This window comes from Anomaloglossus baeobatrachus, chromosome 8 (assembly GCF_048569485.1).
Source record: "Anomaloglossus baeobatrachus isolate aAnoBae1 chromosome 8, aAnoBae1.hap1, whole genome shotgun sequence".
Classification (NCBI taxonomy): Eukaryota; Metazoa; Chordata; class Amphibia; order Anura; family Aromobatidae; genus Anomaloglossus; species Anomaloglossus baeobatrachus.
The window spans coordinates 210,476,368-210,620,546 of record NC_134360.1 but is presented as its reverse complement, the minus strand read 5'-3'; the positions used below and the strand labels follow the sequence as shown (position 1 = coordinate 210,620,546).

The following is a 144,179-nucleotide window of genomic DNA, read 5'->3' as shown; positions in this document are numbered from 1 at the left end:
TAAGGGGTGCACCATGCCGCTAGAACAGTGTTTTACAAAACATCCAAAGTTTCTCAAAATAAAAACTTTATTTTGTCCAAAACGTGATGATCATAATTAAAGAACAGCAATGACTGTAGCACAGAGAAAGATTATAAGTAAATTTTATAAAGGTAACAACAGTCACCAATCAGTAGGAAGTGTATCAGTCGTCGCTGAGAATGACTTCAGCACATCTGCGGCCACAGGACATCACTAGTCTCTCACACTGCTCTGGTGGGATTTTAGTCCACTCTTCTTCCACAGTTCTTTGACTGTTGTGGGTTTCTTGACCTAACTTTGTTACCAAGGATTTTCCAGAGGTTTTCTATTGGGTTTAGATCAGGACTCAGGGCTGGCCATTTCACTGTTTCAATGTTTTCTGTTTCAAGGAACTTTTTTACCTGTTTTACTGTGTGACAGGGGGCATTGTCCTGCATGAAAATTGGTGGCTGAGTGATGAGCACAAGTAAGGAACCACGTGTTGTTGAAGAAGGTTCTGATACACACTTGCATTCACTCTGCCATGTAGCTGTATGAGAGGTCAAACTCCTGCTGCAGAAAACATTCCCCAAACTACACTTCTTCCACCACCTTTCACTGACTTCTTAACACACGTTGAGTTCAGTTTTTCTGCAGTTTTTCAAAGAACATAATGTTTCCCAAATAAATTAAACTTGCTTTCATCACTAAAATGAACTGTGGACCACTTCTCTGTTCACACAACATGCTCCTCACCAAAAAAAGAGTGTAGTCTTTTTCGATTCTTTCTTCTAATGAGAGGTTTGGTCACTGCAGAGAGGGCTTTCAGTCCAAATGCTCTTAGACGTAGTGACACTGTATGACAAGACAGATCCTTACCCTGTTCAGTGCTAAACTGGCGAGCAATTCCAGCTGCAGTGTTGAAACGATTACCCATGGATATTCTCCACATTATCCTGTCCTCTCTTGCATTTGTCTTTCAAGGACCAGCCTTTTTGTGGGACTTGAAAGAGTTTGTGATGTTGTAAAGATGCAATATTCTCAAAATCACAGACGTGGAAAGACCAACTTCACTTGCTAGGGCTGGTAGGGTCAGCCCTGGTATATATATATATATATATATATATATATATACGTAAATATATCGTGTACATATATAATAAGCAGTTCCTTAGGTTTTCTTCACGGTAGACATAAGTACATAAGTCAGAAAACAATTCACTAACAAGATAATGGGACTAGGCACTCCAGGAGTGCCTAGTCTCTTTATCTTGTTGCGGAGTTGGACCCTACTAGTGCACCCATTCCCACAGAAGTGCTGTGTCCTTATATTCTATTGATAGGAAACAATTCACTGACTTCTGAATTTTGGCATGGGAAAGTGCAGCCCTGTAATCTGTGTTGCGGTTGCTGTGATAGGGAGGATGGAGCTGAACTTGAACTGTGTCTTTCATATTTTACATGTTTTGATATTGGCCCTTAAAGAGGTTGTCCACTACACGGACAACCTCTTCTCATTTACCATGTTTGCCTCTATTAAAATAATAACACATACTCGTCTCTTGTACTGGCACCGTTCCAGCGCGGTACTTTTAGGGCTCACGTGAATTTGTTACGTAACGTGAGCCCCTCGCCCAATTGGGGCTGGCTTCACTCTGCTCCTCTTTGGATATAGCAAACATCAATATGAAGTGAACGGCTTCCTCTTGATGTTCAATTCATCCAAAGGACAGGAGAGTGAAGCTGATTGAGCGAACGGCTCGCATGACATGTGTGATGTAACAACCTCACGTTGAGCCCCAAAAGTATGAGTGCCAACACCACTGGCAGCTGCTCCTCCATACATGTAGTAAATTGAAATTACCAATAGGTGGTACAAGAGAGAAAGTTGCATTATGATTGGTGGAGAGATATTTTGCATAGTTATTCCCAGAAAGCATTGCCTTAATGGTTCTATATTAACTGAATATCTGCAAGAAAAATGAGTTCATGATACTAAGAAATTTACGCTGAACTTTGCACATGTACTTCAAGTGGGTCATTAGGTCAATTGTCTTTCCAGGATTCCAGGAAATTATACTTAGTGTGTACGTATGTCGGGTATAATCTGTGTACAGCTCTGTGGAATATGTAGGTGTTATATAAGCAACAGGAAATAAATACTTACAATAATAAATACTTCAATGGGAATATTTCTGTAGCATGTTTTTCCATAAGAACATCTGGTATTGTCTTCTTTGTGGAATTAATAGAAGCGAATGAATGGTAATATTTCCCATGGTACGGAATAACCACATTTCAGTTTTATGCCTCCATCTTCATTCATCAGCTTAAAACAACAGATCACTAGGAAACAGAAACAAGATCGAGATCGGGAACATACATCTAGGTCATTTGTGTCAAGTCTACGAAGATCAAAGGTTTACCCACAACTATTTTATATTATTACATACTGATGGGTCCATGTTTCTTGGTTTCCTTCTTGGTTTTCAAGCAGTAGGAAAAAAATTCAGCTGAATAAAATTTAGATTATTGACTAGTGTGACGCCCTGGGCAAGCCAGGTGTCACAGGTCATAACACCACCACACCCTACACCCCAGTTAGGAACACCAAGGCTAACCTAAAATCCTTGTTGCCTTCCTCCAGGGGCTGATGTCCACACCAGGGGGTGGGCCAGGCGGTTGGCTCCGCCCACCGAGGAGTTCACAGCCCTGGAGGCGAGAGAACCAGGCAGATAAGGAAAGTTAGAGGAAGTAGAAGGAGGTGAAGTGGTAGAGGAGCTTGAGAGAAGGAGTAAAAAGTGACAGTTAGTAAAGCCTGAAGCTGGTCCGGGTGTGTGCCCCGGACTGAGACAGCAAGGTCAGCAGACGGCGGTGACTGTCTGCAGGAGCGGCTGACCGGAGGTTGCCGAAAGGACCGCGGACGGGTGGTGGCCCGGCGGTACCGGAGCGGTATACAAAGTGAAGCCAGCACCAGTGGCAGGGGCCTTTCGGATCCCGGCAAGGCTAGGAGTCGCCGTGAATTTGCCAAATCCGTTAGTGAAGGGGACCTCTGGGTCTCCCAACAACCAAGTCCCGATTGAAGGCAACAGTCCAACCGTTGGAGAGAGACACCGCCACAGCCAGGGCACCAGTTTCTCAGGGCCAGCGCCTGCGGGCAAAGTAGGGCTCCTCCGGCCCATATCCAAGCCGGGGAGCGGGTTACCGGTGGGAACCCATAGTTACCATCATCATCTCAGGTGCAGGAAAGGGACCGTTACCATCAACTACTGGGGAAAAGCAAGTGCAGCCGTCCGTGGGAACCGTCTTCCCAGCCGTGTGTTTTACCAAGAACTGTGTCATCGTCTCAGGCTGAGTGAGTACCACAGTGCCGTGAGGCACAGCGCTGCCCCCGCGTCCCTGCACCCCACCAAGCCCTGCATCGGCCCCGTCAGCCCTGCATCACCCACTTCATCACTGGGCCCCGGGACAACCAACCCCCTACCCACGGAGGGGAGGACTAACATCTAGCTGCTCCATACCATCACTCCCGGGATCCCCATACAGAGCAGCGGTGGTGTCAACAAATCACCACAACCGTGGGTGGCGTCACGGACAATAAACTATCCCAAAAACCAATCCCCTTTCACTCACGGGCGAGGAGCGCCGCTGGAGTCCCCGGGATCCGGCCCATCGCTCGAGCCACCGAGCAGCGGCAGGCCGCAGCAGCCGCGGCAGCCGGACCCGAGCAGTGGGGCAGCGCGGCGTCCCCTCCTCCGCCCGCGACACTAGCATTAGGAAAAAAGACAATCAAGGAGGTTATATTCACAGTCCTGGAAGAGCAATTTTATTCTAAGGCAAAAGCTCCATCAGATTTATAAGGTAGGTGGTCGGATCCAATAGCATGTCAACAGTGGTAGTGACTGTGCCCGGCGCCTGGCACATCGATGTAGTGGATAGGGCACACAGTCTCGCAGTGTGTGGGGGTTAATGTAGCTCCCCTAAAGCCATCAGGGAGCTACAAGGTACTGCATCTCAACTGTGATGCAGGGCCTACCCCCTTAGGGACCCGGAAACCTAGTGCCGGTAACATACAAACACACACAGATCCCAGTTTTTTCCCCAACATTCCCCCATACAATGGTACCCAGCTAGGGTCGGACCAATGGATGGCCACCTAGTGGTGGAGCCAGTCCAGTCCACTAGTTGACCAGGTGGGAGGGGCGGACTGGAGAGAAGAGACAGTAGAGTTGGTAGTAGTAAGTCGGTGAAGGTGGACGGAAAGTTACTGTTAGTCGTGAGTGAGCAGTGACCTGGTGTTCAGGAGAGTAGTTGCCGGTGGAGTACTCCCGGAACTACGCACCGACGGGGTACAGAACCCTAGGACAAGCAGAAGCTCCAGGAAGGCTTGTTAAAGGGAACCTGTCAGCAGAAATGTCCCCTAAAACCTAACAGATTCCCCCTCTGCAGCTCCTGGGCTGCATTCTAGAAAGGTCCCTGTTATGATTGTGCCCACTTTCTGACCGAAAAAAAGTGTTTATAAAGTTGTACCTTTTTGGCTTCTGATTCTGTAAATCCGTCACGGGGGCGGGTTGCCTGATGGCCGTTATTCTGCCCCCTGGTCCTGTATGCCGCCCCCATCGCTGATTTCAATACTTCTGGACGCCGCCCACTGCTCCAGCCATCCCCGCGCATGCCCAGTGCCCATCTCTCGGGGATGAGCACTGTGCCCAGCGTCACCGCTGGTGACGTGCACGCAGGGTTAAGATTATGGGCGGTGCTGTGATGTTTATTCCTAAGCAACCGCCCATAATCGCGGGACCGCGCTTTCCCCCTCGGCCTGCTTCTTTCTGCGCAAGCGCGCTGCTGCTGACCTCACTTCGCCTCCTTCCCATCTTGCCCCGAGGCAGGAAATAGATGGGAGGAGCGCGGAGCAGTGACTACACCGAAAGCGCGGTCCCGCGATTATGGGCGGTTGCTTAGGAATAAACATCACAGCACCGCCCATAATCTTAACCCTGCGTGCACGTGACGCTGGGCACAGTGCTCATCCCCGAGAGATGGGCACTGGGCATGCGCGGGGATGGCTGGAGCAGTGGGCGGCGTCCAGAAGTATTGAAATCAGCGATGGGGGCGGCATACAGGACCAGGGGGCAGAATAACGGCCATCAGGCTGCCCGCCCCCGTGACGGATTTACAGAATCAGAAGCCAAAAAGGTACAACTTTATAAACACTTTTTTTCGGTCAGAAAGTGGGCACAATCATAACAGGGACCTTTCTAGAATGCAGCCCACGAGCTGCAGAGGGGGAATCTGTTAGGTTTTAGGGGACATTTCTGCTGACAGGTTCCCTTTAACACCTGCACAGCATTGGACCATCAAGTTCCTTGCTGACTCTAAGAATCCGAAGACTCAGTAGCAAAGGGAGAACAGGGGACCGGCCTAGTGACTCCAACCCCACATGGTTCACGTTACCGTCAGGCGGACAGCGGTGGAACAACACCACCAGACCTGGACCCCCAATTGCTCTACGCCACGGGGACGCACTAACCAGAGACAGGTGCAGGGGAAGAAGGAACCAGATTACTAACTGGCACTGGGACAAAGGGGACCTGGAGGTGAAACCGGCCGGCCTCAGGTAAGAAGTTACCATCACCGGACAGTGAGTAAAACCAGTTGCACTGAACTTGTGTGGACTCCCTTCTTCCAACATCTGTCACAACACCTACCCTCTGGGGCCCAGCCCTGCTTGCGGAGGGCCTACCATACAGGCTGCCATTAACACCAGTCTCAGCAGTGGACATTGTGCAGCGGCGGCTCCATCCACATAGCCGCAACACCACAAGTGGCGTCACAAGTGAACATTATAATTCCCTGTAAATATATTCCCCCTTTACAAAAAGGGCCCAGGGCACGGAACCGGGCAACGCCCACCAACGTGACATTCCCCAGACATACACTGCCTGGGACCGAGGAACCCATATCCCTGGGCGACACATTAACGCTATTATTTCTGTCCCCTCTGGTTGTGGTGTGTTCAGTGACGTTCATCATAGTTTTCTAATATCAGGTTAGCTAGGCTCTATAGACTTGTATTTAGAGCAATTGACAGGTCCTCTTTAGGCATTCAAAGTGACAGAAGGATATCCATGGAGAGATTAAAGGGAACCTGTCAGGTAATTTATGTGTTCTAACCTAATGAAAGTGTGATGTGTGGCCTAGTAACCCTTTCCTACCCAACCCTGTGTTGTAATAATGTGTAATGTGAATGTATAAAAATGTGTTTTATTACTTATGTGTTCTGTATGTAAATGTGCAGGGATTTTAGCCCCATGGGCGTCGCATCGCCCTGTGGGCGTGATACCATGTATTTACATCAGTGACGTGACCATCACTACTTCAGATCTCACGCATGCGCACTTACCATTCTCGCAGCCTTGCTTTCTTCTCATCTTCAGACGCGCTCTGCGCATGCTCAGAAGACTGCTGCAGTTCCAGTCATGCGCAGAGTGCATCTGAAGACGAGAAGCAAGCACCTGGATAACAAGGCTGCGGGAATGGTAAGTGCACATGCGCAGGATCTGAAGTAACGACGGTCACATCGTTGATGTAAATCCATTGTATCACGCCCACTGGGGCGTGATACCATGGAACACATGCAAACGGCCACAGGGCGATGCAACGCCTATGGGGCTAGAGACTCTGCTCATTTACATACGGAACACATAAGTAATAAAACACATTTTTATACATTCACATTACACATTATTACAACATAGGGATGGGTAGGAAGGGGTTACTAGCACACACATCACACTGCTACTAGGTTACAACACATAAATTGCCTGACAGGTTCCCTTTAAAGGGGTTGTCCACTACTTAGACAACCCCTACTCATTCTCCTTGTTCACCCCCCATAAAAATAAATAAGCCTATACTCACTTCTGGTGCGGCCGCGGTTCCAGCGATATATGAAGTGCCACATGACATTGTTATGGCAAGTGAGCCCCGCTACCAATCAGTGCTGGCTTCCTTCTCCCCGCCTTCGTACATTTGAGCAGGATGTGAGCGCTGCGCGGACTTGCAGCTCAAATGTCCGAAGACGGTGAGAACGAAGCTGACAGTGATTGGTAGCGGGGCATGAGTATTTTATATCTATTTTATTACATATATTTAAGCGTTATCTTGTGTATGTATAAGGCAACGTTTTTCATTAAAATCGCTAATAATAATAATGAACCTTTAAGGTCGTAAAATAATGAAAACTTGATCATTGCCAGGTCGGAATCAATATAAGAAAATAATATTTTCCAACATTTCTTCATTGGTTTTGATTAGTTTTGTACTCTGGGGTTTTTACGTGATTTTTTTTTTTCACAGTCATTCTTTCAGAAACATAACATCAAAATTAAAATACACAATAAGGGCATAAAATATCACATGCAGCAAAAAGATAAGATACCAGAATGTTATGAGTGAATGTTTCAAGGCTTAAAAAGTTAATTGTCTATTATAGAGTGCTCACGATCTGAAGCTTCACCTACGGAGTTGGTTAAACATCACTGACCCTATACGCACCCGCTCTGGCCTATAGACTGCTTTAATATTCCTCTTCTGACCCCGTTCTTCTACCTTGCCTGGCCTTGCAGAACCCCTTAATATATCTGTAATATTCGCCGTAATGAACCCTCCTCCTCGCAGCTGTGTCACTGCATCTTGAACCTGCCCCAGAGACCTACTTTTGATTCATTTCAGTCTTTCTCTCTTATCCACTTCAATTTTATCCTTTAAAAGAAAAATAGGGAATGAAACAAGTTCTATTTTTAGGTTTCGCTCAGTGTTAGGTTTCGCTAAGACTCCCACCGGTGGGGAATGTAAAAGCCGTCTGAATGGAGCAGACTTTCCATGACTCAGGGTCCCACAGCTGGAGAAACAGAGAAATTTGTGTCTGGATGAAATCCTACGTCTTGCACGCCCTGTTCATAGAGAACCTGCTATGTTCAAAAAGTGTCCAAACATAACCAAAATACAATGTGTCCAAAGTTTCATACTAAAAGTTGTAATAAAAAGCGTATAAGTGATTCATGGAATAAACAAAAATATCAAATAACGAGTTTTTTCAAATATTTACGGTGAATTTTTACATTAGGCTCAGACTTTTTGGATACTTTGGGTACATTTAAAGCTTAGAAGGCTGTTCCAGTTACTAAAAAAAAGAGCACCTATTAATATATTTAATAGATATTTCAAAATAAAGAAGAAAATGTTCTTTCTTTTCATTAACAACACCACTGTTGTATATGGCTGCGTGTCATGTTGCAGCTTGGTTGGATTAAACTGGACCTGTCACCGGGTCAAAAGTAGCCAATTTCTACCCTAGCACTAAATTAAAAGGCCCAAAAACCTAAAGCCTAAAGGCTCCTTTACACACTGCGATATCAGTACCGATATCGCCAGCGTGCGTACCCGACCCCATCGGTTATGTGACACGGGCCAATCGCTGCCCGTGTCGCACAACATTGTCCGGACCCGTCACACGGACTTACTTACCTTCCCTGCAACGTCACTGTGACCGGTGAACCGCCTCCTCTCTAAGGGGGCGGTTCGTTCAGCGTCACAGTGACGTCACAGCAGCGTCACTGAACCGCCGCCCAGTAGAATCGGAGGAGCGGAGATGAGCGGGACGTAACATCCCGCCCACCTCCTTCCTTCCGCATTGTGGCCGGGACGCAGGTAAGGTGAGGTTCCTCGTTCCTGCGGTGTCACACGGAGCGATGTGTGCTGCCGCAGGAACGAGGAACAACTTCGTTACTGCTGCAGTAACGATATTTGAGAATAGACCCCCATGTCACCGATGAGCGATTTTGCACGTTTTTGCGACGATGCAAAATCGCTCATAGGTGTCACATGCAACGGCATCGCTACAACGGCCGGATGTGCGTCACCAATTTCGTGACCCCAACGAGATCACTTGAGCAATGTTGTAGCGTGTAAAGCCCGCTTTAAACCTAAAGCCATACCTATAACCGTATGGCGGAATATAAAAAAATCAAAACACAGAATACGCAGGGGAGCACAGAGAATAAAATGAGAGGAAAAGTCCAACACATTACAAGCTGACTATAGCTCCAGTTCACAGTGAACTCAGTCCAGCTCAAAACGCGTTGGAGTTTTTTTGCACATGTTTTGGAGTGGCCGATACGGGTATTTTTAAAGAAGATATACATCAAGTTTTTAAAGATTTTAATCCCGAGTGCTGGACTTTCCATTCGTGGTATAAACTTAGACAGGACAGTTTAAAGATGCGCCACATTTTCCAAACAGTCCGAACCACTTCAGCAACATCAATGGTGCATTTTAAAGGCAACCTGTCAGATCCCATATGCCCTCTAACCTAGTAATAGGAACATGTGTGGGCCAAAAATCGCTGTCTAATAATGTTGTGTAAAAGCAATGTTTAAAAAAAGGATATATAAGTTGCGTTTTCCTTAAGATAATTTGGGCTGTGACTAGTCACAAGGGTGTTGTTTTGCCCCAACTAGTTGGCCCTCTTTCCATGTTATTGTGTACCTGTGGGTGTGATAACATGATTTCCATGGGCCGACGTCACTGCCAGCTCATGGAAATCTGGCGCTTGCGCACGTCTCATTCCCGCAGCTTCGTTCGGCCTCTGTAGCCAGGTGTTTGCTTCCCGGTTTCAGAGGTGTACTGTGCATGGTCGGAAGTACAGGAGACTTCAGATCATGTGTGTAATGCCAACCCTGATGTCCCTGTGACGCCCTGGCAAAACCAGGCAGTCACAAATAGGCCCCCGCATAACATAAACCCTAGTCAACCCCCTTAGGGAAAGATAGACACACCAGTGGGCATGACCAGGCGGTTGGACATGCCCACCCAGGGGTCTAGACAGCCCGGGGTGGGAAAACAGTGGTGAGTCGAGTTTCGAGTTCAAGTTGGAGAGGAGTGTGAGCTGGAGCTAAGTGTAGCTCCAGCAAGGAAGTTCAAGTTGAACGGTACCAGGGTAGGAGCCCTGGTGCCACTGGCTAGGAGGCAGATGGTGGTCTCCGTCAGCAGGAGACGGGAAGACGGCTCGGCAGAACAAAGGTGGACAGGAACAGGGTTGTAGCCCGCCAGTACCGACACGGGGAACCGACCCGGAAGCTGTAGCACAAAAGGGGGTACTCGGACCCTGAAGCCAGAACCGGAAACAAGCGGACTGGTTAATTCACCGATTGAGGCCAGGACTAGAGGTCCTGTCCCACCCAATGTCCCTCATAGAAGACAACAGCCCACCGATAGGGATAGGAGGTCACCGCCAGGGCCCATAGATCCCACGGGCCAGCGTCTGCGGGCACGGCTCCTTAGGCCACATCCAGCCGGGAGCGGACTCCTGAGTTTCAGACTAGGAAGTCCACCTTACATAAACAGTGCAGAGGAAAAGAATAGAGACCACCAGCCGGGTGGGGGACCCGAATGCAACCGGCCGTGGCAACAGCCACCAGTACCTTGGTTTACCAGAGACTTGTGTGGTTTATTAACTGTGAGTAAACACTCCCTGCGGTCGCTATACCCTGCACCAGAGCCACTGGGTCCCAGGGCAACCATCCCTACCCACGGAGGGGTTAACAACTAGCTGCCGCTACACCTCCCCTGGGTGCCCTACAACAGCAGCGGTGGTGTCCCACCTCACCACACACCGTGGGTGGTGTCACGAACTTAACACGGCCTAGCTCGTACATCTACTTCCCCCATTTATTCGGCGTGCCCGCGAGACCCCCGGGTCCGGAGACCCTCAAGCCACCACCCCAGAAGTCTCGGACCCGAGCAGCGCCGCCTGCTGGCACGGGGCGGCACACCCCCATGTTGTCTCGCTTTCTCCTTCCGGCAGGAACACCGGCACACTTATATTCCCGGTTGCTCAGCGGTGGCTTCTGTCCCTGTTACTGCCTCCAGCTCCCAGGGCCTGCGCACACTGCACAGATCTCCCAGGAGCTCGCTTAGCACGCGTGCTCTCCTTCACTCTCATAAAGAACCAAAGTGTCCTAACCCAGAAGTGTCTCTCAGACTATGGCTGATAGGCACTGGGTATTTAAACCATCCTTCCCCTATGGATATTGTATGTTTGCTAGTTGTCGGGTTCTGTATCCTTTAGCTGTATCCTGTGCCTGCTAACCTGTACCTGTGTTCCAGTACCCATCCGGTATACCTGTACTGCCAGTACCAGTCTGCCTTCCAGCACCAGCCTGACAGTCTGTTCCAGCCATCCATTCTGAATCAGCTCTCCTACCTGCACCTGAGTCTACCGGGAGATCCTCTTGACTGGTACCTGGCGGCTACCTTCCAGCACAAGCCTATCCTCACCATCAGAGGCTCTACTGAAGATGAGATAGTCACTTAGTCACACCCTTCCAGGGTGCGCCTGGTCCACCATCGGGACACAGACAGAAAAGGGCACTGTGCAAGAACAATATATCGACCCTTTTCGGTCCAATAATTCATCAAAATGCACAATTCTACCTGCTTTGGAGATAGAAATTGGCCCTCTTACCTCTCGGGCCCCTGTCCCAATTCACAAGTTAATGGGAATCTGTCAACAGATTTGTTTTATGTAATCAGAGGGCTGCATGATATAGGGCTGAAACCCTAATTCCAATGATGTGTCACTGGTCTGTATGTTGTCATTTTGATACAATCACTCTTTACTTTGCTGCCGAACTAACATTGTGCTGAATGATGAGCCCTGTACAACCCCGCCCACACCCCTGATTGCCAGCTTCCTCTGTACATGGGCTAATCAGTGATGGGGGTGGGGTTGGACCAAAAGACATGAGACACCTAGTCGTCTAGTGATAGTGAAAGTGCAATAAATAAGTGACATATCACTGGGATCGGGATTCCAGCCCCTACATCATGCTGCTCTCAGATTACATAGCAAAAGCCTGCTGACAGATTCCCTTTAATAACCAAAGAAAGAGAGAAAAAGTGACTGATTAGTGATAAAAGAGGAGCATATTCCTTTGTTAATATATATTACAAAGTTTCTTATCTTTGACAGTACTATTTAAACAAAACTAAAATAAGTGCAGTAAATATTTAATCAATATTTTTTCTGGAAATAAAAAATATTTTTTTCCTAGAAATTAAAATAAAGGAAAGGGCAGTGGTAGTCATATACCAGCGCTGCTTGCTTTCAGTTACCTTCCTGAGAGTTCACTCGAGGTTACCGTCCATTTCTATTTGGACTTGCTACATAATTGTTAACAAATCCAATGTTTTGTATCACTGCGTCTTATATATGCAGGAGCCGCGCACTATAGATTGTACGGCGAGTGTTCCATAATAATGGCTTTCCTGCACTCGATAATCGCGGCGGTGTGCAGACCTTTTATGTTTAACAGGGATTAGCTATTTCTCCGAGAATTCAACCGTAATTTCTTGCATCAAGATTCCGCTATACTAACATGTTATGTGTTTTAATATGGTCTCCTCCGGAGTTCTTATCAAAAGATTTGTACCAGGATACAGCAGCATGTAATTACTTTATTATAGTGTAATTGCCTCCTGCGTCTGTCTCACCTGAATAATAAACCTGCGACAGCGATTACTTGATGTATTCTGCGTCAGGTGACGAAATTAAATGCTTAAAAAAAAAAAAAATTGAAGATAAAAGTGAATTTAACTCTGAAGACTTTGCAATGTTTACGTTTCTGTTTTATGAATTTTTCCTCCTCTTTTTTTTCTTTCTAATTTTTTTATTCTTCTAGTTGACACAGCCGTACACAGGCATGTATACAGTGCCTACAAGTAGTCTTCAACCCCCTGCAGATTTAGCAGGTTTGATAAGATGCAAATAAATTAGAGCTTGCAAACTTCAAACAAGAGCAGGATTTATTAACAGATGCATAAATCTTACAAACCGACAAGTTATGTTGCTCAGTTAAATTTTAATACATTTTCAACATAAAAGTGTGGGTCAATTATTATTCAACCCCTAGGTTTAATATTTTGTGGAATAACCCTTGTTTGCAATTACAGCTAATTATCGTCTTTTATAAGACCTGATCAGGCCGGCACAGGTCTCTGGAGTTATCTTGGCCCACTCCTCCATGCAGATCTTCTCCAAGTTATCTAGGTTCTTTGGGTGTCTCATGTGGACTTTAATCTTGAGCTCCTTCCACAAGTTTTCAATTGGGTTAAGGTCAGGAGACTGACTAGGCCACTGCAACACCTTGATTTTTTCCCTCTTGAACCAGGCCTTGGTTTTCTTGGCTGTGTGCTTTGGGTCGTTGTCTTGTTGGAAGATGAAATGACGACCCATCTTAAGATCCTTGATGGAGGAGTGGAGGTTCTTGGCCAAAATCTCCAGGTAGGCCGTGCTATCCATCTTCCCATGGATGTGGACCAGATGGCCAGGCCCCTTGGCTGAGAAACAGCCCCACAGCATGATGCTGCCACCACCATGCTTGACTGTAGGGATGGTATTCTTGGGGTCGTATGCAGTGCCATCCAGTCTCCAAACGTCACGTGTGTGGTTGGCACCAAAGATCTCGATCTTGGTCTCATCAGACCAGAGAACCTTGAACCAGTCTGTCTCAGAGTCCTCCAAGTGATCATGAGCAAACTGTAGACGAGCCTTGACATGACGCTTTGAAAGTAAAAGTACCTTACGGGCTCGTCTGGAACGGAGACCATTGCGGTGGAGTACGTTACTTATGGTATTGCCTGAAACCAATGTCCCCACTGCCATGGGATCTTCCCGGAGCTCCTTCCTTGTTGTCCTTGGGTTAGCCTTGACTCTTCGGACAAGCCTGGCCTCGGCACGGGTGGAAACTTTCAAAGGCTGTCCAGGCCGTGGAAGGCTAACAGTAGTTCCATAAGCCTTCCACTTCCGGATGATGCTCCCAACAGTGGAGACAGGTAGGCCCAACTCCTTGGAAAGGGTTTTGTACCCCTTGCCAGCCTTGTGACCCTCCACGATCTTGTCTCTGATGGCCTTAGAATGCTCCTTTGTCTTTCCCATGTTGACCATGTATGAGTGCTGTTCACAAATTTGGGGAGGGTCTTAATTAGTCAGAAAAGGCTGGAAAAAGAGATAATTAATCCAAACATGTGAAGCTCATTGTTCTTTGTGCCTGAAATACTTATTAATACTTTAGGGGAACCAAACAGAATTCTGGTGGTTTAAGGAGTTGAATAATAAATGACCCTCTGAATAAACTTTTCACAATTTAAAAAAAAAAATAAAAAAAGAAATAACTTTCTTTTTTGCTGCAGTGCATTTCACACTTCCAGGCTGATCTACAGTCCAAATGTCACAATGCCAAGTTAATTCCGAATGTGTAAACCTGCTAAATCTGCAGGGGGTTGAATACTACTTGTAGGCACTGTAAATCTGAAAATAAGGAGCGCTGATAGTGTATATAATACCAAAGTGATCGGTGGGGTATACCTGAAAAATATACACTCACCTGGATCAGTTGTGATAGTCACAACCACTAGTGTGCATGAGATAATGGCGTCTGCTGCAGCCCCACGTGGATGAGCATACAAAATGGGGTAGAGAAGGGGTTAATGCCGCGCATCAGCCAAATGAAGATGTAGAATGTTGATGAAGATAAGTATTCTTTTATTTCATAGGTCTACGTGTTTCGAGGTGAAAACCTCTTCCTCAGGACCAGTACATCAACAACAAGTTGTTGTTGATGTACTGGTCCTGAGGAAGAGGTTTTCACCTCGAAACGCGTAGACCTATGAAATAAAAGAATACTTATCTTCATCAACATTCTACATCTTCATTTGGCTGATGCGCGGCATTAACCCCTTCTCTACCCCATTTTGTGTGTACACAGGCATGTAGCAGTTTTGAATGACACCATTCATTTTACCATTTAATGTCCTGTGCACTTGCTCCCTACATTACACCAAATCTTAAGCGGGCTTTACACACTGCGACATCGCTAGCATCGGCTAGCGCGATAGCACCCGTCCCCGTCATGCGATATTGTGTGATCGCTGCCGTAGCGAACATTATCGCTACGGCAGCATCACACGCACATACCTGCTCTGCGACGTCGCTCTGGCCGGCGACCCGCCTCCTTTCTAAGGGGGCGGGTCGTTCGGCGTCACAGCGATGTTACACGGCAGGCGTCCAATAGAAGCGGAGGGGCGGAGATGAGCAGGACGTAACATCCCGCCCACCTCCTTCCTTCCGCATTGCCGGTGGAGGCAGGTAAGGAGATGTTCCTCGCTCCTGCAGTGTCACACACAGCGATGTGCGCTGCTGCAGGAACGACGAACAACATCGCTAATAAACAAAAAAACGATTTTTTGTTTCAGGACGACCTCTCCGCGGCAAACGATTTTGAGTGCTTTTGCGATCGTTTAAGGTCGCTCATAAGTGTCACACGCTGTGATATCGTTAATGACGCCGGATGTGCGTCACAAACACCGTCACCCCGACGATAATTCATTAACGATATCGTAGCGTGTAAAGCCCGCTTTAATCTAAAACATTCTGTATCATTAATACCTGTTACTCCATATATGCTTCACATGACTCCCCAAACTGTGCCTCCCGCCTGACACAGCTTGTTGGGCCAATACATATTATACATATCTCATACATTACACATTACTCTAAAATGCACACTAGCAATAAACTTGATATTCAATAAAAACATTATAACCTATCGGCCGCTAGATGGCGCCGATTGCTGCCCTGCTCCGACTCTGCTACATCGCCGACAGCCACACTAATATACATTCAGCATTAAGTACATTTATATCACAACACTGTACAATAGGGAAAACACTATATAGTAGGAGTGGGAGCGAATGGAACACCTCCTACAGGGCTATACGAGCTGTCTCTAGGTAGAAGAGCTAGACGAAAGCTGTCCCTGGGTACTAGGGCTATACAACAGCTGTCCCTGGGTACTAAGGCTATATAACAACCGTCCCTGGGAACTAGGGCTATACAACAGCTGTCCCTGGGTAGAAGAGCTATACAACAGCTGTCCCTGGGTAGAAGAGCTATACAACAGCTGTCCCTGAGTAGAAGAGCTATACAACAGTTGTCCCTGAGTAGAAGAGCTATACAACAGCTGTCCTTGCGTAGTAGAGCTATACAAGAGCTGTCTATGGGTTGTAGGGCTATATGACAGCTGTCCCTGGGTTGTAGGGCTATACGACAGCTGTTCCTGGGTACTAGGACAATACAACAGCTGTTTCTGGGTTGTAGGGCTATATGAGAGCTGTCCCTGGGTAGAAGGGCTGTACGAGAGTTGTCCCTGGGTAGTAGGGTTATATGAGAGCTGTCCCTGGGTAGTAGGGCTATATGAGAGCTGTCCTTGGGTAGTAGGGCTATACGACAGCTGTCCCTGGGTAGTAGAGCTATATGAGAGCTGTCCCTGGGTAGTAGGGCTATACGAGAGCTGTCCCTGGGTAGTAGGGCTATACAACAGCTGTCCCTGGGTAGTAGGGCTATATGACAGCTGTCCCTGGGTTGTAGGGCTATACGACAGCTGTTCCTGGGTACTAGGACTATACAACAGCTGTTTCTGGGTTGTAGGGCTATATGAGAGCTGTCCCTGGGTAGAAGAGCTGTACGAGAGTTGTCCCTGGGTAGTAGGACTATATGAGAGCTGTCCCTGGGTAGTAGGGCTATATGAGAGCTGTCCCTGGGTAGTAGGGCTATACGAGAGCTGTCCCTGGGTAGTAGGGCTATATGAGAGCTGTCCCTGGGTAGTAGGGCTATACGAGAGCTGTCCCTGGGTAGTAGGGCTATACAACAGCTGTCCCTGGGTAGTAGGGCTATATGACAGCTGTCCCTGGGTAGTAGGGCTATACAACAGCTGTCCCTGGGTAGTAGGGCTATATGAGAGCTGTCCCTGGGTAGTAGGGCTATACGAGAGCTGTCCCTGGGTAGTAGGGCTATACGAGAGCTGTCCCTGGGTAGTAGGGCTATACGAGAGCTGTCCCTGGGTAGTAGGGTTATGCAATAGCTGTCCCTGGGTAGTAGGGCTATATGGGAGCTGTCCCTGGGTAGTAGGGCTATACGAGAGCTGTCCCTGGGTAGTAGGGCTATACGAGAGCTGTCCCTGGGTAGTAGGGCTATACGACAGCTGTCCCTGAGTAGTAGGACTATACAACAGCTATCTCTGGGTAGTAGGGCTATACAACAGCTGTCCCTGGGTAGTAGGGCTATACAACAGCTATCTCTGGGTAGCAGGGCTATACAATAGCTATGTAATACTATTGTATGTACTGAGGATTTCTATTGCGTTAGGGCAATGACAACCAGAGACGAGTTCTTGGTGCAAAAGATGTTTATAAGATGTAACCAACAATATGTACATAAACGGAAAAAAAACACAGTAGAACATAAAACACAGGAAATACCTTCCAGGATCGGAGCGAAGGGGAATTCCCGGGGCCACGCACCGGACTCCCCCAGGGAGACCACCAAGAGCGAACCCCTATACAGGGACTGTCTGGCAATCACCCCAGAAGGCCTAAATGCGCAGCAGCCGGGACACAAAGGGCAATAGGTATAGTCCAAAAATGTCCGTACAAGATGAGAGTCCAGAGTGGTTACGAACCGGAAGGAACCGGGCAGAAGTGCTGACCAAAGACGGCAGACGGAGTCCGGACACAGCTTGATGAGACCAGGTGAAGTCCAGAGACGGTGTCGGTTGTTTTTGAAGAGGATCCAAATATCAATCAGGAACCAAGAGCAGCAAAGCAGGAGTACACAGTAAGCAGTATACTCAGGCACTGGACTAAGCTTAGGGGCGGTCTTTTAAACAGATGGACAGGAAGTAGGGCAACAGAACAGAAAACTCCATGTTAACAAAGGGCAAGCTCTTTCAAAAGAAACCTGGAAATCCCGGAACTCTGACAGTACTCCCCCCCCCCAGAAACGGCCTCAGGACGGATCAGGGCCTGGCTTGCCCGGGTACCGTCGATGAAACTGAGCAACCTTCCGGGGCGCTCGAATGTTACCCACAGGTTCCCAGGAATCGTCCTCGGGGGAGTACCCCTGCCAACGTACCAGATACTGAAGCCGATGCCGATGGAGCCGGGAGTCAATAATGTCCTCAACCACGAACTGCTCCTGGCCGTCAACCATCACAGGCGGAGGAGGAGGCACGATACGACCATGAAACGTGTTAGGGGAGACAGGTTTGAGTAGAGAAACATGAAAGACCGGGTGTACCTTCAAATGGTGCGGCAACCTCAGCCGACAGGCCACAGGGCTCACGATCCCGGTGATCTTAAACGGACCGATGAATTTCTGCCCCAGCTTCTGCGAAGGAACACCCAATTTCAGATTTTTGGTGGATAACCACACCGAGTCCCCTACCTTATACATGGGTGCCTGTTTCCGGTGAGTGTCTGCCGACTTCTTGTAACGCTCCTGAGCCGAAGCCAAAGAATCCTTCAAAACCTCCAGATTCTGTCGTAGCTCCGTCACTCTGTCCTCCACCGCTGGCACCGAGACCGCCACCGGTGACCTAGGCAAAACATTCGGATGGTAACCCAAGTTAGCGAAAAAGGGCGTTACCTTAGTGGAGCTGCTCTGAGTGTTGTTATATGAGAACTCCGCCAAAGGAAACAGCTTCAACCAATCATCCTGCAGATGGCTGACATAACAGCGTAGGTACTGCTCCAGGGTTTGATTAGTCCGTTCGGTTTGCCCATTTGTCTGAGGATGGTATGCAGAAGACAAACAGACATCAATACGGAGTGCCGAACAAAACCCCTTCCAGAATTTAGACGTGAACTGCACGCCCCGGTCAGAGATGATCTCATCTGGTACCCCATGCAATCGAAATACATTCTGGATAACCAAATCCACTGTCTCTGCGGCTGAGGGAAGACCGGTACATGGAATAAAGTGAGCAGCTTTGGTCAACCGATCCACCACCACTAAAATGGTATTGTTACCGCCTGAGACTGGCAATTCCACAATAAAATCCATTGAGATGGATCCCCAAGGGCGAGATGGAACGGGTAACGGTTGAAGGAGTCCCGTAGGAGCCACACGAGGGACCTTGCACCGGGCACAAACCACACATGAGTGGACATAGTCTTTCACATCCTTTAAACAGGTTGGCCACCAGAAAAAACGACTCAGAAATTCCTGCGTCTTCTGTACCCCCCTATGACCTGCCAACACGGAGTCATGGACCAATTTGAGAACCCGAAGTCTTACAGCCTCCGGGACATAAATACGTCGCTCTCTCAACCACACACCATTCCGAAGGACAAGAGTCACATCATTCGGGGGGGGCAGCAAGAAATACGTCACCATCATAGGCCTGCTTGATGTCCTTCCACAAGTCCTGGTCCTGGATTACTCCAACGAAATTGGCATCAGATAACACGGTCTGAGACGGGGTTCCAGGCACGGAGTCCATGGCGTGGATTCGGGACAAGGCATCGGCTTTCCCATTACGTGAACCTGGACGGTATGTAACGATAAAATTGAACTGGTTAAGGAACAAGCTCCAACGGGCTTGCCGTGGAGACAGGCACCTGGCAGATTTAAGGAATTCCAGGTTACGATGGTCTGTGAGAACTATCACTTGCTGCGCTGCTCCCTGTAAGTGGTGTCTCCATTCCTTAAAAGCTGCAATAATCGCCAACAATTCCTTGTCCGCAATGTCATAGTTCCTTTCTGCAGGGGACAACCGGCGAGAAAAGAAAGCACACGGATGCAAGAGACTCTTGTCCCCAGTTCTTTGGGAAAGGATAGCCCCTAATGCATAATCGGAAGCGTCGACTTCCACAATAAAGGGGAGTGCGGGATTCGGGTGTATTAGTATTGGTGCTGAGGTGAAACAAACCTTGAGACGATTGAAAGCTTCCTGGGCCTGGGCGGACCACACAAACTTCTGTCCTTTCTTGGTTAACAGAGTAATAGGACGGACGATCTCTGAAAAGTTACGGATAAAGCGTCTGTAAAAGTTGGCAAAACCGACAAAGCGTTGTACCTCCTTGATGTTTCCCGGTTCCGGCCAGTCTAGAATTGCTTGTATCTTGCCAGACTCCATGTTCAGTCCCTGAGGAGAGATGACATATCCTAAAAATTGTATTTTTGAGCAATGGAATTCGCACTTCTCCAGTTTAATATACAGGTGGTTATCCCTCAGTCGGGCAAGTACTGTCTTTACGTGCTCCTGGTGTTCCTGTAGGGAATCAGAAAAGATCAAGATATCATCCAGGTAAATCACCATGAACTGGTCCATTATATCCCTAAAAATATCGTTGACTAGGTGTTGGAAAGCCGCAGGAGCGTTACAAAGTCCAAACGGCATCACTAAATACTCATAATGTCCATACCGACATCTGAACGCTGTCTTCCACTCGTCTCCGGGACGTATGCGGAGTAGATTATATGCCCCACGGAGATCCAATTTAGTGAATATCTTTGCCTGTTGGACTCTCTCCAATAGCTCAGGAATCAACGGTAACGGATACCGGTTCCGGATGGTTATCTTATTTAGTTCCCGGTAGTCGATACAAGGTCTCAGAGTCCCCTCTTTCTTTTTCACAAAAAAGATGGGTGCCCCTGCTGGTGAGGTAGAAGGTCGAATAAATCCCTTGGCTAGACTTTCATCGATGTAATCTTTTAGTGCTTCTAACTCAGGTGCCGCCAACGGGTAGACATGACCAAACGGGATCTCTGCCCCTGGGAGTAAGTCTATGGGACAATCATACGGTCTATGCGGGGGAAGCCGATCTGCTTTTCTTTTGTCGCATATATCAGCAAAGTCATGATATACCGGGGGTAGAACAGGTACCTGTACAGTGCCCTCCGCATTCGGTGTTACTGGAACCGGTACAGTTGGACTAATGGTCGGACCACTCTGCTTTGGGAAGGATATTTCTTTAGTCTCCCAATCGATGACTGGATTTGTAGACCGCAGCCACGGAATTCCTAAAATTATCGGAAAATGGGGAGAAGAAATTATCATGAAAACAAGGGTCTCCTGCTGACCTGGCTTCATCACACATTCTAGGGGTACTGTTTCCCGATCAACTGGTCCAGAAACTAATGGAGATCCGTCTACCGTCTCCATGGTAACCGGTGAGGATCTTTGTTGAGTCTGGATACCGTGTTTCCTGGCAAAAGAAGAGTCCATGAAATTTCCCCCTGCCCCAGAGTCTATCATAGCAGAGGTAGGAATTAACTGTCCCTCCCACCGTATCTGAATGGGAAGCGAGCAATGGGTGTATTTCCCTTCTGAGTCCTTAGGTGAAGTTGACATTACAGTCAAGGGAAATACCGCATCCAGGTGTCCACTTGCCTCAGAGATATCAGACTCTGCGTCCGTGTTGTCACACTCTGCCATGGCTGCCAATACCTTATTTGGGCGATTTGGACGTTTCGGGCAGTCAATCAGAAAATGGTCTGATTGACCGCAATAGAAACACAAATGCTCACGGAGCCGGTGTTCACGACGTTCGTTGGTCTCTCGCTTTTGTAGAGAGTCCACTTGCATAGGAACATCCTCGGCCTCCCGTGGCGTCCTGAGAGCGGGTTCTCTGGAAGGAAACGCAAAGTTGGTTACCCGGTTTACAGCTGCCCATTTTTCCTGTCTACGTTCCGTCAAGCGGGTATCGATACGCACACAGTGTTGGAGAAACAGTTCAAAATCCCCTGGAGATTCGGAACGAGCTAACTCGTCCTTGATGGTACCGGACAAACCTTTTCTGAAAACTGACAATAACGCATTGTTTCCCCAGTCGGTGTCTACCACTAACCTTTTGAACTCAGTGGCGTATTCTACGACAGACCGCTTTCCCTGACGTAAGGAAAGGAGAGCCGATTCAGCGGTAGCACGGCGATTCGGATCATCAAACATTTGCGCCATTGCTGTTAGAAAGTCATCCAGGTGATTTAAACGGATATCACGATTCTCTATCATAGGATTAGCCCAAGCCAGTGCTCGGGAGGTTAACAACATGATTATACATAACACTTTTGACCGGTCAGAACGGTAATAATCAGCATGTACATCAAAAAACAGTATACACTGGTTAACAAATCCACGAAACTGACTACGATCATCACTGAAACGAAATGGGGGTAACCTAGGCATACCGGCAGCTGATACGGACGTAGTGGGGGCGGCTTCCTGAGCCTCCACTCTGACTTGCAAATCCTGAATAGCCGGACCCAGTACCTGGTGATCATGGCCCAGCTGTGCCTCCACATCTCTAAGCTTAGTTTGCACTGCCTCCATCTCCTGCTGCAAGGAGTTAATCATGGAAAACAGCTGATCTACTCGTGTCTCAGTCATTGCCCCAGCGAAAGCCTTTTATGGCCTGAGTATAATGTAATACTATTGTATGTACTGAGGATTTCGATTGCGTTAGGGCAATGACAACCAGAGACGAGTTCTTGGTGCAAAAGATGTTTATAAGATGTAACCAACAATATGTACATAAACGGAACAAAAACACAGTAGAACATAAAACACAGGAAATACCTTCCAGGATCGGAGCGAAGGGGAATTCCCGGGGCCACGCACCGGACTCCCCCAGGGAGACCACCAAGAGCGAACCCCTATACAGGGATTGTCTGGCAATCACCACCAGAAGGCCTAAATGCGCAGCAGCCGGGACACAAAGGGCAATAGGTATAGTCCAAAAATGTCCGTACAAGATGAGAGTCCAGAGTGGTTACGAACCGGAAGGAACCGGGCAGAAGTGCTGACCAAAGACGGCAGACGGAGTCCGGGCACAGCTTGATGAGACCAGGTGAAGTCCAGAGACGGTGTCGGTTGTTTTTCAAGAGGATCCAAATATCAATCAGGAACCAAGAGCAGCAAAGCAGGAGTACACAGCAAGCAGTATACTCAGGCACTGGACTAAGCTTAGGGGCGGTCTTTTAAACAGATGGACAGGAAGTAGGGCAACAGAACAGAAAACTCCATGTTAACAAAGGGCAAGCTCTTTCAAAAGAAACCTGGAAATCCCGGAACTCTGACAAGCTATCTCTGGGTAGTAGGGCTATACAACAGCTGTTCCTGGATAGCAGGGCTATGTGACAGCTGTTTCTGGGTAGTAGGGCTATGCAACAGCTGTTCCTGGGTAGTAGGGCTATGCAACAGCTGTTCCTGGGTAGTAAGGCTATACGAGAGCTGTTCCTGTGTAGTAAGGCTATACGAGAGCTGTCCCTGGATAGTAGGGCTATACGAAAGCTTTCCCTGGTTTGTTGGATTATATGACAACTGTCCCTGGGTAGTAAGACTATACAACAGCTATCAATGAGTACTATGGCTATACGACATCTGTCGCTGCCTAATAGGACTATACAAAATTGTTCATGGGTACTAGCTCTAGCGAAGCATGGCTATCCAAGAGCTGTCCCTAGGTAGTAGGGTTAAGGGTGCATCACCAGGGTTGTAGAGCTAAGGGTGCTGTCTCTGGGTTATAGGGCTATGTGCATAGTCCCTGGGTTGTAAGGCTAAGATGGCTGTCCCTGGATTGTAGGCCTATGCGTACAGTCCCTGGGTTGTAGGGCTAAGATAGCTGTCCCTGGGTTGTAGGGCTAAGATAGCTGTCCCTGGGTTCTAGGGCTAAGATAGCTGTCCCTGGGTTGTAGGGCTAAGATAGCTGTCCCTGGGTTCTAGGGCTAAGATAGCTGTCCCTGGGTTCTAGGGCTAAGATAGCTGTCCCTGGGTTGTAGGGCTAAGATAGCTGTCCCTGGGTTGTAGGGCTAAGATAGCTGTCCCTGGGTTCTAGGGCTAAGATACCTGTCCCTGGGTTCTAGGGCTAAGATAGCTGTCCCTGGGTTCTAGGGCTAAGATAGCTGTCCCTGGGTTCTAGGGCTAAGATAGCTGTCCCTGGGTTCTAGGGCTAAGATAGCTGTCCCTGGGTTGTAGGGCTAAGATAGCTGTCCCTGGGTTCTAGGGCTAAGATAGCTGTCCCTGGGTTCTAGGGCTAAGATAGCTGTCCCTGGGTTCTAGGGCTAAGATAGCTGTCCCTGGGTTGTAGGGCTAAGATAGCTGTCCCTGGGTTCTAGGGCTAAGATAGCTGTCCCTGGGTTCTAGGGCTAAGATAGCTGTCCCTGGGTTCTAGGGCTAAGATAGCTGTCCCTGGGTTGTAGGGCTAAGATAGCTGTCCCTGGGTTCTAGGGCTAAGATAGCTGTCCCTGGGTTGTAGGGCTAAGGGCGTGTCCCGTTTTGATGGTTTAAATCCGCAAAAAAAACCAATCAGCATGTGCATGAGATTGCAGAAATCTTGTTCGCTTTGCTGGTCATGTAAGGTGCAGCGTTTTTTACCCTTGAAAAATGCTTGGAAAAAACAGAGTGTGAACAAGCTTACAGGTCTTGTAAAATGGCGCCAAAAGCGCAATTCTTTTTGGACAAACTTCTGACTTTATTTTAACCCCTTAGATAAAAGTAAAATAGTAGTAGCAACTATGAACTTGTACCGACCTGAGGCATGACCCCGACATCATTTTTCCCATATAGTGAACACATTGAATATAATACCCCAAAAATACTCGTGCAATTGCACTTTTTTTCCAATTTCACCACAGTTGGAATTTTTGTTTTCCAGTATACTATATGGTAAAACTAATGGTTTCATTCAAAAGTACAACTCGTCCAGAAAAAAATAGACTCTTAAGCCTGCTTTACACGCTGCAATGTATCTTACAATGTGTCGGCGGGGTCACGTCGTAAGTGACGCACATCCGGCATCGTAAGGTACATTGCAGTGTGTGACAGTGACGTGCGATTGCAATTGAACGGTAAAATGTTCATGGCATGCACATCGTTCATTTCTCTAGAATTGCACGTCAGATTGTTCATCGTACCCGGGTTAGCACACATTGCAGTGTGTGACACCCCGGGATCGATGAACAGATCTTACTTTCATCCTGCGGCTCCCGGCCCACAATGTGGAAGGAAGGAGGTGGACGGGATGTTTACGTCCCGCTCTGCTCCGCCCCTCCGCTTCTATTGGCTGGCTGCCGCGTGACGTCGATGTGACGCCGAACGTCCCTCCCACTCCAGGAAGTGGACGTTCGCCGCCCACATCGAGGTCGTATGGCAGGGTAAGTACGTGTGACGGGGGTTAATCGTTTGTGCGGCACGTTCAACAAATTGAACGTGCCACACATACGATTGGGGCGTTGCAAATCGCATACGATATCGTATGCGAAATTGCAACGTGTAAAGCAGGCTTCATATGGCAAGATTGACAGAAAAATAAAAAGGTACGTCTCTCGGAAGAAGAAGAGCAAAAACGAAAAACAGAAAATTGCCCGGGGGTAAAGGGATTAAAGCGGGCTTTACACGCTGCGATATCGCTAACGATTTATCGCCGGGGTCACGGTATTTGTGATGCACATCCGGCGTCGTTAGCAACATCGTAGCATGTAACATGTACGAGCGACCTTCAACGATCGCAAAAGTGGTAAAAATCGTTGGTTTAGGAGAGCTCGTTCAAACACCAAATATTGTTGTCAGGTGAGTAACGAGGTTGTTTGTAGTTCCTGCGGCAGCACACATCGGTATGTGTGACACCGCAGGAACGAGGAAACACACCGTACCAGCGTCCCGCCAGCAATGAGGAAGGAAGGAGGTGGGCGGGATGTTCGGCCCACTCATCTCCGCCCCTCCTCTACTATTGGGCGGCCGCTTAGTGACGTCGCTATGACGCCAAACGCCCTTAGAAAGGCGGCGGTTCGCCGGTCACAGCGACTTCGCTAGGCAGGTAAGTGCGTGTGACGGGTGTAAACGATGTTGTGCGACACGGGCAGCAATTTGCCCGTGTCGCACAACCGACCGGGGCAGTTACGCACACTAGCGATATCGCAGCATGTAAAGTACCCTTTAGGCTTCTTGTACATTTCCGATCGGTGCATACAAAGGCAGCCTCATAGTGTCTCCATTCTGTGCCATATTATGGAGTCTAGAAAGTTTGATGGCCCCATTGACCTTCATATGAAATCAGAAAAATACAGATATAATGTAAAGCTCATATAGAATTATTAGGCATCATACTGTATAGATTCAGAAATTCAGAAAGTCTCAATATAACGAGGCACATACCGTAACTACAGATAACCAAGAAAAATGTGGGACCCCGGCTGAGAGGATATGGCTTGGAAAAATATTCCTCGCTCAAAGATAACTTTTTAACTTTTTGACACAAGTTTTACTTTCAGCGATCTCAATTTAAGCATAAGACTTGGGCTAAAAGTTATCATGAGACAGGAATATGATCAATCTGAAATTGTACTGCAATAAATGAGAAATTTTGCCCTTTTAACTTGTAATATACTGTTTGTACCGAGAAAGTATTGATTATTTCAATAGTAAGCCCAAATCTCACCGCTCAGTTTTGCTGATGCAGAGTTGGACGTGACCCTTGAGACAGCCAAGAAGAAGTCAAAAAAAGAGAACAGAAGTGAAAATCTCCAGTTTTCTTCGGAGCATAATCCAGCAGAAATTACTTTTTTTTTCCTAAATTGCTTCAATTAGATTTAGTTTATAAAACAGCAAGGTTATTCTATTCTCCAGGGAATATTCTCTATATTTGTCCTCCACTCCGGTTGATATAAGATAACAATAGCTGACATTTGTGTAAATATATCTCATGCGGCACTAGAATGCAAAATGAGAATATCGGAGTCTATTTTTTTGTCTTTGCTTGTTTAGAAAGCTGGATGTAATGCAATATTCACAGAAATAAATATTGGGCCTTTTACTCAGGAATACTTTTTTATTACACTGTGAATAATTAGTGTCTCCCTATAGATGTCACACAAAGTTTTGTGGCAAGTGTTCACACTACACATTCTGACACTCCACACTATGGTTTCTCTGGTGTTTCTGAGTTACACAGGCCGGCTCGGGCGTTGACCAGTTGTGTGCTTATTAATGGTCAGGCTAGAAAGGGTTAAAATCTGCTAGTCTGCAGTTATACCTGCTGGAAACTATCACAGTTACTTTCCGCCTTTTAAGATGGTGGAATCTGTCTTCCCATGCTGACTATAGCTTTGCTGTGTGAGTCTGTGTGCTGTTGTGTCCCAGTCCTGCTGGTGATTATATTGTGCGGTGCTTGGAGTTGTTGTGGAATTTTCTTGTCATCTTGTTGTTTCCTTCCTGCTTCTATTTTCCTCTTTATCTCTTATTGTCCTTTGTGTGGGCGTACTGTGAGCTATAGTTCTGGTTTCCCCTGTTTGTCTATTTTTGTTGGTTTTACCACACTCTTGTCCCAGCGGGATGGAGGGGGTTTAAGCTCATGGCTGGTCAGGAGCAGGGTCAGGTTGATGGTTCACTATGGGGAGATAAGGTATGCACACCAGTGACTATGTAAGGGGAATACATGAAATAGCAGAAACTGCTGTGTGAATACTGACATGAAAAATTCAATAGCTATATGTAAGGATGAAATGTGAAAAATGGAACCTGCATTACTGCCATGAATATATGAATAAAGAGAAATTTAGCTACTGAATTGATCAATGCAATAGAGCCCCAACACTACGCCAAAGTATTTCTCTACGTTGGGGTCCCTAGCTTGTGTGTGTCCTCTCATGCAGTTAAAAAACTTACCGTGAATGGGAAGCTGAGACCCAGGCTATATATACGATGTGGATTGGCAATAGGTGTGTATGGGGAGGGTTCCCAAACGAAAAACAACTAACAAATAAAATAATAAATAACAAAATTATTTGTAGGTTGGTGGTTCAGACATCCTCACCTTCAGAGATACCTCTGAGATAAGGGATAGCTAGGGTCCCCTTAAGCGGGCTTTACACGCTACGACATCGCTAATGCGGAGTCGTTGGGGTCACGGAATTCGTGACGCACATCCGGCCGCATTAGCGATGCCGTTGCGTGTGACATCGATTAGCGATTTTGCATCGTTGCAAAACAGTGAAAAATCGCTAATCGGCGACACGGGGGTCCATTCCCAATTATCGTTACTTCAGCAGTAACGAGGTTGTTCCTCGTTCCTGCGGCAGCACACATCGCTGCGTGTGACGCCGCAGGAGCGAGGAAGCTCTCCCTACCTGCCTCCCGGCCGCTATGCGGAAGGAAGGAGGTGGGCGGGATGTTACGTCCCGCTCATCTCCGCCCCTCCGCTGCGATTGGGCGGCGGTTCAGTGACGTTTCAGTGACGTCGCTGTGACGCCGTATGGACCGCCCCCTTAGAAAGGAGGCGGTTCGCCCGTCACAGCGACGTCGCCGGACAGGTAAGTATGTGTGACGGCTCTGGGCGATGTTGTGCGGCACGGGCAGCGATATGCCGTGTCGCGCAACAGATGGGGGCGGGTACCCACACTAGCGATATCGGGACCGATATCGCAGTGTGTAAAGTAGCCTTTAGTCTGAGGGCCAGTCTAGGAGCCCCGGTTCCATGCGCTCCCTATTCAAAGTGACAATAGAAGGAATTAACTGAGAGTATTATTGGTATTGGAGGGGGAAATCAAAACCCCCTCTCTTGGGCATGAGGATAACTAGTACAACAAAAAGGTTATGTCAACCATACAAGTAAAAGTTATTACCTGCAACCACAGCTTTGTCAAATGATATATGTACATAATAGAGGTTTACAACCAGTGACTCTATAGATGTTTATTTCAAGTGGAATTTAGCATATTATAAAAGCAGCACCTTGGCATTACATGCTTGTACTTTTGGGCCTCCAAATGTAAGAGGGTGGAGCTACAGTCGTGTACCCCCGGAGACATCAATGCTTTTATTATAAATATGTGACACCTAAATAGGAAAGGGTTCTTTACAGTTAGAGCGGTCAGACTGTGGAATACACTACCACAAGAGGTAGTAATGGCAGATACTATAACAGCTTTTAAAAAAGGGCTGGATGATTTCCTCAGTACACAAAACATTGTTGGCTATAAATGACTTAGTGACTAAATGTAGAACTGGTGGAGGAAGGTTGAACTAGATGGACCTAGGTCTTTTTTCAACCTAAGTAACTATGTAACTATGACATGTGCCTTTCATGATAAGTTATTGTAACATGTTTTAATCCCTCATGGCTGCAGTACTGCCAATGGTCACAGGAGGTCACTTTTCTCCTGTTCACTCCTGTATAGTACTGAGTGAGGGTTGAGGTCTGTTTAATGACAGAAAGCAGGGAAAGGGACAGTTATGGCAAAGTTAACTGCAGAGCTGGGCCACAGTGGGGTGGAGTAAGGAGATATATGGGAGGAAATAGTTTCCGGTTTAGTGGTTGTTGTGTAGTTGAAGCAAAAGAAAGAGGTCACACAAAGAAGGTGGAAGAGAGGACCAGGCTCGGGAATACAGATGTAACTATCCAGAGGAATGGCGCAAAGAGGGATTCCTCACAGGCAAGCTTTGTGAAAAAGTGCAGATACGTTGTCAGGCCAGCGGAAAAGGGGACCTTAGTGAAGAAGGGATGCCCTGCTGAAGGACAGTGGCACAGAGGCAGCAACTCTAAGAGAAGTCCTTAGAAAGTAGCATAATAGTGTCGACGGTATCATAGTGACAGCAAAAGAAGTGGACCTGTGTGGTTGTATGTCGGTAGGATGCAGACAAACCAGCCTCCACCTTACTCCATGGCAACTTCTGTAGAAAAGAATAAAATCATGTCTGGGAGAGCCGGTCTATGTTAGAGTGGAAAATGGATGATGTATAGTGTGGCGCCCCTGAGGCTTCAGACGCCACAGAGGTACTGCATCTCAGCCAGAGGTATGGTGCCCCATCCTGGGTAAGGAAGAGGTCATCCACCGATAGACACGAAACACAATAACTCTCTCTCAGCAACACCTCATCAGACCATGGTAAGGGCCTTGTGACAGTCCGAGGCCAGGCTGGAGCCTAGTGAGTTGGAGCAGCCTGTAGAAAGAGGAGTCGAGAAGGAGCAGTGGAGGAGTGAACACCTGTGGTCTGGAGCTGGTGCAGCTCGGCCCGGGTACAAGAGAGAGGGCGTCCTAGAGCCCACGGGGTGTGCACCATACCCCCGTGGTCTCGAACCACATACAGCATATTGGAGTGGAGGGACTTGCCGCAGACGGGGATCCGGTCCCTAGACTAGATGAGAAGAACCAACATCCTTATCTAGTAAAACCAGAGGCTAAGGATACAGCTAGTACCGAATCCAACTCCGCACATGAATCCGCTGGAAGGTGACCATATAAGTCCAAGGGACAGAACTTCAAGCCACCCTGTAGGGTTCGCGAACACCGGCTCAGGACACTGTGTGCGTAGGCACGGGACGGGGGGAGAGAAGTCAGCGCAGGAAGACAACCAGGGAAGGAACATAAGAAGGGTGCATCGGTCTTGACCTCTGAACTACCAGAGATTGACAGGAGCCCATCACAGTGGAACCCAGCATCCAAAGGCAGTCACTGACTAGTTGTGTTACCTTGGAACCTGCTACAGTGATTAAAAACTTTGAGACTGCATCCCTGTGTCGCACTGTTATTCGTCTGCGCCACCAGTCCTGCACCCCCGCCATCTCCTACTACCATCTCCATCAGCCCTGGGACCCAGCTCTACCTGTGGAGAGCTATACCAACTCAGCTGCGTCACCATCTGACCCAGATGCCCCATCTCTGGCTATCTCTGGCCGAGTACCACAGGTGGCGTCACAAATAACTTTCATCATCCCTTGTATATAATTCTCCTTTTTATAACGACACCGCCGGGGTCACGGAACCGGGGCTTGCTGCCGCGACATCCCACCCAAGACAAAGGACCAGCCCGGTATCGAGTGCCCCATGGCCCCGGTGCGTGCGTGTCAATTACTTGCTAGATCACTGGGGGTTCCAGCAGCCAGAATTATCACCATCCTATTCATAGGGAATAACTTACTATTTTAGAAATAACGCCTTAAAGTTGTCGGGTTTAGGTAAAAAATCTGCAGTCACTTTTTGTGACTGTAGACTGCCAAATCGTGACAGCGTACAGTGTGGTATTTCTGGCGGGAGTGGGCAATCTCGTGACTGTATGTCATTTGCATACTTGCTAGTTTTTATCACCAGATGCTGATGTTTCAATCTGTATGTGGTGATGATGAAGATGGCAGGACCAGACTCTCTGGGCAGTGCAGGTTTTGCCCAACCAGAGATACCAGCATGGCTTGGACCTCTAGTGCCCCCAAGTCTGGCAGTATGTGTGCGGGTGTTGTAGTAGGAGTAATCAGTTCTCTGCTCTAAGCAATGAAATAGCACATGCCCGGTCTCTTGCTTCGTATGGACCTTATACAAAATCTCTTGGTGTATTTTTCCTGTTTTGTTCCTGGCCGCAGCTTATATTTTGACTATCCATATGTATTTTGATTCACTCACTGACTTTGTCTTCCTAGTACTTACTTGGCTTTCGCCTTGCTAAATAAACTGAGGGTGAAGAAGCTGGACTGGCCAAGCATCTCCAGACCTAAACCCTATTGAGCATCTGTGGGGCCTCCTCAAATGGAAGGTGGAGGAGCGCAAGATCTCTAACATGCACCAGCTCCATGATGTCATCATAGAAGATGGAAGAGGATCCAGCGGCTCCTATGAAGCTGTAGGGACCTCTATGCCCAAGAGAGTTAAAATAAGAGCTTGAAAATAATGGTGGCCACACAATATATGGACACTTTGGGCACAATTTGTCCAGCTTTGTTTATGGGTGTACTCACTTTTGTTGCCAGAGGTTTATACATTGATGTCTGTGTGTTGAGTTATTTAGAGGCCATCAAATTTACACTGTTATACAAGCTGTACACTGACTACTGTACATTGTATCTAAAGGCTGATTTACACACAATGATATCGCTAGCGATCTCGTTATCGATGTGACACGCCCAGATCGTAGTTACGATTTGCCGAGATCGCACATAGGTTGTTTTGTAGCGGTCACACGTACACATCTCACAAACTACGCTACATCGTTCAACGATATATTGTTTGCCCAAGGCGGTCGTGTGGATGTTGTTCGTCGTTGGCAAGGTGTCAAACGTAGCAATATGTCTGCTGCGTTCCAAACGACGAACAATATTTTGAAACCGAACGACGTGTCAACGATCAACGATTTTCACCCTATTTGCGATCGTTCGGAGTCGCACCTAGGTGACACACGCAATGACGTCGCTAATGATGACGGAAGTGCGTCACAAAAACCGTAACCCTGACGACATATCATCAGATAAATCGTAGAGTGTAAAGCGGTCTTAAATGTCAGATCTTCAGTGTTCTCCCATGCAAAGATATAATAAAATATGTAGAAAACTGTGACAGGTGTACTCACTTTTGTGATATACTGTATATACCTAAACTAATTTTATTAGCTCTAAAATAGTCATGTAGCGACAAGTCTCAAACAAGTCAAACAAATGTATTAGTCTGAGGATCACTGTTTTGCAGCAACAGTCACTTAGTAACCTTAAGGGGGCTTTACACACTGCGACATCGCTAATGCGGAGTTGTTGGGGTCACGGAATTTGTGACGCACATCCGGCCGCATTAGCGATACCGTAGCGTGTGACACCGATAAGGGTTTTTGCATCGTTGCAAAAACGTGCAAAATCGCTAATCGGTGACATGGGGGTCCATTCTTAAAAATCGTTACTGCAGCAGTAACGAAGTTGTTCCTCGTTCCTGCGGCAGCACACATCGCTGTGTGTGACGCCGCAGGAACGAGGAAGCTCTCCTTACCTGCCTCCCGGCTGCTATGCAGAAGGAAGGAGGTGGGCGGGATGTTCGTCCCGCTCATCTCCGCCCCTCCGCTGCTATTGGGCGGCGGTTCAGTGACGCTTCAGTGACGTCGCTGTGACGCCGCACGGACCGCCCCCTTAGAAAGGAGACGGTTCGCCGGTCACAGCGACGTCACCGGACAGGTAAGTATGTGTGACGGCTCTGGGCGATGTTGTGCAGCACGGGCAGCGATTTGCCTGTGTCGCGCAACAGATGGGGACGGGTACCCACACTAGGGATATCGGGACCGATATCGCAGTGTGTAAAGTAGCCTTTAGTCATTACAATTATGGAAATATCAAACATTTAGATTTAGTTTGTACATTCTTCGTCCACTATATTTTTTTACTGTTTTCTTTTCTGCATAAACTATATGTTTCTATTTAAAATATATCAGCATAATCACATTTACATCTGTTTGTGAGGTCTAAAGGTAGCTTTACACGCTACGATATTGCTAGCAATTTCTAGCGATATCAAGCGTGTAAGTTCCCGCCCCCGTCGCCCATGTGATATTGTGTGATCGCTGCCGCTGCGAACATTATCGCTACGGTAGCGTCACACGCACTTACCTGGTCGTCGTCGTCGCTGTGACTGCCGAACAATCCCTCCCTCAAGGGGGAGGGACGTTCGGCGTCACCGCGACGTCACTAAGCGGCCGGCCAATCAAAGCAGAGGGGCGGAAATGAGCGGGACGTAACATCCCGCCCACCTCCTTCCATACGCATTGCAGCCGGTGGCAGGTAAGGAGACGTTACTCGCTCCTGCGGTGTCACATAGCGATGTGTGCTGCCACATGAGTGATGAACATGGATAAGCAACCCTTACCGATTTTTGAGTTTGGGACGACCTCTCCATGGTGAACGATTTTCACCATTTTTGAGGTCGCTTAAGGTCGCTGGTGTCACACGCTGCGATATCGTTAATGACACCGGATGTGCGTCACTAACAACGTGACCCCGACGATAAAACATTAACAATATCGTAGCGTGTAAAGCCACCTTTAGACTTTTCCATAGAGATACCATTGATCACCAGTACCACAGGTAGTCTTTCCCAGGGCTGGCACTCACACTGGTGATGTGACGCTTGGTATGGGGGAATATCAGACGCAGGGGCGTAACGATCGCGGTCGCAGAGGTCGCCACTGCGACTGGGCCCGCAGGATTATAGGGGCCCGGCAGCCGCTCTGCAGAGCCGGCTGCCGGGCCCCTATGTGTAGTGCCGCTATGTAGTGGCCGACTGTGAGATCGTTAGGGGGCCGGCCTGTGAGTCAGGGGGGCCCAGTGTCTGCAGGGGGCAGAGGGGCCCCTGACCTGGAGAGGCCACCAGGCGTTCCTGACCTGCTGCAGAGGAGATGTGCTCCTGCACGGCAGACGGAAACCATCCCTACCAGGACCTGCGATGATGTCACGCCCATGTGACTGTGTGGGAGGAGACACAGGATGCCGGGAGAAAGCAGGAGAAGATACTTCGAGCACATGAGTGGTAATGAGAAAAGAGGGGACATGAGGGGAGGGGCTGCAGGGTGAGTGGGATATGAGGGCTGCAGACTGTGACAGAAGCATGTGAAGGGTGCAGAGTGTTTGAGCGGGGTAAGTTGGGGTACAGGCAGGGTGAGATATGTGGGTCAGGGTGTGTGTGTGATATGGGGGTGCAGGCTGTATAGGGAGCAGGGTGTGTGACATATGGGGGCAGGGGCGTAACTACCGCAGTCGCAGGGGTCAGAAGGAGCTGAGAGGTACTTGTTTTTTTATTTTGCTGGCTGCATGACACATATAGGCCCGGGAAAGCTGCCTGCATGATACATGGAGGCCCTGGTGGGGCTGGCTGGCAGGCTGCATTACACATAGAAGCCCTGGGGGGGCTGGCTGTATGACACATGGAGGCCCTGGGGGGGCTAGCTGCATGACACATGGAGGCCCTGGGGGGGCTGGCTGCATAACACATGGAGGCCCTGGGGGAGCTGGCTGCATGACACCTGGGGGGGGGCTGGCTGCATGACACATGGAGGCCCTGGTGGGGCTGGCTGGCAGGCTGCATTACACATAGAAGCCCTGGGGGGGCTGGCTGTATGACACATGGAGGCCCTGGAGGGGCTGGCTGCATGACACATGGAGGCCCTGGGGGGGCTGGCTGTATGACACATGGAGGCCCTGGAGGGGCTGGCTGCATGACACATGGAGGCCCTGGGGGGGCTGGCTGCATGACACATGGAGGCCCTGGGGGGGCTGGCTGCATGACACATGGAGGCCCTGGAGGGGCTGGCTGCATGACACATGGAGGCCCTGGGGGGGCTGGCTGCATGACACATGGAGGCCCTGGGGGGGCTGGCTGCATGACACCTGGGGGGGGGGGGGGCTGGCTGCATGACACCTGGGGGGGGTGGCCGGCTGCATGACACATGGAGGTCCTGGGGAAGCTGGCTGCATGACACATGGAGGCCCTGGGGGGGCTGGCTGCATGACACCTGGGGGGGGCTGGCTGCATGACACCTGGGGGGGGGCTGGCTGCATGACACATGGAGACCCTGGGGGGGCTGGCTGCATGACACATAGAGGCCCTGGGGGGGGCTGGCTGCATGACGCATAGAGGCCCTGGGGGGGCTGGCTGCATGACGCATAGAGGCCCTGGGGTGGCTGGCTGCATGACACATATAGGCCCGGGGGAAGCTGGCTGCATTACACATGGAGGTCCTGGTGGGGCTGGCTGCATGACACATGGAGGCCCTGGTGGGACTGGCTGCATAATACATGGAGGCCTGGGGGTGCTGGCTGCATTATACATGGAGGTCTATGGGGCTGCATTATAATACATATGGGACTATGGGGGCTACATTATAATATATGGAGGACTATGGAGGCTACCTTACACATGGTCTGTGGGGGTGCATTATAAAGCATGGGGGACTGTGGTGCAGTATAAAATATGGAGAACTATGGGAAATGCATTATAATACATGGAGGACTATGGGGTGCATTCTAAGATATGACGGGTTATGTGGGACCCTTTATACTATATGGAAGGCTATGTGGGGGCCATTATAGTATTTGGAGAACTATATACGAGGGAGGAAAAAGATACAAGTATGGGATGGGAATGTTTTGTGCTGAGGGAAAAGGCTCTTTCCCATGCTCTGCTATACATCTCTCAGCACCCAGCTTTCCCATGCTCTGATATACATCTCTCAGCACCCAGCTTTCCCCTGCTCTGATATACATCTCTCAGCACCCAGCTTTCCCATGCTCTGATATACATCTCTCAGCACCCAGCTTTCCCATGCTCTGCTATATATCTCTCAGCACCCAGCTTTCCCATGCTCTGCTATACATCTCTCAGCACCCAGCTTTCCCATGCTCTGATATACATCTCTCAGCACCCAGCTTTCCTCTGCTCTGATATACATCTCTCAGCACCCAGCTTTCCCATGCTCTGATATACATCTCTCAGCACCCAGCTTTCCCATGCTCTGCTATACATCTCTCAGCACCCAGCTTTCCCATGCTCTGCTATACATCTCTCAGCACTCAGCTTTCCCATGCTCTGCTATACATCTCTCAGCACCCAGCTTTCCCATGCTCTGCTATACATCTCTCAGCACCCAGCTTTCCCATGCTCTGATATACATCTCTCAGCACCCAGCTGTCCCATGCTCTGATATACATCTCTCAGCACCCAGCTTTCCCATGCTCTGATGTACATCTCTCAGCACCCAGCTTTCCCATGCTCTGATATACATCTCTCAGCACCCAGCTTTCCCATGCTCTGATATACATCTCTCAGCACCCAGCTTTCCCATGCTCTGATATACATCTCTCAGCACCCAGCTTTCCCATGCTCTGATATGGGAAAGCTGGGTGCTGAGGGAAAGATGCATGACAGAGGGATTTTAGATCATGGGAAACCTGGGTGCTGTGGGTAAAAGCCAAGTGTCAGCATCATTATCCCGTAACCTAAGTGTTGTGTACATGGAGGGGGGCCCCGGTCCAAAGTTTGCACCAGGGCCCATCAAACTCTAGTTACGCCACTGATCAGACGAATGGCAAAAGGGGGGAAAGGGAAACCTTGTCTCTGGGAAAGAGGAAGATAGTGACCCCTGGTATCATCTACAAATGGCGCCTGACTCTCCTGACGTCCCTAGATAGGTTCCACACCTATGCGCTGATCAGGATACCTAGGCCCTGGCTGACCCTGAAATAAGCTCTAGGTAGTGACCAGACGGGATGAGCACCAGTCAACCCCACTAAGACCTAGAGAACACACAGGGAAAACAAACAGGGGAATGCAAATGGACAACTTATCTGCAAGGTGACTTTGGAAGAACTACAGCAAAATACAACAAAATGTTACATAGGTTGAAAAAAGACCTAGGTGCATCTAGTTCATCCTTCCTCCACCAATTATACATTTTGTCACTAAATCATTTATAACCGACAATGTTGTGTTTACTGAGGAAATCATCCAGCCCTTTTTAAGCTGTTATAGTATCTGCCATTACTACCTCTTGTGGTCGGCATTCCACAGTCTGACTGCTCTAACTGTAAAGAACCCTTTTTCTATTTAGCTGCCGGAATCGCTTTTCGACAGTAGATTTCAGGCCAACTGCTTGTAATCTGGGTAGCCTAAGAGTAAACTATCACCAGCAACAAATTAAGGGGAAATGAAGACACATATAGACACAGGGAGTGGTGGTAAGATTTGCAACTGGACTGCCAACATATTATTATTATTATTTATTATTATAGCGCCATCAATTCCATGGCGCTTTACATGTGAAAGGGGTATACATAATAGGAAAAAGTACAATAATCATAAACAATACAAGGCACAGACTGGTACAGGAGGAGAGAGGACCCTGCCCGCGAGGGCTCACAGTCTACAAGATCCGCAGGGTCCAAAAGGGAAAGCGTTATCCCTAACAGAGAGGATACATAGAACTCCATTCACACCAAAGAAGAAAAAATGGAATATCAAGGAGCATTTTGTGCTACTAAACACAGCGACCTTCTGTAGCCGGACACCACAGGGTCCACCATGGGAGAAGACGACTGAAGAATGGAGCAGAAAGGAGAGGGTCTCTACAGTTGAGGACCAGGCAAGCAGAGTATGCTTTTTTATTTTTTAATCATTTATTATGCACTGGGATCTGGGGTCTGGAGAGACCTCACAACATAATAAGTCATATTCGATTTGCAGCAAATACATTTGATGAAAATCAAATTTAATTTCAAAATTTGAGGCCGATGTGCCAAATCGAATTTCAGCAGATTTACTAATGGACACCAATATCATACAGTGCCTACAAGTAGTATTCAACCCCCTGCAGATTTAGCAGGTTTACACATTCGGAATTAACTTGGCATTGTGACATTTGGCCTGTAGATCAGCCTGGAAGTGTGAAATGCACTGCAGCAAAAAAGAATGTTATTTCTTTTTTTATTTTTTTTTTTTTTTTTAAATTGTGAAAAGTTTATTCAGAGGGTCATTTATTATTCAACCCCTCAAACCACAAGAATTCTGTTTGGTTCCCCTAAAGTATTAAGAAGTATTTCAGGCACAAAGAACAATGAGCTTCACATGTTTGGATTAATTATCTCTTTTTCCAGTCTTTTCTGACTAATTAAGACCCTCCCCAAACTTGTGAACAGCACTCATAAATGGTCAACATGGGAAAGACAAAGGAGCATTCCAAGGCCATCAGAGACAAGATCGTGAAGGGTCACAAGGCTGGCAAGGGGTACAAAACCCTTTCCAAGGAGTTGGGCCTACCTGGCTCCACTGTTGGGAGCATCATCCGGAAGTGGAAGGCTTATGGAACTACTGTTAGCCTTCCACGGCCTGGACAGCCTTTGAAAGTTTCCACCCGTGCCGAGGCCAGGCTTGTCCGAAGAGTCAAGGCTAACCCAATGACAACAAGGAAGGAGCTCCGGGAAGATCTAATGGCAGTGGGGACATTGGTTTCAGTCAATACCATAAGTAACGTACTCCACCGCAATGGTCTCCATTCCAGAGAGAGCCCGTAAGGTACCTTTACTTTCAAAGCGTCATGTCAAGACTCGTCTACAGTTTGCTCATGATCCCTTGGAGGACTCTGAGACAGACTGGTTCAAGGTTCTCTGGTCTGATGAGACCAAGATCGAGATCTTTGGTGCCAACCACACACGTGACGTTTGGAGACTGGATGGCACTGCATACGACCCCAAGAATACCATCCCTACAGTCAAGCATGGTGGTGGCAGCATCATGCTCTGGGGCTGTTTCTCAGCCAAGGGGCCTGGCCATCTGGTCCGCATCCATGGGAAGATGGATAGCACGGCCTATCTGGAGATTTTGGCCAAGAACCTCCGCTCCTCCATCAAGGATCTTAAGATGGGTCGTGATTTCATCTTCCAACAAGACAACGACCCAAAGCACAAAGCCAAGAAAACCAAGGCCTGGTTCAAGAGGGAAAAAATCAAGGTGTTGCAGTGGCCTAGTCAGTCTCCTGACCTTAACCCGATTGAAAACTTGTGGAAGGAGCTCAAGATTAAAGTCCACATGAGACACCCAAAGAACCTAGATAACTTGGAGAAGATCTGCATGGAGGAGTGGGCCAAGATAACTCCAGAGACCTGTGCCGGCCTGATCAGGTCTTATAAAAGACGATTATTAGCTGTAATTGCAAACAAGGGTTATTCCACAAAATATTAAACCTAGGGGTTGAATAATAATTGACCCACACTTTTATGTTGAAAATGTATTAAAATTTAACTGAGCAACATAACTTGTTGGTTTGTAAGATTTATGCACCTGTTAATAAATCCTGCTTTTGTTTGAAGTTTGCAGGCTCTAACTTATTTGCATCTTATCAAACCTGCTAAATCTGCAGGGGGTTGAATACTACTTGTAGGCACTGTAAATATATGACAGTAGAAATCTGTTGGACGTTATTTCACGTGTTACAGATTTATCAGACCACAATTTTTTTATACATATACGTTGTACAGTTGGGACAGTTTATGGAATAAAAATTCCATCCAGAAGACATTTGCATGACCACCGCTACTGTATTTCCACAAGAATTTAGACTCTTCTTCCTCTTAATTATAATGGACACTATTTTCCATTTCTGTAAAGTTAAACAGTTCATTCTCAACTTGAGAACTTTTCTAGACGCTCCTCGTGTGTCGTCATTCCCTGGCCGAGCCCTGTAAATTTAGGCTAGTTACATCAGAGGAAGGCTCCTTGGCAGGCCGCCATCTAGAGATAAGTAATGGCATGCACAAGCATGAGAAATACGCAACACAAAGGGTAAGCGAGCTTTAGACAGGGCAGCATTACTCACAAGAAGCCACAGGTACCAGTGAGCAATGGGAGGGAAGCTCTGAAGGAAATGTACAGGGGAGAGGCAAGGGAGGGGAGCGGAGCGGACCTATGAGAAGACTGACAGCCTTGTGGAAGAAAATACAGTCTCTTATTATTTCCTTAACGTATCCGCAGAGCAAGTGAAGTGAACTTTTACAAAGTTTTCTGTAGTGTATGGATCTAACATTGATCAGAAAGGTAAGTCCTGTCCTGTACAGCTGACTATGACATTAACTAACTAGCCGTCTATCTTCTTGTGCCATAGTAACCCGGATAAAACTTTCTGGCTGTCATTCATTGCCACTCCTTTTAAATAGAGCAAGTTACTAATAGTTACAGAAGTTAAAAATATATTTTTGATTGTCGTTTATGTTGTTTTATGTTATTTTTTTGTTTGTTTGTTTTATGTTGTTTTCTATTTGTTTTATGCTGCTTTTTTGTTTACTCTCAGGTTATTTTGTATTTGTTTTATGCTGCTTTTTTGTGTAGTTTTAGGTTGTTTTCTATTTGTTTTATGCTGCTTTTTTGTGTACTCTTAGGTTATTTTGTATTTGTTTTATGTCACTTTTTTGTGTAGTTTTAGGTTGTTTTCTATTGGTTTTATGCTGCTTTTTTGTGTAGTTTTAGGTTGTTTTCTATTTGTTTTATGCTGCTTTTTTTGTGTAGTCTAAAGGGGGCTTTACACACTGCGACATCGCTAATGCGATCTTGTTGGGGTCACGGAATTCGTGACGCACATCTGGCCGCATTAGCGATGCCGTTGCGTGTGACACCTATGAGCGATTTTGCATCGTTGCAAAAACGTGCAAAATCGCTCATCGGTGACATGGGGGTCCATTCTCGATTATCGTTACTGCAGCAGTAACGAAGTTGTTCCTGCGGCAGCACACATCGGTACGTGTGACGCCACAGGAACGAGGAAGCTCCCCTACCTGCCTCCCGTCCACAATGCGGAAGGAAGGAGGTGGGCGGGATGTTACGTCCCGCTCATCTCCGCCCCTCCGCTGCTGTTGGGCGGCGGTTCAGTGACACTGCTGTGACGTCACTGTGACGCCGCACGGACCGCCCCCTTAGAAAGGAGGCGGTTCGCCGGTCACAGCGACGTCGCTAGGCAGGTAAGTATCTGTGACTGCTCTGGGCGATGTTGTGCGCCATGGGCAGCGATTTGCCCGTGTCGCACAACAGATGGGGGCGGGTACCCACGCTAGCGATATCGGTACCGATATCGCAGTGTGTAAAGTGGCCTTGTTTTCTATTTGTTTTATGTTGCTTTTTTTGTGTAGTCTCAGGTTGTTTTCTATTTGTTTTATGCTGTTTTTTTTGTCTAGTCTTAAGAGTGCTTTACATGCTGCGATGTCGCTAGCGTTAGCACCCGTCCCCGTCGTTGGAGTGATATGTGGTGATTGCTGCCGTAGCGAACATTATCGCTACGGCAGCGTCACACGCACATACCTGGTCAGCAACGTCGCTGTGACGCCCGAACAATCCCTCCCTCAAGGGGAAGGTGCGTTCGGCGTCATAGCGACGTCACTGCAGCGTCACTAAGCGGCCAGTCAATAGAAGCGGGGGGGCGGAGATGAGCAGGACGTAACATCCCACCCACCTCCTTCCTTCCGCATTGCCGGTGGACGCAGGTAAGGCGATGTTCGTCACTCCTGCGGTGTCACACACAGCGATGTGTGGTGCCGCAGGAACGAGGAACAGCATCGCTACTAAGCAGACTACGATTTTGTTTTTGGACAACCTCTCCAACACCAACGATTTTTGTCTCTTTTGCGATCGTTTAAGTTCGCTCTTATGTGTCACATGCTGCGATGTCGCTAACGATGCCGGATGTGCGTCACAAACACCGTGACCCTGACGATAAATCGCTAACGATGTTGCAGGGTGTAAAGCACCCTTTAGGTTGTTTTCTATTTGTTTTATGTTGTTGTTACGGTTGATTTTTCTTTTATGTTGGTTTTATGCCAGTTTGCGTTTGTTTACTTCCACACCATCTGGAATAGAGTGTTAAGAATCAGCCTAGACAGAGAAGCTGTGGTTTACCATCCCTTGTAGAACCATAAAGTGGAGCATGCCTTGTTGACATACAGCATGCTATAATCTTGCAAGAACAACATTGCAGCAGGTTGTTGACCCTTCATGGTTGCCAGTTGTCCTTATGTATTATGTATGCTGTGACTTGTTACAGGTGAGGGGAAGCAGCATACATGCAATGTCGTTCGCTTGTGTATGGATTTACAGAGGATCTTTGGATCAATTCCATCAGGACGTGTCTGGGTGCACACGCTGAGTTTTTTGTTGCAGATTTGGTGCAGTTTATCTTGCAGATTGTGGCGCAAAGCTGCATTCATATCCTTATGCCAGCAAAGTCAATGCGAATTCTGAACTGCTGTGCACACGTTGCACCTTTTTTCCCTGCAGTTTTGGGTGCAGAACAAATCTGTAGGATGTCAATTGTTGGTGCATTTTTCCTGTGGTTTTTTTTAGCCCTTCCAGGCATTGATTTCACACAAAAAACGCATGGCAAAAGAATGCAACAAAAAGCTCACCAAAAATGCACCAAAGTGTGTTGCTCTGCCACAAGGTGTGTTTTTTGGTGCAGAAAATGTCTATAAATAATCTGTAGCGTGTGCACATACCCTAATACTGGAGCAGATGTAGTGCTCACAATGCCAAATATGCACTTACATACTCACTTAAAATTCAGCCCTCTCCCCCTCATTAGCAATGTTCCCAATTGCAATGGGGGTGTTATATCATAACCCTCAAAAATCGTTTTGGGGTATTTACTTACATGATGCCCATCTGTGCGGTAGCTTCGGTTTATTATTATTCCATGGCACTTTACATGTGAAAAGGGATATACATAATAAAAAGAAGTACAGACACAGATTGGTAACAGGAGGAGAGAGGACCCTGCCCCCGAGGACTCACAGTCTTAAGGGGATGGGTGAGGATACAGTAAGTGATGGTAGACCTGGTCGTGCACAGTGTACATAGGGTTACTGCAGGTTGTAGGCTTGTCGGAAGAGATGGGTCTTCAGGTTCCTTTTGAAGGTTTCCATGGTAGGCGAGAGTCTGATATGTTGGTTAGAGCATTCCAGATTATGGGGGAGGCACGGGAGAAATCTTGTATGTGATTGTGGGAAGAGGAGATAAGAGGGGCGTAGAGAAGGAGATCTTGTGAGGATCGGAGGTTACGTGCAGGTAAGCACAGGGAGACTAGGTCACAGATGTATGGAGGAGACAGGTTGTGGATGGCTTCGTATGTCATGGTTTGGGTTTTAAACTGGAGTATTTGGGCAATGGGTAGTCAGTGAAGGGATTGGCAGAGTGAAGAGGCCAGGGAAAAGCAGGGGGACAGGTGGATTAGCCGGGCCGCAGAATTCAGGATAGATTAGACGGGTGCAAGAGTGTTGGCAGGGAGGCCACAGAACAGGAGGTTGCAGTAGTCCAGGCGGGAGATAATGAGAGCATGCACTAGTATTTTTGCAGAATCTTGGGTGAGGAATGTATGAATCCGGGAAATATTTTTGAGTTGATGTCAGCAGAAGGTGAAAGGGGCTTGGAAATGTGGTTTAAAGGAGAGAGCAGAGTCAAGGGTTGCCACCATGCAGCGAGCTTGTGGGACCAGGAAGAAATAGCAACCATTGACCATGATGGTTAGGTCTGTTGGGGGGTTGAGTGAGATAGCAGGAAAGATGATGAATACAGTTTTGTCCACATTACGTTTTAGAAATTAGTCGGAGTCGTGGAGTCGGAGCTCATTTTGGTGGAGTCGGAGTCAGAGTCGGTGTAAAATGCACCGACTCCGACTCCTAAAATATGTAATAAATTGGGGACAGTAGTGCAATGCAGAATGTGCTGAATATTTTACTAAATAATAACATTTAGTATAATGCTTATATTTAAATGAAAAATTTATTGTAGTACAATGTGAACATCAGACATTTTTATCATTTTTATGATACAATAATCAAGATATTTAGATAGAACATAAAATATATTTATTGGAATACAACTTTAGAACACAAAAAACTAATAAATTGTAAATATGTAATACAATCTGTAATATATATATATATATATATATATATATATATATATATATATACATACACACAAGATATATATGTAATCTACTGTATATTACATAGTGTATTACATATTTACAATTTATTACAGTTTGTGTTCTAAAGTTGTATTCCAATAAATATATTTTATGTTCTATCCAAATATCTTGATTATTGTATCATAAAAATGATTAAATGTCTGATGTTCACATTGTACTACAATAAAGTTTTCACTTAACTATAAGCAATATATGAAGGAGTCGGAGTCGGTGCAAGAGAAATTGAGGAGTCGGAGTCTGAGTCGAAGGTTTGGTTTACCGACTCCACAGCCCTGAAATTAAGCAGAGAAAAAGTATGAAATAGCTGATAGATATTGTGGGATTCTCGTTAGTAGAGAGGTGATATCGGGTCCAGAGAGGTTGATCTGCGTATCATGACCATAAAGATGATACTGGAAGGCATGGGATTCTATGAGCTGTCACAGGCCAAAGGTGTAAATGGAAAAGAGGAGGGGTCCAAGAACGGAGTCTTCGGGCACCCCAACAGATAGAAGGCGAGATCAGGAGGTGGGAGAAGCTGAATGTTCTGTTGGTTGGGTATGAAGAGATACAAGATAGGGCAAAGTCGATGATACCAAGGGATGAGAGAATCTGTTTCTTAGATGAGCTCAGTTCAGATAAGGAAGGGCATTCCTAAAGATGAGCACCCCATAACCATCACCACCAGACGTGTTAAGGGGGCTTTACATGCAACGACATATCTAACGATATGTTGTCGGGGTCACGGAATTCGTGACGCACATCCGGCGTCATTAGTGATGTCGTTGCGTGTAACAGCTACGAGCGAGTGTTAACGATCAAAAATACTCACCTAATCATTGATCGTTGACATGTCGTTCATTTTCAAAATCTTGTTGGTCGTTGTGGACGTAAGTTGTTCGTCGTTCCTGAGGCAGCACACATCGCTACTTGTGACACCCCGGGAACGACGAACAACAGCTTACCTGTGTCCTCCGGCAATGAGGTGGGCGTGTCATTAATGCGGCTGGTCTCCACCCCTCCACTTTTATTGGTCGGCCGCTGTGTGACAATGCTGTGACGGCGCATGAACCTCCCCCTTAACAAAGGGGTTCTTCGCCGCCCACAGCGACGTCGCTAGGACGGTAAGTATGTGTGACGGGTATTAGCAATATTGTGCACTACGGGCAGCGATTTGCCTGTGACGCACAAACGACGAGGGCGGGTGCTTTCACGAGCGACATCGCTAGCGATATCGCTGCGTCTAAAGCAGCCTTTAGTAAACTCCTAATATACCTATTGTATAATTGGGGACTGGCAAAAACACAGATCCAATTGAAGTGGTGAACTCTGGTGCCACCAGACCATAGATCTGAAAAGTTTGATCCTGATGCTAGGTGCCAGCAATGCCAACGTCCCCCAAATCCTCAGCCTAAATGTATCATGATTCCAATAACTCGGAAAACTTTTTCCTTTTTCCAGTTAATCAATACATGTATCACTTCTAGAATACTTTTGTCTTTTTTGGTCCAAATATTTTTGACATGACATAGATTGTGCTGCCTAGCATGGTCCTACACTATCATAACCCTATGAGCTAGTATTTTCCATCGGTTCTTATGACATTTTTGGAGGAAAGGGATAGTCAGTAAGGAAAGAATTCCCTATGTTTTATGGCTTGTTTGCAGAAGCATATCATTATTTGTATTCCTCTAGTAAATGATGATTATATTTCATGGCATCTGGTAAGGTAACCCACAGGGTTAATATTTGCATACTGCTCAGTCACATTGCGCTGTGTATACATGACAGCCGAAATTCCCATGGATAGGAATAAGGAGGCGGAGGATCCCTCTTGTTGAGACTCTTTTTCCTGGCATCCGTCAGAGGTTCGCTCTCAGTATGGTATAATCCGTACGCCTCCTTGTATACAATGCCTGTGTATGTGAAGGAAAAACAGGCGCCTGTGCTTGTTTCACTTACATCTTGCATGACAAACAACTCCTGTTTCCCCTCTCCTTTATAAAGACACTGGAGGCATTGAACTTGTTCTCCCTGGGGCTTCTCCGCAGCCCTGTGATAACAATTTAGAGTAAAAACTCTTACGCCCCCACTCATTAAAGATGAAAATTCCACTAATCCCAAATATGGGCAATCTGAGCGCGTGAGCCGAAAATAAAACTGGTTTCTTGTGCCTGGGAATTAACCCTACAGATGCCTGCGAGTGCGGAGATGTGCCGAAAACTAGGAATAGCGTAAAAGAAGCGTGCCGGGTGTAGAAGGTGTAATGCGCTCTGCACCAAGACCGGACGTCTATATTTAGAAAGGCTCGCACCATAAAACAGTAAGGAACACATTACCTAGTCACCGGCGCAAGGATCATAAAACAGTAACAAACACATTACCGAATCACCGGCACACGTCAGATGCTCCAGAGTCGTAGGCCCCGATACATTACGGCTTATACACAAGTCATAATTAAAGGAGCACTGGAGTAAGATGCGCCAAATTCATTAAGAAGCATGTGTATCTTATTCAATTTGGCACATCTTATAAGTACCGTGTAGTTTCGGCAGTAGTGTTTTCTAACGAGATGTACCCCACAAAACGTATAGTGAATTTTCCAGGCAGGCCTTGTTACACCCCATCCCAACCTAAGTCCTCGCACTTTGATGGCACCGGACAGGATTGGTATAGTAACTCAAAATGTGAAAAAAAAATAGTTCAAAGAGTTTTACACCAGAATGATGGGGAAAACTTGTTTATCAATCAGGGTCATAGATCGATATTATGATAAGAGATAGATAGATAGGTAGATAGATAGATAGATAGGTAGATAGATAGGTAGATAGATATATGATAGATAGATAGATAGATAGAGAGATAGACAGATCTCCAGGAAGATCTCTGGTGAATCTTGGACCAGAAGGTCACAGCGGCTTATGTTTAAATGAATTTGCTTTCCTTAGATTCTGTAGGGGTTAAGGACTCTTTCCTATCTGGTTGTCCTTCGGATCCTTTATCCCAGGTGCAGCTCTATGTGACCACACCCCTTCACTATAAATAGTCACGTGTCTTACCATCTGATGACGGTTATAGATTCTCATATCTAAGTTGTCCACTTTGGAAGGAGTCAATTTCTGGAGGAAGCTGAAGTTTTGTGACAATTGCAGCTGTGTTATTAGCTGCATTAGAGTTGCTTGGAGTGTTTTCCTTACGGAATCTATTTTCGCCCTGTCTGTCTTCCTACCCTTGTGTTGGATTATTGTAGTGGTGAGACTAGTGCTCTTCTTGGCATTCTCACTAGTCGAGATGAGTTCAGGGCAAGCAAGAGCCTAGGCACGTGATCAATGATGGGGTGAAAGAACTCATATTGGGGAGTGCAGGGAACAGCCTCAGGTGTGTGCAAGAGGTGACCACGCTCCCCTCTCCCTAGTGCCAGGGCCCACAATGGTATTGTGTTCCCAGTGTACCCTGTTTGTTGCGGTGCTTGCTGGGGGTTCCCTTAATCCTGGCGGAACCCAAGTAGTCACTGTGTGACAATAGATAGATAGATAGATAAACCTTCTATACTTGCTCAACAATTATCACATTGGCTCATGCTGGATAATAACATTATCACATATTTAGACATATAGGCCTCAATTCATCAACAACAGCATTGTTCCCAAGTCTAGATAAAAAGGTTTGATGGAATCAAAGGTGCCTGATTCATTAATAGACGAATGCCGCTTAATGAATCAGGTGCATCTTAGACATGGTGTACCCCTCACCACAATTTTTAACCCAGCCAGTAACTGAAGTAAGAATTGTGGCATAAACCAAGCCATGTCATGAATTAGACTAGTGAGTGTTGTCCTGTCCGTTCCAAAAAGTCACTAAAGCTCTTATGTACCGCCCCGGGGCTCGGCCAGCTGCCGAGCCGCTCGGATTCGGGCTCGTCGGTGGGTGGATCGAGCTCCTCCCGAACCCGGGGGTCACGTCGCTCTGAAGGGAGGCTGGCGCTACGTGAGTGGTGGTGTTTGGTGGGGAAGTCGACGGCCGAGGCCGCGGTTGTTTTTTGGGGGATAAGTTTGTGACGCCACCCACGGGTTGTGGTGAATGGATGGACACCACCGCTGCCGTTGACTAGGCTCCCGGGGACGGTGTTGCGCAGCTTGATGTTGACCCCTCCGTGGGTAGGAGGTGGTGGTCCCAGGGGCCCGAGGGAGGTGACTGAGGCGGGGAGATGGATGCGTGCTGGCGTGTCGGTGCGGTGCGGCGCGGTGCGCGGCTCGAGGGCACTGTTGTATTTACTATTACAGACACACTGGAGTCTCTGGTAAACCAAACAAGATGGTGGACGGTGCCCACAGACGGCTGCGCTTTTCCCCTTCTTCAGGTTGGTGGTTTCCTCCTTTCTCCTGCACCTCACTTTTAGTAGAATGGTGACTCCTATGCCTGAGAAACGGTAGTCCACTCCCCAGCTTTGTGCATGCCTGTAGAGCCCTTTTGCCCGCAGACGCTGGCCCATGGGATCTCGATGCCTGGGCGGTGGCTTTCTATCCCTATGGTTGGGCTGTTGTCTTTAGTCGGGTCTTGGGTGGGAAAGGACCTAAAGTCCAGACCCCAATCAGTGAATTTGACTCGGTCCAGTGGCTTCTGGGCCTTGTACTGGGTCTGAGTACCCCTCCTGGTGCTCCGGTTTCCAATCGGTTCCCCTGTTCGGTACCGGCGGGCCACTACCCGGTCCCGCTCCCTTACGGTTCCACCAGCTGTAATCCCAGCTCCTGCAGGCGGCCACCACCGTCTGCCTCCTGGCCACAGGGTATCCGGGCTCCAACCCAGATCCCTGACAGATGTCCAAATTGTGCTACCACACTCCTCCACTCCTGTCACTGCACTCTCTCCCACTGAACTCTCTGTTTTTCCCGCCTCAGGCTCTCCGAACTCCTCGGTTGGGTGGCCAACCACCTGGCTCCGCACCCCGGGTGTGGACGTCAGAACCTGAGAGGCGTGACTCAGGGTTTTAAGGTTGGCTGCTGGCACCTTTTTAGGGGAAGGTGTTTGTGCAAGGGCCTACCTGTAACTACCTGGCTAGTCCAGGGCATCACACTTACATAACCTAACAAATTGGGACTTGGATGAATGAGGGCCTTAGTGGGGAATTTGCTGGCGTTTTAAACACTAGCCTTAAACAAAAGCCCACTAGAGTAAAATGCAGGGGCGGACATATCATTGGAGCGACCAGTGCAGGGCCCAAGAGGTAAGGAGGCCCATTTTCACCTTTAAAGTAGGTATAATTGTGCAGTATGATGAGCTACTGGACTGCAAAGGGCCCAATTACTTTTCTTTCACAAGGGCCCTTTTCCGTCTGTATCCACCAGTGGTAAAAAGTACACAAGGTTATCAAACGTCCAGAAATTCCTGAAAAGTCCATTAAATTTGGGCACTTTTTCACTGCATCTGTGAAAGGAAATTGATTTGTCTCCTTTTTTTCTCAGGTTATTGTGTTTGTTATGATTTTCCAGTTCACAGTCAACAATGTAAAAGGCTCCTATCAGTATATTGTAGTAGAGACTCCTCACTGGCAGACAGATTGTTTTGTCAGGTCTCCGCAGGGAGAAAAGTTTTCCTCCTTAGACCCTACTATAGCTTCTCATACAGCCAGATCAGATCTCATACTTTGCACTGACGAGGGGCAATCACCCCAAAACACTGAGTCTGCAAATTGAGGTTCTGATCTGACATAAATCCTAAGTCATATGAAAAGGCTCGTTAAGGGGTCACTTTTGAATTTTACGATTGCTACTTCCAATAGGTGGCGCTAGAGTTCGTCTTCTTTCTCCCTGAAGAGACAATTTGTATATTGTAGTATATCAAGGATCAATATTTTGGCTTCTAAATAAAATGTTGAAATCTTCACGTCAATCTCAAGTGGGGACATATTAGGTAAATTCCAGTTGACCCAACATGAAATTTTATTTTTGTTACGCACTGGATTATCAGGATCTCCAGACAATTAAGTGTTGGATTAAAAGATTTTTACTGAATTATAGATATAAATATATTTGAGATGAGAGAATATTCCCCGCTGAAGACTAATCAGTCCCAATCTTAAACCTGATTAATTAATTTTTCCATTTTAAATAGATAAGCGCAGATGAGAATCAGATAGCTGGAGCCCAATGCTTCTACTACTACATATGCATAGTCTTCTTTGAATTATTTCATTAAAACCAAGGGCAAATGAATCATATTTACATAGTAATATCGGGAAATAAAGGTACACGTTCTTAAAGCGGTATTCCCACCCCTTATATTTGAAGCCTATTGACGGGACATGCCCAAAATGTAGGAAAGAGGTGAGTTACAGGGTTGGGAACTGCATCCATCTCAAGAACAGGACCCCCAGTAGAAGTGGCCGCGCATGCTTGTTAAAGGGAACCTGTCACCACTTTTTTGGCGTATTAGCTGCTGCCACCACCACCGGGCTCTTATATACAGCATTCTAACATGCTGTATATAAGAGCGCAGGCCGCTGTGAGAACATAAAAATTACTTTATAATACTTACCTAATGGTCGCTCGGTTGGCCAGATGGGCGTCTCCGTTCTCGGGTGTCGGCGGCGCCTCTTTCGGCCATCTTTGTCCTCCTTCTTCTCTAGCTGTGGTGCATGACGTGTCCAACGTAATCCACACTCGCTGGCATTCAGGTCCTGAGCAGGCGTATTTTGATCTGTCCTGAGAAGGGCAGATCAAAGTATTGTAGTGCGCCTGCGCAGGATTGGCGAGTGTGTATGACGTAGACGCGTCATGCACACAGGCTTCAGAAAGAGGACAAAGATGGCCGAAAGAGGAGACTCTGGCACCGGAAAATGGAGACGCCCATAAGGCCAACCAAGAGACCGTTAGGTAAGTATTATAAAGCGTTTTTTATGTTCTCACAGCGGCCTGGGCTCTTATATACAGCATGTTAGAATGCTGTATATAAGAGCCCGGTGGTGGTGGCCGCAGCTTATAGGCCAAAAAAGTGGTGACAGGTTCCCTTTAAGTCACCACGCTTGTGCAACACTTTACAGGACTTCCATACAAATGAATGAAAAGAGGCGGCCACCTCTCCATTGACATTGGTATGCACCCTCTTCTCTACAGATGCCGGTTTTGGTGGTAGAACCCACATCTATCATACATTTATAGTAATGTTGACATTTTTACATTGGCCATTAGGGCTATTTTAGACTCGCACCCTGGCTGATCAGACATTGATGACCTATCCTAAGTGTACGTCATCAATGTAACAGTAGTGGACAACCTGTCAAGTTTTTTTTCTTCCCATATCACAATCTGTACTAAAAAAAACCCAACAAAAAACCTTGCACTTTTCACACTGGCTAATAGGGCTTTTTTTAAACTCTAACCTCCTATAGTATCAAGGAAATTCACATGAACATTTGCCACAATGAACAGACGCTAATATTTTAGATTGAAGCATCTAATGAGCGTGTGCAAATGTCATTATGAAGGGTGGGGGAGCAAATGAGCTGTGACATCACCTATTGTGATTGGTGGATCCTATTTATCAGCTGCGTAAAAAGGTGTGACCTGTATTGTAATCCTGTCTCTGATGATAAGGAGCCTGCTGAAAAATCTTCAGAAGTAGGACACCCTGCACGCCTGCCGATCAGCTGTTCTTGGTGCCGCCGTCCGGAAATGTTCTGTTCCGGAGCTGCTCCGTCTTCTAATAGTGGCCGCGGCCAGGTACTGAACATCCGCCTCCTATTGATTTTCAATGGGAGGCGGACGTACAGTACCCAGCCATGGCCGCTGTCAGTTGAGGGGCAGCTCCGGAACTGAGCATTTCCAGCTGCCTGCTGCTGCCGCCAACACCAGGTACAGCTGATTGGCGGGGGAGCCGGATGTCGGACCCCGGCCGGTCAGACATTGATGACCTATCCTAAGCATAGCCCATCAATGTAAAAGTAGTGAACAACCTCTTTAAACAGTAAGTCTCTTTCTGATGATGGGTGGCATTTAAAAGATTGATCTAGCAACAGATACATTTTAACTATAATATTTTGCAGAAATTTAGATATGATGCAAAAATTAACAATACTGCCCAGATAATAACCATGTATCAGAAATCAATGCAGTTATTAAAAAAAAAAATACCGTAACTAAAATAATACCAGCTCCCTATGATGTGACTGCACATATACAGTATAGCAGTATGTAAACCTTGCAGGACACCATGTAAACTAATTATTTTCAGATCTATTTAATACACAAAAAGGAGGAAATCCCCAAATTATCCCGATGCGCAGGGTGCGGAATTCCACCCGATAATCCAAGTGAGTGTTCGCCCAGGTGAGTAATAGGCTTCCTGCTTCCATTTATCTGGCATATTCTCCGGAGCTGAGCCGTCGGTTATATGTACCAGGCCATGTGGGAAAACAGATGTTTGATGGTCAAAAAAAAAAAAAGCTGAAACAACTTGGAGCCATGAACATCTGCTGCTCCACCGCGGTCCTGACGTTTTTGAAAATCTTTGCACGTCTGTCACCTAAGTCACAAAGTGTCAGCTCTGCAGCCCGGTGGGATTTATGTCAGGTTGCCTGCCTTCTCGTACACCTATAAAACAACCCAGACGTTCATATTTGCAGCGGTCTGGATGACACCCTCCATATGCAGAATTCTCCTAAATATGACAAAGTGTCGCAGTGGTGAGCATGTAGACCGGCTAGAGGAGGCAGTAGTAGTCGTGCACACAGGGGCTTCCAGCCATTCAGTAACCCCTTGTGTCCCGGTCACCACTCCACTGCAGGGATGCTTTTGTGGCGCCCCTGAGGCTTCAGTCGCCACAGAGTATTGCACCCAAAGTTGAGTGTAATGCTAAACCCCGTTCCTGAGGAGGTCAGTCCCGATTTCACCACATTACACACTCAAATACACACCAGGTAGCCCTGTTCCCACTGGGAACTGGGCTAGGGTCGGGTAATAAAGGGGTCGCCGACAGAGAGGCATTTACAGGATGCCCTCAACAGGGGCCCCAGTCCCATTAGCTTAGGACCTGGGAGGGGGGAGGAGCAGCCAGCAGGGGGAGTCAGGGGCCAACGCAACAGTTAAGGAGTTCTCCAGCAGGAGAGCAGCGGAGCAGTCGCATCTCACAGGTGCTCCGGTGGGAAGGAGGAAGAGTTCACACAGTTGTCGGGGGGAGAGTGAATCTGCTACCCTCAGAATCGACGCCATACAGGGCGGCAGGACCCTAGGGAAGATCATACTTCACGTTGGTTTTCCAGAATCTGCCTGGACGGGGAAAGTTTCAAGCTTCACTGACCACATAGCGCCCGACAGCACAGTGCCATATAGAATCCGGGGCCTCGTATCAAGCCGGACCACACATCGGAACTGTGGCACCTGCATATAGGGACAAGAGTACATCTCGTGAAACCCAGGGTCCCCTCGTAGCTTCAAGCCAGGGGATCCACAGACAGGCGTTACAAGGAGAAACCCACTGAACACCAAACCGGAGTGATCTCTAAAGGGATTTGGGTTCGACAGAGCCCATCATAGCAAGTGACCGGTATTACCTGGGTGAGCGGCACCACACTAAAAGTGAGTAAACAACCTGGAACCGCAGCTATAGACTCTGACTCTTTATTACCAGTATTGCCGCTCCGAGACGCCATTACTACTCCCCTCATCATCCTCCCCGGGGCCCGCTCTACCTGTGGGGAGCGATACCACCCATAGCTGCTACCACCATCTGCCCGGAGGACAGCGACAGCAGCAGCGGCCCATTCCCTGGCCGCATTCCACAGGTGGCGTCACAACAAACACCTCACTACTACCCCCATCATCCTTCCCCATCCATCTTCCGTACGACTTGGAGCAACGGAGCTGGGCTAGGCCGCCCGTGACCATGACAGTCAATGGCCCGGCAACGAGTAGGTTAACTTTACCTGCCTCGTGGGGCACTACACTTTTGCCACAGTTCATTCATCCACTTAGAAATGAATCTGACACAGATGCACATTTTTAGCCAGCGGAACTTTACTTGCACTCCCCAAATGGGTACTTTCAGATTGCCTTACAAGGGCACTGCTTCTGACCCCGACAGAGTTCCTTTCAAACTCCATGTCATTGTTAAACTTACCGGCCGACCGCTTTCCTGGTACCTGAGATTCTTTGAATGCTACTAGGCCCCTCATTCCCCAGTCTGACGTCATACTGTCGCGGGCGGGGAGGGCACGCTGCGCTCGCTAACGCTCGGGTCCGGCGCTGCTGCTGCGGCTGCTCGGTGGCTTGAGCGGTGGGCCAGATCCGGGGACTCGAGCGGCGCTCCTCGCCCGTGAGTGAAAGGGGTGGTTTGGTTTGGGGATGTAGTCCGTGACGCCACCCACAGGTCGTGGTGAAGATGAGCACCACAGCTGCTGATAACGGGGATCCCGGGGATGATGGCAGGGAGCAGCTAGGATGTTGTTTTCCCCCCTCCGTGGGTAGGGGTTGGTGGTCCCGGGGCCCGGTGAGGTGACGGGGAGGCAGGGTTGGCAAGGTGCAGGGTCGCAGGGGCAGCGCGGTGCCAGATGGCACAGTGGTACTCACTCAGCCAAGAATAGATACAGAGTCTCCGGTAAAACAAACGGCTGGATGGACGGGTCCCGCAGCCGCTGCTGTGGTTACTCCCGGACGGTTGGTGGTGGCTGCCTCTCCCTGCACCTGTTGTGGATCTTCGGTTCCGATGGCTTCCCACCGGTAACCCACTCCCCAGCTTGGATATGTGCGGGAGGAGACCTTTTGCCCGCAGGCTCTGGCCCTTGGAATTCTAGCTGTGGCGGCAGCTGTATTTCTCTTTCTCTGTTTGGACGGTTGCCTTCAATCGGGTCTTTGCTGCTAGGAAACCCCGGAGGTTCCAGTTGCTAATGGATTTGACCAGTTTATCGGCGACTCCCAGCCTGGTCGGGGTCCGCAGGCCCTGCCGGATTGTGCTGGCTTCTCTTCGCTCCCCGGTTCGGTACGGGCGGGCCACTGCCTGACCCCGGTCCTACGGTTCCGCGTCAATCGGCCTCTCCTGCAGATGGCCACCACCGTCTGCCAACCTTGCTGTATGTGCCCGGGCCACGTACCCGGACACGGTCAGTCTGCTCCTCTACTACCACTTCACTCCTTCTCCTTCACTCTCCCTAACTACACTCTGACTTACTTTCCCGCCTCCAGGACTGTGAACTCCTCAGTGGGTGGGGCCAACGGCCTGGCTCCACCCTACCTGGTGTGGACATCAGCCCCTGGAGGGAGGCAACAAGGATTTGTGTGTGACTGATGTGCCTATCTCGGGGTGTGGGGTGTGTTGTTGCAGTACCTGTGACGACCTGGCTAGTCCAGGGCGCCACAATACTTCACTGACAGATTCAAAAAGACGTTTAGCCTCTCTATCCCTCCCACAGGAATTTAGCTTGCGCTATTGCTCCTCTGCCCGTGCTTCTGGCCAAGATCTACTCTTCTCCTTAAGGAGCCCACTCACCTTGTCTCACAAAGGAAATCGTTGGGTTTTCTATCCAGGAAAAACGGACGCCACCCCGACCGTCCAAACTCAACCCCTCTTCTGTGGACGCAGTTACAAACAGTCCTCTAGTGAGCAGGACCCCGCGTGTCCGGTGTCAAAGGTTGACCCTTAGGATCTTCTATAATCAAATGTTTTGGGCTTTTTGTCTCTTTCCCCTACTGGGGACTCTCCTGTCCTCGTCCTACATCCTGCCCTATTTATACTCTCTCCCCCTCCTTTTATTTAAGCTCTTCCACCTAGGGGTGTCAGGAAAGCAGTCACTCGGCCACTTTGCCACCTTGTAGCCACACACCAAAGTACCCTGCTCTTACTAATACATTTAATAAACCTTCCTGCGTGCCGGCAACTTCTGCAGGGGTGGCGTAGTCTTGACCCCCACTTACAAGCAGACAGACTAGCAAGTAGATTTGGGTACTGGTTATCTGGTTCTCTCCTGTACATTTTACCTCCTTCCCAACTGGAGAATTTTCTGTTTTTACGATTTTGTTTTTTCTTCCTCTTCCAAAAGCGATAACTTTTTTTATTTTTCCATATGAGGGCTTGATATTTTGCCGGACGAGTTGTACTTTTGAATGACATCAACCATTTATTATGTGATGTGCTGAAAAATGAAAAACAAATTCTAAGTGCAAAAAAAGGATGCGTGGTTGTCCGAATTTTGAGACCCATAACATTTTCATTTTTGGATAATCAGAAAAACAGGTGGGCACTTCTTTTGCCTTGTGGTGCTTGAATCCCAGGATTGACTCCACAATTTAGCAATGAATAAAGATCGGCACTCAGATGAAATCTTTGTTCCTTTTTCTTATTTATTCCATTTTCAAGAAATACAGTAGTAACAGTGACGTGTTATGGTCACGTATCTCACACGTTTCTCAAAACATGGCTTGAGAAAGATACTTGACCAAAACATGTCACTGAGACTACTTTGACCGAAACGCGTCACTGTTATTACTGTATTTATTGAAAATGGAATAAATAAGAAAAAGGAAGAAAGATTTTATGTGGGTACCGATCTTTATTCATTGTTTTCCTTTTTGGGTTATGGAGTTGTAAAAGAGCTCGGCTTTTGTGCCCTGAGATGATATTTTAATTGATACCAGGTACATACGGTGTTTTGATCACCACTTATTGCATTTTTTTCTGCTTAGGCAATGTCCAAAAAAACCCAGAATTCAGTTTCCTTTCCAATAAGCATTCAGCCTGCCATTTGCTCCTCTCCCTTACCCTGTGATACTCCCCATCTTTCTAAGCGATGCATAACTAGTACTACCATCGGATCCAGTATTTGGCATTACGCGAATTTTGTTGCTGACACTTCCTCTGGCAGGAGTGCAGAAATCATTTCTACTTTATAGAGGATCTGACAGCTTTAGGCTGTGTGCGCACAGTGTGTTTTTATCTGCGTTTAGCTCTTCCACCCATTGACTCCTTAAGAAAAACACATGGCACAAAAAAGCACCAGAAACGCACCAAAAATTCATGCTTTTTGTGTGCGTTTTTCTGCCAGAAGGTGCAGATTTGATGCATAAAATTTCTGCACCAAATCTGCAACATGTGCATATAGCCTTACATTGTGCTTTACCTTTGTCATCCCTCCTGGAAGATTAGGAATATACTCCTCCTGTCCAAACTGTTGCTCTGGCAGCCCCTATCTTTTGAGAATGAGTTTTCCAACATTATTTCTATGTTTCTATGCCATGAATAAAGTTAATTTAAAGGGACTGACTGATTTAGAGAAGCCCTGCCTTCCCCATATGCTCTGTATTTATTTTATATATATATATATATATATATATATATATATATATATATATATATATATATGCACACACTACTCACAAGAATGTATGGTTATTTGGCTTTCAGGTGAACTTTCCTGGTGATCCTATTCCAATTCCTAAAATGCTCTCTAACCTTTTCAGGTGAATTTAATGAGACCTTCCCTAGGCTTTTGACTGCACATGTCCAACTGTTCAATGTTTCGGCACTTTTTGCACAAGTTGCTGTTCTCTAACACGAAGCTTAAAGAGGTTGTCCCCTACTACAACGCCTTCCGATTCCAAAGGTAATATAATAAAGACTATACTCACCTCCCATTACGGTTCTCTTCCAGCACTGTCAGGGATCACATGGGGTTGTGACGTCATGCAAGCCCCACGTCCAATCAGCGTTGGCTTCTATCGTCCCAATGTACCGCCCCGGGGCTCGGATGGCTGCCGAGCCGCTCGGATGGCTGCCGAGCCGCTCGGATCCGTGCTCGTCGGTGGGTGGCTCGAGCTCCTCCCGGACCCGGGGGTCACATCGCTCTAAAGGGAATGCTGGCGCTACGTGAGGGGTGGTGTTTGGTGGGGGAAGATCCACGGCCGAGGCCACAGTCGTGTTGGGAATTAAGTTCGTGATGCCATCCACGGTTTGTGGTGAATGGATGGACACCACCGCTACCGTTGACTAGGCTCCCGGGAACGGTGTTGCGCAGCTTGGTGTTGACCCCTCCGTGGGTAGGGGGTGATGGTGGTCCCGGGGGGCCCGATGGAGGTGCTGAGGCGGGGAATTGATTCGTGCTGGCGTGTCGGTGCGGCGTGGTGCGCGGCCCGAGGGCACTGTTGTACTCACTATTACAGACACACTGGAGTCTCTGGTAAACCAAACAAGATGGTGGACAGTGCCTGCAGCCGGCTTCGCTTCTCCCCTTTTTAGGTTGGTCGTTTCCGCCTTTCTCCTGCACCTCACTTTTGGTAGAATTGCGACTCCTATGCCTGAGCAACGGTACTCCGCTCCCCAGCTTTGTGTGTGCCGGTAGAGCCCTTTTGCCCGCAGACACTGGCCCGTGGGATCTCGATGATTGGGCGGTGGCTTTCTACCCCTATGGTTGGGCTGTTGTCTTCAGTCGGGTCTTGGGTGGGAAAGGACCTAAAGTCCAGACCTCAATCAGTGAATTCGACTCGGTGCAGTGGTTTCTGAGCCTCGTACTGGGTCTGAGTACCCCTGAGTACCCCTTCTGGTGCTACGGTTTGCAATCAGTTCCCCGGTTCGGTACCGGCGGGCCACTACCCGGTCCCGGTACCTTACGTTTCCACGGGCTGTAATCCCAGCTCCTGCAGGCGGCCACCACCATCTGCCTCCTGGCCACAGGGTATCCGGGCTCCGAATCAGATCCCTGACAGATGTCTTTTCCTAACTCTCTCCCTACTCCTCTCCTTCCTCTCCCTTTCACTTCCAAAACAGATCTCTCTGTGTTTTCCCGCCTCAGGCCATCTGAACTCCTCGGTGGGCATGGCCAACTGCCTGGCTCCGCCCCCCTGGTGTGAACGTGAGAACATGAGAGGGGTGACTCAGGGTTTTAAGGTTGGCTGCTGGTACCTTTTAGGGGCAGGTGTTTGTGCAAAGGACTACCTGTGACTACCTGGCTAGTCCAGGGCGTCACACCACCTTTGAACCAAACAAGTTAATCAACAAGAAGTGAGTGCAGGTAATGCTATTACCCTGTAGATACAGGGTTCATCTGCATGTTAACAGTGCTCAGAAGGTGCCCGGCTGCAGTACTGAAATTGCTGCACGAGGGAGCCGCCAGCTTTCAGTCATACAGGTGTGTTGGAGAGGCTACAATCACTGCTCCCAGCACTGAGAACAGCGACTGTAAGCATGCCCCTGCACTGACTGACAGCTGGCTTTGCAATGATGTACTGCAAATGTATTGAGCGATGACTGTAGCCGCGTTAGCATACCTGTATGATGAAAGCCGACATTTTCTTCCAGGTGCAGCAATTTCACTACAGCAGTTGGACACCTTCCTAACGCCATTAACTTGCAGATTAACCATATATCTGCATGATTATAGCGTTATCAGACCTGACATGTTCTCTTTAATTGCCCTGTGGTGTCACATATAATATACCAGCTCTGCTTCCCCAACTGTAGCAGGTCAGCTCATCATGTTCTGCCATACTGTCAAGTTGGGGAAGAGAGGATCCCCAGCAAGTGATGCAACACAAAGTGTACACCATGGAAACAATACAAAGAATGATGACCCTGGCGCTTGTAAAACTCACCTGAGGCTAATCCCTGCATTCCCTAATGTCCCTATATGGGTCTGTCGCAGGCGGCGCTCCTCGCCCGTGAGTGAAAAGGGGGAATAGTTTTGGGGATTTATTGTCCGTGACGCCACCCACGGTTGTGGTGAGGTTGTGACACCACCGCTGCTCTGGACGGGGATCCCGGGAGCGATGACAGGGAGCAGCTTAGATGTTGTTCTTCCCCTCTGTGGGTAGGGGGGTTGGTTGTCCCGGGGCCCGGTGAGGGAGGAATGGCAGGCGGGTTACAGGGCCCGGTGAGGTGCAGGGTCGTGGGGGCTGCGCGGTGCCGCACGGCACGGTGGTACTCACTCAGCCAATGATGAATGCAAAGTCTCCGGTAAAACAAACGGCTGGATGGACGGGTCCCACAGACGGCCAGGGTGGTTCTTCTCCCGGTAGGTTGGCGGTGACTGCCTTTCCCTGCACCTGTGTTATGTTCTCGGTCCTGGTGGCTTCCCACCAGTAACCCACTCCCCAGCTTGGATGGATGCTGAGGGAGCCCCTTTTGCCCGCAGGCTCTGGCGCTGGGAACTGTAGCCTTCGCGGTGACTGTATTTCCCTTCACGGTTTGAGCGGTTGCCTTCAATCGGGTCTTGACTGCTGGGAAACCCCGGAGGTTCCCTTCGCTAACGGATTTGACCGGTTTTACGGCGACTCCAAGCCTAGTCGGGGTCCGTAGGCCCTGCCGAATGGTGCTGGCTTCTCTTCGCTCTCCGATCTGGTACCGGCGGGCCACCGCCCGTCCCCGGTCCTTACGGTTCACGTCAATCAGCCTCTCCTGCAGACGGTCACCACCGTCTGCCAACCTTGCTGTATGTGCCCGGGCCACGGACCCGGACACGGTCAGTCTGCTCTCCTACCACTTCACTCCTCTCTCCAAACTGAACTCTCACTCTCAACTGAACTCTCCTTTTCCCGCCTCCAGGACTGTGAACTCCTTGGCGGGTGGGGCCAACCGCCTGGCTCCACCCCCTGGTGTGGACATCAGCCCCTGGAGGGAGGCAACAAGGATTTTTGTCTGACTTTGATGTGCCTAGCCGGGGTGTGGGGTGTGTTGTTGCAGTACCTGTGACGTCCTGGCTTGTCCAGGGCGCCACAGGTCCTTCCCCCACGCACTGTCAAGTGCACTAGGTCCTCGCTGGCCCTGAACTCACTCTGACTAGTGCAAAGGCCAGTGAGATGGTAGTTTCGCCACTATAATAAAACAATGCAAGGAAGGTAAGACAAACAGAGGAAAGACACAGCAACAGTTGTCCACAGCTACTCAAGCAGGAAGCTTCTCAGCTGGAACAGAAACAACACATCAGCTTCTCCAAAGCCTGTCTCCTTCAAAGTGGTCAGTTATAGAATGAGCTATAGCCAGCATAGGAGAGCGTGAGGAGTGAGTTTATATAGCAGAAGAGCGTGGCTGCAGCTGAGATTAACAGCTACAAGTCAATCTCAGCAGGATAGAAAAGGAACCTTAACCCCTTCAGCACCAAATGGAATTAAAAATGCTCCTACTCAAGATAAGTGATGAGCGGATTCTAAAATGGATCTGTGATCAACCAAACGATGAGACCTTCTGATCCCATCGAGGTCTCAGCAGGGCACGACACACTCATGACACATATATAGAGGGGAGATTTCCAAACTGGGCAGGTGGAAATGGAAAACTCCTTTGAGATTGAAATGCTACTATTTTCAGACATCTGGCAGTATCTACAATGGATCCGTTTGCATAAAGTGTAACATTTCGCTAATCATTTATTATACAACAGTGACACTGACTATGTTCATGTATATATTGTAGAGCTAAGTAATAGTGTTTCTATTTGACTAAGAGGACGTTGTAGGACTGTAAAAGAACACAGTTTTTCTGAACCCATTTCATCTTTCTGTACACTGAATGGGCACCGCACCACAAATCTGGCGTAAAGGTAGAACTGACAACTGGGGACATTTTTCTTGTATTAACCGTGATTACTCATTGCTCAATTTTGTGATCCCTTCCACACATTCCTCTGCTCAGTGTAACATGTAATTGGTTCATAAACTTCCCGGTGCACAAACTTCTCCCTCCTGCTGCGACCTGCTCTAAACTCTCATTGCTCTGCCAAATCCTGATTCCTGTAATAACAATGACTATTTCTGCATCAGCCACACACAAAGTGCCGCTATACCTCTGCTCTGCCCTGCAGTACGACTTCTTCCACTATAAACTCCTACTCAAGGATCCATGCCAATAACAATGCCAACCTGCCCTGCGGCACAATGCGTCATTCTTATATAAACTCGCACAGCCCTTCCAGTGTGCCTGGTATTCTACAGCTTTCCAAAGTCACAGCTTCAGTAATACGTTTTGTTCCTGGATGATTTTGCCCATAAGAACCACAGCAGGAGAATTCATCAGAAACATCCAGTTTTATATCAATCAGATGGTTCAATGGATATGAGACTAACATAATAGTGGAAATACAGTGTTTGTCAAATATATACTACACTAGCTGTAGAACCCGGCATTGCCCGGGATAGTAACTAAAGGGGGCTTTACATGCAACAATATCGCTAACGAGATATCGCTGGGGTCATGGAATTCCTGACGCACATCCGGCCTCGATAGCGACGTCGTTGCGTGTAATAGCTACGAACGGCCGTTAACAATCAAAAATACTCACCTTATCGTTGATCGTTGACACGTCGTTCTAATCCCAAATATTGTTGATGGTGCTGGACGCAGGTTGTTCGTCGGTCCTGAGGCAGCACACATCGCTACGTGTGACACCCCAGGAACGAGGAGCAACACCTTACCTGCGTCCTCTGGCAACGAGGTGGGCGTCACTTTCTTTCGGCTACTCTCCTCCCCTCCGCTTCTATTGGACGGCTTCCGTGTGATGTCGCTGTGACGCCGCACGAACCCCCCCTTAGAAACGAGGCTGTTCGCCGGCCACAGCGACGTCGCTAGGCAGGTAAGTATGTGTGATGGGGGCTAACAATATTGTGCGCCACGGGCAGCGATTTGCCCGTGACGCACAAACGACGGGGTCGGGTGCTTTCACGAGCGACATCACTAGCGATGTTGCTGCGTGTAAAGCCCCCTTAAGTCTTTCTCTCACTCTCGCTCTCTCCCAATCTCCCCCTCTCCAAATCCCCCTCTCTCCCAATCTCCCACTTTCTTTCTGTCTCTTTTTCACTCCCTCTCCCCCACTCTCACTCTCACCATTGAAATGATTTTAACTAAGATAATTTTAACATAAGCTGTCTTATACTAAAGGGGGCTTTACACGCTACGATATCGTTAATGTTTTGTCGTCGGGGTCACGTTGTTAGTGACGCACATCCGGCGTCATTAACGATATCGCAGCGTGTGATACTTACCAGCGAACTTAAGCGACCTCAAAAATGGTGAAAATCGTTCACCACGGAGAGGTCGTCCCAAACTCAAAAATCGGTAAGGGTTGTTTATCCAGGTGGTTCATCGCTCATGCGGCAGCACACATCGCTATGTGTGACACCGCAGGAGCGAGGAACGTCTCCTTACCTGCCGCCGGCCACAATGCGGAAGGAAGGAGGTGGGCGGGATGTTACGTCCTGCTCATCTCCGCCCCTCCGCTTTGATTGGCTGGCCGCTTAGTGATGTTGCGGTGACGTCGCTGTGATGCCGAACGTCCCTCCCCCTTGAAGGAGGGATTGTTCGGCAGTCACAGCGACGACGACGACCAGGTAAGTATGTGTGACGCTGCCGTAGCGATAATGTTCGCTACGGCAGCGATCACAAACAATCGCATGCGCGACGGGGGCGGGTACTTACACGCTCGCTATCGCTACAAATTGCTAGCAATATCGCTACCGTGTAAAGCCCCCTTTAGAATGCCCTTCATTGCCCATAGCAACCAATCAGAGCTCCTTGACCTGTAACAAAATAGAAGCATACCTATGATTGATTGCTATAGGCCACCTGATTTAATATCCAGGGTAACTGTCAAAACAGCCAATATATTACCTCAAATATCCAAACAGTTTCTGTGTGTGTGTGTCTCTCTCTGTGCGTGTCTCTTTCTGTGTGTGCGTGTGTCGTTGTGTGTCTCTTTCTGTGTATGTGTCTCTTTCTATGTGTGTTTCCATGTGTGTCTCTCTTTCTGTGTATATGTCAATTTCTGTGTATACTTTATTGATTTTACAACGCAAAGTGAAATACAATTTTTACAAGACATGTTGACAACATGCAAAATAACTAACAAACTAGTTGAGTCTATATAAGTTTGACATTTTAACCAGGGAGGGGGGAAGGATGAGGGGAGGAAAGAAAAAAAAAGAAAAAATTCACTCCAAATCTTAAAACGTTTAATCCTTGATGAGAGTTATTTATCTAGTTTTAAGGGTAATATAGATTAATTTTTCTGTTTATTTATCTTGACACTATATTTTGCAGTTTTAGAGTTAGACAAGTTTTATTTACAAAAATACAACTAAAAGTTAAGCAAATTTCAGAACTCCTTTTCCTACACAATTCTCCTCCCTTATGTCACTTTCTGTGTATGTGTCACTTTTTGTCTGTGTGTCACTTTCCATAATAGGAGTCTCTAATAACAGATCTGTTCCCAGCTCCATTGACATTAATGTAAGCAGGTTTTTTGGCAAATAACTGTAAAGTGTGGGGTTAAATATTCCCCTCAAAACATAGTCTATGATGTTCCCTGACTCTAATGAGGTGGGTGTGCAAAATATTGTGATTGTAAATACAACAGCGTGAATTCCTTTAGTGGACATACATACACACATACACACACATACATTTATACACATATATACACTCAGCTTTATATATTAGATTGCTAGGTTTATTTTTTGAGAACAGAGAGTAGTAGAATAGGGTGTCCAAGCCGCGCCAATGACTAGCCGATCATGAAGATTGTAGATTAATGTTGCTTTTATTCAATGCACAGGTCAACGCGTTTCGGGAGACACAGCTCCCTTCCTCAGGACAGACTGGCAAGAAACATCAAATCAGATTTGATGTTTCTTGCCAGTCTGTCCTGAGGAAGGGAGCTGTGTCTCCCGAAACGCGTTGACCTGTGCATTGAATAAAAGCAACATTAATCTACAATCTTCATGATCGGCTAGTCATTGGCACGGCTTGTACACCCTATTCTTCTACTCTCTGTTATCTGCCAATTTGGGGACTGCTGCCGTGGCTTGGAGTAACTTACATGCTGTTATAGGAGTTGTGACTTTCACAACCCCTATAGGTGAGTAATACCACCCCTATTCATCCCCCCTTTGCTTCCGGGGTAAGACCCTATTGCGCTTCTTTTTCCACAGTTTATCTCCTGTAGGTTTATTTTTTGTGCATTTGGCACAAAGGAGTCGCTTTAACCTGTATTTTTTTGTAATTTGCCTTATTTAATGATTTAAAGGCTCCAAACTGATACACTGAGTTCTGCCAGGGCAGGAGGAGGCAATGCATGCTGCAACCACTAAGCAGAACACAGTCTATAAGCTTTGGACCACTGGAATATTATAGGCACAGTTTTGCACCTGTAAAACAATTGATGGTACAAATGCAAGTAAAATGGTCGGACTTGAGGGCATCATAGACCCCTATGATGCCGTCAGATTGGGTAATAAAACCCTTGTTCGACAAGGATAACCTGTCATAATAGTGACACAAACTTAAAAGTGGCCTTGGTAAGAGTGTTCCTTTCGAGCCGGGGACACAAGAGTGTAAATTCTCTCATGCAATTATACAAATGACACTTGAATCAAACTCTGATCCAAGTTTAATCAGAGTGTCAGTTTAGTCTCGGATGAGAGAATCAGAGCACACTGTGAGGGTAGATGGAAGATAAAATTTCTCCATCTTCTCCATTCTATTAGTCCGCGTAAATTAGGCTGCACTCAGATGTCATCCGAGTGCAGTACGATGCACCCAAAGACTAGAATGTGTGCGTGGCATCCAATTTCAGAGTGAAATCATAGCATGCTGCCATTTTTTTCACTCACGGGTTCTTTTAGTGAAAAAAATTGGGCATCAGCTCTTTCCCACTGGAAAACATTGGATAGCTCACATCCAATATATACAGTATGGCCATGTGAGCGAGCCCCAAAAAAGATGCCATGGTGGCTCAGTGATCAGCAGTGTTGTAGCTCACTGCAGTTCTGGACTTCACTACTATCAGGGTGCAGCTAACTAGAACTGGTATTTCTTAATGCGACTGTGCAAATTTTCATCCTCTGCAGGAGTCTTCCCATTGATTGTGCTGATTTTGTACCAGTGATTATGCAGGTTCCAACTTACTGATTGTGCAAGACGTCTCCCATCAATCATGCTGGTTTATTACCTTTGATGATGCTGTTTCCTCCCATCAATCATGCTGGTTTCTTCCATTGATGATGCTGTTTCCTCCCATCAATCATGCTGGTTTCTTCCATTGATGATGCTGTTTCGTCCCATCAATTATGTTGTTTTCTTCCCATTTATGATGCTGTTTCCTCCCATCAATCATGCTGGTTTCTTCCATTGATGATGCTGTCTCCTCCCATCAATCATGCTGGTTTCTTCCCATTGATGATGCTCTTTCCTCCCATCAATCATTTTGGTTTCTCATTGATGATGCTGTCTCCTCCCATCAATCATTTTCGTTTCTTCTCATTGATGATGCTGTTTCCTCCCATCAATCATTTTGGTTTCTCATCGATGATGCTGTCTCCTCCCATCAATCATTTTGGTTTCTTCTCATTGATGATGCTGTTTCCTCCCATCAATCATTTTGGTTTCTTCTCATTGATGATGCTGTTTCCTCCCATCAATCATTTTGGTTTCTCATCGATGATGCTGTCTCCTCCCATCAATCATTTTGGTTTCTTCTCATTGATGATGCTGTTTCCTCCCATCAATCATTTTGGTTTCTTCTCATTGATGATGCTGTTTCCTCCCATCAATCATTTTGGTTTCTTCTCATTGATGATGCTGTTTCCTCCCATCAATCATTTTGGTTTCTTCTCATTGATGATGCTGTCTCCTCCCATCAATCATTTTGGTTTCTTCTCATTGATGATGCTGTTTCCTCACATCAATCATGCTGGTTTCTTCACATAGATGATGCTGTTTCCGCTCATTTATCGTGTTGTTTCCTCCCACTGATCTTGCCGGTAGTTAATGTGCTGGTTTCCTCCCAGTGATTGTACATCTTTCACCTATCGATTTTGATAGTTTCCTAATAATTTATGCTGGTTTTCTCCCAGTGATTGTGGGGAAATTTCGAAGTTATTGTGCTGGTTTCATCCCAGTGATGTTGCTAGCTTTGCCCTTGTAATGGTGCTGAATTTGTCACAGTAATCATACTGTTTTCATCCCAGTGATTCTGCTGGTTTTGACCCAATGGTAGTGTTGGTTTTCTCCAAGTGATGGTGCTGGTTTCCTTTCAGTTATTGTGCTGGTTTCATCCCAATAATCAGTGCTAGGTTCCTCCCAGTCATTGTGCAGGTGTCTCGAAAGAATCCAGATAACATCAACACCCAAAAATCTGACTCCCCAATGCAGTTAGACCTTATTAATAGATATATGTGTAGCTCCAAATTTTTGCCCTGAGCAAATAAATAAATATACAGAAAACTTTTTGGATAGTACATTAATGTGGAACCATGAGGATTTACAGCGAATGTATAAGCTAATTCACATAAATGTCCATCAGTATGAAAAGATTTTTCACCATTGCTCCACATTTTTCATAAAGACGAACATTTCTGGTCTCGCAGGACAGGTCTACGAGTGTGTTGGGATCTGAGTTTCAAATGTTGGAAATGTTCCTAAAATTTTACATTTCATTTTAGAGCATTTTACAATATATCCTACATTCATAGTCACAGTCCTCGTCTGAACTGGACTTCCAAATATTTAGATACATCTTGGCCAATATGGAGCTGTGCTGTTCGGCTCAGGTCACAGTTTACATCCAACCATGGCATGAGCTGGACGGTGGAGGTGCCGGATGTCAGACCCCCAATGATCTGATATTGGTGATCTTTAGTAATAAGTCATCATCAATATAACAAGTCAAGAGAACCCCTTTACAGCTCTAAGAGGAGATGAGGTATACAGTGTGTCCACCCATATCCTATCCACCGCCATTAACTTGAGAATGGCGGCAGCTATAGGGATAGAAGTGGTGTCTAGGTATAGTAAAGTAGCCATGCGCTACGCAATGAAACCACCTATAGTGCCACCTGGTGGAAAACAACGGAGTTAGCATTTTTATCTCGAAAACGGAACGAGATAGAGAAAAAAAGGGAATTACAAAGTTGTAGGGCATCATCAATTCAATACAAATCGACACCTTGCATTCAGAAATGCTATGATATGAAACCCATGACTCCACCCAAAACATTAATGCTGGTCATGCATATGACGCTCATTTAACTTTGATGCTCAAAGTGGCCACCGTCAGCTGCAATGCACATCTGGACTCTGGACAGCATACTGTATCTTGCTGCACGTTGTGCAATATGGTAGGTGACACGTTTGCACAAGCATCTGTGATACGTCGTGGTAGGTCCTGCAATGTTGGTGGAGGGGTCGCATACACCTGCTGTTTGATGTGACCTCACAGAAAGAAGTCCAATAGGGTCAGGTCAGGTGAGCGTGGAGGCCACTCCACACAGCCAACATACCCAATGACTTGTAGGAAGGTCTCCATGAGGTATCGCTTTATGTCTGCAGCCTTGTGAGTTTTACACATACTAATAGCATAGCATTTCTGTATGCAAGGTGTCGATTCGTATTGAATTGATGATGCCCTACAACTTTGTAATTCACTTTTTTTCTCTATATCGTTCCATTTTCGAAATAAAAATGCTAACAACGTTGGTTTCCACCAGGTGGCGCTATAGGTGGTTTCATTGTGTAGCGCATGGCTAATTTACTATACCTAGACACCACTTCTATGCCTATAGCTGCCGCCGTTCTCAAGTTAATGGCGGTGGACAGGATATGGGTGGACACACTGTATACCGGGAAAAAAAAAGTGTATGTTACATTTCATTTGACAAATTTCCCATTTCTTTCTTTTTTTGTCATTATAAGTTACCAGATGCTTCAGCAGAGATTCTCTCTATAGAATATAAAGCCTCTGGTAAGCAATAAAACACATAGCGCATTAAAAAGAATAATGACATTAGCCCTGAGATATACATCTCTCCACAGCCCATGATTCATACCATCCACATGAAGAAATCTTATCTTTATGATCATGTGCAATGAGGCACACAATGTCATGCGGCTCCACCATTAAGCGGGGTGGTTGGGTGGACCACAAGTGATGTCGGGTTATGACAGTTTCCTGAAATTCTAAACTCTACATCTCAGGTTGATTAAAGTCAGTCCTAGTCCTGTATCTGAATTCACTAGCCATAACAGCGTGGCTAAGTAACCCATGCCTTGCTAGTCCATATTGCTAAGTACCCTTGCTCTTATCATTACTATTGTTCATCTCACTGGCGGACACAGATTTAAAAGGCCCTCTGTACAAGAATAATAAATGGGCCCTTTGCAGTCCAATAGCTTATCATATTAAGCCTGCTTTACACCATACGATCCTGCATACGATATCGTATGCGATCGCACCCGCCCCCATCGTATGTGCCGCACGTTCAATTTGTTGACCGTGTCGCACAAACGATTAACCCCCGTCACACGTACTTACCCTTCCATACGACCTCGATGTGGGCGGCGAACATCCACTTCCTGGAGTGGGAGGGACGTTCGGCGTCACAGCGACGTCACGCGGCAGGCGGCCAATAGAAGCGGAGGGGCGGAGATGAGCGGGACGTAAACATCCCGCCCACCTCCTTCCTTCCGTATAGCCGGCAGGAGCCGCGGGACGCAGGTAAGATCTGTTCATCGTTCCCGCGGTGTCACACAATGCGATGTGTGCTACCCCGGGTATGATGAACAACCTGACGTTCAATTCATGAGGAATGAACGACGTGCGTGCGATGAACGTTTTACCGTTCAATCGCAATCGCACGTAGCTGTTACATTCTACAACACCACTAACGATGCCGGATGTGCGTCACTTATGAAGTGACCCCGCCGACACATTGTAAGATATATTGTAGCGTGTAAAGCGGGCTTTACACAATCCCACCTGCTTTGGAGGTGGAAATGGGCCCCCTGACCTCTTGGGCTTTGTGTGGTTGCATAGGTTGCACCAATAATATGTCCGCCCCTGGTACATCTACTATATGATAGAGTTTTTCCATAAAGTTGCATAAAGTTTATTTACCCATTAAAGTCTGCAATTCAAATGTTCAAATGCTCTATTTTTTTTAAAAAAAAGTTGGTGAAAAATATTAGACAAATATATCATACCATTTTGTGTATACAGCTCCAGTGCAGACCTATGCATTTCTATTGTTTCAGAGCTCAAATAATATTCATTACAAGCAAAAAAAACCTGTAAATTGGCAATAGCTTCAGTTCATGATGTTTTTTCCCATATTAGATAAATCTGCTACACAGAGCACTCACAATTTCGAGTAAAGAATATAATATATACTGAACAAAAATATAAACACAACACTTTTGTTTTTGTTTCCATTTTTCATGAGCTGAACTCAAAGATCTAAGAATTTTCTATGTTCCCAAAAGGCTTTTATCACTCAAATATTGTTCACAAGTTTGTCTAAAATCTGTGTTAGTGATCACTTCTCCTTTGCCGAGACAATACATCCACTTCACAGGTGTGGCATATCAAAATGCTGATTATTGCACAGGTGTGCCTTAGGCTGGCCAGCATGATTATTGCACAGGTGTGTCTTAGGCTGGCCACAATAAAAGGCCCCTCTAAAATGTGCAGTTTTATCACACAGCACAATGCTACAGGTGTCACAAGTTTTGAGGCAGTGTGCACTTGTCATGCTGACTGCAGGAATGTCACCAGAGCTGTTGTCTATGAATTGAATATTCATTTCTCTACCATAAGCCAAAGGCATCTCAGAGAATTTGGCAGCACATCCACGCAGTCTCACAACCACAGACCACGTGTAACCACGCCAGCCCAGGACCTCCACATCCAGCATCTTCACCTCCAAGATCGACTGAGTCCTGTCACCCAGACAGCGCCTGCAACAATCGGTGCAAAACCAAAGAATTTCTGCACAAATTGTCAGAGACCATCTCAGGGAAGCTCATCTGCTGCTAATCGTCCTCATCGGGGGTCTCCCCCTGACTGGAGTTCATCATCATAACCAACTTGAGTGGGCAAAAGCTCACATTCAATGGCGTTTGGCATGTTGGAGAGGTTTTCTCTTTAAGGATAAATCCCAGTTTTCACTGTACAGGGCATTTGGCAGACTGACAAATGGTGGTCACATCTGATCAGGACTGGTTTTATGACCCCCCGACCTCCACAATACTGTTAAAATACACATTTTAGAATGGCCTTTTATTGTGGCCACCTGTGCAATAATCATGCTGCCTAAGGCGCACCTGTGCAATAATCATGTTGCCTAAGGTACACCTGTGCAATAATCATGTTCCCTAAGGCACACCTGTGCAATAATCATGTTGCCTAAGGCGCACCTGTGCAATAATCATGTTGCCTAAGGCACACCTGTGCAAAAATCATGTTGCCTAAGGCGCACCTGTGCAATAATCATGCTGTCTAATCAGCATCTTGATATGCCACACCTGTGAGGTGGAGGGATTATCTCGGCAAAGGAGAAATGCTTACTAACATAGATTTAGACAAATTTGTGAACAATATTTGAGCGAAAAAATCCTTTTGTGCACATAGAAAAAGTCTTAGATCTTTGAGTTCAGCTCATGAAAAATGGGAGCAAAAATTAAAGTGTTGGGTTTATATTTTTGTTCAATGCAGTAACCTACATTCAGTTCCTCGGTAGAGCATGTCAGGTTTCTTCTGAAAACATGTTTTGGAAAAGGTTATTTCCTTTATTGCTATTAATAGGCTTCTTCTTTAACTAAGCTGTCTATTATCTGCAGCGCTCGGGGTTTTCCAGACAAAAGGTATCATATGTAATTTAGAATATCAGCCCTGATTAACTACAATGTAAAAATTACCTGTATTTCCACACAATGCAGATGATATTCAGATTCCCCCATTAAAGCTCATTATCACACGGCAATCATCGTTACTACTCAATTTCCAAGACCTAGTACTGATCATTGCGAAGTCTTCTTAATGCACTAAACAACAACAAGGTGGCTGCTAATCATTCTGAGAACAAAAAGTTGGGCATGTTAAAACCAACTGCCGATTCTTATCTCGAATGACATTTGTCATTTGGAGAGAGTCAGGAAGCAATATACACTGAAAGTTTGATCAGTCCCATGTAAATCAGTCTGCTCTATATACATCTAATGGGTCTCGCCATCTTTCGGCTCCATTCGCATCTGTGTCGTAAACAGCAAATGATAAGTGCCGGATGTCATGGGTGATAGACACCATCGGTGACAGATTTCATTAACTGACTGATATATGCCAATATATGATTATTAGCAGAATATTAATTATAAACCCCCCATACACTTCAGATAGCCGTTGGCCAAATCATGCTTCGACTGATGGTTCGGCTGGCCGCTCTTCTGCCCGATTCTCTCACACACAAGAGCCATCACTCTGTGTTTCTCCTCTTTTGAGAAAGCCAGTGGCAAACATCTCTGGCAGAGGCTTATCTCTGGAGAACAAAAGGATCAGCAGTCCAGAATCAAAGATGCTAGATCCTTCCTTCTTAACTTCACGAAAATTAACTGTTGAGGGCCCCATACACATTACAGTGGTGATCGAATCTGACAATATCGCCATTAGTCAACTGTTTAAGGGGGACATTCATCATACCACAGCTTGCATTACTTATACAACATTATCAATGACTACTGTCAACGTATGCTGTAAATCGTTACCTGGCAGCATGGTGATGCCCAATGACATGTCCTCTATGAAACCAATGTCACGCCCGTTGTCACCCGTGTAGCTGGTAAATGCCGCTTAGCTCCCCCTAGCGTCAGATCTTCTCGTGAGCTGCTCTTGGTAATACATCCACCTGCTGCTTGACAGGCTCCACCCGACTACAGTAAGTTGCGGCCAGACTCTGCAGGAGTGCTACCTTCTGCCTCCTGTGTGTTCCGGCTCTGACCCATCTGCTATTAGAAGCGGATTTATTAGACAGTTCCTCATAGCACACCTTGCCCAATCGTGGTTGCTAGTCAGCTTGTCGGCTAGTGTCCTGGCCATGCGTTTGTCTGTATTGATTCTCCAGTTTGTGACCTGGCTCATATATCCATCCTGTCCGATCTCTCAACTCCTGATCACCGGTTGTACTTTGATCTTTTCACCTTCCCGTATCTAGTTCCCACACCTCTGACCGTCCAGTCAGCTTCTGTAGTCCAAGGGAATGCCCTGATATAGTACATGGTGTCTACTGGCAGCCCAGCCTATCATCACCATCAGAGGCTCTAGTGAAGACCCGGTAGAAGGGGTGCTTCACACACAGCGAGCTCACTGCCGAGATCGCTGCTGAGTCACGCTTTTTGTGACGCAGCAGTGACCTCATTAGCGATCTCGCTGTGTGTGACACTGAGCAGCGATCTGGCCTCTGCTGCGAGATCGCTGCTCGTTACACACAGCCCTGGTTCGTTTTCTTCAAAGCCGCTCTCCTGCTGTGACACACAGATCGCTGTGTGTGACAGCAAGAGAGCGACAAATGAAGCGAGCAGGGAGCAGGAGCCGGCGTCTGACAGCTGAGGTAAGCTGTATCCAAGATAAACATCGGGTAACCAAGGTGGTTACCCGATATTTACCTTAGTTACCAGCCTCTGCAGCTCTCACGCTGCCTGTGCTGCCGGCTCCGGCTCTCTGCACATGTAGCTGCTGTACACATCGGGTTAATTAACCCGATGTGTACAGCAGCTAGGAGAGCAAGGAGCCAGCGCTAAGCAGTGTGCGCGGCTCCCTGCTCTCTGCACATGTAGCTGCATTACACATCGGGTTAATTAACCCGATGTGTACTGTAGCTAGGAGAGCAAGGAGCCAGCGCTCAGTGTGCGCGGCTCCCTGCTCCCTGCTCACACTGGTAACTAATGTAAACATCGGGTAACCATACCCGATGTTTACCTTAGTTACCAGTCTCCGCAGCTTCCAGACGGCGGCTCCGTGCAAGCGCAGCGTCGCTTGCACGTCGCTGCTGGCTGGGGGCTGTTCACTGGTCGCTGGTGAGATCTGCCTGTTTGACAGCTCACCAGCGACCATGTAGCGATGCAGCAGCGATCCTGACCAGGTCAGATCGCTGGTCGGATCGCTGCTGCATCGCTAAGTGTGAAGGTACCCTAAGACTGGCCCATTTCGCAATGGGTCCTCACTCGCCAGTGTGACAACCAATCTCTTACTTACCAAATATGACAACCAGAAATCCTCAACATCAGAAGCTCTAGTGAAGACCCGGTAGACACTTAGGCGGGCTTTGCACACTACGACATCGCAGGTGCGATGTCGGTGGGGTCAAATTGAAAGTGACGCACATCCGGCATCGCATGTGACATCGTAGTGTGTAAAGCCTAGATGATACGATTAACGAGCGCAAAATCGTCGTAATCGTATCATCGGTGCAGCGTCGGCGTAATCCATAATTACGCTGACGCGACGGTCCGATGTTGTTCCTCGTTCCTGCGGCAGCACACATCGCTGTGTGTGAAGCCGCAGGAGCGAGGAACATCTCCTACCGGCGTCACTGCGGCTTCCGTAGGATATGCGGAAGGAAGGAGGTGGGCGGGATGTTTACATCCTGCTCATCTCCGCCCCTCCGCCGCTATTGGCCGCCTGCCGTGTGACGTCGCTATGACGCCGCACGACCCGCCCCCTTAGGAAGGAGGCAGGTCGCCGGCCAGAGCGACGGTCGCAGGGCAGGTGAGTGCATGTGAAGCTGGCGTAGCGATAATTTTCGCTACGCCAGCTATCACACGATATCGCACCTGCGACGGGGGCGGGGACTATCGCGTGCGACATCGCAGCATCGGCTTGCGATGTCGTAACGTGCAAAACCGCCCTTAGTCACGCCTCTCCAGGGTAAGCCTGGCCCATTTCGCAGTTGGTCCTCACCCGCCAGTATGACAACCAATCTTTTACTTACCAAATATGACATCCAGAAATCCTCAACATCAGAAGCTCTAGTGAAGACCCGGTAGACACTTAGTCACGCCTCTCCAGGGTAAGCCCGGCCCATTTCGCAGTTGGTTCTCACCTGCCAGTGTGACAACCAATCTATTACCTACCAAATATGACTTACACAACAAATTACACAATATCCTGAATAAATTATTTCCTACTATTTTTTTAATGAACAGGCAAACCTGATGCTGGCCACCAAAGAAGTCTAAGCTAAACTGTATATCGTTAGGATGAGGCTACCTGAACACAATGGTTAACACTAATTATACGTGTCCTTCCTCATATCGTTATTAGCATCTAGCCTTGAAATTTTAAATAGAGGAGTTCTGATTTCATAAAGAAGTTCTAAACAAAAGGAAATACCCATGCCTGCTATTATATTACTGAGACAGGAGCATAATGTAGGGGGCATAGAGGTTGGGGTCCCATATGGGCCTTGAAGACTGAACAAGCTGAAGATGTCTTATTGAAATGTCATAAATCACATATTGTGTGTGGGAACAAGGTCTTAGGGTGAGTTCTTCCTAGAAGAATGTTATTTAGTGTACAAGGTTCGGCATGTCTACTAGAACATACAAAACCATAAGATATCAGTTCATAGACACAATTTACAGCTACTGTAGAAGCATTATGACCTTGCAGCTGCGCCACAACTATTGAAGTCTCTTTTACATTGGATTCTTCAGTGCCAAGAATAGTTTATTATTGTCTGGTAAATACTAAGAAATGTGGAAGAAAACTCTATGTGCATACGGTATTGTTATTCAAGAGGTTCTTTAATCATCAATTATGTGATCTTTCTTTAAAGGTTTTTTTCTGTCTGACCATATATTTCAGCAGTGCTTTATGTAACCCTGACAATGTGCAACAGACACACTGTCACGATTCCCGTAAATTGTCAGCTCAAGCACTTGTAACGTGACCGCAGGTATGGAGTTTTCATACTGATGATCATGGTCCAATTAGTAACTTTTCCAGCTTTTCTTAATGTTCTACAAGGGGTTGCTGATAAGTCTTTGGCTGTTCCAAGAAAGATACAAGATAGGATGATGAAACTTTATATTTATTCCACGTACTCTCCACTGATGTCAGCTTACTTCTTACATCGGATTTCCAAGTTCTGTAAGCCTAGCAAAAAGAAGGATTTCGGTTGTGCCTCAAATCAGGCATCCGTAGCAGCCATGGCATCAGAAAGGGTGTGAAATTTGGTACCGTTGAGGTGTTTCTTCAGATTTGGAAACAGATGATAGTCGGAGGGAGCTAGATCTGGTGAATAAAAGGTGGGTGGTCAACCAGCTGGAAGCCCAGCTCTGCCAGTTTTGCCGTGGTCGCTTGTGCAATGGGAGCGGAGGTATTATCTTGCAGGAAAAGATTCCTTTGGACAGCTTGCCGCGCCCAGCTATGTGTTCATTAGTGATCGGGCTAGCAGGGATTAATTTCTACTAGCCTGCTAATTACCTTTTGAATCATATTTGCGGGAGACCTATCACAGTTACTCCATGCCTTTTTAAGATAGAGGAATCTGTCTGGCATGCCGCCTATAGCTTTTGCTAAACCGGGCCATGTTCTATTGTTTTCAGGTAACTGGTGATTTACTGCGTGTTGCTTGGTGTGCTGTGGAGTTCCTCTTGCTTTTTATTTTCCTTCTTATGATTTGTTATCTGATTACTCTGTGTGACATGCTGCGTGCTAGAGTTTTGGTTTCCCCAGTTTGTCCATATTTGTGAGTTCTACCATTCCTGTCCTGGTCCTCTCCTGGGGTGAGGGAGAGGGAGTATTAGATCAGGGCTGGCCAGGAGAAGGGCAAGGAAGGTGGCCCAGGCATCATCACCATTAGGTGTATCTCTGGGTGTACAGACAGCTAAGGCCCCCAAGCCTGAGGGCCAGTCTAGGAGCCCTGGTCCCCTGTTATTCCTTTACACGCCGTGACAAAAACATTATAATCTATGTGGAAACTCGTTAGTGAGTGTTCTGATTCCCTGCAGCACCAACACAGAAGAGATGAGGCATTACATAATTCCAATACAACTTAATAAACTGTCTGGGTAACTTATCGATGTGCTGAATCCTTTGAGGTTAAAGACGGTCTGGACAAGCTCTATCGTCTAACCAATATCATGAGGATTCTGAACAGATGAGCCCAGACAACGCCTTTGATTTTGTCAGGTTTTCACATTCCCTATCATTTATTATATCCTTTATCAATATACCACAATAGTGTTAGCCAACTTGTCTAAATACTACTTTTTTGCTTTTTGGAGCAGGGTTCTTAATACTTGGACACATCTTCAGATAAACACTAATATCCAGACAAAGCAATATAAGCTAAACAAACACTAGACCCAAATTACCAACTAGGTAAATAGCAATAGGATTGTTTTGCTTGTGTGCACGTACCTACACACCCACGTATAAAGATCTACTGACGGATCGGGTTCCCAAACAATGCATACTTGGTAAAGCTAAAAAGCCTTAGTTATTTTAGATATATTTATATAACTAAAACACAATGACTTGTACAATGAATGAGCATTTCAATAGTAATTTTTTTTATAGGTTAAACTTATTAAAGGTGTCATCTACCCCTATAAAAAAAGTATACTCACCCCCACTTTTCCTTGCTCTTCTGCCAGTCTCTTTACTTCCCCTTCTGGGCTCTCAGGCAGTGGACCACTGGAGACAATTATTGTCCAAAAGGGTCAATTAGTTTTGTTATTTAAAAAAAATATATATTATTTAAGGATTTTTAACAAAATAGGGATGGACGATCTTTTTCACCCATCTTTAAAATTGTGCTTTTTCGTATCATTAAAGGTCTTCAGTTCAAAAATACATCTATCAGAAATCTGATGAAACAGAAAATAAATCCAAAAGCGGAAATAGAAATCCATATCATATATTATATGAGCATGTCCACCAAACTCAGCATATAAACCTACATTAGACCTGCATAACCACGTAGTACATCAGAGAAACACTTTACACCAAAATTTCAAACAAGTGTATAAATTTTATTAACATGATATCAAAACAACATATATCACATGATTTAGAGATGGATATCAAAAAACACAGTATAAAATCATTACCCCTTAAAAACACAGAAAAAAATCCTGGGACAGTGTGGTATTTGATTTTTGGTATAAAAAAGTGGTCAAAAAAAGGGTTAAATATATGCCTACATCAAAATTTTGCAACAGAGATGATATCATAAGACCAACAGTATACTGTAAAAGGACATATAAATATTATCCCAAAAGTTGTCCGGGATAATCATGCAAAATTTGGTACTCCAGCTAACCCTAGAGAGTGTTTGGTAATTAATTTAGCACACCATGCAGATGCATGTGAGTTGTGCACATAAAGAGCCACTTTGGGTTTCCAAAAAATCAGAGCATGCATTTGTTACACAGGAATCATTATATGCACCCCAAGAATAAAGGTTAATTCATAAAGCCAATGGTATGATATACTGTGGCAAACCCAGAGGGGGTACATAAATAAATCACAAGACAAGATTAAATAATGCATACATTGCCATGCCATACAAATACATAGATATTGAAAAAACCCTTTCATGTAACACAATTCAAAGCACAAAATTCTGCAATGAATTTAGAGCCATTTTCCAAATGATAATTTGCCAGTTTTCACATCAATAGGTATACCCCAAGAGAACCCGATCATGTCCTCATACCACCTATATAGGGAAGAGGAGGGAGAGGGGGGGATGGAAAACCAAATTCAATGGTTGCTGGAGAGATTATAAGGCTATTTAGGACCACTACCTGTAGGACCACACTGCCCAGCACCTCTACGCGCGTTTCACACTCGCTTCGTCAGGAGGTGCTGTGACAGGGAGATGGTCATCTTTTTATGGCGCCAGACTCACCTGAGACCCATCAGTGATGCGCAGCGTGCGGCGACGGCCATGCCGCCCACTCCAGCTGGCGTCCCGGAAGCCGCATTGCGCATGCGCGCTAGCCGCTTCACTCATTGGGCGCCGGCTGAAGGGGAGGGACAGACACCGACACATACAGCGCGTACAGGTAACAGTGAGTATGGCGCCATCTTAAGTGAGGGCAGAGACGCTGGCAAGCAGTGTGAATGTAGAAATCCTATACATATTATACTTAAATCGTATTTAGATGGACAGAAGGACGGTGTTATAAATTCACGCAATTTGAGTCGGTGGAGACAGTGTAATCCAAAAGATTATGGGGAACGCATCGCGTAGAAACATCAATTATTCAAACCTATAACGAGGAAAATGATAAATCTTTGCCCTATGGTGATTTCATGCGATGCATAGCCACAATCCAATAACTCATCATGCGGACCACACGGGGACAGAGTTATATTACAACACTCAAACATTTACTGTAGATAACAATGCATATACATCCTGAAGTAATTCCATCATATTGGATTAACAGTTAATAAACAGGTTAATGCGCACTGATCCCACAGCACACAGCATAGTTCCATCATAAACATGAAAAGTGTATAGTTCACAAGTAGATGACTCCCAGCAGTTCGCTCTCATCAAGCCCTGTATATAAAAAACATAAAGAAAAAGAAAAAGTGTTCTTTAAAAATTTGACCATTAAAATCAAACAGAGAACAGAGATTCTCCAGCAAGGCAGCTCAGATCAAGCTCAAGACAGTGAGTAATATACAGAACACAATTAAACAAGGAAGATAGATACCAAACAAAAAACGCATGAGAACAAGGTCACGGGCAGGAGCATGGAGCAAAGACAAGTGTCAAAAAAATGACCAACATGGGAGGCGGTCACAAGAAGGGCTTGAAGCACACCACATCATTCAGACCCTGAGGCTTGATGGTCTCCAAAATGGTGATCCACTTCACCTCTTTCTGGGCCAGTACCTTCTTGTGATCACCTCCCCTCGTTCCAAAATAAACTCTATCTATACCCCTAAATTTGAGGAGGCGCCAATTACAGCTATGTTTCTCCCAAAAGTGCCTGGGTATGTTATTAAGAGCCTCTAATTCCTCTACTGTCTTCACATTTGCAGCCTTTTTAATGTCCCTAATGTGTTCAAGAATCCTAACTCTGAATTCCCGGGAAGTCAGCCCTACATATATCAACCCACAGGGGCACTTAGCCCAATAGACAACAAAGGTTGTCCTGCAGTTAATTGTATGCACAATCTTATAGGACTTGGTGTTAGACGCATCATGAAAAGTAAAAGACCTCTCCATTTGAGGGCAAGCCCCACAGTCTCCACAAGAAAAGGAGCCCCATTTGGGACCCCTTGTCAAACCCAGAAATGTAGAAGGGGGTGGGACATAGTGGCTCTTTACTATCATGTCCTTAATTGTTTTGGACCTGCGTGGCGTAACTGATGGCCCAGCCGTGATGACTTTCGCTAAATCACTATCGGACATAAGTATGGGCCAATAACGTGCTACAACCTCATGCATTTCCCTCCACTGAGAATGATAGGCCGTAATGAATCTGACTTTCTGATCTAATTCTCTCTTATTCGGTTTAAGGAGATTATCCCTTGGGGTATGTCTTGCCCTCTCATAGCCAGACTCGATCGACCTATCATTCAGACGCCCCCATAGCAGTGCCCCCACTGTCAGGATATTGAATGGAGCGCTCCCAATACCCCAGGAAGAGGCACGCATACGAGGGCGCACAAGACGCCCCCATAGCAGTGCCCCCACTGTCAGGATATTGAATGGAGCGCTCCCAATACCCCAGGAAGAGGCACGCATACGAGGGCGCACAAGACGCCCCCATAGCACTGCTATGGGGGCGTCTTGTGCGCCCTCGTATGCGTGCCTCTTCCTGGGGTATTGGGAGCGCTCCATTCAATATCCTGACAGTGATAGAGGTTCAGTCTTGTTGTGGGTGAGGTATATAGATGATGTATTCATGATTTGGCAGGGTGGACAGGAGGAACTAGAGCAGTTTATGTGTTTTTTGAATGTCAACAATTCTAACATAAAATTAACTTATCATTGCAGCCCTAATTCAATAGAGTTTTTGGATATCAGAATAATGAGGGGAGTGGACGGTTCCGTTGTGACGGACATTTTCAGAAAAGGAACAGCAGTTAACTCCCTCCTCAGTGCAAAATCTTCTCATCCTCCGCAGGTCATCAATTCCATACCGACAGGTCAGTTTCTGAGAGCCCGTAGGGTTTGTTCGGATGATGTGTTATTTGAGAACCAGGCGGCGGACCTCAGGAGGCGGTTTAAGTCCCGCCATTATAATGATAGGTCGATCGAGTCTGGCTATGAGAGGGCAAGACATACCCCAAGGGATAATCTCCTTAAACCGAATAAGAGAGAATTAGATCAGAAAGTCAGATTCATTACGGCCTATCATTCTCAGTGGAGGGAAATGCATGAGGTTGTAGCACGTTATTGGCCCATACTTATGTCCGATAGTGATTTAGCGAAAGTCATCACGGCTGGGCCATCAGTTACGCCACGCAGGTCCAAAACAATTAAGGACATGATAGTAAAGAGCCACTATGTCCCACCCCCTTCTACATTTCTGGGTTTGACAAGGGGTCCCAAATGGGGCTCCTTTTCTTGTGGAGACTGTGGGGCTTGCCCTCAAATGGAGAGGTCTTTTACTTTTCATGATGCGTCTAACACCAAGTCCTATAAGATTGTGCATACAATTAACTGCAGGACAACCTTTGTTGTCTATTGGGCTAAGTGCCCCTGTGGGTTGATATATGTAGGGCTGACTTCCCGGGAATTCAGAGTTAGGATTCTTGAACACATTAGGGACATTAAAAAGGCTGCAAATGTGAAGACAGTAGAGGAATTAGAGGCTCTTAATAACATACCCAGGCACTTTTGGGAGAAACATAGCTGTAATTGGCGCCTCCTCAAATTTAGGGGTATAGATAGAGTTTATTTTGGAACGAGGGGAGGTGATCACAAGAAGGTACTGGCCCAGAAAGAGGTGAAGTGGATCACCATTTTGGAGACCATCAAGCCTCAGGGTCTGAATGATGTGGTGTCCTTCAAGCCCTTCTTGTGACCGCCTCCCATGTTGGTCATTTTTTTGACACTTGTCTTTGCTCCATGCTCCTGCCCGTGACCTTGTTCTCATGCGTTTTTTGTTTGGTATCTATCTTCCTTGTTTAATTGTGTTCTGTATATTACTCACTGTCTTGAGCTTGATCTGAGCTGCCTTGCTGGAGAATCTCTGTTCTCTGTTTGATTTTAATGGTCAAATTTTTAAAGAACACTTTTTCTTTTTCTTTATGTTTTTTATATACAGGGCTTGATGAGAGCGAACTGCTGGGAGTCATCTACTTGTGAACTATACACTTTTCATGTTTATGATGGAACTATGCTGTGTGCTGTGGGATCAGTGCGCATTAACCTGTTTATTAACTGTTAATCCAATATGATGGAATTACTTCAGGATGTATATGCATTGTTATCTACAGTAAATGTTTGAGTGTTGTAATATAACTCTGTCCCCGTGTGGTCCGCATGATGAGTTATTGGATTGTGGCTATGCATCGCATGAAATCACCATAGGGCAAAGATTTATCATTTTCCTCGTTATAGGTTTGAATAATTGATGTTTCTACGCGATGCGTTCCCCATAATCTTTTGGATTACACTGTCTCCACCGACTCAAATTGCGTGAATTTATAACACCGTCCTTCTGTCCATCTAAATACGATTTAAGTATAATATGTATAGGATTTCTACATTCACACTGCTTGCCAGCGTCTCTGCCCTCACTTAAGATGGCGCCATACTCACTGTTACCTGTACGCGCTGTATGTGTCGGTGTCTGTCCCTCCCCTTCAGCCGGCGCCCAATGAGTGAAGCGGCTAGCGCGCATGCGCAATGCGGCTTCCGGGACGCCGGCTGGAGTGGGCGGCATGGCCGTCGCCGCACGCTGCGCGTCACTGATGGGTCTCAGGTGAGTCTGGCGCCATAAAAAGATGACCATCTCCCTGTCACAGCACCTCCTGACGAAGCGAGTGTGAAACGCGCGTAGAGGTGCTGGGCAGTGTGGTCCTACAGGTAGTGGTCCTAAATAGCCTTATAATCTCTCCAGCAACCATTGAATTTGGTTTTCCATCCCCCCCTCTCCCTCCTCTTCCCTATATAGGTGGTATGAGGACATGATCGGGTTCTCTTGGGGTATACCTATTGATGTGAAAACTGGCAAATTATCATTTGGAAAATGGCTCTAAATTCATTGCAGAATTTTGTGCTTTGAATTGTGTTACATGAAAGGGTTTTTTCAATATCTATGTATTTGTATGGCATGGCAATGTATGCATTATTTAATCTTGTCTTGTGATTTATTTATGTACCCCCTCTGGGTTTGCCACAGTATATCATACCATTGGCTTTATGAATTAACCTTTATTCTTGGGGTGCATATAATGATTCCTGTGTAACAAATGCATGCTCTGATTTTTTGGAAACCCAAAGTGGCTCTTTATGTGCACAACTCACATGCATCTGCATGGTGTGCTAAATTAATTACCAAACACTCTCTAGGGTTAGCTGGAGTACCAAATTTTGCATGATTATCCCGGACAACTTTTGGGATAATATTTATATGTCCTTTTACAGTATACTGTTGGTCTTATGATATCATCTCTGTTGCAAAATTTTGATGTAGGCATATATTTAACCCTTTTTTTGACCACTTTTTTATACCAAAAATCAAATACCACACTGTCCCAGGATTTTTTTCTGTATTTTTTTCTGTGTTTTTAAGGGGTAATGATTTTATACTGTGTTTTTTGATATCCATCTCTAAATCATGTGATATATGTTGTTTTGATATCATGTTAATAAAATTTATACACTTGTTTGAAATTTTGGTGTAAAGTGTTTCTCTGATGTACTACGTGGTTATGCAGGTCTATCTGATGAAACAGGTAAGTGATGAAAGGGTTAAACAACCGCACTGTCATGGACAAATAAATTGGAACCAGGATGTCTTGATTGTGATTTATGCATCGCGTTTCGGAGAAATCAGTCTCCTTCTTCAGGATAAACGCATAAGATACTTTTGTGATTTTCCTGAAGAAGGAGACTGGTTCCTCCGAAACACATTGAGTAAATCCCGATCAAGCCATCGTAGTTCAACTTTACTTGACTACGGTAGCTTAGTTGTTTGACCCTTTCATCTCTTACCTGTTTCATCCTGCCTCGGCGACTTTGGCAGCTGTTTTCTCATGTGATTGTGGTGGTTGTCACCTGTTCGTAAACATTACAGTTGAGCAATTCCACTGATACACTCTTATCTTCTCTATCAAAGATAAAACCCTATTTGAGCCAATTTGTTTTTCCAGCTATTACCTTTCTTTATCAGAAATCTAGCATAGACTTAGATCGTAATTTAAAGGGACAACCATGTCACCAGGTTTAAAGTGTATGGTTTTTTGCATTTATTTTATTCCCACTGCTCCCCTGAGTATTAAATTTTTTTATATTTTTAAAGGTAAGGGACAGGGTAGATAGCTGTAGTCTATTTAATATCTATAGGAGGCCTTAAAGACCAGGTGAAAAGTTTCCTGTTTTTGTCCTTATTTTTTTCCCACAACTCCCCTGAGTATTCCATTTTTTTGTATTTTTTAAATCCACCATACGGTTATAGAGATATAAGGCATTTTATTTGGTGCAAATTTGTATGGTCTTTACTAAGGGGGAGTGGCTTGCAGGATCCTCAGGGGTGTGTCTGTAGGCTGCTCTGTATAATTATCCTGTGAGCCATGCCCCCTTAGCAAAGACCAAAAAAATTTGCTCCAAATAAAATGGCCCATATCTCTACAACCGTATGTCGGATCTAAAATATACAAAAACTGGAATACTCAGGAGAGTAGAGGGAACAAAATAAGGACAAAAACAGGAAACTTTTAACCTGGTCTTTAATGTCCTCTTTAAACATTAAATAATCTACAGGTATCTACCCTGTCCCTCACCCTTAAAGGTGTTGATTAGATTTGCTGACACTCTTATGATTGGAAAAAAACGTAAAATAGATGTTGTCAGAAAAATATATTAACCTTTAGCTAAGCCAATTCCAGTGTAGGTTTACCAAGAGTCTAAAGACCCCGTCACACGCAGCGATATTGCTAGCGAGCGTACCCGCCCCCGTCGTTTGTGCGTCATGGGCAAATCACTGCCCGTGGCGCACAATATCGTTCGGAGCCATCACATGGACTTACCTGCCTAGCAACGTCGCTGTGGCCGGCGAACCGCCTCCTTTCTAAGGGGGCGGTTCGTGCGGCGTCACTAAGCGGCCGCCCAATAGAAGTGGAGGGGCGGAAATGAGCGGCCGTAACATCCCGCCCACCTCCTTCCTTTCTCATTGCTGGCGGCCGCAGGTAAGCTGTTGTTCGTCGTTCCTGGGGTGTCACACGTAGCGATGTGTGCTGCCTTGGGAACTACGAACAACCTGAGTCCTCAACAATCAACGATTTTTTTAAAATGAACGACGTGTCAACGATGGACGATTTGGTGAGTATTTTCCATCGTTAACGGTCGCTCGTTGGTGTTGGCGACGTCGCTAACAATGTTGGATGTGCATCACAGAATCCGTGACCCTGGCAATATATCGTTGCGTGTGACGGGGCCTTAATAGTTATGGTGACAGCTTGGCTGCCCACTGACATCTACTATTTGTGGAAATCGTGGCTGACCAGTTGCATTTGATGCATTTATACATTATTTATTATAGCCATGTATAAGTAGTGCCACTTCTCACCTATCTGGCTCTGATAAAAGTATATAAATACGCCAGATTTGATGTCAGTATGACTGTTCTGTGTCTTACAGAATGTGCCCCCTACAGGCCAATAAAAAAAGTCTTAACATTCAGCAGAATTTTTCCCATACGTGTCTGGATTGTCTATATTCGATTTCATCAGGACAGGCGTATAGGAGTCCATTGAGTGTCTACGAGATGATAAATCTGTGGACGCGCTGCTATCTGTCTTCTGTCCCTCCACTTTACTTCTGAATTTATCAATTTTACGGCAAGTTTTGACGTAGATTTGACACTTATGAAGTTCTCTCTCTGTTTCATGTCTACAATGCAGATTTGCTTGTCACAGCACTGTCATATTGTTGGTTTCAGGAGGTAAACAAAAACTCAAGTCTGTCATAAAAAAAGAATTACTTTTAGGCGGAAGCTCCGTTTTTGTCAGTCTCTCATCCAAATTGCTGAGTTACAGGTGCAAATAAAAGTCAAGGATCTTTTAAGACATTACTTTGAGTAACAAACATCACAAAAACCCCAATACAAAATCTAAGAGAGGGCTCCATACCTAACCTGAGTCATTTCTAACATCCCCTAAGGCCTGGGTGCGACTGTGACCCCTTATAGATAAGCACCCACCCCTATAGCTGTGCTATTGGAAATGGCGCAACTTGGAGCTTTGGGCTCCATCAGGATCCACAATGTTGTGTATACTGAGGAAATCATCCAGCCCTTTTTTAAAAGCTGTTATAGTATCTGCCATTACTACCTCTTGTGGTCGGCATTCCACAGTCTGACTGCTCTAACTGTAAAGAACCCTTTCCTATTTAGCTGTCGGAATCACTTTTCTTCCACTTGCAGTGAATGCCTCCTGGTCCTTAGTATTGTCTTTGGAAGGAATAAGTCATGTGCCAGTCCTTTATATTGACCACACATGTATTTATACACATAAATGAGATCTCCTCTGAGACATCTTTTTTCTAAGCTAAACAAATCCAACTTTTTCAACCTCTAATCATATGGGAGGCCTCCATTCCCTGCAATAATCTAGTTGTCGTATTTGAACTGATTCTAATTTTTGAATATCCTTTTTAAAATGTGGAGCCCAAAACTGGATCCCATATTCTAGATGTGGCCTTACAAGTGATTTATAGAGGGGTAACAATACGTTGGGATCACGGGATCTAATCTCTCTTTTTATACACCCTAGAATCTTGTTTGCTTTAGCAGCTGCTGCCTGACATTGAGTGCTGCTGCTCAGCTTATTTGTAATGAGAATACCCAAGTCCTTCTCCTCTTCTGTAGTCCCGAGTTTACTTCCATTTAATGTATACGCAGCTATAGGATTACTCCGTCCTTGGTGCATTACTTTACATTTATCAACATTAAATCTCATTTGCCGAGTATCTGCCCATTCTGAAATCTTATCCAGATTGTTTTGTAATATTGTACTATCAAGGCCCGTTTTTAATATCCTACATAGTTTGGTGTCATCAGCAAAGACTGACACTTTACTATCAATCCCATCCACAAGGTCATTAATAAAGATATTTTAAAAAATCGGTGGTAGCACAGATGCCTGCGGTCCCCAATGCTGACTATAGCCCATTTAGAGAATGTACCATTTATGACGACTCTTTATTTGGTATCTTTTAGCCAATTCCTTACCCATCTGCTTATAGTATCCCCTAGGCCTTGCTTCTAGAGCTTCATTACAAGACTGTTATGTGGCGCAGTATCAAATGCCTTTGCAAAGTCCAAATAAATCACATCAGCTGCATTACCAATATCCAGATTTGCACTTACCATCTCATAGAAACCCAACATGTTGGTTAGATATGACTTATCTTTCATGAATTCATGCTGGTTATCAGTTATTATATTATTCTCTCTAATATATCATTGCATGTCATCTCTTAAAATGCCTCAAAATCCTTGCACACCACTGATGTGAGACTTACCGGATGGTATTTGCATGGGTCCACCCTCTTACCTTTCTTAAATATCAATGCCACGTAAGCCATTCTCCAATCCTGAGGTACCAACAATGTTATAAGAGAGTCTTAAAAGATAATATATAGCGGTCTGTCAATGGAGCTCAATTCCCTCAATATCTATGGACAAATGCCATCTGGCCCAGGAGATTTATCAATGTTTAATTTACTCAGATGCAGGCATACTTCTTCTTGTGTCAAATCAATTATATCGGGGAGGGACTTTGATTTTGCCTTGTTGAACGATCCTTGGAACAGTCAGTTCCTTGGTGAACACAGATAAAAAGAGCCTGTTTAATATCTCAGCCTTTTCTTTATACTCTATAATTATCCTGTTAGAATCTCTTATGGGGCCAATACCATCCTTTTCCTTTAATAATAATCTTCTCTTCATATTGGACCTTTTGAGCTCCCTACACTTCAGGGCTTGGGTGTGACTGCAACCCCTGCACTTAATATAATTATTCCCCTGACTCTCGGTACAATGTTGTACAAGGTGACATTAAAGTGGGTCTTAGACCAGATTTCACAATCTGTATACATTATTATATAGATCTCATAGGTCTAATGAGACTGGTGTACTTACTTGGAAAATGCATGTCAGAATGACTGTATAATCTTGATATCAAAAAGAGCATTTGAGACCAGCTATATCTGAAGTCAAAATGTTTTGATAGATGGATGTATGAATGAATAAATGGAGAGGTAGACAGATAATTCTGCTGTATACACAAGTTTGACAAAATGTATGAACTTTTTGGAGGCACCTGGTTAAATGTTAGAGGTTGCTGAGTGATACGGCTGCATTCTCACAGCTCCCTTTTCTGGCATTGTACACAGTAGCCAGGTGCACAGTGTTAATAGATGGAAATTTATGGAAATCCCACTCACCTATTGCTTATTTTCTTAAATTTTGTTAATTGTAGAATTAGCTGTGATATTTTATCCCATTGATTCCAAAAATACATAAAGAACACGTGTAATTATAACATGATGATACGATGCAGAACTATATTATTCATGCTATTTTCCAATGTTCCAAGTTTAATTATATTTTTTCCTAATATACAAGGGTGAAACGGCCGACTTATGCCTCACTGAATATCAAAGTCACCTCTTCTAGGTAAGTGACAAACAAGGTCCATCGTGGTATACAGATAAAGCTAAGCTGTTTTATTCTGCTGTTGTAGATGTAAACTTATTAGTGTTCTTTCACAGCATTCATCTAACCCAGGGGTCCCCAACCTGTGGCTCACAGCTGTCTGCCAGTTTGGTGCATTTGGACCAGGTCTTGCAAAAAGGTATGCAGAGCAGGTCTCCATTAGCAAGTATCCCCACACAAAAAAGCAGATCTGAATGGAGGTAGGAACCCCTGGATATTAATATACTGCCTCGGTGTGTTGATTTCTGTGGAACAGCTTAGGCTGTGAGAGGTGGGAGCTAAGTGTGGCTCGTGAACCTCTCTCAGAGCTGAATGTGGCTTATGACCCTCTCTCAGAGCTGAATGTGACTCGAAACCCTCTCTCAGAGCTGTATGTGGCTTGTGACCCTCTCTCAGAGCTTAATGTGGCTCGTGACCCTCTCTCAGAGCTGTATGTGGCTCATGACCCTCTCTCAGAGCTGAATGTGGCTCATGACCCAATCTCAGTGCTGTATGTGGCTCGTGAGCCTCTCACAGACTCGAATATGGCTCATGATCCTTTCACAGAACTGTATGTGGCTCATTACCCTCTCTCAGAGCTTAATGTGGCTCGTGACCCTCTCTCAGAGCTGTATGTGGCTCATGACCCTCTCTCAGAGCTGTATGTGGCTCATGACCCTCTCTCAGAGCTTAATGTGGCTTGTGACCCTGTCACAGAGCTGAATATGGCTCATTACCCTCTCTCAGAGCTTTATGTGGCTCGTGACCCTCTGACAGAACTGAATATGGCTCATGATCCTCTCTCAGAGCTGTATGTGGCTTGTAACCCTCTCTCAGACCTGAATGTAGCTCGTGATCCTCTCCCAAAGCTGTATGTGGCTCATGATCCTCTCTCAGAGCTGGATGGGGCTCGTGACCCTATCTCAGAGCTGAATATGGCTCTCAAGGTCGGAAAGGTTGGGAATCACTGATCTAACCCTTACAAGGTATTTTCATCATGAGTATATACCATCATTTACTGATCTTAGGTGTCAAACCTCTGTGACCCCACCAATTCTGGGAATGGAGGGGTTGCAGTACTGCTTCCGACCTGCATCACGGTCACAATTTTTCTTTGGCTCAGGGGTCACTGCGTTAGGGGAGTCCCATTTAAATGAATGAGGCTGCTGATAAATCCCTGCACATCTGAGTGTTTGAATGCACCTCTATGCAGGAAAAATCTGTGATGGCATTTGGTGATGCAATGTTGAGGATCTGTTGAATTCTCAGATATCAGAACCCTAATGATTATTAAAGAGTTTTTCCAATCTGCAGTCTAGCAGCGATGTCCAATCATGCACAATGCTTACAAGTTCCCTTCTATTGAGCTTGTAAGCACTGCTCTGAAGCTGTGTGGTACTGCTGGAGGGCACTGTTAGCTTCCAGTCTTTGCCATCTTCAGTGCAACTCTGCTCTTCCAATGCTGCGGGAGGCAAATCCGTCTCTTACAGGTGCTCATTTCAGGAGAGCGGCAAAACGCTGACACTAGTCCATAATAACAATGATGCAGGAGCACACCGCCACCCCTCCCGGTAAGCAGGAAAACAGGGAGTGCTGCACTTATACAAATAAATCATGGAACAAGAGCTTTAATAGCAAATATCCTCTGCTATGACTTACTAAAATGAGACTACCCCTTTAAACCTGTAGGTACGCGTTTTCCAACCGTTTTGTGTTCACAGCTCTTAGGCAGATCTCTGTATTTCCATGGTTATATACTGATCTTGCAGTTGTGTTACATTTACCTCCCTTTTTGTTTTCTTCCTCTCTATGAAGACCAGCAACAAGCAGATGAAAAAAAATAGGCCTATGGGCGACAAATGCTATATCTGCATAGGAGCTGTATACACGATACGGAAGAATTTATTTAATCAAACCTTTTAGCAAAGTTGCTTCATTTCCTATTGCAGATCTTTTAGTGTCACTGCCACAGCATTTTTATGCCACGGATATAATGCACAGGAATGTATGGCGTTATTTCTTCCCCGGTGTATGGCATAGATAGCGCATTGTCGGAGCAGATACGTGAAATGCACATTTTTGTGTATAATATTGTTGCCGTTTCTTGGTAACATGCAGATGTAGAGCACATTCCTGGGCAGGGCTGCGGCGGTGATTCACGGTGCTGCTATTTACCAGTTGACTGCGCTGGCTGCTTACACAATGTTCTCTCCGAGGCGGTGATCGTCACAAGGTTTCAGTTTTAATCTTGTTTGCTCGTGTTTCTCGCTCTGTCCTCATTTTCCTGGTTAGGACAGAACTGTCGTCATCAGTTGGGAAATCCTCATTCAGCTGTCTGCAAATTTTTATCACATTTACTTTAACCCTTTCTGATTCAGTCTTTTTGTAACTTACTAAAAAGCGCAATAAGTGATGTAACGTCAATCTACGATATTACTTTACATTTGCCAAGGCAAGATGCTCCCCTGGTCCCATGGCAGAAGCCGTCCTTAGTTGGGTTCCATAGGTAATAAGAATGAAATTGTCATTTACCCATATTTCAAATTATTATTATGCATCCCCATAGTCCTCCATATATTATAATACACTAATATTATAATACACTTCTCATAGTCCTCCATATATTATAATACACTCCCCATATTCCTCCATGTAATATAATGCACCCCCATAGTCCTCCATATATTATAATGCACCCCTATAGTCCTCCATATATTATAATGCACCCCCATAGTCCTCCATATATTATAATGCACTCCCATAGTCCTCCATATAGTATAATGCACCCCATAGTCCTTCATATAGTTTAATGCACCCCCATAGTCCTCCATATATTATAATGCACTCCCCATAGTCCTCCATATAGTATAATGCACCCCATAGTCCTTCATATAGTTTAATGCACCCCCATAGTCCTCCATATATTATAATGCACCCCCATAGTCCTCCATATAGTATAATGCACCCCATAGTCCTTAATATAGTTTAATGCACCCCTATAGTCCTCCATATATTATAAAGCACCCCCATAGTCCTCCATATATTATAATACACTCCCTATAGTCCTCCGTGTATTATAATGCACCCCCATAGTCATGCATATAGTTTAATGCACCCCCATAGTCATCTATATAGTATTATGTAGCCCCCATGTAGTATTATGCAGCCCAATATACCAATATGCAACCCCCATATACCATTATGCAGCCCCTATATTCCTCCATATAGTAGCATACAATCCCTATATTGCTTAATGCACTCCCATAGTCATTTGGCCACCGTGATTACATACATACTCACTTCTCCTTGTTCCCCTACTGTCTCCCCAGTGTGTCCACTCTTCTGCGCTGGCATCAGGCCCTATAGCAGTCGCGTGGCCTGCCACCATTGTGCACCACTGGCTGAGGTCCTTGGGCCCCTTGAACTCCCAGGTCCAGTCGCAATGATGACCCCTACAACTACGATCATTCCGCCCCTGCTCCTGTCTCGATTCATCTCGCTCTGCGTTGCTGCACAGTTGGGGGAGCCTCCATCTTACGGGCCACTCCCTCAAGGGTAGGACCTCTTCTGGCACCTCTCCCTATTTCATCAGAGCCACTACCCATTCCCCATCAGCTTCCTCAGAAAAGCAGGCTCTCTCTCTTCAGTACACTCACTGGAGGCAGGTCCCACTTAACACAGGGAATTTCTTAATCCCCAGCCTCCGAGCACAGACGGTCCAGCTTTGTGATCTTTTTCCATTGTACCACCCATATTGGGTGGAGCTTTTTTCCTGTCCCAGACCATGTCTTGCCATCTTTGCTTCTGCGGTCAGTTGTCCTTTACTCTTAGGCATCTTCACTGTAGCCTTCTTTGTTAGTTTGTGCAGGAAGGACGTCAAAGGAAGGACTTGAAGGAAGGTGCCAGCCGTCTTCTGAACTTCCGGTCATGTGCAGTGGGCCTAATGAAGCCGAGAAGCATCCAACCATGCTTCGAAGACACACTGATGCAACCGAAATGAGCCACACACATGCGCAAGATTTCCATTAGCTGCTGATGACGCCGGCTCCTGGAAATCATATTATTATGCCCACAGAAGTGTGATAACATGGAAAGAGGCCTACTAGTCTGGGGCACTAACACCCCTTCCACCAGTCTAAGGGCTAATTAGCATAGGAACAGCAAGGTTTCTAAATCTTTTTTGAACATTGATATTATAGGAGACCTGACAGGTTCCCTTTAGTGTATCATGGTGTAGAGACCCACTTGCTCCTTCAACAGCAATACACGACACTGGCTAATCAGAGGTTGGCAGCTGACATTGGCGAGCCATCACAGGCAGCGCGCAACAGTGGCATCATGCGCTGCCAATGTCTGGGACACCGAAGTCAGGTGCCAAGCTCTCCAGTGGCTTTAAAGATTGTGGAATCAGGGGAAGGTACGAAGAATCGATTCTCTTTTTTCTAAATGTGTTTTTACAGAGGAGCAGAACTGGACACATTATGATATTAAGGGGCCCATGATGGGAGACATTTCTTACAGGATGTGGACCAGAATGAGGGACATTGATTACAGGATGTGGCCCAGGATGGGGACATTAAAATAGGAAAGGGCCCAGGATAGACTACATTATCAAAACAAGGATGGGAGACATTTGTTGGGAGAAATAGATTGGGGGACATTTGTTATAGGATGTGGGCCAGGATGAGGGACAATATTACTGGCTGGGCCAAGAATGGAGGGCATTATTACAGGAAGTGTCTCATGATGGAGGGCATGTTTACAGGAAGGGGCAAGGATGGGGGACATTATTATAGGAAGGGGCTCAGGATGGAAGACATTATTACAGGAAAGGGCCAATGATGTGGACATGTTTACAGCAAGGGGCCAGGATAGGGACATTACTACAGAAAGGGACTAGGACAGAGGACATTATAGTAGGATGGGGCCCATGATGCGGGACATGATAACAGGAATGGCCAGAATTGAGAACATTATTCTAGGAAGGAGTCCATGAATGGGGACATTATTACAGACTGGGAGCCAGGACAAGTACGTTATTACAGAAAGGGACCCTTTATGGGGGATGTAGTTAAAATAAGGAGCCCATGATTGGGGATATGATTACATGGGGTGGTTGAACACATGTCTTTTTAGGATCTAGAATGCCACAAGGGCCCATACGTGACCAACATGCAGGCGGGCGCCCAGGTCCAAATTTTGCACTGGAGACTATCAGACTCTCGCTACACTTCTGTAAAGTGTAGAGGTTTGGAAGCTGCTTACCTGCACTTTTTTACAGGAATTAAGCAAAACCCCTAATAAAATGATTTGCAAAGTTTCATAACTTTCTATGCTAGAACAAAAATGATCAAATAAAAAAACTTAGTTTTTCTTTCAACATAAATGTCCTATTAATTGTGCAACTTTACAATGTATATCAGTAATACATCAATTTAGCCAACTCTAAACCAAGAAGATGATTTTTAAAGCTCTAAGAAAATAAAATGTTATTAAACATCTTGTATATACATGCTATACACCAGCTGTTCAATGTTGCCGCTTCTGAACTTCTTGATACATAAGCTTAATTGGAGACATATGGCAATTGCTTTGTCAACAATGTTTCCCTTCCTTACAAACTTTAATGCACAACACATTGCCAAGCCGGAGCCCATACTTTTATTTCAGCCATGTTTATAAAACTAGAGCGCCCCCTTTAAGATGTCTGTTTATATTGCTAATGCACATAATAATAAAATTATAATAATATATAATAATAATAATGCACAATGCATTTGTGAACAGAAAATCAAAAGTTACAAAATGCACAAAAACTCCTACTAGACATCGTTATGTGACAAAATTAATGGGGATTCTGTAGTAAAGTACTATTAAAGGGAACCTGTCACCAGATTTTGGCCTTCTAAACTAAAACTAGCACCTTAAGCAGCTTCTGTTCTGCATTCTATAAAGGTGTAGGTTACTCCTTGACCCCCCTGTAGACCCCAAAAATACCTTTATAAAGTCTCCCTCCCTGTATGTAAATTGTCCGGTCCTGTCCGATGGGCATCCTAATCTGCGCCTCCTGTCCCTCCTTCCTTTCGCCATCTTCATGTGCTGATTGACATGAATGGCTACTCAGATGCCATCCACGTAGGCAGAATAAATCTCCATATTTCTGGCTCGCGCAGGCGCAAACCAGTGAGTTATCTGCACAGGCGCAAGATTTTGTAAGGCGATGTGGATGACGTCACCCGCTTCATCCACATCGCCGGATGCTCATGTGATTTTTGTCCTGAAGAAGGAGAATTATCTGTGAAACGTGTTGACCAGTAGAGATCAGTGCGGCCTTTAACCCTTTCATCTACCCACATTGATTATCTCCTACTGGGGCGCTGCAGTGTAGCAACCGTTCCCAGCGTGGTATCTCCGCAAGTCCCGCTTTAAGGCTCGGCGGGGGCGTCCTCCCTCTAACCTGCCTGAGCTCAATATTCCCGCACGCTCCCACTCTCGGGCGTCCTCCCTCTCACTTGCACTCTCACTTTCTTAAAGAGCCAGCGGCCCATTATCTTGAAGCTATCCCGAGGTCACCTCTAAGGTATTTAAGACTGCCTCCCCTTTTAGGATGCGCCTGAGCAACATTGCCTATTAGTGTGTTGCTAGTTCTCAGGTCCCTGTATGCTACTATGTCCAATACTGCTATTAAGTCCTAGTTCCTGTCCCATGTGCCTAACCTCTGTCTCGTCCTAAAGCCTGCACTCTACCACTACCTCCGTGCTGCCACGTCAGAGCTACTACCTCTGTGCTGCCACGTCAGAGCCAGCACCTCCATGCTGCCACTTAAGAGCCATCGCCTCTGTGCTGCCAAGTTCAAGTTACCATCACCGTGCTGCCACATTCAAACACACCAGCATCGGACATTAACAGACTATACCCGTCCGTAAGAGCCAACCACCACTAGTTCCTAGCAGTCGTACATTTAGGCTCTCAGTTGCTGCGCCAGACAGACTCTGTATAGGGGTTCGCTACCAGTTAACTCCTTCTCAGGGGACCTGGTGTACGGCCCAGTGGGTCCACTGCCGGACACTTGCCACCCCTTGACGACCGTACATGCGGCAGCCAGATTACATGTTACTTCAGTAGTTGTGACTTCTCAGAACCACAGGAGGTGAGCCTTCCTACTCCATTTGGAGTTTGATAATATCCCGGATAAGACCTTATCTGCGCTTCTTTTGTCTTTCCGGCTACAGTATTGAGATGTTGTTGAGCCCCCAATAATCATTAAAACAAAGGAGAGCCACTAAGCTAAACAAAAAATTCAGAAATTTATAAATTGAAAATTGTGTAGTTGTTAGTTTTTCAAAAACTCAAACCTATATTTAAGAGGATAGGAAAAATTGTGAGCTACCGCTCTAACCATGTTTGTAGTTTAGGTTGGGTCAGCTTACTTCCTCACTTGATTTTCAATATTGCTCTACTTGTGCCCCATGATGGCACATGATATCTTTATTTGTTATTACACTTCTACACTAGCGAGCAAAAGGGTAACAATATTTTGAAGTTTTGACTTTCAGGCCCCATATCTCACCATCCACTACAGCTTTGAACATGAGACTATCTTCATTTTATAGATGATCATCTTTGCTATCTGTGGACATCTGACCCGAGGACATTAGTTTCATGCGCTCATTATTATAGTAGTTAATATTAACATAAAACATAACTTTAGGAAGCCATTGGGGAAAAATAAGTAACTTCTTTTCATCTCGCCTTGACTTGCCGCATTTTGCAAAGTACGTGGTAGGAAGTATTAGTCATTTTAGAATAGTAATAAGACTTCATCATAGTGATTAATAAAGCAGTCACTATCAGTACTCATGGTACAAGACCCGATGCCTGAGGCAAAAGAAAGTAGAGGAAATGATTAAAAATAAATATACTTAAACTTCATTTGAACTAATATTTTTAATGATGCCACAGAGCGTTCACTTGTCATATTTCCTACATAAGCTCTTTGCCGGGTCACAGCTAGCTTTTCAATATATATACAAGAAAGTAAATTCATAATCATCATTTTAATGCTCTGACCACTATTCATCAGAAGTGCTGCACCCTTCCAGCTATGATTGGGTTAATTTTTAAAAGAGAAGAAAAAATTTCAGCCATAAAGTGAGTAAAAAATTATAATATTCCTCTACTGATTTCCAATGATGGATGAGATGGATGAGGCAGATGAAGCAGGTGGTGCGAGATCAAGGTGTCTCGAAACCCAAGGGCAAGGACATGTTGCATTTCATACATGTCTGGTACTTACAATATAATCAAGGGATAAAAAAACATGGTGTTGACTGTTCCAGAGGTTAGATATAGAAATTGAAAATATTGTATAATATTGTATAAGAGCATGTAATATATGGGGGCAGCACTGTGGCTTTGGAGGGGTCCTGGTGTCACGCTGTACAAAGGGCTAGTAAGACGTAATACAACGTATTCCCCACTACATGACAGAAGAGTAGTGAAGGAGAGTCAGAGTATCACTGTAACAGAAAGGCAGCTGAAGTACAGCAGAGTAACTTCAGCAAGCAGTTCACAGGTGAACCACCAGGGGGCAATAGAGTAGTCAAGCAGTCAGGGTCAAGCCAGGAAAGTCAAGTCAGTGCAAAGGGAGGATCAAAATCAAGCCAGAAAACAGAACCGAGTCGGAAGCCGGGAGATCAGGTATGCAGAGGGAAACACAAACAACTGACAGGAGTGGGAAGTCAGGGACTGGGACAGCCAGACGAATGGGGGATGGAACAGGTCAGAGCACAAGGAGTCAGGTCAAACAGGAAATCTCACCAAAGCCAGTCACAGGCTGCAGAAAAAAAACTATAACCAGCACAGTAATGCAAGTGCAGAGACCAGATATAGTGTCTCCTGAAATCAGAACAAGGCTGATGGAAGTTAACCCCTGACGTGACCAGGCCGAGTCTTGGAAATTCTGGAGCGGGGAATACCGGTCCTGGATCATGACACCTGGGTTCAAATCCCACTAAGAACAATGAGGAGTTTGTAAGTTTTGCCCATCTTTTTGTGGGTTCTCTCGTTTCCTCCCACACTCCAAGCACAGGACCGGAAGTAGAGCTGCCAGAACCTCTTACCGGATCCTCTACTAGCAAATTCAGCACATGGCGTTATTGTATTATATATCCTCCTATTTAAGGTTTATTTAGGTATTTTGGGAGGGTAAGTACATCCCCTTTAATGTAGAGTGCACAGAAAGGGTTTACTGGCCAACCAGAGGATCCTGCCGGGAGGCAAGGATCTAACACAATATTAGGTTCTATTAGAAAGAACAATATTTGGAGTTGATTTGGCACCCAACACTTGCTGCTAGAAATAACTTATGGTTATGAGTCGATTCACAAAGGGGAAACTATTTGAGGACCAACCGTCAATCTAAGCAGATCAGGAAATGGTTTACTGCTGTATATCACACACAGCCTTCTCGTTTTCTCATTGTTTGTGCAATATATGATACATTTGCGTGGAAAGGGTGTCTTCATTGTGGTTGCAGCACCTACTGACAGTTTGTGACAGGCACGGGCAGTGACATTCTCTCTGTGTGGTGTATCTGATGCAAAGAGCGTGTGCAACTGAAAAGAGGAGGCGGCCGGCTGTGTGTTAGTGATCAAAATGCCAGACTTGTGTCACTGTCAATACACCGTAGAAGTGAGGCGTAAGGAGACAGTGGCAGAGGAGGACTACTGAGAAGAGTCCCGCTACATCCTGATACTTTACAGGTGGTGCCCTTCCTCACTGATAACCCCTCATACAAGCTGACCTTAGCCGTAGGGCCGAGGTCCTCAACCTCTATGACCTTGAGAGCCACATTCAGCTGTGATAGACAATAAAAGAAAAAAGTGAAGTGCTCCTGTGTGAATCCGCTTACAGTAAATACAAGGGAGAATAAAATACAGCTCACCTAGATGGTTGTGCACCCCTTCACAACTCCAGTAATCAGTGCAAATCTGGATATTGGTAATGCAGCTGATGTGATTTATTTGGACTTTGCAAAGGCATTTGATACTGTACCACATAATAGCCTTATACTAAAGCTCCAGAAGCAAGGACTAAGGGAAACTATATGCAACTGGGTAAGGAATTGGCTAAAAGCTAGGAAACAAAAAGTAGTCATAAATGGTACATTCTCTAAATGGGCTATAGTCAGCAGTGGGGGCCGCAGGGATCTGTGCTAGGACCGATTCTTTTTAATCTCTTTATTAATGACCTTGTGGATGGGATTGATAGTAAAGTGTCAGTCCTTGCTGATGACACCAAACTATGTAGGATATTAAAAACTGACCTTGCTAGTACAATATTACAAAAAGATCTGGATAAGATGTCAGAATGGGCAGATACTTGGCAAATAAGATTTAATGTTGATAAATGTAAAGTAATGCACCTAGGACAGAGTAATCCTATAGCTGCGTATACATTAAATGGAAGTAAACTCAGGACTACAGAACAGGAGAAGGACTTGGGGATTCTTATTACAAATAAACTGAGCAGCAGCACTCAATGTCAGGCAGCAGCTGCTAAAGCAGAAAAGAATATAGGGTGTATAAAAAGAGAGATTAGATCCCGTGATCCCAACCAATTGTTACACCTCTATAACTCACTTGTAAGGCCACATCTGGAATATGGGATCCAGTTTTGGGCTCCACATTTTAAAAAGGACATTCAGAAATTAGAGTCAGTTCAAAGGCGGCTAACTAGACTACTACAAGGAGGCCTCCCATATGATGACAGGTTGAAAAAGTTAGATATGTTTAGCTTAGAAAAAAGATGTCTCAGAGGAGATCTCATTTATATGTATAAATACATGTGTAGTCAATATAAAGGACTGGCACATGACTTATTTCTTCCAAAGACAATACTAAGGACCAGGGGGCATACACTGCAAATGGAAGAAAAACGATTTCGGCAACTAAATAGGAAAGGGTTCTTTACAGTTAGAGCGGTCAGACTGTGGAATACCGACCACAAGAGGTAGTAATGGCAGATACTATAATAACTTTTAAAAAAGGGCTGGATGATTTCCTCAGTACACACAACAGTGTTGGTTATAAATGACTTAGGGACAAAATGTAGAATTGGTGGAGGAAGGTTGAACTAGATGGACCTACCTCTTTTTTCAACCTATGTAACTATGGATAGCTATTGACAGCCTGCGTTCCAGTGGCTGTAAACATCAGGGAATAAAGGAGTCTATATCCAGGAATTCCTCACGCAACAGTCATCCAGGGACAGAAGATTTATACGCCACCACTACCAGGGTACAAAGGTTTACAATCAGGGCAGCCTCCAGGTGACAAATGGAGATTACTACCCTCTGCGGCTTCATACATTCAGCTGTGAGAGAGGGTCGCGAGCCACATCCAGATCCTGCCTCCCATGGTAGTGACAACCAGAGCCCCCATCATTTGTATAATGACAGTCAAAGCTTCTCAAAAAATCGCACTTAGTGTACCAAGATCCAGGAGATCCTAGCCTACTCCAAAACAGATTTGTTCTTCTATGTGGACATACTCATAAAAGTCACCATCTGCAGACCTGTTCTTCATAGCTGTTTGTTAGACCAGGTGCTTATGCACCACGTTGGCAGACAGCAGCAAGCCATACATGTGGCTGCTGAGCTACAGGTTGGGGACCCCTGCTGAAGGGTATGAGAAAGTCTTCCCTTTTTTATGACAAAATAGATAAAATAGCGAAAACAAGGAAAAAGCCCTTAATGATGTATCAGCTTAGTGCAGAATTTGATTGAAAGTGAATAAGTACTCATTCTGTAATAGATTATTCCGATAGTCCACCAGGTCGTCACCCCTAATGGATGAAGATGCAACCCGTAGCTTCTCCACATTAAGACATTCAATAGGAGCGCTCAATTATAAGGATTAGTCTGGTGGCATATAAGGTACAAAACATCTAAGGAAAGCTAATGTTCTACTTCCTTCATAAAATAGAGGAATTTGTAGAAGACATTTCAAGTATGCATGTCGCGTGAGCGCAGTTTTCCTCCTTCTAATTGCAGCCTGTCTTTATCTGCTGATCGGTAGATTCTAATAAAAAGACCTCTAGTCTGACTTGTTTTACATTGATACCATAAAGTAACCATTACTATTGAACAGCAATTAAAATACACAGGTAAGCAATTATTTCTCACTGGCTTGATGTCAACCGGCTAACATTCTGTATCGGTTTTCTAGAAAATTGATGAAATACCACAATTTTTCATTTATGACCTTTTATTACACTATTCCCCAAACATAATTATTTCAAAACTTTCAGTTTATTATGACTGAATGCAAAACATTTGAAAAGCTGTAACCCTTCTGCTGTAGAGGATAAGGAAGAGTTAAGGGTACTTTACACACTGCGATATCGGTACCGATATCGCTAGCGAGCGTACCCGCCTCCTTCGGTTGTGCAACATGGGCAAATCGCTGCCCGTGGCGCACAACATCGCTTACACCCGTCACACGGACTTACCTGCCTAGCGACGTCGCTCTGACCGGCGAACCGCCTCCTTTCTAAGGGGGCGGTTAATTCGGTGTCATAGCGACGTCACTAAGTGGCCGCCGAATAGCAGAGGAGGTGCGGAGATGAGCGGGACGTAACATCCCGCCCACCTCCTTCCTTCCTCATTGCCAGCGGGACGCATGTACGGTGAGTTTCCTCGTTCCTGCCGTGTCACACATAGCGATGTGTGCTGCCGCAGGAACGACAAACAACCTCGCTATTCACCTGTGAATGATTCTTGGTGTTGGAGCGACCTCTCCAAGACCAACGATTTTTACCTCTTTTGCGATCGTTTTAGGTCGCTCAGAGGTGTTACATGCTGCAATGTCGCTAACGACGCCGGATGTGCGTCACAAACACCGTGACCCCGACAATATATATAGTTAGCGATGTCGCAGCATGTAAGGCACCCTTTAGTCCTCACAATAGGGTAGACTGTGCATACGATATAGAGATTTTGTCAATTACTCAGTCTTTCTACAACCTGTAATAGAATGTGAAGTATGTTTTAGTTTAGTTCATTAACTTCCTGCAAAACAGCAAAATGTTCACGTGTAGGTTCCTAATCCTAACCAAAGCATAAAAATGTTTCACTAATGTGTAAAACCAGCCTTCAGGTTGTATAATAAGTACCTTTGGCAATAATTTGTCTTTGCCCAGACAACTCACTTTCCCAGTACCTTTTCAACTTGGCCAAAAACTTCCCACCCTGTTGCTATGTTACTTCTTCATATCGATAAATTGGACTTGTCATACATTTCTCTGCTAACTCTACCATTAGTCTAAATAGACCCTCTTTGGATATACTTTTGGAGGAGAATTTGGGACAGCGCCCAACTGGATACCTCACAACTTTCTTGTGGACCTCAGAGGACTACTTCTCAATTCTCAAGGATATGACACCTCCTTGCCTCAGCATCTACAGCACATCATCAGGATATTATCACACATCGCTTTCCCTCTCTAGGCTACTCTCAACCAACGGTTCGCAGGCAAACACTCTTCTGCTGCCATTACTTAACCACACATTAATGTCAAACCCCACGGTTGCCCATAACGAATAAACAGTCTTCATCAACTGGGGAAACCACAGTAGACCTCCTAACACTGTTCAACTAGCCAATATGAAGAAAGGTGCCTGTGTGCGGATGTCACTTTGGGTGGTGTGCATGACTTGTTTCTTCAAGCTCATGTTCATCGCCACTGACTGTCGCCTTCGTGGACAGTCAGTAATTCACGCAACATCAGAGTTTGCTTAGCCAAACAGAATAATTCACTTTTATTCTTCATACCATTATGACAGACATGGCCTTCCTTTCCTTCCTTCATCTCTGTGTGGGGTACTGCTCAACCTGTTCCTCCCCGCTAACTTGGATCTCATCCTCAGGCTTTGGGGTCTATTTCCTTCCCCCTAACTCCATTCACCTTCGTCCGTTTCTGGGCCTCAACGTCTCTCTAGCTAGATGACTCTCTTAGTTTGTTGGGGTGAGCTGTAGGCTCCAGACATCTCAAGCTTACTTCAGGGTTTCCTGAGTGGTCCTATCCCTGAGACCACATCTTCTCACACTTGAACCATATTCTCAACTGGTCCCCTCTCAAGCCTTCCCACCTGTTTTCTTTTCTATCTCCACTCCTTCCTTCCACTACCTTAACCCTATCTTATCTAACATCATATTTAAGATCAACTTGCCACTAGATGGCAACTATCGGCACAAATATATACATCTTATAATATTCAACAGTCTATAAAACATGCTACACGTACACATTGGGTCGCAGATCTCCTTACTACAAATACGGCACCCCATGCTTTCAAGTGTGTCTGTCCCCAGTCTATACATTACAGACTGATCCGACTCCTGCCTTGATGACTGACCCTGATCAGAGGGAACAATTTGCTAAAATACACCTGGAGAGGTTGCATGCTCTTATTGGCGCTACACATTCTGCTTGCTCCCCATCACCATACATGACATACCCTCATGTACCCACAGTCGTCCAGGGTCTCCCACTTGCTACTTAAGGTTAAATCTCAGAATATATGACCAAGAAACCAGTCTACATACACAATATACCCTTGTTGCTTGTTTGCATAAACCACATCCCCAAGTACACCGAATGTCACACTAAAGAATACTTTATTGTGTGTTAGTGAACATCTTATATTTAATGTGTTCACCAAAAACATGGCACACAGTTGAAAATAACAGCAAATCAACAGTGACGAGGTGTCCTGGTCACCATATTCAACTGTAATGCCGGCTTGATGACATAGATACTGTTAAAAGTGGTACTGAACCTGAGAGACATAGATAGAAGAGGTCGTCTGTGCAAGAACCGTATATATGGGCCCATTGGAGCCCAACAGTCCTTTGTATTGCACCTCTTTAAATGTCTGCGAGAGAAGATGCTTGCTGCTCTGGAGGTAGAAGTGGGCCCCTCTTGGGTCCTTGTCCAGCCGCACAGGTTATTTCAGCCTGAGATCAGGGACGAGCATATCTCAGCAACCGAGGAGTCAGGAAAAGTATCAGGTATGAACAAGTCGAAAGATGGTCTCTGAACCGGCACAGGATCACCAACAGGGTCTAAGTGTCACAAAAATAGGAGCTGCTTTGCAAATTTATAGACAAGACCAGTCAAATCAGGTCACTAAAAACTAACTCGTCAGAAGAAAGGTCTCTATCACTGACACCCTTACTGGTATTTGTGAAGGGTTTAAAAATTCACGACAAGGCAGCTTAACCTTTAATGAGACATAGCAGAATAAATTTTACTTAGAGCCCTTTAGTGTTGATTAAAAATGTGAAAAATGCTTTTTAATAACTTGAATTCTGTACGGAGATAATATCACGTGAAATCTGTGGCTGTACTTCAGGGAGATCCCGGTATTATTCCTCTCCAACTCTAGTTCCCCAAATTTATCAAAGCTCCAAATTAAAAGGAACCAATCTTAAGTTGGGGGGAACAACCTCAATATAACTCAGTATAGCTCTGGCTGGGATTCAACTCTCAGATCGGTGCAAGATGCACAGACATGACAATATGTTTTACAGCAGTGAGAAAGAACCTTACTCAGATGAGGTCCTTGGCATAAAAATTATACCAACAGTTATTATCGTTATTGCGATTCTCAAAACCTCAGGCTCTGTCTTCATCGCAGGGTTACAAGATACAAAATACACCTCTGCATATGTCAATTTTTCGGTCACACTAACTATTCCGACTCGCGGATGCGTAGAATTTGATGGCGCCTGAACAATCGTTTCTTCGGGTATTCATATTGACCATATTCACATTCATGTTGCTTCGTCGGATAGCTTAACTCGGCAACAATCTCATTGCAAGAAGACTTCAGGAAAAGAAGAATGTTTTAACTGAATATCTTATACTAATGATAAATGCAACAGATAAAAGACTACATGGAGAAGAAGGGCGGGGAATGTTGACATCACAGGAGCTACAGGGAGGAGGAAGGAACAAAATATGAGGAAAGTCAAAGCTTCTGCGTAGAAACAGAAAGGCAATACACAGCAAGGAGAACATTGAATAATTCCCAAGACATGACATTCTCCAAGAGAGACACTTCTGGTGGTTCTTCTTCTGGCCCATGTTTTCAACACACTAAAATTATTGAATGTTCTCAGTGAGAGGAACAAAATTATAATCTTGTGATACCTTTTAATGGCTAACTAACATAAAATAAAGGGATGTTACAAAGCATGCTTTCGAGACATCTCAGGTCGCTTGGTCAGGCATGGTATGAGAAAATATCTGAAGAAACACAAATATATGCACAAACAGAGCAGAGGGATGGCATAATAAAAGACATTGAAATAAACAAACACTGAGCTTAGAAAGTGAATCCTTAATTAGCTTTGATTAGTGGTGTGAGAGTTTTATTGTCCCAATATCCATGTAGGATCAGAGGTCTGGTGAATCTCTGGAATAGACTCCACAGATTTTGTAATGGGTTACAGAGTTAAACATTTTAATGAATTTGTATTCCCAGACCCTTCGATGGCTCTGTGATCTGAAGTTGCCTTTTAATATGACAACTTTCATATGGTTTATGTTGTGTCCTGAAGCACAGAAATGTTTGACCACAGGTAAATGGATTTTCACACTGACACAGCAGGACAGCCTTGTTTTCTATCTCCTGTGTATTTCAATATCTCAATATCAATCTCATCGCCAACCACTTAATTCAGGGGCAGACAAATCATTGGTTCAACTGAAAGAGGCCCAAGAGCTAACATGGCCCATTTCCACCTCTAACGTAGGTGGAATTGTGCATTTTGATGAGCTCTTGGGCTGCAAAGGGACCATATACTGTTCTTGCACAAATGCTATTTTCTGTCTGCGTCCGCCATTTTTCACATTTCAGTGGTAAACTCCCCATTATCCACAGAAGCACAAGCCTCACAGGTAATCGGGCACAGCTACTCTGTGTTTATTTAGCAGACTGAGTGGTCCATATCAATACACAGAGACCTTTCTGATAAAAGTCTATTGGTCTGTGAAAAAAATCGGACAACTGGTATGCCATGTCCTGAACAAAGTCCATGTTTGTTTGACAGGAGAAGCATGAGAAACCTTGGCCAGGTACAGACAAGCGTATGCAAAATCACCCGTTTTTCAAACAGAAAAAAAACAGAAAAAGAACTAACGATTTTTCCTCTGTATTGTCATCCAAATGTCATTTGTGTCATCTATGTGCTCATTTTGCACATTTGTTTTTTTTACATGAACAATATAATAAATAATAAATGTTTAAATACAGTTTCCTATGTGAATACTTCTAATGGAGCCATGAAAAACGCATCCTATAGGGATGGTAACCCATATTGATACTTTTTTTGTTCGCCCATTGACTTATAATGGACAAACCTGATCCGTAATATTAATCAAAGTAGCGCATGTTGCAATTATTTACACGTGGACCATTTATTTGACCATGTGGAATTTTTTTTAATGTGAACGACCACATTGACTAGCATTGGTCATTGTGCTGTCTATATGCACTCAGTTCTGCACAAGAGCTTTTCAACGCTCGTCTGAACAAGCCTTGATACCTTTAGTGAGGTTGTCCACTACTTTTACATTGAAGGCCTATCCTTAAGGGTACTTTATCGCTAGCGATGTCGTGCGCGATAGCACCCGCCCTCGTCGCTCGTTCGACATTTGGTGATCGCTGCCGTAGCGAACATTATCACTACAGCAGCGTCACCAGCACATACCTTGACAGTGACATCGCTATGACCGCCGAACAATCCCTCCTTCAAGAGGGAGTGGCGTTCGGCGTCATAGCGACGTTACTGCGGCGTCACTAAGCGGCCTGCCAATAGAAGCGGAGGGGCGGAGATGAGCGGGACGTAACATCCCACCCACCTCCTTCCTTCCGCATTGCCGGTGGACGCAGGTAAGGAGATGTTCATCGTTCCTGTGGTGTCACACATAGCTATGTGTGCTGCCGCAGGAACGACAAACAACATCGTACCTGCAGCAGCAATATTAAGGAAATCAACGATGTGTCAACGAGCAATGATTTTTCACGTTTTTGCGCTCGTTGATCGTCGCTCATTTCTGTCACACGCTGTGATGTCGCTACCGGCGCCAGATGTGCGTCACTAACGACGTGACCCCGACGATATATCGGTAGCGATGTCGCAGCGTGTAAAGTACCCTTTAGGAGACGTCATCAATGTCTAATCGGCTGGGGTCGGCGGATCAGCTGTTTTTAGTGTCGGCAGCAGGCAGGCGGAAATGCTCAGTTCTGGAGCTGCCTCTCTTCTGATAGCAACCGCAGCCTGCACATCCTATTGATTTGAATGGGAGGTGGATGGACTGTGGCCGCTATAAGTTGATGGGGTGTCATGACTGACTCCTGGCTCAGCTGGAGCTGAGCCTTTTTTTAGTTTCACTTCTGATGCAAGTCACGTTAGGGGTTAATCCTTTCTGCCTCGTTCTGGAGGTCAGGCTGCTTTATTAGGGCACTGTTTCTCTTGGATTTCGCCAGTGATACTTCTGGCTCTGCTGTGATCTGCTCTTGAGTGACCTGTTGTCTGCCCTGCCCCCTCCTGACCTCCGTGTTCACCTGACCTGTTAACCTCCTCTGTTGTCTGTTTCCATCAGTGTCTCTCCCGCTGTCTCCCTGTTCGTTCCTTATCTGTTTACCTTTATTCTGTCTTGTCTTCCCACTCCCCCTCGCTTCTAGGCTCTGATTTCCCGGCTACTGACTATTTGCTTCCCTCTGACTACGTTTAGACTTTGCCCTTGTGTACTTACAAGACCTCATGTTGTGACACAGCTTTCTGACAATTCTACTGCCATCTGGTGGGCTTGACTAGTATTACCTCTGCTAGGGAATTCCCTGCTCATACGTTTCCTCCACTTTTACGCCCCCTAGTGGTTTACCAGCCAACTACCTTCTCAGATAGTTTCAGGAATCCTCTCAGTCCCACATTACTGCGCTGTACTGCTATTGTACATCTTAGAGTACAGCGTGACATGGGGTTTCTCCGGAACAGAGCAGTTCCAGCTGCTGGCTGCCACCAAGACCGAGAAAGACTGATTGGTGGGGGTGCCGGGTGTCGGACCCCAGCCAATCAGACATTGATGACCTATCCGAAGGATGAGCCATAAATGTAAAGGTAGAGAAGTGTGTAAACATTAGAAACACAGTATCACAGTAATGCAGCAAAAATCACAGATTTGTCATTGCTAAAGGTGGAGATTTCCTATAACTTTCTTTTTTTGCCAAATACTATGGCTCCATAGCGAAATGTTATTTCCTGAGAACGGCTCCTTTGTGATCAGGCCCAAATATAAGCATAGTCTACACATGACCAAGTCTGGGAAAACAGAGTCACCATATACATTTTTATTTGCAGCAATGCAGTGCCGTGTTCCACGTTATGAATTCTCTTTATATCGTGTCTAAATAATGTGATATTTACTCTCTGTAAGTATTGAAGCATTGACTCAATAAGAGCTGAATCACTTCCCGGTGTCTTATTTATATTATCGGTTACAAGTTCTGAACTGCGGAGACACATCAATGTTTTATAACTACCCCAGAGACACATCAAAAGGCAGCACAGCGTTGGCGGAGCGGCGCATGTGAACACTATATGCTACAACCCCATAGATCTTTATTCTTTTCCCTTTAATGTTTTCCAAACAAAACTTATTTTCTGCAGGTTATAACAGGCAAAATGATCGCTATTATTGTGGTATGTCACCGGCAAATGTGGGAGGGAGGGAAAGAGGTGCGATTATTTTTGGTGAGCACTTAACGAATGTCATGTAGAATTAGAAAATTAATCATTAAATTCAAAATGGCAGTGTCGCGGGCGGGGAGGAGGGTGTCAGCACTGCGCTCACCCCTCTGCTCGGGTCCGGCTGCTGCTGCTCAGTGGTGGCTCGAGCGGTGGGCCGGATCCCGGGGGTTCTCGAGCGGCGCTCCTCGCCCGTGAGTGAAAGGGGATTGGGTTTTGGGATATAGTCTATTGTCCGTGACGCCACCCACGGTTGTGGTGATTTGTTAGCACCACCGCTGCTCGGTGTGGGGATCCCGGGGGTGATGGTGTGAAGCAGCAAGTTGTTGGGTTGCCCCTCCGTGGGTAGGGGTTGGTGATCCCGGGGCCCAGTGATGAGGTGGGAGATGCAGGGTTTGGTGGGCAAAGGGACGCGGGGGGCAGCGCTGTGCCTTGCGGCACTGTGGTACTCACTCAGCCTGAGACGGTGACACAGTTCTCGGTAAAACACATGGCTGGAAAGACGGTTCCCACAGACGGCTGCACTTGCTTTCCCCAGAAGGTGACGGTGACGGTCCCTCTGTCCTGCACCTATGTTGTTGATGGTTGCGATGGGTTTCCACCGGTAACCCGCTCCCCGGCTTCAAGCTGGACCGGAGGAGCTCTACTCTTTGCCCGCAGGCGCTGGCCCTCAGAAACTGGTGCCCTGGCGGTGGCGGTGTCTCTGCTTTAATGGTTGGGCTGTTGCCTTCAATCGGGACTTGGTTGTTGGGAGACAGACGTCCCCTTCACTGACGGATTTGGCAAATTATGGCGACTCCTAGTCTTGCCGGGGTCCGAGAGGCCCCTGCCCTGGTGCTGACTGTCCTTCGTATACTGCTCCAGACCGCCGGGCCACTACCCGTCCGCGGTCCTTCCAGCAACCTCGGAGCAGTCACCCCTCCAGACAATCACCGCCGTCTGCTGACCTTGCTGTCACTGTCCGGGCACACAGCCGGACTCACTTCAGGCTTTTCTTCTGTCACCTTTCACTTTACTTCAGCTCCTCTTACTTTCCTCCTTTACCACTTCACTTTCCTAGCTGAACTCCTTGTTTACTCCTCACTCAAGCTCTCCCTGAGCTGAACTCTTCACTCAAGCCCTGCCTGGGCTAAACTCTGTTCTTTCCACTTCTCCCTCCAAACTCTAACTGCCTGGTTCTTCCCGCCTCCAGTGCTGTGAACTCCTCGGTGGGCGGAGCCAACCGCCTGGCCCACCCCCTGGTGTGAACATCAGCCTCTGGAGGAAGGCAACAAGGATTTTGTTAGCTTTGGTGTTCATAACTGGGGTGTAGGGTGTGGTGGTGTGATGACCTGTGACCCCTGGCTTGCCCAGGGCGTCACATTCCCCCTTAGCAAAATGCAGACCGTCCGCGGGCTGCCCGTCCAACACCGGTTTTATTTTTCTGAAAAATATATAACATTGTAAAACAGTAACATATTTACATTTTTATTACTTCTTCCCATAACGGGAGGCACTTTACTTAAACGTTGCAAAACGGTTCACGGTTACGGTTTCCACTCTCTCCCACCCAAGCAACCTGGCCCTGATGCTGCCCCTAAAGCCCAGGCAGCACCCCTTGTCCCCAAGTCCAGCACAAGTTACCCGAGCAGGATCTGTCCTTCCCCTCCAGAGGGTAGCCACCGATCCCTGTGGTGGCTGGGCCCCAGCCGGCTCTACTGCGGGCCCTCCCTCCAACCTGCCTCTCCGGAGGCGGCATTGCAGAAACGGTAACAGCAAACAACTTATTTACAAGCCACTAACGTTTGTGGTTGCCCTGCAAGTTCACGGGCTTGTCCATGAGCAGTTCCTCATGCAAAACTTTTTAAACGGTCCCCACGGGGACAACGGTGCCGGCAACGGCCGGTTTTCCAAATCACGGTCAATCAGGTTACTTTCCAGTTATCATCATTTTTCATCATTGTTCAACTTTCAAACTTTTCAAACACTTTTAAACAAACACAACTCAGTGGTGGTCCCAACGGGGACTGGACAACGGTGCTCCGCTGCCCTTACTCCGGATATTCAGCGTCATCCGAGGGAGGGGGTGCAGGGCTCACTCGGCTCTCTTGGCTGCCCCTCAGTTTGGCATCCAGGGCGAACCACCCCCTCTCTCCACAGTGCCGAGTATACTGGACAATGTCACCCGGCATTAGGTTGCGGCCGGGATGCTCTTCAGGCAGGTGGGCATTTACATCCCGCCGGGCTACAAACACTTCGGCCTCCAGGCCCGGTTCATAAATAAACCCATAGCCCCGGCGGACATCAAACCGCCTCACCTGCCCCTCATACAGCGGACCCCGGACACGGAACGTGGCCTGGCGGAGATTCTCCTTCTCCCTTATCGCTCAGGCCACCAGCTCGGCCTTCTTCCTCTCCCGTTCACCGATCTCCAGGCCCAGCGGTACCGGCTCCCTATCCCAATATGGCGCTGCTGCGAGCTCCGGCGCACGGGTCGGGCCCCGCGGGACATCCTGGACGTTGCCCACTGTCAGGAATCTGGGTGGCAGGTCCCGCGGTGTCTTGGCTTTGGGCGCTGCCTTACAGCTACAACCCGGCGCCACCTCAGCCGAGGTGTGGGGGATGGGCATAGGGGCTTTCCGCTGCTGGGCCTTCGGCTCGGAGCGGGTCATCAGCTCCAGCGCGGGGGATTTTTCAGGGGATGCCTCCGGTTCAGTCTTTGGGACCTTCCATGGCAACACCTCCGGTCGACTACGGGCTCCGGCTACAGGTCGGCCCGCCTGGGCGGGGACGCTGGGTATTGCTACCGGTTGCGGTGGTAGCAGGCCTAATGGCGGGGTCACGGCCTCCGGGACGGGTGGCGAGGGAGGCAGCGGGGGGAGAGGGCTTGGACCGGGTCCCGCAGCCGCGATGACCAGCCCTTCCAGGGCATCGGGGCGTGGGTCACTCACTCTCCCTTCCTCCGCCTCCTCCTCGCGTCTCCGCACGGCTGCTATAACGTCCGCCATGTCGGCCTCCCACTCCTCCATGAGGAGCTGCATCTTGACCTGCAGCCGTTGGTAGAGCTGCGCGGTCCGGATCTCCACCCACGCCGCGGTCCCAGGCGCAGGGGCTACGGTGTCGCGGGACGGCATCCACATGTTGCTGGCGGCCTTTCCCAGGAACTGGATGTCTGCAGAGTCCTGGCGTCCCTGCTTTTATAGCTGCTCTCACATGCAGCCAGCCGCCATCGCGTCCCCCTTAGCTTCTCTTCAGCCACTCCTCTATCGGGGCGGGGTTTTGGCCTTCGCGCCTCTGCTACTCGAGAAGACGCTCGAGCGGGGACTTTTCGCGCCAAAGATGGCGGCTTCTGAAATTTTTCTGCCGGACACCTCCGGCGGTAACAAGGCGCACCTCTACCAGACGGCAGAGCGGTAAGATCCTGTTCGTGACGCCAAGTTGTCGCGGGCGGGGAGGAGGGTGTCAGCACTGCGCTCACCCCTCTGCTCGGGTCCGGCTGCTGCTGCTCAGTGGTGGCTTGAGCGGTGGGCCGGATCCCGGGGGTTCTCGAGCGGCGCTCCTCGCCCGTGAGTGAAAGGGGATTGGGTTTTGGGATATAGTCTATTGTCCGTGACGCCACCCACGGTTGTGGTGATTTGTTAGCACCACCGCTGTTCGGTGTGGGGATCCCGGGGGTGATGGTGCGAATCAGCAAGTTGTTGGGTTGCCCCTCCGTGGGTAGGGGTTGGTGATCCCGGGGCCCAGTGATGAGGTGGGAGATGCAGGGTTTGGTGGGCGCAGGGATGCGGGGGGCAGCGCTGTGCCTTGCGGCACTGTGGTACTCACTCAGCCTGAGACGGTGACACAGTTCTCGGTAAAACACACGGCTGGAAAGACGGTTCCCACAGACGGCTGCACTTGCTTTCCCCAGAAGGTGACGGTGACGGTCCCTCTGTCCTGCACCTATGTTGTTGATGGTTGCGATGGGTTCCCACCGGTAACCCGCTCCCCGGCTTCAAGCTGGACCGGAGGAGCTCTACTCTTTGCCCGCAGGCGCTGGCCCTCAGAAACTGGTGCCCTGGCGGTGGCGGTGTCTCTGCTTTAATGGTTGGGCTGTTGCCTTCAATCGGGACTTGGTTGTTGGGAGACAGACGTCCCCTTCACTGACGGATTTGGCAAATTATGGCGACTCCTAGCCTTGCCGGGGTCCGAGAGGCCCCTGCCCTGGTGCTGACTGTCCTTCGTATACTGCTCCAGACCGCTGGGCCACTACCCGTCCGCGGTCCTTCCAGCAACCTCGGAGCAGTCACCCCTCCAGACAATCACCGCCGTCTGCTGACCTTGCTGTCACTGTCCGGGCACACAGCCGGACTCACTTCAGGCTTTTCTTCTGTCATCTTTCACTTTACTTCAGCTCCTCTTACTTTCCTCCTTTACCACTTCACTTTCCTAGCTGAACTCCTTGTTTACTCCTCACTCAGGCTCTCCCTGAGCTGAACTCTTCACTCAAGCCCTGCCTGGGCTAAACTCTGTTCTTTCCACTTCTCCCTCCAAACTCTAACTGCCTGGTTCTTCCCGCCTCCAGGGCTGTGAACTCCTAGGTGGGCGGAGCCAACCGCCTGGCCCACCCCCTGGTGTGAACATCAGCCTCTGGAGGAAGGCAACAAGGATTTTGTTAGCTTTGGTGTTCCTAACTGGGGTGTAGGGTGTGGTGGTGTGATGACCTGTGACCCCTGGCTTGCCCAGGGCGTCACAGCAGGAGCACAAATTGAGCAGAAATTACTTATCTATTGCATATCTATCTCATTCCACCTAGGAGGTCCTAACAGAGAATTCTGAACCGTAAGTGATATAAATCAGGAGAACATCATTATTAAATATCTGTAATTGGCGCCTAAAACTGTCCCCAGTGGAACTTGGGATGTAATTTCACTGGCTCAGGCTCATCCAACCAAATATTCGAGCTACAATTTAACATCAAGCCAATTAACCTGGAGGAAACTGGAGATCATACAAGCAACACTGAGAAAATCAACATTTCCATATAAAGTCAATATACATTCCATGGAATTGAATATTACGCCATGATCATTCTGCTTACTAACTTCTCAGACTCCTGAATTGACGAGATGGCCGTTCTTCCTTAGCTAAGGCTGCTTTCACACTACGTTTTTTTAACATGCGTTCTGAATTTTTTTTTGCTCCAAAAGCGGATCCAGTACAAATGCGTATTCATTTAATTGCATTTGCAATGGACTTGCGTCAACATGCGTTCACATGCGTTTGCGTGCAGTTTTGTCAGAATCCAGCGACTTGCAGTTTTTCAACATTGTTTAAAAACGCTACTTGTAGTGCAAGTCACTGGATTCTGACAAAACTGCACGCAAACGCATGTGAACGGTGGTATACTGATAGATAGGATCCTGTTTGGTTTACTGAGCATGCCCAGAAACCACAGAGAGTGAGTTTGTTTCTTTCTCTCTCTCTCTCTCTCTCTCTTTCGTTCTCTCTCTTCCTCTCTCTTTCTCTTTCTTCCTCTCTCTTTCTCTCTCTTTTTCTCTCTTCATCTCTTTCTTTTTCTTTCCTACTCACTCTCTCTCTCTATCTCTCTCTCGTTCTCTCTCTCTCACTTTCTCACTCTCCCTTTCTCGCTCTCTTTCTCTCTTTTTCTCGCTCTCTTTCTCACTCTCTCTTTCTCTCTTTCTCGCTCTTTATCTCTCTCTTTCTCGCTCTTTCATCCTCTCTTCCTCTCTTTCTCTCTTTCTCGCTCTCTTTCTCTCTTTCTCTCTCTCTCTTTCTTCCTCTCTCTTTCTCTCTCTCTCTTTCTTCCTCTCTCTTTCTCTCTCCTCTCTTTTTCCCCAGTGGCATCTGAATTTCCAGTCTGTCACGTTCAGTTCCCCTCACTCCCGATCACATGACTCTAATGCCCGCCCGTAAACTTCAAGTGGCAGGATCCTGCAAAATAACACATGCGTTTGCATGCGTTTTTCTTTATAAAAACAGGATCCGCTTTTGCAGCAAAAACATGATCATAACGCATGTTAAAAAAACGTAGTGTGAAAGCAGCCTAAGATGACGTCTTTCCAGAGAGGGGAGTCAAAACTTTTAACTACCCATTGGCTAAGATAATGGGACCAACAAAGGGTGGGCCACATTTCATCAAGGGCTATATGGCAGATACGAGCTGTGTTGTCATAAGGGTCTTCTACCCAGCTATTCCGAATTATGTTTGATTTGTTCGCTTAAAAAAAACACTCTGTTAGCCTCCCTATACATTTAAAGGCATAAAATATGTATAGTAGGTCCCCAGAGAAGTCAAAAAGCTTCTAGGAAACCCCAATACAAGTCTACATAGAAAGCTGCTGGTCACACTGGAAGGTAGAAGAAAGTGGCCGTGAGTAGGACACCTCTTCCAGAATATTAACATGCCCTATTGGAGTAGGTGAAAGATCTTCTTGTAAAAGGGGCCACCAAACATCTGAGAGCCAGTAGCCCCCTTAGCTACCTCTCCTGTTCTAGACTTATGAGGAGCAAGAACCCCTTGAAGAAGCTGTCTGTTGGTGAAACCCTCTTTCTTTTGGAGGTGTCTTGGTTCAGCTGGTATGAAATGGAAAGCAAATTTACATGATGTTTCCCATGGCACATTGCCTGAAAATATGTTTCTCTATGCACCGCTGTGTACAGTCAATTAGGAACAGAGCCTCCCATCACTATGTTAATGGTACCCAAGGCAAACAACAGTGCCCTGCTTCACATTGATGTAGGAAAAAGCCCCAAAACAGCTGTATTTAGATGTGTTCCTCTTCTTTTTGAACTAGTCTCTGGTTTGGCTGGTCTGAGATAACTTTATTTTTTCTGATGGACATATAATTTGCTTGCACTGCATTAACCATAAAACCATACTAACACCATTTTTGCCAATAGACCCGATGTTGCTGACTTTTGGTGCTGAAAAATTGAAGAATTGATGTAAATCCTTCTGACAAATTGGCTATATAGGTTTTGTTCCAGGTCATTTTGGAGGGTGTTTTGTGGAGCATGGCTTTCGCACAGAGTTTTGCCCAAACTTCACTGACTGTCATGACAGTGTCAGGCTCTTTCAGATTGCAGATTCCAACACTCTATCCGATGGTTTCTCTGGTGGCTGGGATCAATATAGGCAGACGTGGGTGTCGAACTGCTGTGTGCTGATTCATGGGCAGGCTAGCAAGAGTTAGTTTCTGCTGGTCTCCTTGCTCCTTTGATCACATGTTGTGGGGAGAACTATCACATCTGCTCTGCTCCTATTTATGCTGGTTGAATCTTTCCACCCATGCCAGCTATAGTTTGTCTTTGTTGGTCTGTGAGGTTTGGTGTCCTAGACTTTCTTGTGCTTATTGCTTGGTGCAGTTGAGGTTGTTGTTTAGTAGCTTGTGGAAGTACAGTGACTCAGTGGTTAGCACTACAGTCTTGCAGTACTGAGGTCTTAGGTTCAAACCCCAAAAAGGACAACATCTGGAAGAAATTTGTATGTTCTCCCTGTGTTTTTGTGGGTTTCCCCTGGGTATTCCAGTTTCACCCCATGTGGAATGAAATACTTAAAAAAGTGTAAAACAACTGAAAATATGTCTTATATTCTAGGTTCTTCAAAGTAGCCACCTTTTGCTTTGATTACTGCTTTGCACACTCTTGGCATTCTCTTTATGAGCTTCAAGAGGTAGTCACCGGAAATGGTCTTCCAACAGTTTTGAAGGAGTTCCCAGAGATGCTTAGCACTTGTTGGCCCTTTTGCCTTCACTCTGCGGTCCAGCTCACCCCAAACCATCTCGATTGGGTTCAGGTCTGGTGACTGTGGAGGCCAGGTCATCTGGCGTAGCACCCCATCACTCTCCTTCTTTGTCAAATAGCCCTTACACAGCCTGGAGGTGTGTTTGGGGTCATTGTCCTGTTGAAAAATAAATGATGGTCCAACTAAACACAAACCGGATGGAATAGCATGCCGCTGCAAGATGCTGTGGTAGCCATGCTGGTTCTGTATGCCTTCAATTTTGAATAAATCCCCAACCGTGTCACCAGCAAAGCACCCCCACACAATCACACCTTCTCCTCCATGCTTCACGGTGGGAACCAGGCATGTAGAGTCCATCCGTTCACCTTTTCTACAAAGACACGGTGGTTGGATCCAAAGATCTCAAATTTGGACTCATCAGACCAAAGCACAGATTTCCACTGGTCTAATGTCCATTCCTTGTGTTCTTTAGCCCAAACAAGTCTCTTCTGCTTGTTGCCTGTCCTTAGCAGTGGTTTCCTAGCAGCTATTTTACCATGAAGGCCTGCTGCACAAAGTCTCCTCTTAACAGTTGTTCTAGAGATGAGAAGGTGTGTCCAAACTTTTGGTCTGTACTGTGTGTATATTATATATATATATATATATATATATATATATATATATATATTATATAAGATTGGCATCCGCACCGTCGCAGCTACAACCACAAAATTTTGCACACTCACATGTCTGGACCCCGAGAGCGTCATATGCTATGTTTTGAGGGGAAATTTTAACCCCGCGCTTTACAGTTAATCGCCTAAAAACCTGCCTCCATTAAAGTGAATGGAGCTGGGAGCCACAGTGCAGCCAGAACTTCAGAAGAATGCGCAGCCACGCCCTTATATGGAATGTTAGCGTGTCACAGAGCAGCCAAGGTAAGAGACAGACACAGACAGGGAAAGAGGCAGACACAGACAGGGTAAGAAACAGACATAGACAGGGTAAGAGACAGACACAAAGAGACAGACACAGACAAAAAGACAGACTGACAGGGAAAGAGACAGACAAAGAGACAGACACAGGGAAACAGACAGACAGGGAAAGAAAGGGAAAGAGACAGACAGGGTAAGAGACAGGCAAAGACAGGTAAAGAGACAGACAAAGAGACAGACACAGGGAAAGAAACAGCGGGAAAGAGGGAAAGAGACAGACAGGGAAAGAGTAGGAAAGAGACAGACAGGGAAAGAGACAGACAGGGAAATAGACAGACAGGGAAAGTGACAGATAGACAGACAGGGAAAGAGATAGATAGACAGACAGGGAAAGAGATTGAGACAGACGGAGAAAGAGACAAAGACAGTCAGAGACAGACAGGGAAAGAGTAGGAAAGAGACAGACAGGGAAAGAGACAGACAGGGAAATAGACAGACAGGGAAAGTGACAGATAGACAGACAGGGAAAGAGATAGATAGACAGACAGGGAAAGAGATTGAGACAGACGGAGAAAGAGACAAAGACAGTCAGAGACAGACAGGGAAAGAGACAGACAGACAAAGAGATAGAGAGAGAGACAAAGAGATATATACAGAGGGGGAGACAGACAGAGAATGGGAGAGTAACAGAGAAACAGTTACTATTTATTTATCTATTTATACCTTCTATCCCGGGAATGTTAATACATTCTATTTTGTTAACCACAGTTATTAACCCAGGCGAAGCCGGGTAGTACAGCTAGTATATATATATATATATATATATATATTTATTTATTATTTCCTCCGGTCTTTGTGTTTCCTCCTGACTCTCTTACTGTCTTAACCTTTGTGTGTGCGTCCGGTGTGACTATGCGTCCGATGTGACTAAGCTTTGTTTTCCCCTCGTCTGTCTTTATCTATGGGTTTTATCACACTCCTTTCCCATCCCTCCCTGGGGCGACGGAGAGAAGGAATCAGATCAGGACTGATCAGGAGCAGGGCCAGGAAGGAGACTCGGGCCTCTCCACCATCAGGAGTATCCCTGAGATTAGGGATAGTAAAGGGCCCCCTAGCCTGAGGGATAGCTTAAGAGCCCCTGTTTCCTGCTTTCCCATAGGCATTGTGACGTGACAGTGGGTTAAATATCCGAATTTTAGTTTTTGAAGTATGAATAACACCTGTTAACATCAGCTAACTTATGTTTTCCACATATTTTTCTGCACTACAAGGAAGCAAAAGCAAAAAGCGACTCCCGTTTCTAAACCTGCTATACAAAACTGCAAAATCTTAAACATAAAGACTAAAGAGCTAATGTAATCTCAGGCCGAACTTCACCTTTCATTTTTAGCATTTTTAGTTTTCTCAAAAAGCAAGTGCAGATTGGCAGTGGTTTGGGTTCCCATCGACACATTCCAGCTGGTGTGTTTCTCTAAAGGAGTAAACATGAGAACTGCGGTTCGCTGCCAGTCCTCACACAAACAGGATGTGTAATGCTCCGAGAACTTAGTAAGAATAGTGAAGTCTTATAAACAGGACGTGCACTGCACATTACACACAGTGCCCTCCACCACTGCCAAGCCTCACAATCACCAGACTGGGCTGCAAACTATCAGACTAGCATCGCTCAATAGTTTTATGATACACTTGAAAAATTTGAGTCACACTTTTGAAATGAGAAGCTTACAGGATTAATGACAATAAGTACATAACTGAAAAGTAGTGGAAAATGTTAGATTATGGCTTTTATGATATGTGTCGCTCATGGCTGAGGGTTATGACTCGCCCACCCCAGGGCTATGGGACACCCGGTGCCGGGTCGGACTAATCTGGGGGTCGTCAGTGGTGGCGGGGCCCGACTCCGTGGCCCTGGTGGGTGTCAATTAAAGTGGCTTGGTGAATAAAGTTTGTGTTCCTGACGCCACCTGTGGTTTGCGGCTATTAAGCCGCCGCTGCTGTATGAGGCCTCCGGGGTGATGGAATGGCAGCAATGGTGGTACTGCTCCCCACAGTTGGAGCGGTACCCCGGGGCACTGTTGGTGCTTGTGAGTGTCTATGCAGATGAAATAACAGAGGCAACTCCAAGGGTGCAGTTCAAGTTGTTTACTCACAGTTCCTGGTAGGTGCACACTGGGGCCTCTGGACTGCTGAGACCCACTGTCAGGGACCTCCGCCGATCCTGGTTAATTTCTGGAGTAAAAGCCGGTACCCTTCTCTCAAGTGTCTGTCTGCAGCTGTCTCCTTAAACCTTGCCTTTGTAGGATGAACCTGGCTCGGCCTCCACAACAGCCTCCAGGCTGGGGGGTCACCTGTCGGATGTTTATCCCCTTTCTAGAGGTTCTGCGGTGGGCTGTGGCCCTTGGAGTTTACAACTTTCCCTGGGCCTCGGTTTTTACTGTTTGGAGATGATTTTGCACTCCTCCGGTTTCTAGGGACCGTCCCCTGTTGCAGCTTGATCCCTCCACCGATGTTCCTGTTGAACAGGCCACCACAGCTCAACAGCTATCCGTGGCCCTGGAACCCTTCTTCTCTGCTTGGTGTCACCTGGACCCTCTGAGTCCCAGGATCTTCACCAGGAAGCGTCTCTTTATTTCCTTAGCTCCTGACTGACTCGAGCTTTCTTTCTTCTTCCCCTTCTCGTCTGCCTCACGCAGACCTCCTCCTCCTCCTTCCCTCTCTCTCTTTCTACTCACTAAACCTGACCTTCCTTTCACTGACTGCACTCTGGTGGCTCCTCCCACCTCCCCAGTTTCTCTGATCTACCCTATAGGAGCAGGGATGGGTCTTACGGCCCCTCCCAGCATGCAGCATGGGAGGGTAACTGCCACTGTCCCTGGTCCCAGTATGTACCTAACAATGGGTGTTGTGTAGATTTGCCAGGGGACCGGCGTTCACTCCTTTCCTCAGCCAGAATGGGGCATCACACCGCTGGATGGGGTGCAATGTCCTGTGGCGACGGAAGCCTCAGGGGCACCACAGTTACTTGAACTGAAATAAAGGACAAATGTTAAAATATATGTCATATATAGAGATGAGTGAACCAGAGGTTCAGTGTTCTTACCAAATACAGGCCGTACCAAAAAAAAAAACAGTTCGAGTTCGGAGTTCTGGTGCTTTATGTATGAAAACCACTTGTGTGAGCATTGCTGTGCTCGGGTACGCTCAGTGCTCATCCCAGTGCGAGCCGCTTGCAGTGGTTGATTGGCGCACCCTGTCGGTATCAATGGCGTGATCGGATGTAGTGTGCACCGAACAAAATAAATGGAAAAACCATGCTCACCCTATCGTGAAAGTGATCTTCTATTGGGGTTCAGGTCAAGTCCGGGTCCCAAACCGAACTTTATCTAAAGTTTGGTTGATACCCACTGAACTGAACTTCATGAATCCGCTCCATCTCTGGTCATATATAGAGATGAGTGAACCCGAGGTTCAGGGTTCATACCAAACACAGATTTTACAAAAGAAAACCAGAGTTCAGGTGCTTTGCGTATACAAGCCATTGGCGTGAGCATCATTGTGCTCGGGTACGCTCGGTGCTCAGCCCAGTGTGAGCCGCTTGTGGTTTTTGATTGGGGGTGTAACAGCAGCATAATCTGATGTAGTGTGCACCAAACAAAAAAAAAGAAAAACCCTACCCTTCCCCGGAAATGATCTGTTTATGGCTGGCTGTATGTGGACGGTGACCAGACATGCCAAATGAGTGACTTCCACTGGTGTTCAGGTCAAATCTGGGTCCCAAGGCGAACTTTATCCAGCCGAACCAAACTTCTATGGGTTCGCTCATGTCTAGTCATATATCGTCTGGGTCCTGGGACAGACACTAATAGTGAAGGGCATGTGTCGCTCTGCCCATCCACTGTAATGCTTCACCTACCTATGCGAAAATATGCACATCTTAATACCTGCACATTACACTCACATACTGTATTTATACTACACACATGCACAAAAAACATATATAAAATATATAAAATATGCACATATACGATTACACATCTAAAATTTCGGATGAACTTATTCAGACAGTCAGAAAAAAAAAATTAACCAGACAAAACAATCACTGATCTCAGGGAGACCAGCCAGAGAAAAACACTGCCGGCAGCCAACGAGGGCGCTCAACACAGTGAAATCCTAGGTGCATTGCCCCCTGGGAAATATGCAAATCAAAAAAGGTCCGTGGAGCCTCTGTTAGGAGTCTCAACACAGAAAACTAGCTAGATATCCCTCCGGGAAGGACCTAGCCAAGGAGTGGCTCTTTTTAGGAGACCACCATAACCACCATATTAAGTGGCCCTTTTAGTCAATATCCAACTCTTTGACAAGTTTAAAGATATGACAAGGGAAATACCAAGGCCAGGTATCCATCCACAGACAGCTGTTTCGGGGTATTGCCCCTCATCAGTGTGGAGCAGGATTCTGGCCAGGTGGGATCAATGCCTAGTAGACCAACAAGACAAAACAATCACTGATCTCGGGGAGACCAGCCAGAGAAAAACACTGTAGCCAACGAGGGCTCTCAACACAGTGAAATCCTAGGTGCATTGAAAGTTGTTTTCACCTTCCAAACGTATAACAGCCAGACCTTTTTATTTTTTATCTAAATTTCTCTATATGAGGTCTTGTTTTTTGCGAAGCAAACTCTAGGCTTTTTAAAGGGAACCTGTCAGCTCCCATATGCATTCTAACCTACAAGCAGGGGGATATGTGGCCTAGTAACCCCTTCCTTCCCATCCCTGTGTTGTAATATTGTGTAATATGAATGTAGAAAAATATGTTTTATTAGTTACATGTTCCCTATGTAAATGATCAGAGGGTCTAGTCCCCTGGGCGTCGCATCGCCCTGTGGGCGTTATACCATGGATTTACATCAGTGACGTCATCGTCAGCTCCTTGAGATCCCACGCATGCGCACTTACCATTCCCGGAACCTTGTTATCCAGGTGCTTGCTTGTTGGCTTCAGACGCACTCTGCGCATGGTCGGAACCGCATGAGTCTTCTGAACATGCGCAGTGTGCGTCTGAAGCCGACAAGCAAGCACCTGGATAACAAGGCTGCGGGAATGGCATGTGCGCATGCACGTGACGTCGCTCATGTAGATCCATGGTATCACGCCCACAGGGGCGTGATATCACGGAAAGTATGCAAACGCCCACGGAGTGATGCAACACCCAGAGGACTAGACCCTCTGATCATTTACATAGGGAACATGTAAGTAATAAAACTTTTTTTAAACATTCATATTACACAGTATTACAACACAGGGATGGGGAGGAAGGGGTTTCTAGGCCACACATCACCCTGCTTGTAGGTTAGACCTCACAGGTTCCCTTTAAGGCATCATTTTCCCATTCACTATTATAAGATTTAAATGCATATTACTTTTTGCTATGGATAAAATTAATTTAAAAAAGTACAATTTTTTTAACCATTTACCAAACACCATAAATTAAGTGCTTAATGTATTGTATGGGTTGTTACGATTACTGGGATATCAAATATGTCTGTATTATTAACTGGTTTGCAACATTAATTTAAAACTGTATTATACATTTGTGATTATTAATTGTTTTTTAGTTAAATTTTAGAAAAATAAATTTCTAGTATATACTTTGCTGCTTTTTTTTAATCTATAATATACAGGCATCAAGGGATGTGCTAGATAATAGAGTTGTAAGTACTAATACATAACATTTAGATCATTAGGTAGTGAAAATTTTAATTTATAAATTCACTAAATATTGATATATTTCTCTCTTATCTCTTAGGGTGAAGCCTGCATTTTTGGATGAATATTTGGAATATTCCTTAGCAATGACTATGTGGCTGCGTTTCTTTGCCTTTCGTACGTATTGACTTCTTCGCCAACACAGGGACTCTCAGGAATTGGGATTCCAGATCTTCAGCTCTTAATATGGAGTCGATAAATGATTTCTTTCAAAGGATCTATGACATGATACAAAATAAACACGAGCAAGGGATTTACAACACCATCTGCCTGGGCGTATTGCTCGCTCTCCCGATACTTGTGTTACTCGTTACTAGCATTATTTGTTGTCACTTCTGCTGTTGTCGGACCAGAAAAAGTAACAGTCTGAAACCTCCACCGGGCAAAAAGAAGAAGAAAAATGAAGAAGAGGACTTTTGGATACCGAGTCCACAGGCCAAGTCAATCATGCTGGAAAAAGTGCCTTCACTTTCTGTATAGCTGGGGATGAAATGGACTACAAGACGCTTAGGCCGGTTTCACACATCCGGCTTTTTGCCGTTTTGCCGGATGCGGCGCTCTCCCGTACAGTTAATACAGTACAGTGACAGCACAACAAGCGCCGGTCACATGCTGTCATGTGACTGGCGCATGTGACCCGGAAGTTACAGTGCTGTCATTGTACTGTATTAACGGTACGGGAGAGCGCCGCATCCGGCAAAACGGCAAAAAGCCGGATGTGTGAAACCGGCCTTACCTGCTGGAGCTGAATGCAAAGTGGACATCAACTCTTGCCACGAGTTTTATTAACCTGCAGCCTGAAGAAGGACAATATCCATCAGATTTGTCCATCAAGGACTCAGTAGACAAAAAGTCATCAGTCATTACACATTTCCTTTACTATGACATGAACAATAAAGGATGGAGTATTGTGGTGGTATTACAAATACCCAGGCTCGTTATACTCCCATTATCCTATGGAGTAACAGGAGTATGGGTATAATCAAAGAAAGGTCTCCATTAGACAGTATAAATTGGTGCAGAGGTAGCAGTTGCACCAATACCTTGTGCCTATCTGTGGCCCTGCCATATGGTAGGTGGGGGATTCTGTTACAATATTTGTATTGGAGCTCTAGAGCTTCAAATTAACTTCACATGTCATTAGACAATGACCTATTGTTTAAAGGGAATCTATCACCAGGTTTTTCCCTTTATAAGCTGCGGCCGTTATATACAGCATTGTACTCAGAATCAGACTGGCCACCGGAGGACCCACCAGTAATACCAGTCCTGGCTGCAGTTACCTGGATTGAACTCCGGAGCTCTCAGCTGAGCTCCGGAGTGCAACCTGGACTGAACTCAGGGTTTGCAGGACTGATTCCACCGACTGATTCCACAGGGATTGCGATTCAGTTCATGTCACAGCTGTGGATAAACCGGGCTGCACTCCAGAGCTCAGGTGAGTGCCTGTCCGCAGCTGTCATGAACTGAACCGCAATTGCCGTGGAATCAGTCGGCGCTCGCGGTTCAGGTAAGAGCTCCTCCGGTAGCCAGTCCAACACTGAATTTGTATGGTATATAAAAGCCCAGGCTGCTCAATATAATGTAAAAAAACACCTTTATAATACTCACCTAGGATGGCAATGGGCATTGCTGCTCTTGGTCCGGCGCCTCCTCTATCTTGTGCGATCACCGTCGTCCTGCCCAGCCCTGTGGGCATGACGCATCCTACGTCATTCACAGAGAGGCCTCCATTGCGCTCCTGAGCATGCGCACTTTGTCCTGCCCGACTCCAGGCAGAGCAAAGTACTGTAGTGCGCAGGAGTTATAAAAGGTCAAAGATTGCCCGTGCATGCGCACTACAGTACCCTCAGTCGATAAGATAAAAGTGCGCATGCGCCGGAGCACAATGTAGGCCTCTCTGTAAATGATGCAGGACACATCATGCACACGGGGCTGGGAAAGAGGATGGTGATCGCACAAGATGGAGGAGGCGCCTGACCGAGAGCAGCGACACCCATTGGACCGGACCGCCCATTAGGTGAGTATTATAAAGGTGTTTTTATACATTATACAGAGCGGCCTGGGCTCTTATATACAGTAATCTAGAATGCTGTATATAAGAGCTCACTGGTGGTGGTCGCAGCTCTTAATGAAAAAACCTGGTGACAGGGTCCCTTTAAATCAGGTTTTGTATTTTCAATGAATTTTTTAATATATTTTTTTACACTTTTTTATTATTTTTTCATATCATTATCTACAATAAAAAAAATCTTGCTATTTCCACACGGACACTAGGTCTAATTTAAGAATTCCAATTCCTGTTGGACATAGGAAAAGTAGCTTTAATAGACTGACTCAAACTCCGCTTGTTACAGAAGTATATTCTGATGATGATTAAATCTGGGATAACATCATTATGCAGAGAGGGGGAGAAGGTAAGCTGTGACCAGTGGCTTAATTTGAAGTTTGTGTGCCCCAATGTAAAATCTCCATCTTGGCCTCAAACTATTACTCGTCATTAGTGTTGAGCGAGTATGCTTGTCACTACTCGGTACTCGCACGAGTATCACTGTACTCGGGCTACTCGGCGGGTACCGAGTACTTTCGCGATACTCGTGCTGTACTCGTGGTCTTCATGTTGGCGCTCTTTTTAGAGCCAGCCCTCATGCAGGGATTGGCTGGCAGACTGCAATGCCACAGCCCTGTTACTTGTGGAATTGCAGTGATTGGCCGGCCCTCACAGAATGACCGTGCCTTTAGCCCGACACTTCCCCGCTCGGCTACGGCCCCTCCCGCACTCCACTCCGCGTGTATATATATATGCACGCTTACACACACACGCACGTTTTTTTTTTTAATTTACAGTTTTATGGTTTCTACATGCTGCCGGTGGTCATTTCACAAAAATACTCGGGTCTCCCATAGGATAACATTGGGCTCGGTGCTCGGGCCGAGTACACGAGTATCTTGGGATGCTCGGCCCGAGCCTCGAGCACCCGAGCTTTTTAGTACTCGCTCATCACTACTCGTCATATGTGACAAAGAGACCTTTTGAGTCCCTGGTGTGATTACAGCCTCTGCATATACTATAGTTACACCCCTGGCTGTGATATTATATTGTTCAAAGGGGATATTGTGCTATCTACTGTAAACAGTGATGGGCGAATTGTAACTATTCGTGTTCAGATAATGCGTACTGAATACCGAGTACTATTCCAGTATTCGTCACAAGAAAAATGCTCGGGTTCCCCATTGACTTGCATTAAGTTCATTATTCGTGACGAATACCGAATAGTACTCTGGGATTCATTATGAATATTCCAAACACGAATAATTGCAATTCGCCCATCACTAATATAGAAGTGTCATTTGTCATTGTAGTTATGTCTGTGCTGATAATGAGACTGCTGAAAACTCCGTTCTACAGAACAGTAGGTGTGAAGCTCTTGTTAGACCTAGTGTTCCTTGTAAAAATTGCAAGACTTCTTTTCAACACAGATAGTGATTGGAAAAACTAAAAACAATTTGTAAAATACAATTAGCATAAGAACCTGATTTAAACAATAGGTCTTTTTCTGATGATACATTTCCTTTAAGTCTTTGCATAAAGGAATAGCACCTAATCAACATTTATTGGTCAGTAAAATGTCATGTATATATACAGTATATATGTGGTTTGTATTAAATTTTAAACTATAAATGTCTGAGAAATATGATTTCATAATAGAGGCCTAAAAATCAGAACAACACTGTTTTCCTAAGAGTATTCTATATAAGTACCTTATGGGACTTAAAGGGAATCTGTCACCAGATTTTTGCCACCAAATCTGAAAGCAGCATAATGTAAGGGCAGAGATCCTGATTCCAGCGATGTGTCACTTACTGGGCTGTTTAGTTTTGCTAAAATCACTGTTTAATCAGCAGTAGATTATCATTACAGGACTACTTGGTGTGCTGCAGGTAGTCCAACATATTCATGAGCTCTATATAACTAGTAGATCTGCAGCAGAGAAAACATTGATTTTATCAAAATGACAGCAAACAGCTCAGTAAGTGACACATCGCCGGAGTCAGAGTCTCTGCCCCTTCATTATGCTGCTCTCAGATGAGGTATCAAAAACCTGGGGAAAGATTCCTTTTAAAATCTTAAAGCACCACTCCAGCTCTTTTTTTCAGCATCAAAGTGGCGCTGCTAATCTAATGTTCCTGACCCTAGTAATATACACACCCACCGTCATCTTCTCCTTTATCTCTCCGCTGTGGTATCTTTTGATCACAGCTTCTGATTGGCCGGAAGCCAGAAGTTGCATCACAAGCTCTAAATGCAAGTCTATGAGAACCAGAACGAGGCTCTCATAGAAATGCATTAAAGAGTGATCTCCAGCGCGCTGGATCGATCGGCATGTCACAAACTGCTGGAGACCGATGGAAGCAGCAGTGATAAAAGGTAAAGATGGCGGCAGGTATTTATGAAAGTAAGGGCAGGGAACTTAGATTAGAGGCACCACTTCAGCAGTAAAATTTAAAGGGAACCTGTCACCACTTTTTTGGCGTATAAGCTGCGGCCACCACCACCATGCTCTTATATACAGCATTCTAACACTTTATAATACTCACCTAACGGTCATGCGGTAGTCCAGATGGGCGTCTCTGTTCCCCGGGTGCCGGCGCCGCCTCTTTCGCCCATCTTTGTCCTTCTTTTCTAGCCGCGGTGCATGACGCGTCCGACGTCATCCACACTCGCCGGCATTCAGGTCCTGAGCAGGGCAGATCAAAGTATTGTAGTGCGCCTGCGCAGGACTGGCGAGTGTGTATGAAGTAGACGCGTCATGCACACAGGCTTCAGAAAGAGGACACAGATGGATGAAAGAGGAGAACCAGAGAACCAGACGTCCATATGGTCAACCGCGCGACCGTTAGGTAAGTATTATAAAGTGTTTTTTATGTTCTCACAGCGGCCTGGACTCTTATATACAACATGTTAGAATGCTGTATATAAGAGCCTGGTGGTGGTGGCCGCAGCTTATAGCCAAAAAAGTGGTGACAGGTTCCCTTTAAAGAAAAATACTGGAGTGGTGAGTTACATTACAGATATGGTATCAAAAGAAAATTATAATATCTGTACATATATTAAGTAAAAATATGAGTTACACAGTTCTGCACAGTTTATATTTAGTATCAAAAAGGGATTTTTTTCTTTATTTAACCTAGATAAAGTATTAAAGGGGTTGTCCCATAATGAAATAGTACATTTACACAAAACTGAAATATTTTTTAAATTGGAATATTTAAAATACAAAAGCTCTCCTAGACAATTGTTATAGCGCCCTCTGGTGTTCTTATGATTCCTTGAAGTTTTCCCAATATAAACTAAAGTTACCACTTTGAGTGCTTCTTTTATAGCAGTTTAGCAACTTGCATATAAGTCCTCAACCCCCTCTGTAAATCCCCCAAAATATCTTTCATAATGCCCACATACGGTGCAGTCTGGTCTGATGGGTTTCGCTGGTCTTCCTTGGCCCAGCCTCTATCCCAACAAGAGTATTAAGGCTTTGTGTCCACGATCAGGATTCGCAGCGTTTTGGATGCTGCGTGGTTTCGCTGCTTCCAAAACGCTGCATTGTACAGTACAAGCCCAGTGGATGGGATTTCTAGAAATCCTCTGCCCACTGTACTTGTTTTTCCTGTAGCGTAAACTGCTGCCCTGTGGTGCAGCTTCCCAAGCAGCAGCATGTCAATTTATTGCTGCGGAGCCACGAGTGTTCGCAGGGAGATCAGAGAGAAAGACTGCAGAAGCCTGAATCCTCATCGTGGGCACGGTTCGCTGCGGTCTCCTGCAGAGAGCACTCACGACCCCACAGGAGAGGACATGTTGCATCCAGGATGCTGCATGTCTGAATCGTGTGCACATACCCTTAAGGCCCGCTTCACATGTCTGTGATTTCGGTATGTATGGCGTCCATTTTCATACTGTTTTCTCACGGAAGTGTGTCCGTGTTGAGCACATGCGTGTCCATGTGCTCCTACGGCAACATGTCTGTTTTTCTCCGGTAGCATAGGTGTCACACAGACCACACACTGATGTGATCCGTGTGACACGTACCAGAGAAAACATGTGTCTTTGAAATAAAATGATTTTCTATACTCAACTGTCTCCAGCGCTGCTGTTTTGCTTCTGGGCCCACTCATTAAGCTCATGCATGTTCACTGCACTCACCGCAGACCCAGAAGCAGCAGTGCCGGAGACAGCAGCGCCAGAGACAGGTGAGTATAGAAATTTCTTCTGTCTGTGTGCTAGTGTACCGGCCCACGCTTGGCTGCAGCTGAGCCCCTCGGATCCGAGCTCGCTGGTTGGTGGCTCGAGCGTCCCCGTACCCGGGGGCCCTGTGGTCACTTCGATCTGAAAGAGGGCTGGCAGTTTAGGGGACATAGGTGTGGCGCCCTGGACTAGCCAGGTCATCACAGATAACACACAAACACCCCCACCCCCATCAGACAGGGACACCAGCCAAACAAAAACCCTTGTTGCCTCCTGTGAAGATGTAATTTACCCTCTCACTGTATATGCTGTACAGATTCCTATTTCAAGCTGGGTTCATTGTCTTATTTGAACTACTTCTGTGTACATTTCTATTGTTGTAGGTAATCACCCCCCTAAAATGCAAGGTTATATCCTCTTGAGGCACTTCCATCCCTGGGAGTAGGGGGAGGTGGGCCTAGAGTCCAACTAGTGTAAACTCTGCTTACCTGGGAGATTCAGGCAGAGTGAGCTGAAACTTGAAGGGAGCAGGAGCTCCAGCCTGTGTGGCTGTGGACACGGACGGAGCTAGGCCTGTGTGGCGGCCCGTGGGATTGTGTGGAACTCTTTGGACTACTGTAAGGACGATTGCTTTGTAATCCGGTCCGAGGATTGTCGGGAAGGGCCCCCGAATCTGTTTTACGTGGACTTATCGTGTGCTGTTCTTGCATTCCTGTTAATAAACCTGTTGGATCGTCCCTCGGCCTCGTCCATCCTTTGCTCTGTTGTACACCCCCGTCACAAACTGGTTGGCAGCGGCGGGATCAGAGCAGAAGAAATGGAGGACAACAGCCAATCGACGTCTGAAACCAGAACCTCAGGATACAGGAACTGGACTGTGGCGAGTCTACAAACAAAGGCCCGTGAATTAGGTGTCGGCTACAAAGGACTCTCTAAGGAGCAACTAATTGAGGCATTGGAACACGCTTGCCTGCAAGATGGCACCGAGGAACAATTTCCACAGCAAGGGGAGCAAAGACGGGAGCCGGAGGTGAATACCCAAAAAAGTCAATGGGTTGTGTGGTACAAGGAAAAGATGGCACTGCTTGGAGATGAGGCCACCATAGAAGATAAGAGGGAGGCCATGCGTGGAGCTGAAGAGAAGGAGCGCAGGATGGAGGAGATGGCATTGCTGGATAAGCAGCTCGCTGTGGAAGCCGCGAGAGGTTCCAGACAGACTGTAACCCCAGCACCCATCATGAGGGAACTTCCCAGAGTGTCCCGCAAAGACTTCAAGCAGTTTAATGAGGCTGCTGGTGACATTGAGGGCTTCTTCCAGGACTTTGAGCATCAGTGTCGATTAATGGAAGTCCCAGAAAGGGAGCGCGTCCGGCATCTGGTTGGGCTCTTAGAGGGTGGAGCTGCTGCAGCCTATAGAGCTATGGACCATCGGTGGAACTGTGAGTATGCGGATATTAAACAGACTATTCTAGAACATTATGCTGTAACGCCAGACACTTACAGGACTCAGTTCCGTACTCTAGCATGTGATGAGGAAGTGTCCTTCAAGATGTATGCCCACAAACTCAAACATCTGTGGCATCGTTGGTTGGAGGCAGAGGAGGCCTTAACCTTGGAGACCGTCCTCCAGGTCCTCCTAAAAGAGCAGTTTTACTTCAAGTGCCCCGCTGAGATCCGGGAATGGGTGCGTGAGAGAAAACCAGCGACAGTGGAGGAAGATGCTGCTCTAGCTGATGAGGTGCTCACCATCAAGCCTCAGTGGAGGGTTCTGTTGGAGGATGGAGAGACGCCTAACAGCTCCACAACACCGGATGCCCCCAGTTATTCTGTCCCCATTGTTCCCCGTTCCTCTAAGCCACCACATGTTGATACCCGTGTTAATGTGCCTCCAGTTGCTTCTACTGCACTTTCTGGAATACGCCGGGGAGAGGAAGTAACAGAGCGCAGGTGTTATGTTTGTAGGCATCCCGGGCATTTGCAGGCCTCATGCCCAGCCAGGCCATGGAGGAATCATCCTCAAACCCCTACAGCACCTTCAGGTGGGAGCCGGCCTCCAAGTTCCCCTACCCCTTACCCAAGAGGACGCCTTGGATGGAGGGAGACCCAGCTCAGATGCTATCAATGTGGACAGCCAGGGCATCGGCAAGTCTCCTGCCCAGCTGTTCAAATGAGGACTGATCCTGCGCCCAATCGGATTGTTAATTATTTACAGCCCAGCGCCATGGAGGAAGATGTGGCACCGCTATGTGAGGACTGGCCTAGTGACTCAGCCCATGTTGCACCACCAGGAGTTTACGGGGTGCGACCTGCAGTTATGACGATTTCTGCTCATCGAGGTAAGCACTTGCAGGAGGTTGTGCTGGATGGACAGAGACTTGTTGGATTTTGTGACTCGGGTGCTTTCCTCACACTGGCTGATCCCCGAGTGGTTCGGCCTGAGGCAATCCATAGAGGACCTGGGATTGTCATTGAACTGGCTGGTGGACAATGGAGGACTATTCCCACAGCCACTGTGGATCTGAGCTTTGGTTTTGGGGTCAGGCGATGTGTGGTTGGGGTGATGGGTGGTCTGCCTGCAGCTGTTCTCCTGGGCAATGATGTGGGAGAGCTACAATGCCAATTCGTGGCTGCATGAAGCCACATGTAAGTAACGCTCTGCCTGTGTGTACTTAACCAGTGACCTGTAGAGGTCCCTAGTACGTACACAAGTTGGGAGGGGGAGGGATTGTGAAGATGTAATTTACCCTCTCACTGTATATGCTGTACAGATTCCTATTTCAAGCTGGGTTCATTGTCTTATTTGAACTACTTCTGTGTACATTTCTATTGTTGTAGGTAATCACCCCCCTAAAATGCAAGGTTATATCCTCTTGAGGCACTTCCATTCCTGGGAGTAGGGGGAGGTGGGCCTAGAGTCCAACTAGTGTAAACTCTGCTTACCTGGGAGATTCAGGCAGAGTGAGCTGAAACTTGAAGGGAGCAGGAGCTCCAGCCTGTGTGGCTGTGGACACGGACGGAGCTAGGCCTGTGTGGCGGCCCGTGGGATTGTGTGGAACTCTTTGGACTACTGTAAGGACGATTGCTTTGTAATCCGGTCCGAGGATTGTCGGGAAGGGCCCCCGAATCTGTTTTACGTGGACTTATCGTGTGCTGTTCTTGCATTCCTGTTAATAAACCTGTTGGATCGTCCCTCGGCCTCGTCCATCCTTTGCTCTGTTGTACACCCCCGTCACACCTCCCTCCAGTGTCTGATGTCCACACCAGGTGGGGCGGAGCCAAGCGGTTCACACCCAGGTTCACAGGCCTGGAGGCGCGAAAATTGACAGATAGAGTTTGGAGTTTGAAGTGAGAGGAGTGAGCACTTGGGTATCTGGGTTTGTGGCCCAGGCACTGACAGCAAGGTTGGCAGACGGTGGTGGCCGTCTGCAGGAGTGGTGGAGCAACGCGGAACCGTAGGACTGGGGTCGGGCGACGGCCAGCCGGTACCGACCGGGGAGCGAAGTGAAGCCAGCACACCCAGGCAGGGCCATCGGACCCCGACCAGGCTTGGAGCCGCCGACAATAGTCAGATCCGAATGTGACTGGAACCGCAAGGGTTTCATAACAGCAAAAGTCCCGATTGAAGGCAACCGCCCACACCGTGAGGGTATATAGCTATCGCCTAAGGCTAGAGACCCAAGGGCCAGCGCCTGCGGGCAAACGGGCTCCTCCGGTACCCATACACCGGGGAGCAGACTACCGTTGGGAATCCATAGTAGTCAGAAAGAGAACATCAAGGTGCAGGGAAAGACACCCGCCATCACCAGTCCGGGGAGAGACACTGCAGCCGGCTGCGGGACCCGTCCATCCAGCCGTTTGGTTTACCGAGGACTTTGTACCTTTCTTGCTGAGTGAGTACACCCGTGCCATCCGGCACCGCGCCGCGCTGTCCCTGCAACCCTGCACCTCACCAGCCCTGCCACCCCGTCACATCATTGGGCCCCGGGACCACCAACCCCTACCCACGGAGGGGGGAAAACAACATCCCAGCTGCTCCTTACCATCGCTCCCGGGATTCCCGTCATCAGCAGCGGTGGTGCCTATCTTCACCACGACCCGTGGATGGCGTCACGGACTAAATTCCCCAAACCAACCACCCTTTTCACTCACGGGCGAGGAGCGCCGCTCGAGTCCCCGGATCCGGCCCACTGCTCGAGCCACCGAGCAGCCATCGCAGCAGCGCCGGAACCCGACCGTTAGCGAGCGCAGCGCGGTGGCGTCCTCCCCGCCCGTGACATAGGTGTATGGCCAGAGCTGTGGTTAAGTTTGTGACGCCACCGATGGGACGTGGTGAAGGTAGACACCACCAGTGCAGTTACGGGGCACCCGGGGGAGATGTTTATGCAGCAAGATGTTAACCCCTCCATGGAGAGGGATGATGGCCCCGGGACCCGTTGGGTGTTGTGTGGTTGGGCGGTGCAGGGAGGTGCGCGGCCGGATGGCACTGTTGTACTCACGATTAGTAACACACACAAGTCTCTGGTAAAACAAGTTGATGGTGGTCAGTGCCCGCAGCCGGCTGAGTCAGGTCCCCCACCCGGTTGGTGGTCTCTGCCTTTTTCCTGCACCGTGTTGTGTATCTGTGGACTGCCTGCGCTTCAGCGACGGGAGTCCGCTCCCCGACTTTGTGAATGTCGGGAAAGCCCTTTTGCCCGCAGACGCTGGCCCGTGGGATCTCTCTGCCTGTGCGGTGGCTTTCTATCCCCCTCGTTGGGCTGTTGTCTTCAGTCGGGACTTTGGGTGGGAAAGGACCTATAGTCCAGACCGCAATCAGTTAATTAACTCAGTCCAGTGGCTTTGGACCTCTTTTCAGGGTCTGAGTACCCCCCTTTGTGCTCCGGTTTCCGAGTCGGTTCACCGGGTCGGTACCGGTGGGCCACTACCCTGTCCCGGTCCACCACGGTTCCACTGAGCCATCTTCCCGGCTCCTGCAGGCTGAGGCCACCGCTTGCCTCCTAGCCAAAGGTGCCCGGGCTCCTATCTGGCACCTGGCCTGCCTCCACCTCACTTCACCTCCACTAACAGACTCCTACTAGAAACTGACCACTTTTCCCGCCTCAGGCTCTCTGAAGTCCTTGGTGGGCGTGGCCAACCGCCTGGCTCCGCCACCTGGTGTGAACATCAAGCCCTGAGAGGGGTGACTAGGGTTTTACTGGTTGGCTGCTGACACCCTATTAGGGGACAGGAGTTGTGTGGGGCGCTATCTGTGACTATCTGGCTAGTCCAGGGCGTCACACTAGCACACTGACAGCACATGCTGAACACACATGGCACACACAAACACACACACATATGCACCCACACCACAGACCGTGAAAAACGTGGCTTTAGTTTATATTGTGAAATCCTGGTGACAGGTTCACTTTAAGTCCCTTTGCCATTGATGTCCAGTAGCTCAGTTCTACCTGGTGTATTGTGTAGTGCCGGGTGCATCATTTATGAACTAGAAGTGTTTTTCGATCTCTAGCATGGAGCACATTAGGTGGACGCTCTAAAACGGAATCTAAAGCACAGCAGGGGGACAGCTTAGCCGGCATCATGATATGGGACCATATTTGGCAGCTAGACCTGCATATATCGTGCAATGATTCCATTTGAATACCCATTAATAGTACTGGAAATACCACTGTAACAGGGTATTGTGTTAAGTCTCTACCAGTCTCCTGGTGTCAGTTATTGCCTGCAGCAGTGATGTCATATTGACAGCGCTGCAGCCAATCGGTGAACTCTTAGCAGCTTGTGCTGTCAATTCGGGCAGAGCTCAATTATGGGCATAGGCGCTGATGTCACTTTGACAATTACAGACATCGGGAGCAGCGGGTGACACTCAGCGCTGGACCTCGGAAATGGGAGTAAAACACAGTAGCAGAGGGACAAAGCTTTTCCAAAAAGACAAAACCCCTTTAAGGGTATTTTTTCTTTGCTGTATTTGTAATGTAAATGGCAGTGTTATTATTGTACTGAATTTGCACTGAAGACATGATTTCTGTACAGTTTATAGTATTTGCATTACTTGGGGACTAAAGGAAGTGTAAAATGTTATCACCCTTATAAAAGTGTGAGAGGTAACGGAGTTTACTTTGTTCATAAGTGTTTGTGGTTTGTGTTTTTTGCATCAGAATTTCCCGAACTCTGCAGCTGCGTGTGAAAGAAACCATCTATATCATCTTTAGAGATTTTTACAAGTATCATCTTCAATACCTTTACTTATGTAGGACAGCCGTATTTTTTTTTTCTCCAATCAAATCCAGAGCTGGATTCATAATTCTGCACTGTGTTAAGCTGAAATCTCATAGCTCTTGACTGGTGATTTCCATTTTGGCATAAGTAATTCACAAATAATGAGTTTTTAAAGAGGAGACATCTTCAGGGAACATTCCATTTTTGATTACTTTTTTGAGGCGATATGTTTGCAGTTTTTCTACACCTTACACTGCATCTCTTGGCAGGAAAAATGTCGCAGCAAAAAACTCACATTTTATGCTGCGGTTTTGCGTTTTTCGATGTTTTTTTTTATGCATCTTTTTGTGCATTTTTCTTTATGGATTGTAATAGGAAAAATGCTAGGAGAAATGCTGGGAAAATGCAGAAACAATTGTTTGGCGCAATTTTTTTCTGCACCAAAATCTGCAAGGAAAAAATCTGCAATGTTTGCACAGCACTTCAAGATTCTTATAGACTTTGCTTAGATGCATCAAAAATGCAAAACAAAAAAAAAGCAGCATGTGCAGTTTGTGCACGCAGCCTTAGGCTAGTTTCACACTTGCGTTGAGCGGCATTCGTTGCATTGCATTGTGTGACGGATGCAACGGATATGTTGCATATAATGGCACAATGGATGCAACGGATCATACAAAACAATGGAAAGCTTTTTTTCTTTTTCTTTTTTTTTCTTCTTTACAGTTTTACCAGCAGCAGACTATTGTGAACGATCAGCTGATCACCCGGCTGCGGGGCGATCAGCTGAGCTCTCTCAAAAGCCGGCTGCCGGGCGCTCAGCTGATCGATCACAGAAGCCGGCCGCCGGGCGATCAGCTGATCGATCACAGAAGCCGGCCGCCGGGCGATCAGCTGAGCGCTCTCAAAAGTCGGCTGCCGGGCACTCAGCTGAATGTTCAGCCACTGAGAGACGAAATAAAGTTTCTGTGATTAAAAAAAAAAAATGAGCATGCGCAGTGAAAAATAGAGGATTCTGCCGCTCAAAAAAACGTTACATGCTGCGTTCCTTCCGCCCGGCAGACGCAACGCAGCGTCGGACAGCGGAAGCAACGCAGGTACTTTTGGCACAATCCGTCATCCATACAAGTCTATGGGAAACAGCAGCATCCGTTAACGGATTCCGCTGTTTTCCAAAAGGGCGGATTGTGACTGAAGGTAATTAACGCAAGTGTGAAAGTACCCTTAAGGCTATGTTCACACAAGGCGTTTTTGATGCCGTTTTTTGCATGTCTTTTTTTTTTGCTTATAATAAGCTGCTTCCTATAGTATTAGCCAAACCTATGAGTTTCCAGGAATCTCTTGAGCGCATGCACACTTGCTTTGTTTTCCTCACTGAAATGGCAAAATGCTGTGAAAGAAGCAGCATGTCAATTCTTTCAGTGCTTTTGCAGCTTTTTTTTCACCATTGAAAGTAATAAGAGAAAAAAAAAACAGCTGTGTTTTTGCGTCGTTTTTGGGCAATGAAACTAACTTTATGTAACCATGTACTGTAGACAAATTCAAATTGTCTTTTCAGGGAGGAAGAAGACGAACTCTGGTGCTACCTATTGGAAGTCGCAATCCTAAAAGTCAAAAGTGACCCTTTAACGAGTCTTGTCATATGACTTAGGATTTATGCCGGATCAGAATCTCAATTTGCAGACACAGTGCTTCGGGGTGATTGCCCCTCGTCAGTGCAAAGTATGAGATCTGATCTGGCTCTATGAGAAGCTATAATGAGGTCTAAAGAGGAAGCTTTTCTCCTTACGGAGACTGACACTCCCCATCTTAGCTTTTCATACAGCCAGATCAGATCTCATACTTTACACTGACGAGGGACAGCCATCCTGCAAATTGAGGTTCTGATCTGGCATAAGTCATAAGACAAGACTTGTTAAAGGTCACTTTTGACTTTTAGGATTGCTATCTCCAATAGGTGGCACTAGAGTTCGTCTTCTTCCTCCCTGATGAGACAATTTGAATATTGCCCAGAGGAGCATTGAAGCTTAAAGTCTCCTCACCACTAACATGCTGGAATGGTGTATCAGTCTCCGCAAGGACAAAAGCTTCCCCTTTAGACTGTAGACAAATGACACATTAACAAAAGTGGCAAAGATGCTGTGAAAAACGCCGCAAGAAACGCAGCAAAAACGCAGCTTCTTTACTGCCAAAAGATGAGGTTTTGTTCAGCAAAGCCTTAGTTTTTTGTGAGCAAAGCCTTAGTTTTCCTTAAAGAGAACCCAGTCATATTCGATAACACTATTAATCTGCAGATATATGGTTAATCTGCAGGTTAATAGCATTATGTAATTGCTTAGACGCCTCGTGCAGAGCCGGCTGTATATCTTCAGGTTAAGGCAAGAGTCACACTTGCGTATGACTCGGCAAGTCTCGCATCTGCATCACCCGACATGGCCGCACACTCTCAGACAGGAGCGAGTCGGCTGCATATATTTCTATGCAGCTGACCCGCTCCTGTCCAAGAGTGTGCGGCCGTGTCGGGTGATGCCGATGCGAGACTCGCCGAGTCATACGCAAGTGTGACTCTGGCCTAGTACCGTTATCGGACCTGACACGGTTCCCTTTAAGACTTTCCTGATGCAGTTTTGAAGAGGTTTTGAAGCATTTTTTCCTCAAGTGTTTTTTTACAACCTTTTGATTGGAGAGCGCCTAGTCTGAAACAGATTCCATCAGGTTTTGTTCACAATGAATTATTTTAGCTCATTTTTTTCAGAACAGAAACTCTCCATCTCTTGAGACAAATTTTCCAGAATCACTGCAACTTGTAGTTCCTTGTCATAAGAACTACATAGTGCAAAAACCGCTCTCATGTGCACATGTGAATTCAACCTAACCCAGATTTCAAGGATTTTTTTTCACTTTAGCATTTTCACAGATTAAACCTGCAAACATTGCCCTGAAAAACATCATTAGTCCTAGTTTATATAATGTGTCAGAAGAACTGGTCTTGTTGCCCGCAGCAACCAATCAGAGCGCAGCTTTGATTTTTCCAGAGCAGTTTAAGAGATATAAGCTGATGTCTGATTGGTTGTGTCGCGGGCGGAGGAGGGGACGCTGCGCTCTCCCACTGCTCGGGTCCGGCTGCTGCTGCTGCTGCTCGGTGGTGGCTCGAGCGGTGGGCCGGATCCCAGGGAGTCGAGCGGCGTTCCTCGCCCGTGAGTGAAAAGGGGATTTGATTGTGGGGATTTGATATTGTCTGTGACGCCACCCACAGTTGTGGTGAGTTTAGTGACACCACCGCTGCTCTGGACGGGGATCCCGGGAGCGATGACAGGGAGCAGCCTGGATGTTAGTTCTCCCCTCCGTGGGTAGGGGGTTGGTTGTCCCGGGGCCCGGTGAGGGGGGTAGGGATGGATGGCAGGCGGGTTACAGGGCCTGGTGAGGTGCAGGGTCGCGGGGGCAGCGCTGTGCCGCACGGCACGGTGGTACTCACTCAGCCAATGATAAACACAGAGTCTCCGGTCAAACAAACGGCTGGATGGACGGGTACCACAGACGGCTGCGGTGTTTCTTCTCCCGGCAGGTTGATGGTGACTGCCTTTCCCTGCACCTGTGTAGTGTAGACGGTTCCAATGGGTTCCCACCGGTAACCCGCTCCCCAGCTTGAAGGTTGCTGAAGGAGCCCCTTTTGCCCGCAGGCTCTGGCCCTGGGAACTTTAGCCTTGGCGGTGACTGTGTTTCCCTCTAACGGTTGGACTGTTGCCTTCTGTCGGGACTTGGCTGCTGGGAAACCCAGGAGGTTCCCTTCGCTAACGGATTTGACAAATTGCATGGCGACTCCTAGCCTTGTCGGGGTCCGTAAGCCCCTGCCGGATGGTGCTGGCTTCTCTTTGCGTACCGGTCCGGTACCGCCGGGCCACCGCCCTTCCATGGTCCTTACGGCTAGCTCCAATAGGCCTCTCCTGCAGACGGTCACCACCGTCTGCCAACCTTGCTGTTCCGTCCGGGCCACACACCCGGACCACTTTCTGTCTGCTCCTTTACCACTTCACTCTCCTCTCACTTTCACTTCAAAACTCTATCTGCTCTCTTTTTCTGCCTCCAGGACTGTGTACTCCTTGGTGGGCGGGACCAACCGCCTCGCCCACCCCCTGGTGTGGACATCAGCCCCTGGAGGGAGGCAACAAAGGTTTTTGTCTGACTTAGGTGTGCCTGACCGGGAGTGTGGGGTGTGTTGGTGTAGTGCTTGTGACGTCCTGGCTTGCCCAGGGCGCCACAGGTTATTATGGGCAAAAAACAGTTTTTCTGTTACACCGCTTTGATAAATGAAGCCTACATGACCTGCTTCTACAGACATGATGGCCTGACCAAAAATACATGTACTAATACTTCATCCCCACCAGTAATTTATATAATGTGTCAGAAGAACTGGTCTTGTTCCCGCAGCAACCAATCACAGCGCAGCTTTCATTTTTACAGAGTAGTTTAAGAAATATAAGCTGATGTCTGATTGGTTGCTATGGGCAACAAAACTAGTTTTTCTGATACACAGCTTTGATAAATGAAGCCTTCATGACCTGCTTCTAGAGGCATGATGGCCTGATCAAAAATACACGTACTAAGGGCGGCTTTGCACGTTGCGACATTGCACGTGCGATGTCGATGGGGTCAAATCGAAAGTGACGCACATCCGGCGTCGCAGTCGATATCGCAACGTGCAAATCCTTTTTGATACGATGAACGAGCGCAAAAGCGTCGTTATCGTATCATCGCTGCAGCCTCCGACATTTCCATAATGCCGGTGCAGCGACAGGTGCGATGTTGTTCCTCGCTCCTGCGGCAGCACACATCGCTGTGTGTGAAGCCGCAGGAGCGAGGAACTTCACCTTACCTGCCGCCGGCTGCAATGAGAAGGACGGAGGTGGGCGGGATGTTTACATCCCCTCCACTTCAATTGGCCGCCTGCCGTGTGACGTCGCTGTGACGCCGCACGACCCGCCCCCTTAGGAAGGAGGCGGGTCGCCGGCCAATGGGACGTCGCACGGCAGGTATGTGCGTGTGAAACTGCCGTAGCGATAATAATCGCTACGGCAGCTTTCACTAGATATTGCACGTGCGACGGGGGCGGGACTATCGCTGCAGCATCGGTAACACATTGTTACCAATGTCGCAGCGTGCAAAGCCCGCCTAAGACTTCATCCCCACTAGTTCAGAAAAAATTTCAAGTGGACTTAATGGAAACCTATTAGTAACTACCCCCTCAAACCAAAAACATGTCCATGATGTTGTAAATACAAGTTCATCCATACCTGTATATCCCTACTGAAGCCATTTTGAAACTAATGAAGATGGAAGCGTATTGGGGCGTGACAATGTCCTTCCATGGCTTCAACCCCAGCTCCATTATCTCCCTAAAGCCGTCCCCCATAAGTGCCCTTTAAGTGAATGGGGCTCCATTGACATTTGGAGCATTGAAAGCTGAAATAACTTATTGATTCTACGAAGATATGTTCTAATAAATTAAAATTAATATAGCACAAAAAAAATATTACTTTACACTTACTCCATGTTATGTACAGATATTTATTCAGTTCTAGATTTTATTGGTAATTTTTAACCCTTGGTTTTTAAAGGGAATCTGTCAGCAGGTTTCTGCTACGTAATCTGAAGACAGCATGCTGCAAGGGTTAACACACAGATTTCAGAGATGTAAATCTTATCACACTGTGTGCTGTTGTTTACCTGCAATATTTGTTTTCGCTTCAGGAGATTATCCTTGCCAGACTAGATCAGCTAGTCCAGTACGCCCCCTGTTGTAATTAGCAGCTTACTGTCTATAGACATTGTATATAGGGAGCCTGATGTGGGCGGGGGCAGCTCTCTCAGCTTTGCTGCATTGCTAAGTCTAAAAACTCTAATTATTTCAGAACTGCTGCACCTAGCAATCTAAGTGATACACCGTTGGATTCAGGGCCTCAATGCATACATCCTGCTGCTCTCAGATGAGGTAGAAAAAGCCTGTTGACAGATTCCCTTTAAGACCATAGTCCATGAGGAAATACCACAATAATAATTCATTTCTTTGGCAGTTGAGTTTTTCTGCAATAAATAAATAAAACATGTAATAAAGTGTTCCCGATGTTATGTCCTGTGTTGCTTTCTATCACATCCTTGTCACAAATACTGAAAGTAGATTATTTCTCTAGAAAGAGCCAGACACATTTAACCCATAGAGGACAACAGACAAGGCCCAAAACTGCGTTAAGTGACATGTTAATTTATTCTGGTGGTCTTATGGAATGTCATATTTTATTATTATTATTTATTGCTCATATTCCTAAAATATGGGGGAGACACTAAAATCACTCTTGTAATGAATGGGTCTCAACAACTCCTTCACGTGAAATGATAAAAGAAAGTTCTGAAAAAAAAACGCGAAGTCATCTCTAGCAACTGCTCATATATTGTAATATGTTTATTTCATTATATTAATTTTTACCAAATCTTAAAGTGGATAATAACGGTGATCAAATCAGTTTGAGGCCAAATGAATTTGCTTAGATTTACAAAAAAATTATATTCTCCAGAACTAAATTGTTGTACAAACCCATTTCAAAACATAGTTGGAATTCTGTGTGAAATGTGAAAAAAATGCAAGAATGCAATAATTTGGAAATCTATTACAGACATATTTTATTCATAACAGAACATAGGACACAGATCAGAAGAAGAACGTTAGACATTTTTCTATTTAATTTGAAAAAAATAATTTATAAATTGATGCAACACATCTCAAAAAGTTGGGACAGGGCCATGTCTACCATTGTGTAGCATCACATTTTCATTTTACTACAGTCTGAGAAGTGAGAAAATCAACTTCTTAAGTTTTGGGAGAGGAATTGTAATGCCCATAATGGCAGCCTCGCGCTGTCCTGACCTCCTCCCCCGGTGGAGACACCAGCACTCTCCCCTTTTTGGCCACGCAGCTGTGGCTGCCCCGTCCCCGATCCATGCTGCAGTCTCGCAGGGCATGTGCACGCCGCATGGGCCTTTCAGGAGTGTCCTTAGGGTGTGCACACGGACACACCCCTTTTCTTAAATGGCTAGTACCTGACCAAGAAGTGCCTCTCAGCATCGCTGAGAGGTAGCAGGTAATTAAGGCACCTTCCCCTTTAGGGAGGTACCTGGGCAACAAGTTCTATACATTGCTAGTTCTCAGGTCCATTGTGCTGCCGTTGTTATTACTGTATTGTGTGCTGCTCCTGATTCCTGTCTGTGTTTCATTGCATATCAAGTCTATTGTCGTTGCTGCAAGTATCCTCTCCGGTCACTCTTACTATATCTGTTGCTGCTGCCGCAATGATCCACACCGGCCACTCCTATAATTTTCCGCTGCTGCATCTATCCATACCGGCTGCTCCTACGATATGCATTGCTTCTGCCACAATTATCAAGACTGACCACTCCTACGATATCTCCTGCCGCAACAACCTGAGACTGTTAGTGTCCATGGTGCCAGCTGCTGAGGTACCATTGATCCCCTCGGGCTGCCCTCTGTCAGCTACTTACCAGCATGTGTGTCTATCGCCACCTCCGGTAACTTTAGTGAAGACTCGGTAGCCGTTCTAGTTTACTCCTCCAGGCTAGTGATCGGTACCTTCGGTTCAGTGGATGCACTAACCCTCTGAGCATTACAGGAATTTTTCCCATTCTTGTCTAATGTAGGTCTCTAGCTGCTTAATAGACCAGGATCTTCTTTGCTGGATTTTTAATTTCATGATGCGCCAAAACAATTCTATCACTGAAAGTTCTGGACTGCAAGAGTCTAGTTCATCACCTGATGGCTGCCATTTATCTGAACTGCCGTGAGCAACATAGTTAAAAAAAATACCTTGTCGTGCTAACACAGCCACCGTCCTTTGCTCAACGCCTTCTCTTACATCTTGTACCGCAAAGTTCAGTCAGACCTCACAGCATATGTCATGATGTCATGACACGTGTCACCTGAGGAGCTGATATCTGAAGTCTGCTCAGTGACGTAAGCCGGGTGCAAATTACCATTGCGGAAGATGTGAGAGAATCTGAGAGGCTGTGAACTGCGGTGGCCGGAACAGGTAAGCGGAGAAGTGAGTATTACTTTTTTTTCACCCCATATTTCTTACATTCTGTGATCTGGAGTGAGCCCAGAGTAGAGTAAGGAAAATCTTATTAGTATCAAATCACTTCAATGCAAATTTGAATTTCTCTGCAAAATCCAAGCGAACTACCGAATTCGAATTCTTAGGAAAGAATCAGTGGTTATTCCGTGCTGCAGGTCAATAACGATTCTGTGCATTATTCAAAAAACGTGGCTTATCAATTCAACACATTTCAAAGCTAACCTGCCTCTTCACCAAGAAAATTGATTGTGTTTTTTCTTTTTCCTCGTGAAGAGGCAAGACAGCTTCAAAACGCATTGAATCGATAAACCACGTTTTTTTGAATAACACACAGCGTCGTTATTGACCGGCAGCACGGATTAACCACTAATCATCCCTCTCTCCTACTTACCGGCTCTTAGACCCTGTGGATCTGCAGCAGCGGTCAATTATATGCCTTTTTTTCCACCGAGGTGAGCAATATGATCAATTTTATCGGATAAAACCTATTGTGCTGTTTCTACCTCCTAGCATTGAATGTGAATTCGTGGCAGATTTGCTCATCTCTAATGGATAATTAACAAGTAATATAAAACAATGAGTTTACT

The 144,179-nt window shown here is 46.5% G+C and overlaps 1 long non-coding RNA gene across 1 annotated transcript; it reads left to right on the top strand.

Moving 5' to 3' along the window:
* The first annotated feature begins 40,010 nt into the window (after positions 1-40,010).
* Positions 40,011-123,185, top strand: LOC142249430 (uncharacterized). Its single transcript, XR_012725047.1, has 3 exons — positions 40,011-40,219; positions 88,701-88,751; positions 123,035-123,185. It is a non-coding gene; the product is annotated as an uncharacterized LOC142249430 (long non-coding RNA).
* Positions 123,186-144,179: the final 20,994 nt, after the last annotated feature.